Source organism: Salmo salar, chromosome ssa15 (assembly GCF_905237065.1).
Source record: "Salmo salar chromosome ssa15, Ssal_v3.1, whole genome shotgun sequence".
NCBI classification, from domain to species: domain Eukaryota; kingdom Metazoa; phylum Chordata; class Actinopteri; order Salmoniformes; family Salmonidae; genus Salmo; species Salmo salar.
Window position 1 is genome coordinate 68829865 of NC_059456.1, and position 144179 is coordinate 68974043.

At 42.3% G+C, this 144179-nt stretch overlaps 2 protein-coding genes and 1 pseudogene across 5 annotated transcripts in view; 2 read left to right on the top strand and 1 right to left on the bottom strand.

The window, feature by feature from the left end:
- Positions 1-8521: 8521 nt before the first annotated feature.
- Positions 8522-74876, bottom strand: LOC106572254 (DNA (cytosine-5)-methyltransferase 3B). 3 transcript variants are annotated; one of them, XM_014146292.2, is made up of 22 exons: positions 74665-74876; positions 67898-68008; positions 59131-59266; positions 58106-58197; positions 56703-56879; positions 55163-55330; positions 54463-54621; positions 50591-50698; positions 48058-48199; positions 46167-46289; positions 45839-45883; positions 44819-44898; positions 42427-42539; positions 39827-40010; positions 39516-39600; positions 39240-39385; positions 31258-31348; positions 29648-29796; positions 29228-29313; positions 28810-28879; positions 23731-23849; positions 8522-10683 (listed from the first exon to the last, which is right to left on the bottom strand). In XM_014146292.2, exons 2-22 carry the CDS (start codon positions 67955-67957, stop codon positions 10542-10544), a joined length of 2475 nt encoding a protein of 824 aa, XP_014001767.1. In that variant the 5' UTR covers positions 67958-68008; positions 74665-74876; the 3' UTR covers positions 8522-10541. The 3 variants fall into 3 exon arrangements, with proteins under 3 accessions (XP_014001767.1, XP_045551950.1, XP_045551951.1); XM_045695994.1 differs by having other exon boundaries at positions 39516-39609; XM_045695995.1 differs by having other exon boundaries at positions 39516-39609; positions 74530-74669.
- LOC106572302 (COMM domain-containing protein 7-like) lies at positions 73119-95341 on the top strand (annotated as a pseudogene).
- Positions 95342-138948: 43607 nt separating this feature from the next.
- Positions 138949-144179, top strand: part of LOC106572251 (nucleolar protein 4-like) — a 135000-nt gene continuing 129769 nt past the window's right edge. For both annotated transcript variants that reach the window (XM_014146288.2, XM_014146289.2), the window contains exon 1: positions 138949-140037. In XM_014146288.2, coding sequence (XP_014001763.1) covers positions 139699-140037 — 339 coding nt within the window. In that variant the 5' untranslated portion in view covers positions 138949-139698. The remainder of the gene's footprint in view (positions 140038-144179) is intronic.

The following is a 144179-nucleotide window of genomic DNA, read 5'->3' on the forward strand; positions in this document are numbered from 1 at the left end:
GTTCTCGGTAGGTCCAGGTCCAAACGTCAACAGGTAATTCCAAAACAATCCAGCTCATACACGGTAAATCCAGCCAATATATATTGTCTCTTTCTCTATGGTTCACAGATTCTTCCAGCCCTCTCTCTCTCTTCCTGGTTTGTCTTGACCCTTTATCTGTGGGTCGGCCCCCCCTTCTGAGGGTTCCCCTTGCTTCTGGGAATTGTAGTTTTGGCAGTCGGCCATTTTGTGATCTGTAGTTCTGATCGGGGTGGCCATTTTAGTGATCGGGCAGAGCCCGTATATTAGTTCTGCTCTCACACATCTGCCATTTATCACTCGACCCCCTTCTTTGCCACACATCTCCCCCCTAGATCCGACCCCCTAGGTCGGGCTACTGCAGCAAAATATGCGTGCATGCGGGATAACCCATCCACATTTCCTTCCCTGCTCTGTGTTTCAAGTCAAAGTGAAACAGTTGGAGACTCAAAAACCACCGCATCACCCGAGCGTTCTTCTCTTTAGCCCTATGCATCCAGGTGAGTGGAGCATGGTCACTGATGAGGGTGAACTGGTGCCCCAGCAGGTAGTATTTCAGGCTTTCTAGAACCCACTTTACTGCCAGTGCCTCTTTCTCAATGACTGAGTAGTTGGTTTCCCGTGGTTCCAGCTTCCTGCTTAAAAACAGGATGGGGTGTTCCACCCCTTCTACCACTTGGGAAAGTACTGCTCCCAAGCCGACCTCTGAGGCATCCGTCTGAACCCCGAACTCTCTCTCAAAGTCTGGTACCACCAGCACTGGATTACAGCAGAGAGCCTCCTGTAATGTCCTAAATGCTTTGGTGGCCCTTTCATCCCATTTGACCATGTTTGGCCCTCTGGCTCTAGTCATGTCGGTGAGTGGGGCGGCCACTGTGGCATAACTTGGGATGAACTTTCGGTGGTAACCGGTCAGCCCTAGGATGGCTCGAACCTGCTTCTTATTTACTGGTTTCGGCCATTCTCTAATTGCCTCCACCTTCTTACGTTTGGGTTTGATTAACCCTCTTCCCACGGTGTATCCCAGATACTCTGTTTCCTCTAACCCCACGTAACACTTGGCAGGGTTCACCATGAGCCCTGCCTTTCTAAGGGCGTCTAACACTGCCTGTACCCGGGGTAAGTGGGATTCCCAATCTGGGCTGTAGATCCCCACATCATCTAAATAAGCTGCGGTGTATGCTTGGTGCAGTTTTAGGACCTTGTCCATTAGCCGTTGAAAGGTGGCTGGGGCCCCGTGTAAGCAGAATGGCATGACGGTGTATTGAAACAAACCGTCAGAGGTTGCAAAGGCTGTCTTTTCTTTGGCCCTGGGGGTCAGAGGAATTTGCCAGTACCCTTTGGTCAGGTCCAGGGTCGTAATGTACCGAGCTTTACCAATTTTCTCCAGTAGTTCGTCTACTCGGGGCATGGGGTAGGCATCAATCTTGGCGATTTCATTTACCTTCCGAAAGTCGTTACAGAACCGCAAAGACACATCGGGCTTGGAGACCATCACAATTGGGCTAGACCACTCACTATGTGACTCTTCGATCACTCCAGCTGTCAACATTTTCTCCGTCTCTGCTCTAATCGCGGCCTGTTGAGCCTCGGGTACCTGATATGGCCTCATGCTCACTTTTCTCCCTGGTAGGGAAACGATATCATGAGCCGTAACCTCAGTTCGGCCAGGTACCTCTGAAAACACATCTCTGTTTTTCTGGATCAGGGTCTTTACTTCCTGTACTTGTGCTGGGGACAGAGTAGGGGAAATATTTACTTCGGCGGTCTCCTGAGTGTGTGTGGGGTACGTGACCATTAGTGTTTCTCTCTCTCTCCATGCTTTTAACAGGTTTATGTGATAGATCTGTTCCTGTGGCCTTCGACCTGGCTGTCGGATCCGATAATTAACTTCTCTTATTCTCTCCAGTACTTCATATGGTCCTTTCCATGTGGCTAGTAGTTTGCACTCTACCGTGGGGATCAGCACTAACACCTTATCTCCCGGTTGAAATTCCCTCAGGGTAGCCTGCCGGTTATAAATGTGCCGCTGGTGCTCTTGTGCTTGCCTCATGTGCTCTCTGATGATGGGCATGACTGTGGCTACCCTGTCTTGCATTGCCGTGACGTGCTCTATGACACTAGTATACGAGGTGGATTGGTGATCCCAGGTTTCCCGGGCGATGTCTAAGATTCCCCGGGGTGGCTCCCATAAACCAGCTCAAAGGGAGAAAACCCCAGCGAGGCATGAGGAACATCTCTAATGGCAAACATCAGATACGGCAACATGCAATCCCAGTTTTTCCCATCCTTATCAATTACCTTCCTCAGCAATGACTTCAGGGTACGGTTGAATCTCTCAACCAGCCCGTCCGTCTGAGGATGGTAAAACAATGTCCTCAACTGTTTCACCTGCCACAATTTACAAAGGTCCGCCATAAGGCGGGACATAAAGGGGGTCCCCTGGTCAGTAAGGATCTCCTTTGGAACCCCCACCCTGGTGAACAAGAGCACTAATTCCTTGGCGATATTTTTGGAAGCCATCGTCCGAAGGGGAATGGCTTCTGGGTAGCGAGTGGCATAATCTGGATTGATCAGAATGTATTGGTGCCCTTTGGCGGATTTGGGTAGTGGGCCCACTATATCCATCGCTATCCTCTCAAATGGCGTTTGGATTATGGGGAGTGGCACTAACGGGCTTCTAACAGCTGGTCGGGGAGCTGTTAACTGGCACTCCGGGCACTCTCCACAATGCCGAGCCACTTCAGCCTGAATTCCTGGCCAGTAAAACGTCCTTACAATCCGGTCTCAGGTTTTATCGATACCAAGGTGTCCACCCAGAATGTGCCAATGAGCTAGATCCAGTACTGTCCTCCGGTACTGGGTGGGGTCCAACAACTGTTCCACCACATCAACCCCTATTTTTGAGACTCTGTACACCAAACCCTTTTTTCATGATGAAGTGGGGAAAACTATTAGGCATCATCCCATCATTTATGGGAGTACCATCTACGACCTGCACATCTGCTCTGGCTTGCTGCAGGGTTGGATCCTGGGTTGGGCCGTCCTGAAATTAGTCAAGGACCCTGCCAGGTCTGCTGGTTCTAGATAGTCGTCCTCTGGATTCAGATCGACCCCAGCCCCACTAGTACCGGGCTGTTCATTATCAACGAGGTCTGCCACTTCATCCTCATCCTCCCCTACTAGCACCTGTGAGGTTGGCCCCTGGGAGACCTCTTTTATTGGCTTTGGTTGAAGGCCCCATGCTTCTTCCTGCTTGGTCAGGGTTGTTGGCTTCTCAAATATGACGTTCTTTTGGCCTATCTTCGCAAAGTTAGGAAAGTATCTACCCAATATTACATCATTTGGCATCTTTGGTACCACGCCGACCTCATAATCCAGCAGACCGTCCTCTGTTTGTATGCTCACTAAGGCTGTGGGGTACAGACGGGTATCCCCATGAATGCACGTAACACTGATATCCTGACTTGTATCCAGTTTATGAGTCGGCACTAGGTTTGCAACGACCAGGGTTAGCATACTGCCGGAATCCAGCAGTGCTTCAACCTCTTTCCCTTCAACCTTCACCCTGCACATATGTCTGTTTCTTGATCTTTCAAGTACAGTGGTTACCACAGGACATGCATACCATATATCATCTTCTTTTTCACCGAGGTTACATTGCATTGGCTTTTCTTTAATAGGGCAGTAGGCTGCAATATGTCCCGGTCGATTACAACTGTAACAGATAATAGGGTTTCAGGGGGGGGGAGACCCCCTCGACCGGCTTTTCCCTTAGTGTCTTGGCCCGATTCTGAATCTTTCCTCACGGCCCCACGCTGCTCTCTTCCCCCTCCACATGTTGGGACAGTCTTACCCTGTCCGCTGGTTCGCCCAGGCCTGGAGAATGGGAATCTTTCCTCCCGTGCCTGCTCAGCTGTTCCTGCCGTACAATACCGTTCAACCAGGCCCACGAGATGGTCGCGGAAAGTACCTCGTTCTGGCCAACCCATCGTCTCACTTCTTGGGGTAGACCTCACTGAAACTGGTCAAGTACGATGGTCTTGGCGGATTAACGGATCTCCGGTCGCAACCATTTCCGTGCCAGGTGAATAAAGTCAAACATCTGTGTTCGGTGGGGTTGTCCAGCTCGGTAGGACCACTGATGGAAGCGATGTGCCCTCATGGTATCGGTCACTCCCAGTCTAGTCAGAATCTCTCCCTTTAGTTTAGCGTAATCCTGTGCATCTTTCAACTCCAGATCGAAATACACTTTTTGAGCATCCCCTGCCAGGTATGGTGCCAGAAGCCCTGCCCATTCTTCTTTCGGCCACTTCTCCCTCTCTGCCGTCCTTTGTCATTTTTTGAAGAAAATGATTGGCCCGCCTCTGGGTATTTGCACCTGGTAACTGAGCCCCAATTTGATCCGCTAGCCCCTTTAGGCCTTCTCTTAACTCCCGGGTGTACCTCTCTTGCTCTTTTCTGAGCAGCTGGTTGGTGCGGTGCTGGACCTGTAACGTGTCCTGATACATTCGCATTAAATCCTGATGAGCTATTTGTTGAACTCTAGTTGCCTCTTGTTGGGCGGCCGCCACTTGTAACAGGGCCTGTATGGCTCCCTCCATACTCATTTTCCCGAGAAACTGTCCTAACCAAACAAAGGCAAAAAAATAAAAAACCTGACTCCCCTTTGGAGTGCTAACTGAACATTTTTAATTTTTCTACCTAACCAGCGGTATGGTTAGTCCTTTGCCCGCATTCTCCACCACGTGTGGCAGACCTCTTCAAGGTTAGGAGCGTTTGTCACAAATTAAGTGGGAAACTGTCACCAAAATCACCCCAGAATGAGAGTTCTTTCGAACAGGACAGTACCTGTGTGTTTGTTTCTCTGTCCGGGTCCACCTAGGCCGCAGGCAAGGTCAAGGATAGCAGTGTTCGGTACACGAATCGGGTTCTCGGTAGGTCCAGGTCCAAACACCAACAGGTAAATCCAAAACAATCCAGCTCATACATGGTAAATCCAGCCAATATATATCGTCTCTTTCTCTATGGTTCACAGATCCTTCCAGCCCTCTCACTCTCTTCCTGGTTTGTCTTGACCCTTCATCTGTGGGTCGGCCCCACCTTCTCAGGGTTCCCCTTGCTTCTGGGAATTGTAGTTTTGGCAGCCGGCCATTTTGTGATCTGTAGTTCTGATCGGGGTGGCCATTTTAGTGATCGGGCAGAGCCCGTTTATTAGTTCTGCTCTCACACATCTGCCATGTATCACTCGACCCCCTTCTTTGCCACAATATATACAGTTGAAGTCGGAAGTTTATATACACTTAGGTTGGAGTCATTAAAACTCGTTTTTCAACTACTCCACAAATTTCTTGTTAACAAACTATAGTTTTGGCAAGTCGGTTAGGACATCTACTTTCTGCATGACACAAGTGATTTTTCCAACAATTGTTTACAGACAGATTATTTCACTTATAATTCACTGTATCACAATTCCAATTGGTCAGACGTTTACATACACTAAGTTGACTGTGCCTTTAAACAGCTTGGAAAATTCCTGAAAATTATGTCATGGCTTTAGAAGCTTCTGATAGGCTAATTGACATAATTTGAGTCAATTGGAGGTGTACCTGTGGATGTATTTAAAGGCCTACCTTCAAACTCAGTGCCTCTTTGCTTGACCACTAGCGGTTCTGGGGGGGGGCAGTGTCCCTGTGCCAACAACAATTTTGGACCCCCTTGTTTCCCCCCTAAATGTGGAGTATGAAATCATTTTTACATAACTAATGCCTGCAATGCAGTGAAGAAAACGATATGACAACAATAACATCTAATGTAACTGGCCCCTCTAACAGTACAACTGGCCCCAGCTTGGCCCCCCCAGTTGAAATGGTCTAGAACCGCCACTGTGCTTGACATCATGGGGAAATCAAAAGAAATCAGCCAAGAATTCAAAAAATTCATTGTAGACCTCCACAAGTCTGGTTCATCCTTGGGAGCAATTTCCAAACGCCTGAAGGTACCACGTTCATCTGTACAAACAATAGTACGCAAGCATAAACACCATAGGACCACGCAGCCGTCATACCGCTCAGGAAGGAGACGGTTTATGAACGTACTTTGGTGCGAAAAGTGCAAATCAATCCCAGAACAACAGCAACGGACCTTGTGAAGATGCTGGAGGAAACAGGTACAAAAGTATCTATATCCACAGTAAAACAAGTCCTATATCGACATAACCTGAAAGGCCGCTCAGCAAGGAAGAAGCCACTGCTCCAAAACCGCCATAAAAAAGCCTGCAAACTACTGTTTGCAGCTGCACATGGGAACAAAGATTGTACTTTTTGGAGAAATGTCCTCTAGTCTGATGAAACAAAAATAGAACTGTTTGGCCATAATGACCATCGTTATGTTTGGAGGAAAAAGGGGGACGCTTGCAAGCCGAAGAACATCATCCCAACCGTGAAGCATGGGGGTGGCAGCATCATGTTGTGGGGGTGCTTTGCTGCAGGAGGGACTGGTGCACTTCACAAAATAGATGGCATCATGAGAATGGAAAATTATGTGGATATAATGAAGCAACATCTGAAGACGTCAGTGAGGAAGTTAAAGCTTGGTCGCAAATGAGTCTTCCAAATGGACAATGACCCCAAGCATACTTTCAAAGTTGTGGCAAAATGGCTTAAGGACAACAAAGTCAAGGTATTGGAGTGGCCATCACAAACCCTGACCTCAATCCTATAGAAAATTTGTGGGCAGAACTGAAAAAGTGTGTGTGAGCAAGGAGGCCTACAAACCTGACTCTGTCAGGAGGAATGGGCCAAAATTCACCCAACTTATTGTGGCAAGCTTGTGGAAGGCTACCCAAAACTTTTGACCCAAGTTAACTTCTCTAGGGTAGGGGGCAGTATTTTGACGTCCGGATGAAAAACGGACCCAAATTAAACTGCCTATTACTCGGGCCCAGGAACTAGAATATGCATATTATTAGAAAACACTCTGAAGCTTCTAAAACTGTTTGAATGGTGTCTGTGAGAACAGAACAGAACTCATATGGCAGGCAAAAACCTGAGAAGAATCCAACCAGGAAGTGGGAAATCTGAGACTTGTAGTCTTTCAAACCATTGCCTATTCAGACTACGGTGTCTGTGGGGTCATGTTGCACTTCCTACGGCTCCACTAGATGTCAACAGTCTTTAGAAAGTTGTTTGAGGCTTCTGTGGTGAATTTTGAGGGAATAACAGCCGGTTCAAGCAGTGGACTGTCTGAGGTCATGTAGTTACTTCATGCGCGTTCACGCATGGCTAGCATTTTTATTTTTCTTCTGTAATGAATACGCTATTGTCCGGTTGGAATGTTATCGATTATTTATGTTAAAAACACCCTAAGGATTGATTGTAAACATCGTTTCACATGTTTCTACAAACGGTAATGGAACTTTTGAGCTTTTCGTCTATTGATTTGCGCTCCCGCATCGTGCCTTTGGAATAGTGTTCCAGACGCGCCAACAAAATGGAGGTATTTGGACATAAATTATGGACTTTATCGAACAAATTAAATTTCTTGTGGGAGTCCTGCGAGTGCATTCCGTCGAAGATCAGCAAAGGTAAGGAAAGATTTATAACACTAATATAGAGTTTTATTGATGCCATGACTTGGCGGGTAGCTGTATAGCTTACATTGATGGCTGAGCTCTGTACTCAGAATATTGAACAATGTGCTTTCTCCGTAAAGTTATTTTGAAATCTAACACAGCGGTTGCATTAAGTAGTAGTCTATCTATAATTCTTTAAATAATTGTTATGTATTTTGTCAATGTTTATGATGAGTATTTCTGTAAATTAATGTGCACATTCACCGGAAGTATTGGGAGGCAAACATTTTCTGAACATCACGCGCCAATGTAAAATGCTGTTTTTGGATATAAATATGAACTTGATCGAACAAAACATACATGTATTGTGTAACATAATGTCCTATGAGTGTCATCTGATGAAGATTTTCAAAGGTTAGTGCTTAATTTTAGCTGTATTTCTGGTTTTTGTGACGCCTCTCCTTGCTAGGAAAATGGCTGTGTGGCTTTTCTTGTTTAGGTGGTGTCCTAACATAATCTAATGTTTCGCTTTCGCTGTAAAGCCTTTTTGAAATTGGACAGTGTGGTTGCATTAAGGAGAAGTGTATCTTTAAAATGGTGTAAAATAGTCGTATGTTTGAGAAATTTGTATTATGCGATTTCTGTCATTTTGAATTTGGCGCCCTGCTATTTCACTGGCTGTTGAATAGTGTGTCCCACATACCCAAGAGAGGTTAAACAATTTAAAGGCAATGCTACCAAATACTAATTGAGTGTATGTAAATATATATATATATATATATATATAGTGAAATATATATAGTGAAAAATATATATAGTGAAAAACGCATATATATTTTTTTTTTGATGCCTAAAGGGGTCCTAAAATTCAAAATCAAATAGCTAAATGATCCACAGTATGACTTTCTTAAAACAATTCCATATGTCAGCTTAGAATGAAGGCTTTTTATTGAATAAAAGTAACATATACTGAGTACACAGACATACTTTCTTGCTGCTTTTTCAAAAAGTGCACAAGAAGTACAAAAATAGCAGACTGGTCTTTTTGAATTGCTTGTACTTCAAACCACAAGTGTAGATTAAAAAAGGTTAATGAAAAAATGCTGAAAGCACAATGAAAGTACAGTACTACTGGAGAAAGTATTTTTCACAAAAGATAAATCATACACATCTAACATTTGTCGAAGTTGCAAATCTAACATCCACTGACAATAAAAAAATCCTATTGATTAAAATCAAGTTCTAAAATGCTCTATAAAATGATAAATGTGAAGCAAGCCTAAAATACAGTATATTGTGCTACTATTTCAGATACTGTTGCAAAAAAGCAGAATATCTGAGTATATTAAACTAAACATTTTAAAGGTACAGTCATAAAATTATAGAAAAAACTTTTAGAATATTCAAAATCATAAGCATGACATTCAGCAAACATTTAAAAGGATACAGTAGTGATAAAGCATGTAAACGATTTATGTATTTTGGCATCTTAGTAAAAAATAACCTTTGAAGTAAAGCAACTGCTGGTTATGTCATGGACATACAACCAGTGTGTAACTGAAGTAGCTCTTTGAACATACTGATAAAAGGCACCCTGAATGAGTGAGTATTATTAAGTAGTACTCAGTGAGTACAGACAACTCAAAAACAAATAACTGGCAGGTCTCCACTGTGCACATATGATATGTCAAATCTGTTAAATGTCCAGTATTTAAAAAACTGAATAGCAAACTGTACACATTCAATTACCAAATCAAAAAAGGGCTACAAATGTAGCCAAAATGAGTAGACAAAAAGTGTATATTGTACTTCAATCTGAAGTCCAGAGTACTTTAATGTGAGGTGAGGCATATCTATGCCCCTTACTGGGGGTTATCAACTGCTGAAATTCACAGATTTAAAAATATTAATTTAAGATGACATTAGGACAGTCAAACTCCCAGTCCAATCAAATACTGTTAAATCCTGTAAACATTTGCATATATACAGTATAACAATGAAGTATAAAAGTTCTATAAAACATTCCAGTGACTAAAAAATAAGTGTAAAATGTTTTTGTTGTTGTTTTTGAACAGATGACCAAGGTGTTTTTTTTTAGATGCCCTGGATGATGAGGTAATGCCCAGTTATTTTTGGTGAAAAACTTCCAGTTCAAAAATATGGATATCTTAGAACAGTAGCAGATGACAAATGTCAAAATGTCCAATATTGAGATGTCTTTACATGTCTTTGCATTGATTTTACAGTATTTAAAAAAATATATATTTGGATATGGCTGAGAATGGATTCTTCTTCAGTCGCATTGGCATTTGGGAGAAGAACATGTATATTTCCCAACCCTGACTATATTGACATAAAAATGAAAAAAAAACAAACATTTCTACTCATTCATAAAGAGATCTAAATCAATTTAAGAATATATATAAATCAGCGTGGCATCAAAATATGTTTGACCCCCCCAAAAATGGTGATCACAACAAAACCAGTCAAAGACAACATAAGGGGAAGTCATTAATTAAAAAAAAATAAAAGCAGTGTTTAAAACCTTAAAACCCTAAAATAATACTTTCGCTACCAGGGGATAACTTGGCATTGGCACTTCTGATTGACCGTCAGTGGTATTTTCCATGTCACACTCAGCACAGCCTTTTGCTACAGGGAAGGCTATAGGAGCCGGACCCTCAAATGATCCCCCTATGGCAGGGCTGGTTTCGCTCAGTAGAAGCAGGTTTGGCTCCTTGATTGTAGGGTATTTTTCAAGTGTGTTGGATGAAAACACCTAGGCTGAACGGAGAGGGGTGAGAGCAGAGTCACCATTTGTACTCGCCCAGTCTTGTGTCCTCCTGCTCTTCCAGAAGGGGCCCTCCCCTACCATTACCTACACAGCCTCATGATTGGAGAAGATCAAGGTGGGGTGTGGAATGGATAGAGTGATGGATCAGGGAGGGAATTATTCACATGCAAAGTAGTCCTTCAGTGGGGCAAACAGGTGTCTGATGACGGGTACGCTCCAGGATCTGCCCAGCAGCTTCTGCCTGGCACCGCGACCCATGTTGGACACATCTGTGTAGTGGACTGGGAAGCCAAAGATCCTTGAGGAAACAGATGATCAGAACAATGGTGTATCACAAGGTGTCCCACAAGGCTCAGTGTTAGGTCCATTACGGTTTAGTATTTGAACTCAGATTTCACTGTTATGCAGACACAAATCTACATCCACACAAAACACCACCACTCTGCAACCCCCATGTTGTTGACTATCTCTGTGAAGTGAAAACTTTTAAAAACTAAATGGCGACAAAACTCATGGGCCCCATCTCCCTCATCAAGAAACTGGGTGAACTCAAAATGGAAATCGACGGCTTCACCATCCAATCCAATTCCACAGTCAGGAACCTTGTTGGTGTTACATTTGACCCCACTCTGTCATTTGTACCCCACATCCGAAACATCACTAAGTCAGCCTTCTTCCACCTCCAAAACATCTCACAACTCGGACCCTCTCTCACTGACCCCAATGTTGAAACCCTCATTCACACCTTTGTTTTCTTCCGCCTGGACTACTGCAACGCCTTTCTCTATGGACTGCCCGCCAAAACACTGGACATACTTAAACGCGTTCAAAATTCAGCTGGACTATTCCTCACACACACCAGACCCTGAGACCACATCACTCCCACTGGCTCCCAATTCAATACAGGATCATCTTCAAATTGCTCATGCTCACCTACAAAGCACTCACATACCTCACTTACAATGGACTGGCACCCACCGACCTCACTTACCTCCTGCACCCCTACACTCCCATATGTTCACACCAAAGACACCTCTTCAGACAGGCTTACCCAGATTCTCTGTTGTCTTAGTTATTATCCTCTGTCTAGTTCACTTCCCTGGTTAGTCTGTCATCATGTTTAGTGTTCCCCATGGTTAGTCTGTCATCATGTTTAGTGTTCCCCCTGCTTAGTCTGTAATCATGTTTAGTGTTCCCCTGGTTAGTCTGTCATCATGTTTAGTGTTCCCCATGGTTAGTCTGTCATCATGTTTAGTGTTCCCCCTGCTTAGTCTGTTATCATGTTTAGTGTTCCCCTGGTTAGTCTGTCACCATGTTTAGTGTTCCCCCTGGTTAGTCTGTCATCATGTTTAGTGTTCTCCCTGGTTAGTCTGTCATCATGTTTAGTGTTCTCCCTGGTTAGTCTGTCATCATGTTTAGTGTTCTCCCTGGTTAGTCTGTCATCATGTTTAGTGTTCCCCCTGGTTAGTCTGTCATCATGTTTAGTGTTCTCCCTGGTTAGTCTGTCATCATGTTTAGTGTTCTCTATGGTTAGTCTGTCATCATGTTTAGTGTTCTCCCTGGTTAGTCTGTCACCATGTTTAGTGTTCTCCATGGTTAGTCTGTCATCATGTTTAGTGTTCTCCCTGGTTAGTCTGTCATCATGTTTAGTGTTCTCCCTGGTTAGTCTGTCATCATGTTTAGTGTTCCCCCTGGTTAGTCTGTCATCATGTTTAGTGTTTTCTATGGTTAGTCTGTCATCATGTTTAGTGTTCCCCCTGGTTAGTCTGTCACCATGTTTAGTGTTCTCCCTGGTTAGTCTGTCACCATGTTTAGTGTTCTCCATGGTTAGTCTGTCATCATGTTTAGTGTTCTCCCTGGTTAGTCTGTCATCATGTTTAGTGTTTTCTATGGTTAGTCTGTCATCATGTTTAGTGTTTTCTATGGTTAGTCTGTCATCATGTTTAGTGTTTGCTATGGTTAGTCTGTCATCATGTTAAGTGTTTGCTATGGTTAGTCTGTCATCATGTTTAGTGTTCTCCATTGTTAGTCTGTCATCATGTTTAGTGTTCTCCCTGGTTAGTCTGTCTTCATGTTTAGTGTTCTCCCTGGTTAGTCTGTCATCATGTTTAGTGTTCTCCCTGGTTTGTCTGTCTTCATGTTTAGTGTTCTCCCTGGTTAGTCTGTCATCATGTTTAGTGTTCCCCCTGGTCAGTCTGTCATCATGTTTAGTGTTCTCCCTGGTTAGTCTGTCATCATGTTTAGTGTTCTCCATGGTTAGTTTGACATTATGTTTAGTGTTTTCTATGGTTAGTCTGTCATCATGTTTAGTGTTCTCCATGGTTAGTCTGTCATCATGTTTAGTGTTCTCCCTGCTTAGTCTGTCATCATGTTTAGTGTTCCCCCTGGTTAGTCTGTCACCATGTTTAGTGTTCCCCCTGGTTAGTCTGTCATCATGTTTAGTGTTCTCCCTGGTTAGTCTGTCATCATGTTTAGTGTTCTCCCTGGTTAGTCTGTCATCATGTTTAGTGTTCTCCCTGGTTAGTCTGTCATCATGTTTAGTGTTCTCCCTGGTTAGTCTGTCATCATGTTTAGTGTTCCCCCTGGTTAGTCTGTCATCATGTTTAGTGTTCTCCCTGGTTAGTCTGTCATCATGTTTAGTGTTCTCTATGGTTAGTCTGTCATCATGTTTAGTGTTCTCCCTGGTTAGTCTGTCACCATGTTTAGTGTTCTCCATGGTTAGTCTGTCATCATGTTTAGTGTTCTCCCTGGTTAGTCTGTCATCATGTTTAGTGTTCTCCCTGGTTAGTCTGTCATCATGTTTAGTGTTCCCCCTGGTTAGTCTGTCATCATGTTTAGTGTTTTCTATGGTTAGTCTGTCATCATGTTTAGTGTTCCCCCTGGTTAGTCTGTCACCATGTTTAGTGTTCTCCCTGGTTAGTCTGTCACCATGTTTAGTGTTCTCCATGGTTAGTCTGTCATCATGTTTAGTGTTCTCCCTGGTTAGTCTGTCATCATGTTTAGTGTTTTCTATGGTTAGTCTGTCATCATGTTTAGTGTTTTCTATGGTTAGTCTGTCATCATGTTTAGTGTTCTCCCTGGTTAGTCTGTCACCATGTTTAGTGTTCTCCATGGTTAGTCTGTCATCATGTTTAGTGTTCTCCCTGGTTAGTCTGTCATCATGTTTAGTGTTCTCCCTGGTTAGTCTGTCATCATGTTTAGTGTTTTCTATGGTTAGTCTGTCATCATGTTTAGTGTTCCCCCTGGTTAGTCTGTCACCATGTTTAGTGTTCTCCCTGGTTAGTCTGTCACCATGTTTAGTGTTCTCCATGGTTAGTCTGTCATCATGTTTAGTGTTCTCCCTGGTTAGTCTGTCATCATGTTTAGTGTTTTCTATGGTTAGTCTGTCATCATGTTTAGTGTTTTCTATGGTTAGTCTGTCATCATGTTTAGTGTTTGCTATGGTTAGTCTGTCATCATGTTAAGTGTTTGCTATGGTTAGTCTGTCATCATGTTTAGTGTTCTCCATTGTTAGTCTGTCATCATGTTTAGTGTTCTCCCTGGTTAGTCTGTCTTCATGTTTAGTGTTCTCCCTGGTTAGTCTGTCATCATGTTTAGTGTTCTCCCTGGTTTGTCTGTCTTCATGTTTAGTGTTCTCCCTGGTTAGTCTGTCATCATGTTTAGTGTTCCCCCCTGGTCAGTCTGTCATCATGTTTAGTGTTCTCCCTGGTTAGTCTGTCATCATGTTTAGTGTTCTCCATGGTTAGTTTGACATTATGTTTAGTGTTTTCTATGGTTAGTCTGTCATCATGTTTAGTGTTCTCCATGGTTAGTCTGTCATCATGTTTAGTGTTCTCCCTGCTTAGTCTGTCATCATGTTTAGTGTTCCCCCTGGTTAGTCTGTCACCATGTTTAGTGTTCCCCCTGGTTAGTCTGTCATCATGTTTAGTGTTCTCCCTGGTTAGTCTGTCATCATGTTTAGTGTTCTCCCTGGTTAGTCTGTCATCATGTTTAGTGTTCTCCCTGGTTAGTCTGTCATCATGTTTAGTGTTCCCCCTGGTTAGTCTGTCATCATGTTTAGTGTTCTCCCTGGTTAGTCTGTCATCATGTTTAGTGTTCTCTATGGTTAGTCTGTCATCATGTTTAGTGTTCTCCCTGGTTAGTCTGTCACCATGTTTAGTGTTCTCCATGGTTAGTCTGTCATCATGTTTAGTGTTCTCCCTGGTTAGTCTGTCATCATGTTTAGTGTTCTCCCTGGTTAGTCTGTCATCATGTTTAGTGTTCCCCCTGGTTAGTCTGTCATCATGTTTAGTGTTTTCTATGGTTAGTCTGTCATCATGTTTAGTGTTCCCCCTGGTTAGTCTGTCACCATGTTTAGTGTTCTCCCTGGTTAGTCTGTCACCATGTTTAGTGTTCTCCATGGTTAGTCTGTCATCATGTTTAGTGTTCTCCCTGGTTAGTCTGTCATCATGTTTAGTGTTTTCTATGGTTAGTCTGTCATCATGTTTAGTGTTTTCTATGGTTAGTCTGTCATCATGTTTAGTGTTTGCTATGGTTAGTCTGTCATCATGTTAAGTGTTTGCTATGGTTAGTCTGTCATCATGTTTAGTGTTCTCCATTGTTAGTCTGTCATCATGTTTAGTGTTCTCCCTGGTTAGTCTGTCTTCATGTTTAGTGTTCTCCCTGGTTAGTCTGTCATCATGTTTAGTGTTCTCCCTGGTTTGTCTGTCTTCATGTTTAGTGTTCTCCCTGGTTAGTCTGTCATCATGTTTAGTGTTCCCCCTGGTCAGTCTGTCATCATGTTTAGTGTTCTCCCTGGTTAGTCTGTCATCATGTTTAGTGTTCTCCATGGTTAGTTTGACATTATGTTTAGTGTTTTCTATGGTTAGTCTGTCATCATGTTTAGTGTTCTCCATGGTTAGTCTGTCATCATGTTTAGTGTTCTCCCTGCTTAGTCTGTCATCATGTTTAGTGTTCCCCCTGGTTAGTCTGTCATCATGTTTAGTGTTCTCCATGGTTAGTCTGTCATCATGTTTAGTGTTCTCCCTGGTTAGTCTGTCATCATGTTTAGTGTTCTCCCTGGTTAGTCTGTCATCATGTTTAGTGTTCTCTATGGTTAGTCTGTCATCATGTTTAGTGTTCTCCATGGTTAGTCTGTCATCATGTTTAGTGTTCTCCCTGGTTAGTCTGTCTTCATGTTTAGTGTTCTCCCTGGTTAGTCTGTCATCATGTTTAGTGTTCCCCCTGGTTAGTCTGTCTTCATGTTTAGTGTTCTCCCTGGTTAGTTTGACATTATGTTTAGTGTTTTCTATGGTTAGTCTGTCATCACGTTTAGTGTTCTCCATTGTTAGTCTGTCATCATGTTTAGTGTTCCCCCTGCTTAGTCTGTTATCATGTTTAGTGTTCCCCCTGGTTAGTCTGTCATCATGTTTAGTGTTTTCTATGGTTAGTCTGTCATCATGTTTAGTGTTCTCCCTGGTTAGTCTGTCATCATGTTTAGTGTTCTCCCTGGTTAGTCTGTCATCATGTTTAGTGTTCCCCCTGGTTAGTCTGTCATCATGTTTAGTGTTCTCCCTGGTTAGTCTGTCATCATGTTTAGTGTTCTCTATGGTTAGTCTGTCATCATGTTTAGTGTTCTCCCTGGTTAGTCTGTCACCATGTTTAGTGTTCTCCATGGTTAGTCTGTCATCATGTTTAGTGTTCTCCCTGGTTAGTCTGTCATCATGTTTAGTGTTCTCCCTGGTTAGTCTGTCATCATGTTTAGTGTTCCCCCTGGTTAGTCTGTCATCATGTTTAGTGTTTTCTATGGTTAGTCTGTCATCATGTTTAGTGTTCCCCCTGGTTAGTCTGTCACCATGTTTAGTGTTCTCCCTGGTTAGTCTGTCACCATGTTTAGTGTTCTCCATGGTTAGTCTGTCATCATGTTTAGTGTTCTCCCTGGTTAGTCTGTCATCATGTTTAGTGTTTTCTATGGTTAGTCTGTCATCATGTTTAGTGTTTTCTATGGTTAGTCTGTCATCATGTTTAGTGTTCTCCCTGGTTAGTCTGTCACCATGTTTAGTGTTCTCCATGGTTAGTCTGTCATCATGTTTAGTGTTCTCCCTGGTTAGTCTGTCATCATGTTTAGTGTTCTCCCTGGTTAGTCTGTCATCATGTTTAGTGTTCCCCCTGGTTAGTCTGTCATCATGTTTAGTGTTTTCTATGGTTAGTCTGTCATCATGTTTAGTGTTCCCCTGGTTAGTCTGTCACCATGTTTAGTGTTCTCCCTGGTTAGTCTGTCACCATGTTTAGTGTTCTCCATGGTTAGTCTGTCATCATGTTTAGTGTTCTCCCTGGTTAGTCTGTCATCATGTTTAGTGTTTTCTATGGTTAGTCTGTCATCATGTTTAGTGTTTTCTATGGTTAGTCTGTCATCATGTTTAGTGTTTGCTATGGTTAGTCTGTCATCATGTTAAGTGTTTGCTATGGTTAGTCTGTCATCATGTTTAGTGTTCTCCATTGTTAGTCTGTCATCATGTTTAGTGTTCTCCCTGGTTAGTCTGTCTTCATGTTTAGTGTTCTCCCTGGTTAGTCTGTCATCATGTTTAGTGTTCTCCCTGGTTTGTCTGTCTTCATGTTTAGTGTTCTCCCTGGTTAGTCTGTCATCATGTTTAGTGTTCCCCCTGGTCAGTCTGTCATCATGTTTAGTGTTCTCCCTGGTTAGTCTGTCATCATGTTTAGTGTTCTCCATGGTTAGTTTGACATTATGTTTAGTGTTTTCTATGGTTAGTCTGTCATCATGTTTAGTGTTCTCCATGGTTAGTCTGTCATCATGTTTAGTGTTCTCCCTGCTTAGTCTGTCATCATGTTTAGTGTTCCCCCTGGTTAGTCTGTCACCATGTTTAGTGTTCCCCCTGGTTAGTCTGTCATCATGTTTAGTGTTCTCCCTGGTTAGTCTGTCATCATGTTTAGTGTTCTCCCTGGTTAGTCTGTCATCATGTTTAGTGTTCTCCCTGGTTAGTCTGTCATCATGTTTAGTGTTCCCCCTGGTTAGTCTGTCATCATGTTTAGTGTTCTCCCTGGTTAGTCTGTCATCATGTTTAGTGTTCTCTATGGTTAGTCTGTCATCATGTTTAGTGTTCTCCCTGGTTAGTCTGTCACCATGTTTAGTGTTCTCCATGGTTAGTCTGTCATCATGTTTAGTGTTCCCCCTGGTTAGTCTGTCATCATGTTTAGTGTTCTCCCTGGTTAGTCTGTCATCATGTTTAGTGTTCTCTATGGTTAGTCTGTCATCATGTTTAGTGTTCTCCCTGGTTAGTCTGTCACCATGTTTAGTGTTTTCTATGGTTAGTCTGTCATCATGTTTAGTGTTCTCCATGGTTAGTCTGTCATCATGTTTAGTGTTCTCCCTGCTTAGTCTGTCATCATGTTTAGTGTTCCCCCTGGTTAGTCTGTCATCATGTTTAGTGTTCTCCATGGTTAGTCTGTCATCATGTTTAGTGTTCTCCCTGGTTAGTCTGTCATCATGTTTAGTGTTCTCCCTGGTTAGTCTGTCATCATGTTTAGTGTTCTCTATGGTTAGTCTGTCATCATGTTTAGTGTTCTCCATGGTTAGTCTGTCATCATGTTTAGTGTTCTCCCTGGTTTGTCTGTCTTCATGTTTAGTGTTCTCCCTGGTTAGTCTGTCATCATGTTTAGTGTTCCCCCTGGTTAGTCTGTCTTCATGTTTAGTGTTCTCCCTGGTTAGTTTGACATTATGTTTAGTGTTTTCTATGGTTAGTCTGTCATCACGTTTAGTGTTCTCCATTGTTAGTCTGTCATCATGTTTAGTGTTCCCCCTGCTTAGTCTGTTATCATGTTTAGTGTTCCCCCTGGTTAGTCTGTCATCATGTTTAGTGTTTTCTATGGTTAGTCTGTCATCATGTTTAGTGTTCTCCCTGGTTAGTCTGTCATCATGTTTAGTGTTCTCCATGGTTATTCTGTCATCATGTTTAGTGTTCTCCATGGTTAGTCTGTCATCATGTTTAGTGTTCTCCCTGGTTAGTCTGTCATCATGTTTAGTGTTTTCTATGGTTAGTCTGTCATCATGTTTAGTGTTTTCTATGGTTAGTCTGTCATCATGTTTAGTGTTCTCCCTGGATTGTCTGTCTTCATGTTTAGTGTTCTCCATGGTTATTCTGTCATCATGTTTAGTGTTCTCCCTGGTTAGTCTGTCATCATGTTTAGTGTTCCCCCTGGTTAGTCTGTCATCATGTTTAGTGTTTTCTATGGTTAGTCTGTCATCATGTTTAGTGTTCCCCCTGGTTAGTCTGTCACCATGTTTAGTGTTCTCCCTGGTTAGTCTGTCACCATGTTTAGTGTTCTCCATGGTTAGTCTGTCATCATGTTTAGTGTTCTCCCTGGTTAGTCTGTCATCATGTTTAGTGTTTTCTATGGTTAGTCTGTCATCATGTTTAGTGTTTTCTATGGTTAGTCTGTCATCATGTTTAGTGTTTGCTATGGTTAGTCTGTCATCATGTTAAGTGTTTGCTATGGTTAGTCTGTCATCATGTTTAGTGTTCTCCATTGTTAGTCTGTCATCATGTTTAGTGTTCTCCCTGGTTAGTCTGTCTTCATGTTTAGTGTTCTCCCTGGTTAGTCTGTCATCATGTTTAGTGTTCTCCCTGGTTTGTCTGTCTTCATGTTTAGTGTTCTCCCTGGTTAGTCTGTCATCATGTTTAGTGTTCCCCCTGGTCAGTCTGTCATCATGTTTAGTGTTCTCCCTGGTTAGTCTGTCATCATGTTTAGTGTTCTCCATGGTTAGTTTGACATTATGTTTAGTGTTTTCTATGGTTAGTCTGTCATCATGTTTAGTGTTCTCCATGGTTAGTCTGTCATCATGTTTAGTGTTCTCCCTGCTTAGTCTGTCATCATGTTTAGTGTTCCCCCTGGTTAGTCTGTCATCATGTTTAGTGTTCTCCATGGTTAGTCTGTCATCATGTTTAGTGTTCTCCCTGGTTAGTCTGTCATCATGTTTAGTGTTCTCCCTGGTTAGTCTGTCATCATGTTTAGTGTTCTCTATGGTTAGTCTGTCATCATGTTTAGTGTTCTCCATGGTTAGTCTGTCATCATGTTTAGTGTTCTCCCTGGTTAGTCTGTCTTCATGTTTAGTGTTCTCCCTGGTTAGTCTGTCATCATGTTTAGTGTTCCCCCTGGTTAGTCTGTCTTCATGTTTAGTGTTCTCCCTGGTTAGTTTGACATTATGTTTAGTGTTTTCTATGGTTAGTCTGTCATCACGTTTAGTGTTCTCCATTGTTAGTCTGTCATCATGTTTAGTGTTCCCCCTGCTTAGTCTGTTATCATGTTTAGTGTTCCCCCTGGTTAGTCTGTCATCATGTTTAGTGTTTTCTATGGTTAGTCTGTCATCATGTTTAGTGTTCTCCCTGGTTAGTCTGTCATCATGTTTAGTGTTCTCCCTGGTTAGTCTGTCATCATGTTTAGTGTTCCCCCTGGTTAGTCTGTCATCATGTTTAGTGTTCTCCCTGGTTAGTCTGTCATCATGTTTAGTGTTCTCTATGGTTAGTCTGTCATCATGTTTAGTGTTCTCCCTGGTTAGTCTGTCACCATGTTTAGTGTTCTCCATGGTTAGTCTGTCATCATGTTTAGTGTTCTCCCTGGTTAGTCTGTCATCATGTTTAGTGTTCTCCCTGGTTAGTCTGTCATCATGTTTAGTGTTCCCCCTGGTTAGTCTGTCATCATGTTTAGTGTTTTCTATGGTTAGTCTGTCATCATGTTTAGTGTTCCCCCTGGTTAGTCTGTCACCATGTTTAGTGTTCTCCCTGGTTAGTCTGTCACCATGTTTAGTGTTCTCCATGGTTAGTCTGTCATCATGTTTAGTGTTCTCCCTGGTTAGTCTGTCATCATGTTTAGTGTTTTCTATGGTTAGTCTGTCATCATGTTTAGTGTTTTCTATGGTTAGTCTGTCATCATGTTTAGTGTTCTCCCTGGTTAGTCTGTCACCATGTTTAGTGTTCTCCATGGTTAGTCTGTCATCATGTTTAGTGTTCTCCCTGGTTAGTCTGTCATCATGTTTAGTGTTCTCCCTGGTTAGTCTGTCATCATGTTTAGTGTTCCCCCTGGTTAGTCTGTCATCATGTTTAGTGTTTTCTATGGTTAGTCTGTCATCATGTTTAGTGTTCCCCCTGGTTAGTCTGTCACCATGTTTAGTGTTCTCCCTGGTTAGTCTGTCACCATGTTTAGTGTTCTCCATGGTTAGTCTGTCATCATGTTTAGTGTTCTCCCTGGTTAGTCTGTCATCATGTTTAGTGTTTTCTATGGTTAGTCTGTCATCATGTTTAGTGTTTTCTATGGTTAGTCTGTCATCATGTTTAGTGTTTGCTATGGTTAGTCTGTCATCATGTTAAGTGTTTGCTATGGTTAGTCTGTCATCATGTTTAGTGTTCTCCATTGTTAGTCTGTCATCATGTTTAGTGTTCTCCCTGGTTAGTCTGTCTTCATGTTTAGTGTTCTCCCTGGTTAGTCTGTCATCATGTTTAGTGTTCTCCCTGGTTTGTCTGTCTTCATGTTTAGTGTTCTCCCTGGTTAGTCTGTCATCATGTTTAGTGTTCCCCCTGGTCAGTCTGTCATCATGTTTAGTGTTCTCCCTGGTTAGTCTGTCATCATGTTTAGTGTTCTCCATGGTTAGTTTGACATTATGTTTAGTGTTTTCTATGGTTAGTCTGTCATCATGTTTAGTGTTCTCCATGGTTAGTCTGTCATCATGTTTAGTGTTCTCCTGCTTAGTCTGTCATCATGTTTAGTGTTCCCCCTGGTTAGTCTGTCACCATGTTTAGTGTTCCCCCTGGTTAGTCTGTCATCATGTTTAGTGTTCTCCCTGGTTAGTCTGTCATCATGTTTAGTGTTCTCCCTGGTTAGTCTGTCATCATGTTTAGTGTTCTCCCTGGTTAGTCTGTCATCATGTTTAGTGTTCCCCCTGGTTAGTCTGTCATCATGTTTAGTGTTCTCCCTGGTTAGTCTGTCATCATGTTTAGTGTTCTCTATGGTTAGTCTGTCATCATGTTTAGTGTTCTCCCTGGTTAGTCTGTCACCATGTTTAGTGTTCTCCATGGTTAGTCTGTCATCATGTTTAGTGTTCTCCCTGGTTAGTCTGTCATCATGTTTAGTGTTCTCCCTGGTTAGTCTGTCATCATGTTTAGTGTTCCCCCTGGTTAGTCTGTCATCATGTTTAGTGTTTTCTATGGTTAGTCTGTCATCATGTTTAGTGTTCCCCCTGGTTAGTCTGTCACCATGTTTAGTGTTCTCCCTGGTTAGTCTGTCACCATGTTTAGTGTTCTCCATGGTTAGTCTGTCATCATGTTTAGTGTTCTCCCTGGTTAGTCTGTCATCATGTTTAGTGTTTTCTATGGTTAGTCTGTCATCATGTTTAGTGTTTTCTATGGTTAGTCTGTCATCATGTTTAGTGTTTGCTATGGTTAGTCTGTCATCATGTTAAGTGTTTGCTATGGTTAGTCTGTCATCATGTTTAGTGTTCTCCATTGTTAGTCTGTCATCATGTTTAGTGTTCTCCCTGGTTAGTCTGTCTTCATGTTTAGTGTTCTCCCTGGTTAGTCTGTCATCATGTTTAGTGTTCTCCCTGGTTTGTCTGTCTTCATGTTTAGTGTTCTCCCTGGTTAGTCTGTCATCATGTTTAGTGTTCCCCCTGGTCAGTCTGTCATCATGTTTAGTGTTCTCCCTGGTTAGTCTGTCATCATGTTTAGTGTTCTCCATGGTTAGTTTGACATTATGTTTAGTGTTTTCTATGGTTAGTCTGTCATCATGTTTAGTGTTCTCCATGGTTAGTCTGTCATCATGTTTAGTGTTCTCCCTGCTTAGTCTGTCATCATGTTTAGTGTTCCCCCTGGTTAGTCTGTCATCATGTTTAGTGTTCTCCATGGTTAGTCTGTCATCATGTTTAGTGTTCTCCCTGGTTAGTCTGTCATCATGTTTAGTGTTCTCCCTGGTTAGTCTGTCATCATGTTTAGTGTTCTCTATGGTTAGTCTGTCATCATGTTTAGTGTTCTCCATGGTTAGTCTGTCATCATGTTTAGTGTTCTCCCTGGTTTGTCTGTCTTCATGTTTAGTGTTCTCCCTGGTTAGTCTGTCATCATGTTTAGTGTTCCCCCTGGTTAGTCTGTCTTCATGTTTAGTGTTCTCCCTGGTTAGTTTGACATTATGTTTAGTGTTTTCTATGGTTAGTCTGTCATCACGTTTAGTGTTCTCCATTGTTAGTCTGTCATCATGTTTAGTGTTCCCCCTGCTTAGTCTGTTATCATGTTTAGTGTTCCCCCTGGTTAGTCTGTCATCATGTTTAGTGTTTTCTATGGTTAGTCTGTCATCATGTTTAGTGTTCTCCCTGGTTAGTCTGTCATCATGTTTAGTGTTCTCCATGGTTATTCTGTCATCATGTTTAGTGTTCTCCATGGTTAGTCTGTCATCATGTTTAGTGTTCTCCCTGGTTAGTCTGTCATCATGTTTAGTGTTTTCTATGGTTAGTCTGTCATCATGTTTAGTGTTTTCTATGGTTAGTCTGTCATCATGTTTAGTGTTCTCCCTGGATTGTCTGTCTTCATGTTTAGTGTTCTCCATGGTTATTCTGTCATCATGTTTAGTGTTCCCCCTGGTTAGTCTGTCATCATGTTTAGTGTTCTCCCTGGTTAGTTTGACATTATGTTTAGTGTTTTCTATGGTTAGTCTGTCATCATGTTTAGTGTTTTCTATGGTTAGTCTGTCATCATGTTTAGTGTTCTCCCTGGATTGTCTGTCTTCATGTTTAGTGTTCTCCATGGTTATTCTGTCATCATGTTTAGTGTTCCCCCTGGTTAGTCTGTCATCATGTTTAGTGTTCTCTATGGTTACTCTGTCATCATGTTTAGTGTTCTCCCTGGTTAGTCTGTCATCATGTTTAGTGTTCTCTATGGTTAGTCTGTCATCAGGTTTTTTATACTTATTTAATATGTCATTGTATTGCTATTTATCCTGCTGATTTTCTTGTGTATGTAAAGTGACTTCGGGTGTCATGGAAAACGCTTAAAATAAAATGTATGATTATTAGCATTAAAATGGCATCAGAGGGCATTGTGGGCAGAGTTGGGTCTCATTCATTAGTGCACACAGTAGCAAAACATTTTGCAACAGAAAACAAAAACGAGCTACAGACAAGTTCCGGTAGTCCCTCCTTGTTTCAGTCTGTTTTCTTTTGTTTGGTGCCTAGTGACATGACCCAGGAATGTGATTTGACATTGTTTTTTAACAGAGGCACCACAGTTAAAAAAGGTAGAGGGCGCACTTGGGACAAATTAGTCCCAAGAGAGTGGCACAGTGAGATTAGAGTTGTGGTTCTAGGTCTCACCTCTCCAACTCGGTGCACCACAGGATGTCCTCTTTGCCGTTCATCATGACGGGGAAGTGCTGGTCTTTGCCCTGCTTGATAGAGTTAGAGCGCGTGGTGATGGTGCGCACCTTTCCAAACTACCAGACAAAGAAAATGCACACTCATATTAATACACTTTATGTGTGTGTGTACACACACACACACACACACACACACACACACACACACACACACACACACACACACACACACACACACACACACTGCATTCGGAAAGTCTTTAGACCCCTTGACTTTTTTCACATTTTGTTACGTTACAGCCTTATTCTAAACTTTATTAAATCGTTTTCCCCCCTCAATCTACACAAAGCAAAAACACGTTTTAAAAAATTGTTGCAAATTTATGAAAAATAAAAAACAGAAATACCATATTTACATAGGTTTTCAGACCCTTTGCTATCAGCCTCGAAATTGAGCTCAGGTGCATCAGGTTTCCATTGATCATCCTTGAGATGTTCCTACAACTTGATTGGAGTCCACCTGTGATAAATTCAATTGATTGGATATGATTTGGAAAGGCACACATCTGTCCATATAAGGTCCGACAGTTGACAGTGCATGTCAGAGCAAAAACCAAGCCATGAGCTCGAAGGAATTGTCCGTAGAGTGCCGAGACAGGATTGTGTCGAGGCACAGATCTGGGGAGCGGTTCCAAAAAATGTCTGCAGCATTGAGGTTCCCCAAGAACACAGTGGCCTCCATCATTCTTAAATGGAAGAAGTTTGGAACCACCAAGACTCATCCTCGAGCTGGCCGCACGGCCGAACTGAGCAATCAGGGGAGAAGGGCCTTGATCAGGAAAGTGAACAAGAACCCGATGGTCACTCTGACAGAGCTCCAGAGTTCCTCTGTGGAGATGTTAGAACCTTCCAGAAGGACAGCCATCTCTGCAACACTCCACTACCGTAAATTCCGGACTATAAGCCGCTACTTTTTCCCCACGCTTTGAACCCCGCGGCTTTAACAATGACGCGGCTAATATATGGATTTTTCCCGCTTTCAATTTCTTTTCTTCCAAAAAACACATTCTGTGACGTGCTCAGTTTTTTGGCAGCATGAAGCTTTCATTAGACCAATGAAATTGCCGAACGGGTTAAGGTCAAACAACCTTTTTGTTTACTGTTTACATTAAATCGAGCGCTCTCAAACTTCCCATCATTCTGATTACGGTAGTCATTTTGTCACCCTCATCATGGCAAAGACACGGAGAAATGCATATGATGCAGCTTTCAAGTTGAAGGCGATTGATCTGGCTGTTGGAAAAGGAAATAGAGCAGCTGCTGCACGGGAGCTTGGTCTTAATGAGTCGATGATAAGACGTTGGAAACAGCAGCGTGAGGAATTGACTCAGTGCAAAAAGACAACTAAAGCTTACTGCTAATTTTTTATTTTTTGTTACAAGCCGTGTTTCGTTAAAGCCTATTTATTTTTGTTACAAGCCTTGATTTGTTAAAGCCTATTTATTTTTGTTACAAGCCGTGTTTCGTTAAAGCCTGTGTAAAGTTCATTTGTTTCAATGTACCGGTAGGCACCTGTGGCTTATAGACAGGTGACTAACGATATTTTGACTAACCATATTTTGTGGGTGCGGCTTATATTCAGGTGCGCTTAATAGTCCGGAAATTACGGTATTTAGACCTTTATGGTAGAGTGGCCAGACGGAAGCCACTCCCCAGTAAAAGGCACATGACTGCCCGCTTGGAGTTTGCCAAAAGGCACCTAAAGACTTTCAGACCATGAGAAACAAGATTCTCTGGTCTGATGAAACCAAGATTGAACTCTTTGGCCTGAACGGAGCTAAGTAGAGCGAGATCCTTGATGAAAACCTGCTCCAGAGCGCTCAGGACCTCCGACTACAGCGAAGATTCACCTTCCAACAGGACAACGGCCCTAAGCACACAGCCAAGACAACGCAGCAGTGGCTTCAGGACAAGTCTCTGAATGTCCTTGATTGGCCCAGCCAGAGCCCAGACTTGAGCCCGATTTGAACATCTCTGAAGAGACCTGAAAATAGCTGTGCAGCGACTCTCCCCATCCAACCTGAAAGGATCTGCAGAGAAGAATGGGAGAAACTCCCCATATACAGGTGTGCCAAGCTTGTAGCATCATACCCAAGAAGACTCGAGGCTGTAATCACTACAAAAGGTGCTTCAGAGTACTGAGTAAAGGGTCTGAATAATTATGTAAATGTCATATTTCATTTTAGTTTTTACCTGTTTTTGCTTTGGTATTGTGTGTAGGTTGATTCAATTGTTTTTTCCCCTCAATCTTAGAATAAGGTTGTAACGTAACAAAATGTGGAAAAAGTCAAGTGGTCTGAATACTTTCCGAAGGCACTGTGAATGTGACATTTCAGTTTGTTATTTTTAATAAATGTCTAAACCTGTTGAAGCTTTGTCATTATGGGGTATTGTGTGTAGATAAGACAAAAAAAAATATTTCATCATTTTTAGAATAAGGCTGTAACATAACAAAATGTAGAAAAAGTCAAAGGGTCTGAATACTTTCCAAATGCACTGTATATAGAGTACCAGTCAAAAGTTTGGACAAACCTAACTCATTCAAGGGTTTTTCTTTATTTTTACTATTTTACACATTGTCAAATAATTGTGAAGACATCAAACTACGAAATAACACATATCATGTAGTAACCACAAGTGTTAAACAAAACAAAATATATTTTAGATTCTTCAAAGTAGCCACCCTTTGCCTTGATGACAGCTTTGCACATGCGTGGCATTCTCTCAACCAGTTTCATGAGGAATGCTTTTCCAACAGTCATGAAGGAGTTCCCACATATGCTGAGCACTTGTTGGCTGCTTTTCCTTCACTCTGTGGTCCAACTCATCCCAAACCATCTCAATTGGGTTGAGGTCGGGTGATTGTGGAGGCCAGGTCATCTGATGCAGCACCATCACTCTTCTTCTTGGTCAAATAGCCCTTACACAGCCTGGTGGTGTGTTTTGGGTCATTGTCCGGTTGAAAAACAAATGATAGTCCCAATAAGAGCAAACCAGATGGGATGGCGTATCGCTACAGAATGATGTGGTAGCCATGCAGGTTAAGTGTGCCTTGAATTCTAAATAAATCACAGACAGTGTCACCAGCAAAGCACCCCCAACACCATCACACCTCCTCCTCCATGCTTCACGGTGGGAACCACACATGTGGAGATCATCTGTTCACCTACTCTGCGTCTCACAAAAACACGGCGGTTGGAACCAAAAATCTGAAATTTGGACACATAAAACCAAAGGACAGATTTCCACCGGTCTAATTGCTTGTGTTTCTTGGCCCAAGCAAGTCTCTTCTTCTTATTGGTGTCCTTTAGTAGTGGTTTCCTTGCAGCAATTCAACCATGAAGGCCTGATTCACATAGTCTCCTCTGAACAGAAATCTGCTCCTTTTAGCCGTACCCTTATCCTACTCCTCCTCTGGTGATGTAGAGCTTAACCCAGGCCCTGTGTGTCCCTAGGCGCTCCCACTTGTTGACTTCTGCAACCGTAAAAGCCTTGGGTTCATGCATGTTAACATCAGAAGCCTCCTCCCTAAGTTTGCTTTATTCACTGCTTTAGCACACTCTGTCACATCCTGACCCTAGTAAGATGTCATTTTCTATAGTAGAGTAGGGCAGGGCGTGACAGGGGGTGTTTTGGGTTGTTCTATGTTTTCTATTTCTATGTTTAAGTTCTAGTTTGTCTATTTCTGTGTTGGGATTGTTTGGGGTTGATCTCTAATTGGAGGCAGCTGATCCTCATTGCCTCTGATTAGAGATCATATTTAAGTAGGGGTTTTTCTCTTCCTGTTTGTGGGTTATTATCTTTTGAGTAGTGTGTTTTCCTCTCTGCGTCACGGTTTATTTTTGTATTTCAAGCATTAGTGTATTGCATTTTAGTTTCACAATAAAGAAAGTATGTGGAACTTCGAACACGCTGCATTTTGGTCCGATCCTTCAAACAGCCGTGACACACTCCGCCAACCCTGATGTCCTAGCTGTGTCTGAATCCTTAGGAAGACCACCAAAAATTCTGAAATTTCCATCCCCAATTACAACATTTTCCGTCAAGACAGAACTGCTAAAGGGGGGCGGAATTGCAATCTACTGTAGAGATGGCCTGCAGAGTTCTGTCATACTATCCAGGTCTATGCCCAAAGAGTTCCAGCTACTACTTTAAAAGATCCATCTCTCCAGAAATAAGTCCCTCACTGTTGCCGCTTGTTATAGACCCCCCCCTCAGCTCCCAGCTGTGCCTTGGACACCATATGTGAATTGATTGCCCCCCATCTATTATCAGAGTTCGTACTGCTAGATTACCTAAATTGGGATATGCTTAACACCCCAGCCGTCCTACAATCTAGATGCCCTCAATCTCACACAAATGATCAAGGAACCTACCCGGCCCAACCCCAAATCTGTAAACATGGGCACCCTCATAGATATTATCCTGACCAACTTGCCCTCTAAATACACCTCTGATGTTTTCAACCAGGATCTCAGCCTCATTGCCTGCGTCCGTTATGGGTCCGCGGTCAAACGACCACCTAAAACACTTCTGCGAGCAGGCCTTTCTAATTGACCTGGCCCGGGTATCCTGGAAGGATATTGACCTCATCCATCAGTAGAGGATGCCTGGTTGTTCTTTAAAAGTGCTTTCCTCACCATCTTAAATAAGCATGCCCCTTTCAACATTTTTTGAACTAAGAACAGATATAGCCCTTGGTTCACTCCAGACTTGACTGGCCTTGACCAGCACAAAAACATCCTGTGGCGTACTGCACTAGTTTCAAATAGTCCCCGCGATATGCAACTTTTCAGGGATGTGGGGAACCAATACACACAGTCAGTTAGGAAAGCAAAGGCTAGCTTTTTCAAACAGAAATTTGCATCCTGCAGCACTAATTCCAAAAAGTTTTGGGACACTGTAAAGTCCACGGAGAATAAGAGTACCTCCTCCCAGCTGTAGTGTATATTGAAATAAAATCACTTAGTGATTCCTGTCCAGTTACACTTAATGAAGGAGAGCTAGATCGTGTTACCTTAGCCACACGGCCATGGTCCAGACAGTCCTGTAGCTCTAGCTTGTCCATCCCAGATGCACACCGAGGCCTGATAACATGAATGGGAATTAGAAATGAAATCCTCCAAGAGATCCATAAAGTGAAGTGGCTAGTACTTTATTTTACTGTACGGTTTCCACTAGTATTCAACTGGTAACAATGTGTACTTCCCAGCATTTACTTACTAAACACATTTGGCAACTATCAAATGGTGCCAAGTGGTGCGTTTAATGAATCCCAAATGAACAAACAAGTAAAAGTAATTAATAAGTTATTACTGTGTAATTACCATTAGCTTTTACAATGCAATTTGGTCATTTTTGTATTGTAAAGTAACAACAGGAATATGAAAGATTGTGTTAGTATAGGAAACACATATACTGTGGTCATCACACACCTGTTCATCCCTGGTAGGTTGCCCCAGAAGTACCTAGCCCTGTGAGCCGCAGACACCTCAATGGCGTCGATCATTACTGGATTGCACTGTAGGACGCGCGCGCACACACACACACACACACACACACACACACACACACACACACACACACACACACACACACACACACACACACACACACACACACACACACATATATACACACACACACACAGGTTGGTGTTTAATTGAACATACCGCTGCTACCGTGGGTTACACATCTTCACTCCTTGTGTTATGTTGCGAGTCAGTAACGATATATAAAGACTAAGTAGCCGAGACGACTTCTCAAGCTATCTCACGAGGTAATGCCAAAGACCCCTGAGGTTGTCACTTATATTGATCCATTGATATTGAATTGATATTGTGGACACAACAAACCTCGAGGAAACGGGAGATGTCTCTCTTGTCGTTGACGCCCATGGCGACCACATTCTCGAACATCCAGAAGAAGGGGCGGTCCTCGGCCTCCTTGGGCTTGGCCTCACTCAGCAGACGGTAGAACTCAAAGAACAACCTTCCTGTGCCCTCTGGACAGACAGACAGACGGGGAATGAGGAGATCACGCTAGGGGATTCCTACTACAGTCCAATGTAAACTGAATAATAATGTACATCAATTGCAATTAGGGCTGGGCGATATGTCCAAAATATCATATCACTGTATTTAAAAAAAATTTGACTGTATTTTATGTTTTGGAATAATAAAAGTTCTAAATTTGCTTTATGAGTAATGTTTAACCCTAGGGTGCCAACACATACGTTCTTAGTGATTCCAATGGGTCTATCTATGTCTATTCAGATTGTTTTATACTGTTCAATTAAACTTAAACCAAAAATACATTTCTGAATTTTCATTCATTTCCTGCACTCATTTGAGATCATTTCCACAATGCCAAATAGGGCTGCACGATATGGGCAAGAAAACTAGGCCTTATTTTTAACCAAATGTTGTGATCTGACTTGCGATTTAGATCAAAACACTTGGGTGAACTGAAGGGATGAAGAAAAAAATAATGTTTATTCCAATTCTACAGTTAGAAGATAATAGTGGGCACTTTGAATAGTGATATTTGACATGACAACAAATGAAAATGTCAGGGAGGAGTTATTGTGACACAGTAGGAACCAAAGTGTTGGTCAGTGTTTCCTAGGGGACACTATAATCTTTGGCTACGTTCAATGATTTCTCTTAGCTACTTCATGTAGCTAACATATTCATGCTCTTTGATTTAGAAGATATTGTTACACAAACAACATGCTGATTGAAGCCTACACCAACACTGGTATCAGGCTGTATAGCTAGCTACGTTTTCTCTGACTAACTTGTGATTAGCATTAGTGGCTAACACGTCTTCGCCACAACCTGCTAAGAAAAGACAAACTAGCTGTTTGCAGATGTAAGAAACACTAAATAATAGTGTAATTATATAACACTTGAGGACTTATATTAAGAAGCAAAGTGGAAACAGCATCGTAGTCATCAACACGTGTGCTGCATTGACCATGCGGACTGAACGCAAGAGTCTCGTGGTCGAGCAACAACAAATGCGCTCCTTAATCAACGGGACCGAGCTCGGTCTAGGTGCAAAACAGCATGGAGAGAGAGAGAGCGGAGAGAGATGACTCAAACACCGTTACAGAAGGTAAAGTAAAAACGCAAACCGGTCCGTGCATCAATAGTGGTCTAAAGTAAAATACGGTATACCGCCCAGCCCTAATTCCAATAATACATCTGTCATTATGAGTTTCAAATATCCCTCTGATTCTTATACCTTACACGTTGCCCTGGACGTTTAGAGGTACAAGTCTATAACGTACATGTAAGAGGGAATGTATATAAATGACATTTCATAAGAACTACTTCACTGGAATTTTAGCCCGTAACACTTGGCAAGAATTCTAAAGTGTAATTGGAGTGAAGTGAAGCATGCTTATTAATTCATTTAATGAAGTTTGATTAAAAATCATTATTTTGATTCAATTTCTTACCGTACAATCCCTTCCTGGCGGGGTTGACGATAGACAGGTCATTACAGGGGCTTCCTCCGATCACCAGGTCAAATGGGCCCCACTCTTCTATCTGTGTGAGACAATCACACCACCTACTGTCAGACTGAGTGTAACACACGTCAATGCCCCAACATCTGCCCCCATCTGCCGTTTGTCATTCCCAATCCCCCCCTATCCTATCCTACATAGTGTCATCTCCCCCCATCACCACATCCATATTGGCCACCACCCCCAACGCAACGTACAGTGCCTTTAGAAAGTACTTGACTTATTCCACATGTTGTTATATTACAGCCTGAATTCAAAATGGATGAAATAGATATTTTTCTCACCCATCTACACCCATCTGAAAAAGCTCTGACGAAGGCCGTTAGGCCGATACGTAAGCTTATTAAATATCAGTGATACTATCAAGAACAGTGTGCGGTTTCCTTTTTTCATTCATCCTGTTTCAACTGTTGCCATGCACCTGTAACAAGATTGCTCAGATGTGCGAGTGCCTTTTGAATCTCACCCATCTACACAAAATACCCCATAATGAAAAAGTGAAAGCATGTCTTTAGAATTATTGGCAAATTTATTGAAAATGAAATACAGAAATATCTAATTTACATAAGTATTCACACCCTTGAGTCAATACATGTTAAAATCACCTTTGGCAGCGATTACAGCTGTTAGTCTTTCTGGGTAAGTCTCTAAGAGCTTGGATTGAACAATATTTGCACATTATTATTTTTACAATTCTTAAAGCTATGTCAAGTTGGTTGTTGATATATTGCTAGACAGCCAGGACAATAACCTAAAACACAAAGCCAAATTGTTGCTTACCAAGACAACATTGAATGTACCTGAGTGGCCTAGTTATAGTTTTTACCTCAATTGGCTTGAAAATCTATGGCAAGACTTGAAAATGTGAATTTGTCTCCAGTGGGAAGCAGACTGAACAATGTTTTCCTCTAGGATTTTGCCTGTGATTAGCTCTATTCCGTTTATTTTTTTCCTAAAAAGAAAACTCCATAGTCCTTGCCAATCCTTGAAAATATGAAGAGTGGTACTCAGTGATGTGCTGTGTTGTATTTGCCCCAAACATAAGGCTTTGTATTCAGGACACAAAGTTAATTTCTTTGCCACATTTTTTGCAGTTTTACTTTAGTGCCTTATTGCAAACAGGATGCGTGTTTTGGAATATTTTATGCTATAGTCTTCCTTTTCTTTTTACGCTGTCATTTAGGTTAGTTATCTCCTATCACAGCTCCTTAAACTCTGTAACTGTTTTATAGTCACCTTTGGCATCATGGTGAAATCCTTTATGGTGAAATCCCCCATACCTTCCTCTCCAGCAACTCAGTTAGGAAGGACGCCTGTATATTTGTAGTGACTAAAATGTCTGCTTTTTTTTTACCCATCTACCAATAGGTGCCCTTCTTTGTGAGGCATTGGAAAACCTCCCTGGTCTTTGTGGTTGAATCTGTGTTTGAAATTCACTGGTCGACTGAGGAACCTTACAGATAATTGTATGTGTGGGGTACAGAGATCAGGTAGTCTTTTAAAAATCATGTTAAACACTATTATTGCACACAGAGTGAGTCCATGCAACTTATTACAGTGCATTCAGGAAGTATTCAGACCCCTTAAGTTTTTCCACATTTTGTTACATTATAGCCTTATTCTAAAATTGATTAAATTGTTTTTTTCCCCTCATCAATCTACACACAATACCCCATAACAACAAACCAAAAACAGGTTTTTATACATTTTTGCAAATGTATAAAAAAAAAAAAAAAACTGATATCACATTTACATACAGTATGTGACATGTTAAGCAAATGTTTACTCCTGAACATATTTAGGCTTGCCATAACAAAGGGTTTGAATACTTATTGACTCAAGACATTTCAGCTTTTCATATTTAATTTGTAAAAAATGAAACACAACAACACGTCAAAATGTGGAAAAAGTCAAGGGGTGTGAATACTTTCTGAAGGCACTGTATAACACCCTACAGAACGACCCATACAGAAACACCCCTCCCCCACCCATCCATACCACCCACCAAAATATTCCCTACAGAACACCCCCTCCTCCTCAGCTCTACATAGGGGCCTTTTCATCTGTGACAAAGGCCTTGGATAGAGAGAGAGTGAGAGGGTGTAGCTTCCCCAAGCAGGGCCAGAGCAGACCCTCCCCGGGCCCAGCCCCTCTTTGAGGAGTGCTCTGAGTCGCTGACAAAGGGGTGAATGGGTTCTGGGGGATTTAATCTGACAAGAGGCTGTGCTTTGTCCTCTAAACCAGATGACCTCACGGACTCTCATGCAACCCGGCAGCATGCCCCTCTCTGCAGCTGTGGTGGAGCTATGTGTTTAGGTTCGACTTGGGAGTGGTTAATGTTGTCTGTTGGTGTGTTTGCATGTTTGTGCTCTTGTGTTGAAGCTCTCAAAAGAGTCCTTGCGAGCCCATGAGTCTGTATAGGTTTCATTGTGGATCCACATAATGTAGGTCAGGGGGGAGGGCATTCACTATAAGGTGAGGCTCATTAGGCTACAATAAGGTACTACTGTCTGGACAGGCAATAGCCTGGTCCAGACAGAACAAACCAGTAACAGGTGTGTGGTATGAATGTGTGCAATTGTTTGATTTTCCATGACACTGACGAGGACTACTCCTTATAACCAGTGTTGGGGGTAATGCATTACAAAAGTAAAACTATACAGTGGCTTGCGAAAGTATTCACCCCCCTTGGTATTTTTCCTATTTTGTTGCCTTAAAACCTGGAATTAAAATGAATTTTTTGGGGGTTTGTATCATTTGATTTACACAACATGCCTACCACTTTGAAGATGCAAAATATTTTTTATTGTGAAGCAAATAAGAAATAAGACAAAAAAACTGAAAACTTAAACGTGCATAACTATTCACCCCCCCAAAGTCAATACTTTGTAGAGCCACCTTTTGCAGCAATTACAGCTGCAAGTCTCTTGGGGTATGTCTCTATAAGCTTGGCACATCTAGCCACTGGGAGTTTTGCCCATTCTCAAAGGCTAGACTGCTCCAGCTCCTTCAAGTGTTGTGTTCCGCTGGTGTACAGCAATCTTTAAGTCATACCACAGATTGAGGTCTGGGCTTTGACTTGACCATTCCAAGACATTTAAATGTTTCCCCTTAAACCACTCAAGTGTTGCTTTTGCAGTATGTTTAGGGTCATTGTCCTGCTGGAAGGTGAACCTCTGTCCCAGTCTTAAATCTCTGGAAGACTGAAACAGGTTTCCCTCAAGAATTTCCCTGTGTTTAGCGCCATCCATCATTCCTTCAATTCTGACTAGTTTCCCAGTCCCTGCCGATGAAAAACATACCCACAGCATGATGCTGCCACCACCATGCTTCAATGTGGGGATGGTGTTCTTGGGGTGATGAGAGGTGTTGGGTTTGCGCCAGACAGCATTTTACTTGTTGGCCAAAAAGCTCAATTTTAGTCTCATCTAACCAGAGTACGTTCTTCCATATGTTTGGGGAGTCTCCCACATGCCTTTTGGCGAACACCAAACGTGTTTGCTTATTTTTTTCCTTAAGCAATGTCTTTTTTTCTGGCCACTCTTCCGTAAAGCCCAGCTCTGTGGAGTGTATGGCTTAAAGTGGTCGAATGGACAGATACTCCAATCTCCGCTGTGGAGCTCCTTCAGGGTTATCTTTGGTCTCTTTGTTGCCTCTCTGATTAATGCCCTCCTTGCCAGATCCGTGAGTTTTGGTGGGTGGCCCTCTCTTGTCAGGTTTGTTGTGGTGCCATATTCTTTAAATGTTTTAATAATGGATTTAATAGTGCTCTGTGGGATGTTCAAAGTTTCAGATATTTTTTTATAACCCAACCCTGATCTGTACTTCTCCACAAATTTGTCCCTGACCTGTTTGGAGAGTTCCTTGGTCTTCATGGTGCCGCTTGCTTGGTGGTGCCCCTTGCTTAGTGGTGTTGCAGACTCTGGGGCCTTTCAGAACAGGTGTATATATACTGAGATCATGTGACAGATCATGTGACACTTAGATTGTACACAGGTGGACTTTATTTAACTAATTATGTGACTTCTGAAGGTAATTGGTTGCACCAGATGTTATTTAGGGGTTTCATAGCAAAGGGGGTGAATACATATGCACGCACCACTTTTCCGTTTTTATTTTTTTTCATTTCACTTCACCAATTTCGACTATTTTGTGTATGTCCATTACATGAAATCCAAATAAAAATCTATTTAAATTACAGGTTGTAATGCAACAAAATAGGAAAAATGCCAAGGGGGTGAATACTTTTGCAAGGCACTGTACGTAATCAGATTACATTATTGAGTAATAGAGTAAAGTAACGCATAACTTTTTCAAATTGGGTAATATTATTACAGTTACTATACCTGCCGCATGTTTCCATAATCCAATGATTTGTATTGTTTATAAAATAGCACCAACAATCATTTTTAGAGAGGTTGCACCTCTGATCTTTGCCGTTGATGGCTTCTGTGATAGAAAAGCCCATAGAGGGCTTTCCTGTCTAGTGGCAAGTGTTCCCTTTATACATCTCTACATCTTGAGAGAAAGATTTTGAAAGAAAAGATAGGAAAACTTTACAGATGTTTGGCTTACAGTATACACTACCGTTCAAAAGTTTGGGGTCACTTAGCAATGTCCTTGTTTTCCATGAGTTGCAAAATGAATAGGAAATATAGTCAAGACGTTGACAAGGTTATAAATAATGATTTTGTATTGAAATAATAATTGTGTCCTTCAAACTTTGCTTTCATCAAAGAATCCTCCACTTGCAGCAATTACAGCCTTGCAGAACTTTGGCATTCTAGTCGTCAATTTGTTGAGGTAATCTGAAGAGATTTCACCCCATGCTTCCTGAAGCACTTCCCACAATTTGGATTGGCTTGATGGGCACTTCTTACGTACCATACGGTCAAGCTGCTCCCACAACAGCTCAATAGGGTTGAGATCCGGTGACTGTGCTGGCCACTCCATTATAGACAGAATACCAGCTGACTGCTTCTTCCCTAAATAGTTCTTGCATAGTTTGAAGCTGTGCTTTGGGTCATTGTCCTGTTGTAGGAGGAAATTGTCTCCAATTAAGCGCCGTCCACAGGGTATGGCATGGCGTTGCAAAATGGAGTGATAGCCTTCATTCTTCAAGATCCCTTTTACCCTGTACAAATCTCCCACTTTACCACCACCAAAGCACCCCAGACAATCACATTGCCTCCACCATGCTTGACAGATGACGTCAAGCACTCCTCTAGCATCTTTTCATTTTTTCTGCATCTCACGAATGTTCTTCTTTGTGATCCAAACACCTCAAAATGATATTTGTCTGTCCATAACACCTTTTTCCAATCTTCCTCTGTCCAGTGTCTGTGTTCTTTTGCCCATCTTAATCTTTTCTTTTATTGGCCAGTCTGAGATATGGCTTTTTCTTTACAACTCTGCCTAGAAGGCCAGCATCCCGGAGTCATCTCTTCACTGTTGACATTGAGACTGGTGTTTTGCGGGTACTATTTAATGAAGCTGCCAGTTGAGGACTTGTGAGGCGTCTGTTTTAGAGGACGACCGATTAATCGTCACGGCCGATTAATTAGGGCCGATTTCAAGTTTTCATAACAGTCGGTAATCGTCATTTTTGGATGCCGATTATGGCCGATTACATTGCAATCCACGAGGAGACTGCGTAGCAGGCTGACCAACTGTTACGCGAGTGCAGCAAGGAGCCAAGGTAAGTTGCTAGCTAGCATTAAACTTATCTTATAAAAAAACAATCAATCTTAAGATAGTCACTAGTTAACTACACATGGTTGATGGTATTACTAGTTTAACTAGCTTGTCATGCGTTGCATATAATCAATGCGGTGCCTGTTAATTTTTTATCGAATCACAGCGTACTTCGCCAAACGGGTGATGATTTAACAAAAGCGCTTTCGCGAAAAAAGCACAATGTACCTAACCATAAACATCAATGCCTTTCTTAAAATCAATACACAAGTATATATTTTTTAACCTGCATATTTAGTTAAAAGAAATTCATGTTAGCAGGCAATATTAACTAGGGAAATTGTGTCACTTCTCTTGCGTTCCGTGCAAGCAGTCAGGGTATATGCAGCAGTTTGGGCCGCCTGGCTCGTTGCGAACTGTGTGAAGACATTTTCTTCCTAACAAAGACGTAATTAATTTGCCAGAATTGTACATATTTATGACATATCATTGAAGGTTGTGCAATGTAACAGCAATATTTAGACTTATGGATGCCACCCGTTAGATAAAATATGGAACGGTTCCGTATTTCACTGAAAGAATAAACATTTTGTTTTCTAAATTATAGTTTCCGGATTTAACCATATTAATGACCAAACGCTCATATTTCTGTGTGTTTATTGTATTATAATTAAGTCTATAATTTGATATTTGATAGGAGGAGTCTGACTGAGCGGTGGTAGGCAGCAGCAGGCTCGTAAGCATTCATTCAAACAGCACTTTCCTGCGTTTGCCAGCAGCTCTTCGCAATGCTTGGAGCATAGCGCTGTTTATGACTTCAAGCCTATCAACTCACGAGATTAGGCTGGCAATACTATAGTGCCTATAAGGACATCCAATAGCCAAAGGTATATGAAATACAAATGGTATAGAGAGAAATAGCACTATAAATTCATATACACAACCTAAAACTGGGAATATTGAAGACTCATGTTAAAAGGAACCACCAGCTTTCATATGTTCTCAGCTATTTTACATGGTACATATTACATTTTTACTTTCTTCTCCTTATGTATTATATTAAGTTCAAATAAGAGTGTTCATTCAGTATTGTTGCAATTGTCATTATTACAAATATATATATATATATATATATATATATATAGAAATCGGCCGATTAATCGGTATCGATTAATAGGTCTTCCGTTTCTTGGCAATTTCTCGCATGGAATAGCCTTCATTTCTCAGAACAAGAATAGACTGACGAGTTCCAGAAGAAAGTTCTTTGTTTCTGGCTATTTTGAGCCTGTAATCGAACCCACAAATGCTGATGCTCCAGATACTCAACTAGTCTAAAGAAGGACCGTTTTATTGCTTCTTTAATCAGAACAACAGTTTTCAGCTGTGCTAACATAATTGCAAACATGTTTTTTAATGAATAATTAGCCTTTTAAAATGATCAACTTTATTTGCTAACACAATGTGCAATTGGAACACAGGAGTGATGGTTGCTGATAATGGGCCTCTGTATGCCTATGTAGATATTCCATAAAAAATGAGCCGTTTCCAGCTACAATAGTCATTTACAACATTAACAATGTCTACACTGTTTTTCTGATCAATTTGATGTTATTTTAATGGTCAAAAAAATGTGCTTTTCTTTAAAAAACAAGGACATTTCTAAGTGACCCTAAACTTTTGAACGGTAGTGTATATGGCTAACTAAGCAGCCCATATGATAGCGCAGTACTTGTAGACAAGTACAGGAAAGCAGCGCCACCGAAGAAAGGAGAAACCAGCCATCAAACCCGAGTTAGTAAGTAGCCTATATTTGGTAGAGCGCGCACGGTTCGCCTTGCTCCCTCCGACAGTCAAACAAACAGGGAGATTGAGATTTTTTCCCATGAAAGTAACACAAAGTAATATAACATTACTTTCCACACAAAGTGACATTGTAAAGTAACACATTACTTTTTGCTAAATATAACGATATTTCGTCATATGTTGAATTAGGACAAGGAAAAGAAGCACCTGCTTTACACAAGAACATAATGAGTCATTGGGGAACGGATTGGATCTTTGCTTTAGAGACAACCCTAGTACTCTACTCTCCCCTCTCTCACCCCTCCCTCTATATGATTTAACTCAGATTCAATTTGTTCTGCCCACCCATATGTAAAGACTGTGAAAAGAGAAGAGAGAGAGAGAAAGAGGGAGGGAGGGAGATTTGATCTGCTTACGTTCTTCCTGGAGATGTTGCGCACATCGTGCACATACTGGATTCTTCCTTCATGTCGGACGACGCCCACCGATATGGAATCTTCACACACCTCTGACGCAATATAATGGTCCACTTTGAATCCTAGGTCTCGTAGCACTAAGTATCCTAAACACACACAGGTAAACATATGTCAAGATATTTTTTGCGGGTTCTGAATACTAAACTTGAGTAATGCATTGACACCTATGCGCGCACACACACACACACACACACACACACACACACACACACTTACCAGTGGCGATGCCATCGAACAGTGAGAGCACGCGGATGGGGCGCCTCTGTTCTGCAGGGACAGCCCGGTAGATCTTTGGGCTTTCCTGAGAAACATATAGACCAAATCAAAATGTTTATATAAACAAACACAGACACTGTATGTACTGTAGTAATGTTGCTAGGAGTGGGACCCTGAAGTTTTCCTGACCCTGTGACCTGACCAAGAAGAACGGCAGGCCCTAGATACTGTATGAGCTAAGTTAGTTTGGCCTCGGTACTGGGACAAGGGTCAATGTGAGGAGTTAACTAAAGCATCTTGATGGGACTCACAAACTCCTGGCCGTTGTCGTTGACAAAGAACTCCTGCAGCTTCATGCTCCAGTCATGGCGTCGTTTGAGCACGCCGTAGTTCTGCAGGGGCTGGCACATGAAGCAGCGCCACGGGTCCAGGTTACGGGCACTGTTTGACGCCCCTGCGCCCACCAGAATGTCCAGACAGTCGACACAGAAACACCTGCAGGGGAGGAGACAGACGGGTGTGATAAGGTTGAGGGGGGAGAAGGGGAGATGGACGAGTAGGGGAGGGGAGAGGGAAGGGGTGGAGGGAAGGCAGGGGGAGAGAGGGATATGGGGAAGAGAGTGGGGGAAGGGGAGGGAGGGAGAAGGGAGGAAAGGCAGGGAGTGAGAGGGATATATGGGGGAGGGGAGAAAGGGATATGTGGGGGAAGGGGAGAGAGGGATATGTGGTGAGAGAGAGATATGGGGCAGGGGGAGAGAGAGATATGGGGGGAAGGGGAGAGAGAGATATGGGGCAGGGGGAGAGAGAGATATGGGGCAGGGGGAGAGAGAGATATGGGGCAGGGGGAAAGAGAGATATGGGGGAAGGGGAGAGAGAGATATGGGGGGAAAGGGGAGAGAGAGATATGGGGGGAAGGGGAGAGAGAGATATGGGGGAAGGGGAGAGAGAGATATGGGGGAAGGGGAGAGAGATATGGCGGGAGTGGGAGAGAGATATGGGGGGAAGGGGAGAGAGAGATATGGGGCAGGGGGAGAGAGAGATATGGGGGGAAGGGGAGAGAGAGATATGGGGCAGGGGGAGAGAGATATGGGGCAGGGGGAGAGAGAGATATGGGGCAGGGGGAGAGAGAGATATGGGGGAAGGGGAGAGAGAGATATGGGGGGGAAAGGGGAGAGAGAGATATGGGGGGGAAGGGGAGAGAGAGATATGGGGGAAGGGGAGAGAGAGATATGGGGGGAAGGGGAGAGAGAGATATGGGGGAAGGGGAGAGAGAGATATGGGGGGAAGGGGAGAGAGATATGGCGGGAGTGGGAGAGAGATATGGGGGGAAGGGGAGAGACAAATATGGCGGGAGGGGGAGAGAGAGATATGGCGGGAGGGGAGGAAAGATATGGGGGGAGGGGGAGAGATGAAGAGAGAAAGCAGAGATAGAAAGCAGGTGGAACTAGTGGAAATAAAAGGTGACATCGAGAGGAAACATATACAGTGCCGTGAACAAGTATTTGCCCCCTTTCTGATTTTCTCTATTTTTGTATATTTTTTATACTGAATGTTATCAGATCTTTAACCAAAACCTAATATTGGATAATGTTTACAAATAACCCCAAAAATGTATACCTATTTTATTTATTTATTTAATTAACAAAGTTACGCAACAACCAATTCCCTTATGTGAAAAACTCAATAACTGGTTGTGCCACCTTTAGCTGCAATGAATGCAACCAAATGCTTCCTGTAGTTGTTGATCAGTCTCTAATGTCGCTGTGGAGGAATTTTGTCCCAGTCCTGCATGCAGAACTGCTTTAACTCAGCAATATTTGTAGGTTTTCAAGCATGAGCTGCTCGTTTCAAGTCCTGCCACAACATCTCAATTGGGATTAGGTCTGGACTTTTACTAGGCCATTCCAAAACTTCATATTTGTTGCTATTTAACCATTTTCATGTAGACTTGATTGTGTGTTTTGGATCATTGTCTTGCTGCATGACCCAGCTGCGCTTCAGCTTCAGCTCACAGGCGGATGGCCTGACATTCTCCTGTAGAATTCTCTGATACAGAGCAAAATTCATGGTTCCTTCTATTAAGACAAGTCGTCGTCCTGAGGCAGCAGAGCATGCCCAAACCATCCCACTACCACCACCATGCTTGATATGGTATGAGGTTATTACAGTGGAATTCAGTGTTTGGTTTTCGCCAGGCATAATGAGGCCCATGTCGTCCAAAAAGTTATACTTTTGAATCATCTGTCCATAGAACATTCTACCAAGAGTCTTGATGATCATCCAGGTGCTTTTTTTTGGCAAACTTGAGTCAACTTTTCGGATGAGATGGGTCCCATTACGTCTGGCAAAAACCAAACAGTACATTCAGTATAAAAAAATATGTAAAAATAGAAGAAAGAATACTTTTTCACAGCACTGTACATCTAATCAACAGGTTAGAGAGAAAGGAGAGTGAAAGAAAAAGTAGAAGCTGACTGAGAAGGCAGAACGTAAAAGAGGGTAATGAACTAAGATACAGCAGATTACAGTTAAGACGCAGAATATTACACTAATGACACAGTATAGATACAGCCTGTGTCCCAAATAGCACCATATTCCCTAGTGCACTACATTTGACCACAGCCAATAAAGTAGTGCACTGCACTTTTAGAAAAAAAGGGTTCCAAGAGCGTTCTTCAGCTGCCCCCTTTTTTGGTTCCACGTAGAAACCTCACTGGAAAGGGTTCTACCTGGAACCCAAAAGGGTTCTTCAAAAGGGTTCTCCTATGGGGACGGCCGAAGAACCTTTTCCGGTTCTAGAAAGCGCCCCTTTTTTCCCCTAAGACTGTATAAAAGGGACAAGGGCAGCATTTGGGCCATACTCGTAGAAGATTACCGAGAAACGGTTAATGAGGTGAGTGTTGAGTCCCACCTGCAGCAGTTGGCGTTCCCACACAGTAGCACCTCGCGCCCCCCGCAGCACACTGTGCAGTACGATTGGTAGCCGTCGTCATCATACATGTAGGAGATCTCCAGGTACACGTCCTACCACAGGCACGCAACAACACTCATTAACAACAATATCTAGACGCCAGTGTTGATTTACAGAACAAAACAAATACCACATTTCTTGACACCAGGATCTTTAACCAGTTCGAGCATGTATGGTGATGCAGGAAATCAAACAAGAATGCGAATACAAAGATCCTGTCACGCCCTGACCTGAGAGATCCTTTTTATGTCTCTATTTAGGTTTGGTCAGGGTGTGATTTGGGTGGGCATTCTATGTCTGTTTTTCTATGTTTGGGATTGCTTTGTTTCGGCCGGGTATGGCTCCCAATCAGGAACAGCTGTACATCATTGTTGCTGATTGGGAGTCATACTTAGGCAGCCTGTTTTTCCTTAGGGTTTTGTGGGTGAATATTTTCCTGTTTAGTTTTTGTAACCTGACAGAACTGTTTCTGGTTGTTTTTTGGTTTATTTTGTAAGTGATCATTCGGTCCATTAAAATCTTTCAAGATGAACACATCCTCCGCTGCACCTTGGTCTCATTTTGACGGCGGCCGTTACAGATCCACTATATACACAAAAGTATGTGGACACCCCTTCAAATGAGTGGATTTGACTATTTCAGCCACACCTGTTGCTGGTAGGTGTATAAAATCGAGCACACCACCATGCAATCTCCATAGACAAACACTGGCAGTAGAATGGCCTTACTGAAGAGCTCAGTGGCTTTCAACGTGACACCGTCATAGGATGCCACCTTTCCAACAAGTCAGTTCGTCAATTTTCTGCCCTGCTAGAGCTGCCCCGGTCAACTGTAAGTGATGTTATTGTGAAGTGAAACATCTAGAAACAACAACGGCTCAGCCGCGAAGTGGTAGGCCACACAAGCTCACAGAATGGGACCGCCGAGTGCTGAAGCTTGTAGCACATAAAAATAATCTGTCCTCACTACCGAGTTCCCAAACTGCCTCTGGAAGCAACGTCAGCACAAGAACTGTTCGTCGGGAGCTTCATGAAATGGGTTTCCATGGTCAAGCAGCCGCATACAAGCCTAAGATCACCATGCGCAATGCCAAGCGTCGGCCGGAGTGGTGTAAAGTTCACCGCCATTAGACTCTTGAGCAGTGGAAACACGTTCTCTGGAGTGACGCTTCACCGTCTGGCAGTCCCGACGGACAAATCTGGGTTTGGCGGATGCCAGGAGAATGCTACCTGCCCGAATGCATAGTGCCAACTGTAAAGTTTGGTGGAGGAGGAATAATGTTCTGGGCCTGTTGTCTGTTTTTCATGGTTCGGTCTAGGCCTCAGTTCCTGGGAAGGGAAATCTTAACATCTGTGTATTTTAAACACAGAGACCAAAGTCCACAGACACAAAGGCACTGCTCTGGGACACATTGTATAACACATTGACAAAGCTGTAAATTGACATCAACATCACTGCAATTGTACCAGTCACTCACCATGCACCCATTGCACTTAACAAGGGGCTGAACCATAGCTATTTGAACTATGATGGAACCGGGCCCATAACAACAAAGCTGCTAATAATAAAGAGAATGCTTGAGCCAATAGTTTCTATAAGAACTTACTGAGACCTTGATAAATATGGATAAAGGCCATTGCTTCAGAAACCCAATAAGATAATGTGATTAGACCTGGGTTCAAAAATGATTTGCAATCCTTACAAATCTTCTAGCTGGGCTTAATTGTGCTTTCCTGGAGCAAATAGAATAGTCACAACGCCACAAACCTTGCCCCTCTGGCACTCCATACAAGCTAAAGCAAACTCTAAAAGTATCTGGCAGATTTTGAATAGTAATTGAACCCAGGTCAGGATGAGATTACGTCATATGATCATGTAGTGAACATTCACACACCTGTGGTAATGATCTATTGGACTGAAGGTATGTCAATAGAAGCAGTCAGCCAGGCCTGGTATCGATGCTTCTAGTCCCTTACACAAGAGAGACAGGCCTAGGCATGTCTCACTCTTAAGTTCTGAACACAGTGGTTCTATTGACAAAATAGCTCTAGATGACTTCTGTGGAAAAGTCTTCTTCCAGAGAGCCGCACAAACACGTGAATAAACACTATCCCCCAGCGCAGGGATTCAGGATCGGATTATATGTTTAGGTAGGTAGGTGTCATTCACCTCAGGGTGTCCTGACTCTTTCAATGGGATCTAGACTCAGTGGCAGTTGGTAAAGATGGCTGTGTGAGACTGATGACAGTGATGACAGTGTAAAGGTAATATAGGTGTATTTCTTGTCAGCGTGCCATTTCTGAATGAGAGGGCAATAGAGAAGTGCACTAACCTTGCATGCTTGGCAAAGGCCTCCTTCAAAAAGTGGGTGGAAGGTTGCCACTCTTGTCTTCCCGCAAGAGAGGCAAAAGTCTGCACGAAACAAATATGAGATAGACGAAGACTTGACGAAAACACTTTTCGCAGCTCATGTTCAACAGCTACGGTGTCTTCAGAAAGTATTCATACCCCTTGACTTTTTCCACATTTTGTTGTGTTACAGCCTGAATTTAAAACGGGTTGAGGTGTTTTTTAGTCACTGGCCTACACACAATACCCCATAAGGTCAAAGTGTTTAAAAAAATAAATAAAATAAATGAATACAAAATGAAAAGCTGAAATGTCTTGAGTCAATAAATAGTCAACCCCTTTGTTATGGCAAGCCTAAATAAGTTCAGGAGTAAAAATGTGCTTAATAAATTGCATGGACTCACTCTGTGTGCAATAAAAGTGTTTAACATGATTTTTTAAATGACTACCTCAACTCTACCACACACATACAAATATCTGTAAGGTCCCGAGGGTGGAACAGTGATTTTAAAACACAGATTCAACCACAAAGACCAGGTAGGTTTTCCAATGCCTCGCAAAGAAGGGCACCTATTGGAAGATGGGTAAAAAAAAAGAAGCAGACATTGAATATCTCTTTGAGAATGGTGAAGTCATTAATTCCACTTTGGATGGTGTATCAATACACCCAGTCACCACAAAGATACAGGTGTCCTTCTTAAGGATTTCACCATGAGGTCAAAGGTGATTTTAAAATAGTTACAGAGTTTAATGGCTGTTATAGGAGAAAACTGAGGATGGATCAACAACATTGTAGTTACTCCACAATACTAACCTAAATGACAAGAGTGAAAGGAAGGAATGGGTGGGTGAGGAAGAAAATAACAATTGAATTCATTTTGAATTCAGGCTGTAACACAACAAAATGTGGAATAAGTCAAGGGGTATGAATTCTTTCTACAATATCTGAAGGCCCTTGTATGTCAACTAGAAAGAAATATCTGAAACTAAAAGGAGAACGTACCTTCTATACTTCTGTTATTCTTCAAAACTTCATGCACCATTTGTTCTGAAGGGCAGAGAGGAGAGAGAGACACATGCAGGTCAATAATTAAAGACAGGTATTGAGTCACATGAATAATAACATGCCATAGCAATAAATCACAGACGACTCCAGGATCGTATTCATTGGGGCATAAAGTGTTAGAAAAATGTTGCAACGGAAATGGGAAATTAGTGTTTCTTATAGGACCAATCCATGTAGTCCCCCCCTGTTTCTGTTTTCTTCCATTTGGTGACTAATAAATACGACCCTGATAACCCCAGGTTGACCCGTTTGGTTGACCTCTGACCTCGACTGTAGACCTCCTCTGGGCCGCTTTTGGCCTTACACAGGCTGATGCGGGGCCTCTTGGCTGTCGGGAAATACTCTGTCAGACTGACGTCCAAAACCTGGTGGTTCAACGTGTTGCTATCTGGAGAGGACAAACCCAGACACACACACAGACAGACAACCGTCAAAGCATGTAGAAGAAAGTACACTGTACCTAAAATACTCTACAAATATATGTAATATTACTGTATACCAGTTGATATTACTGTGAATTATTGGCCAAGTAATACTGGTCCACTAGACCCGACAAACCCATTGAACCCTTACCTACGGAGTATGGTGGATGACATAATGAAACATACTAAACAGGAGACAACCCTTAACCACCCTAGTGTGAGTACCGGTCTTTTCTGCTAACATTCCACTCCTTGTCATTGCAAAAGAGACTGGCCTTCTGGCAATCTCAACGTTCAACATGCGCTGTATTTACGGTGGAGTTGCTCGCTGGTTGTTGGAAATAACATTAATATTATCCAACATGTGGAGCTTCGGAAATAGAATTTGAATTTATAACAAAGTCAAAAACAAACATTTAGCTGTTAGCTAGGCAAGTTGTGGTATTTTTAGGTTTACAATCAAAACTAAGACGACATTTTGTGGTTGGGATTGCAGTATGTATTTAGTTTGAGAATTTAGATGTATGCTAGCAACTTTGGTCATCACTAGCTACCACAGCCACAAAGTCATAAACCCCATCTACTTCTAACACTTCTCTTGTTAAAATCTGATTTTAAACCACAGGAGGCTGGTGGCATCTTAATTGGGGAGAACGGGCTAGTGGTAATGGCTGGAGCGGAATCAGTGGAATGATAGCAAATACACATGGTATCCATGTATTTGATGCCTTTCCATTTGATCCGTTCCAGCCATTACTATGAGCTGTCCTCCCCTCAGCAGCCTCCACTGTTTTAAACCTAAACCCAACCCTAACCTCAACCCTAACCTTTTCATACATTTTTACGATCTAGGCCATTTTGACTTTGTGGCTGTGGTAACTAGTGGAAACCGGAGCACAGGAAGTGGATTAGCTAAAGGAACAGGTACCTAGGCTATAACCACCCCTCCTCTCTAATGAAATACCAACATGCCACCATACAGTTAACCGATCATGTGAGAGAGAGAGGAGAGGCAGATTAGGATGCCAAGTAGAGACAGGAATAAATTACGTAAGTCTTCTAATAAAAGTATTTAATTAAAAACGTGTCATATTGATAGAGAGAAAGTAATGGTGGAACTCTTAAATATGTCAGCAACTATTGTCTCAGCACTAACTGGGGCTATCGTTTAAAGCCACAATATGTAACTTTTTTGGGCGACCCGACCAAATTCACATAGAAATATGAGTTATGGATCTGTCACTCTCAAGAAGCAGTAGATCTGTTATATATGCGCTATTTCTAAGCTTCCCGTTCATAAATGTTGATATTGCGTCTTTTATTTTTCGATTTTGTACACCAGCTTCAAAAAGCTGAAAATATAATATTTTTGGTTATTGAAAATATATTTCACAGCGGTTTAGATGGTACAATAAAATGAAAGCACCTGAACTACTAGAATTTTAGCAACAAAATGGCGGAGCAATTTCTGCATATTGCACCTTTAAGTTGGGTGCTATAACAGCCATCTATTGGACTACATATGTACTTCCTAGGCACATTCACAATTACTGTATGATGTGAAAACTAAAACATTGATTCAAGGGATCATTCGCATTTGAGAAGTTTCAACAACAGAACAACTCTAAAAAGTTAACTATCCCTTCAACGTGCCCATATTAGACAAGATAGGACAGGAGAAAACCCCAGCCATGACATTTAGACCTTATATTGGCTTTGGTTGGTGAGTCTCACCAGGGTTGTCTGTGGGTTTGAGGCCTTCTTGGCCCTTAGGCAGGAAGCCCCCGATGGCCCAGTCCAGCATGGGCTTGACTTGGTCCTCTGGCCCCTCTGATTCACACTGAGGGAACGTCTTCTCAGCACGCAGACTTGCCATCTGAGAGAGAGGGGGGGAAAGGGAGGGGGGGAAAAGGAGAGAGGGAAGGGAGGTAGGAGAGGGAGGAGGTTAGGGGGAAGAAAATAAGAGATGGAAGGGAGAGAGAAAGTGAGAGGAGAGGGGGGAAGAGGGGCAGAGAGAAAAATGGAGCTGAGAAGAGATGATTGACAGCCTTGATAAACAAACAGATGATCAGACAGGCAGGTACTCTATACAGACAGTCAAGCACACGAGAGACCAAACAGACCTGGTAGACAGAGACAACAGACTGAACTAGGCTACTACAAGAAGGGGCTTGTGCTCGCAGACAGACAGACAGACAGACAGACAGACAGACAGACAGACAGACAGACAGACAGACAGACAGACAGACAGACAGACAGACAGACAGACAGTCAGTCAGTCAGACAGGGAAACAGGCAGACCGACACCTCACTAGACACACAAGTCTTCCTCTCTCTGTCTCGCTCTATCTCACAAAGGCGGACAGGTCATCCCAACCAGAGAAAAGAGTCAAACAAACACAAACACACAAAAGAACAAGACAAGGAGACAAGAACAAGTAGGGTCAGCCCGCTCATTAGGCAGGATTAGGCAGCATTTTCTGAGCACGGGAATTTTCTGAGCTAAACTGGCCAAGAAGCACCTCCAACAACACATAAAACCTCACATAATTCTGCTAAAAAACAATGACAATTTCTCTCAACCAGTGGCATTATGGGCTTTTTAGGTGAGCGCTGACGCCGCCTTGGGATAAGCAGTACCCACTTTGTCAAAGGGAAGGACGCAAAATATTTATTTTGTCCATTCCCAGCGTGCTTCTCCAGGGTGCTGTTGGAGAGATTCATCTCTGCAGCGCTCAACCAACGTTCCGTCCCAAAAACGATCTAACATAAATCATGTATCAGATATAGCATATGGTAGACAAGAGTAGGCTATGCGGCCTTTTCTGTAGCCTACAGGCTGGAGATAAAATGAATGACAATGCAAAGAGACGGAAACATCGTGTTTCTCCGATCGAATAGCCTAACCTAAATGGCGGCCAATCAGATAAAGAACGCGCTGAGATGTTAACAAACAACATGTCCTAAACACAGGACAGGTAAAATGGACAATCAGGCTACTCATAACTGCTGCTGACCAGGCATTTCATCCCGTGGGCTAAATTGCCATGATCAGTGGTTTCAAGTACGTATCCTTATATTTTTTGACGAGCTGATCATAGCGAAAAAGTAAAATATTGATTCAATATTTTAGCATTTCTCGCTGTGTAAACGCATGGCAAATAGGCTCAGGATAACTTATTTTTCAATTTTTTTATTTAACCAGGCAAGTCAGTTAAGAACAATGACGGCCTAGGAACAGTGGGTTAACTGCCATGTTCAGGGGCAGAATGACAGATTTTAGCCTTATCAGCTCGGGGATTTGATCTAGCAACCTTCTGGTTACTGCCCCATCGCGCTAACCACTAACGCTGACGTCTTCTGGACGTCTTTTTTGAGGTTGTTTTACAAACGGTAGGCCTACCACAAAGATGGACACTCCTCAAATTAGGCGACACTGTAGGCCATACCTCAGTAAGCACAGAACAATGCCTTTGGACGTCTTTTTTTGGTGCAGTCCAGACGGCCTTGATTTCCACGTCCACAGAAGTTGGTTTTTGGTCCGGTCCGGACCAAATCTGAACCAATCATAGATGGCTATGTTCGGTTTAGATCTGGCCTTAATTTCAACGTCCACGGACATAGATTTTTGGTCTATAAATTATGTATTGGTCTATAAATTATGTTTTTTCATTCAGAACCAAAAATTAACCTTATTTCAACATCCGGAAAATAAGAATTTTCACCTTTCATTCAGAACCTAAATTTAAGCTAACTTCAAAGTCTGGAAAATATGTATTTTAGACTTCTTTTCAACGTCATGTCTGTCTGTCTGTCTGTCTGTCTGTCTGTCTGTCTGTCTGTCTGTCTGTCTGTCTGTCTGTCTGTCTGTCTGTCTGTCTGTCTGTCTGTCTGTCTGTCTGTCTGTCTGTCTGTCTGTCTGTCTGTCTGTCTGAAGATTATTAACAGCTCCTTGTATTGAGAGACTGATAAAGGAACTGCAGGGAAAGCAAGGCCCTGTATTGACTTTATTGTGCAGTGCTTTATCACACACCCACACAGGCAACCACAGTTATATGGCATGCACACAGGCACACACACACACACACCTGACATGAAGGAAGATAGGCACTAGGCAGGTAAGTGTTAAACCACACACACACACACCTGCCACCAAATGAAGGAAGGTAGGCACTAGGCAAGTAAGTGTTAAACCACACACATATAGCCTTTCTCACTCTGTCACATTCTTCTTCATCCCCCCCTCCTCCTCCTCCTCCTTCCTTACCTCCAGTGCCTGGAAGATGGCCCTGCGGTAGGATGTCAGCTTGGTGTAGGAGGCCTGGTTGAAGAACTTGGGGAAAGCAGTGATGGAGTCCAGCTTGTCAGCAGACACCTGGAGGAAGGATGATGAGTGGAGATATGGAGGGTTAAACGCTCATTCATTGCTTTACTGTAAAACAACGTCCGCATTCACATAGGGGGGAATTCCGACACAAGTTAAGCATGGGCGTGGAATGGAATTCCCTTTTTTACGCCCTTTTTCTCTCTATGAATATTCTGACCCTTATAACTTCAGCATGAGAAGAGCATGCTATTCACTCGCTATTGGTTTGGGATGTAGATGGAATAAATGAAGGTGTAGCGGAGGTGTTGTCTACACATACTCCCTATTCTGACCTTTACTTAATTCCCTAATTAATTCCACCACCTTTACTCGCCAGGAAACTGTAAATAAGGTCTAGCGAACCGACCGGTTCCAAGTGGGGGACAAAAACATCTACACCATTCTCCACGCACTGTCATTTACAACTTGATAAGAGCTGGTGATAAAAACTAGGTAAATGATGAGGGAATTGTAAATATAAATGCTTTAGATCTATTTTAGATCTATTTTAGATCTATTTTACCTTATGATCTCTGGGGAAAAAATGTGAAACTTGTCATATGGCAGCTAACTGAAGCATATCAACATATCAACTTTCCCAAAGTAAAGTTTATGAAATGCTGTGCCATTATGCAGCATTTAAATTGTACAGCCTTTTAACTTGCAGGGATAGGCACTCTCTAATGTCTTAATTATAGGCTACCGCGACTTTCTCTGTTTCCGATTTCTATCATGTTAAATATTAACTATCAGTATCGACTGTCTATCAGTATCGACTGTCGGAAACCAGATATTCAACTGCCAATTTACTATTAGTTCCCTTCAGTTGGTATAGCCTACATTATCATTTAATTACATTGTTTTGTTTACCTTCATTTCCTTCCTCTGTAAACGGTTGTGACGACCTCACAACTGTTTACAGAGGAAGGAAATTAAGGTAAACAAAACAACGTAATTAAATAACATACTGCCAAATTCTCTAAAACGACGTTGGGGCAGCTTATGGTAGAGAAATTAACATTCAATTCTCTGGCAACAGCTCTGGTGGACATTCCTCCAGTCAGCATGCCAATTGCATGCTTCTGTGGCATTGTGTTGTGCTACAAAACTGCACATTTTAAAGTGGCCTTTTATTGTCCCCAGCACAAGGTGCACCCGTGTAATGATCATGCTGTTTAATCAGCTTCTTGATATGCCACACCTGTCAGGTGGATGGATTATCTTGGCAAAGAATAAATCCTCACTAACAGGGATATAAAAAATGTGTGCACATTTTAGAGAAATCAGCTTTTTGTGTGTATGGAACATTTCTGGGATTTTTATTTCAGCTCATCAAACACTTTACATGTTGCGTTTATATTTTTGTTCAGTGTAGATGGCTTTCCTTCATTGATCCCTAATTATTCTGAAGCCGGTCGCTCGATATATTCTAGTGAGTCTATTGACAAAATTTGAACTAAACGATACATCGTATTTAAAGGGATGTCATTGGAAACACTTATCTTCCTGTATCTTGTTAGACTACAAAACATAGAGACGTGCCATCATATGTTGATGTTGGGGTGGTGCTGGAGATGATGAATATGTCTTTGAAAAATATGTAGAAAAATTATGACATTTCCCTTTGAAATAAAAATGTACTGAAAACCCAACTGAATGAAAACTCCATGAGAAAATCTGGTTGGCTAGCAAGTGGGAGGGTTTTCAGCGGCTGAAGGAAATGTATTCAAAGCGAGAAGAGGCGTCACAGGGGCACGTGCCCCCTGAGAATTGTCCTTTTAGAAGAGATGCAAAGAAGCATATTGTTTCAACACAAAAAAATACACTAGTCAGGTGGATACAGACAGCTCAAGAGGTATGATTAATATTTTTGTCACAGAATGAAGCATAATAATTATAGCTCTAGACAGCAGGAAAAAGCTGTTTCAGGTGTTTGAAAAATTCTACAACTTACGAACTGGGGGGTGGCGCACAGCACCCTTCTGGACCACCCCCCAGCCATCCTCACGTAGTAGTTTGTGCCCCATCAAATTCTTGGGGTGCATGATGCCCCTGAGAGCGTGCAAGGTACCCACATCTGCAGAGTGCATTACCCTACTGAATAAGTTAAGTCTGAATACCAAATATTGAGAAGTCCGTAGGAAAGGCGCCAAGCGTCTTATCTACTGTAGGATCAGGTGCCCTGTCCATATAATGTTATCCATTATGGTCTAAAACGGATTCTCGATCAGCAATCCTACTCTGTGTGGCATGAGCCTTGTTTACACCTTGCGTAAATACACGACATGACCAAATGTATGTGGACACCTGCTCATCGAACATCTCATTCCAAAATCATGGGCATTAATATGGAGTTGTTCCCCCCTTTGCTGCAATAATAGCCTCCACTCTTCTGGGAAGGCTTTCCACTAGATGTTGGAACATTGCTGCAGGGACTTGCTTCCATTCAGCTACAAGAGCATTAGTGAGGTTGGGCGATTAGGCCTGGTTCACAGTCGGTGTTCCAATTCATCCAAAAGGTGTTCAATGGGGTTGAGGTCAGGGTTCTGTGCAGGCCAGTCAAGTTCTTCCACAGCAATATCGACAAACCTTTTCTGTATGAACCTCGCTTTGTGCACGGGGGCATTGTCATGCTGAAACAGGAAAGGGCTTTCCCCAAACTGTTGCCACAAAGTTGGAAGCACAGAATCGTCTAGAATGTATTAGCCAAATCCACTAAGTTGAAGGGGTGTCCACATACTTTTGTATATATAGTGCATGTGGGTTTTATGTTCTGATCAATATGATTCAATCACAATCTGATCAAGATGATTCAATCACAATCCGATCCAGATGATTCAATCACAATCTGATCAAGATGATTCAATCACAATCTGATCAAGATGATTCAAACACAATCTGATCCAGATGATTCAATCACAATCTGATCCAGATGATTCAATCACAATCTGATCCAGATGATTCAATCACAATCTGATCCAGATGATTCAATCACAATCTGATCCAGATGATTCAATCACAATCCGATCCAGATGATTCAATCACAATCTGATCAAGATGATTCAATCACAATCTGATCAAGATGATTCAAACACAATCTGATCAAGATGATTCAATCACAATCTGATCCAGATGATTCAAACACAATCTGATCCAGATGATTCAAACACAATCTGATCCAGATGATTCAAACACAATCTGATCAAGATGATTCAATCACAATCTGATCCAGATGATTCAATCACAATCTGATCCAGATGATTCAAACACAATCTGATCCAGATGATTCAATCACAATCTGATCCAGATGATTCAATCACAATCTGATCTAGATGTGTCGCATCTACACATGGTATTAAAATGTCTATCTGATGTGTCTGCAGATTTCCTAGTCCCCCCGTGTGCAATTTATTTGCATACAGATAATATCTATTTATTTGAAGATAATTATGAAGGCATTGGTGCTACCTGTCAATGACTTTAGAAGCCGGTATAATGACGATTTAAATAGTTTCACCATCTAGATCTGTTTACACTTGATTAATATCCAGATACAATGCGTGCCTAACTATCTCCACAGGGAATGCATCGTCTAAAAATGTGGGCACAACCAGAATGTGGACCAGATCAGGACAAGGACACATGTTAGCACCAAGTATAAACAGGGCTTTTGTGCATGCTGGCCCTGATAATACAGCAGACTTTTTGACAGACTTACGATAACACCCAAAATGTTTCTCTCGCCCAAAACAACCCACTTCCTCAATGCTCACCTCAGAGAACTTGCCGTCGCCGAACCACTGCAGCCACCTCATGCCATGCGTGGCCTGTCGTTTGCCCGTAGCGCGCCAGGTGACCACGATGCCTGGCCACCAGGAGAACCCCTTAATCTTCCCCCACACCAGCTCCCCAATACCGAAACCCTTGTTGTCCTGCGAGGGGAAGAGAGAGGAGGGGGGACGTTTAGAGGGGTAAAAAGGGGTGTGCGTGTGAGAACTGGATTTGGCGTTTGAGACGGGGGAGGTCTTAGCTTCCATGGGACATGTCAGTGCATAGATACACCGCCAGGTGCACATGATCATAATAGATATACACCACTGCTAGGGGACAGTGGATACGGGTTGGTCTCCAACCACACACTACAAAGACTCAAGTCTTTCTATGAGAATGTTACACTTCATTTACTTCATGTGCCACTGACTAACCACACGTCACCCAGCTGTGTAGACCTGTGAGGTTGCCAGCATCAAAGGATGCAGAGATGTACAAACACACACAGTCAGCCATGCTCCACGCACACACTCTCTCTGCAGGTGGACAAACAGAAGACGGGATGAGAGACCTCTATGATCTTCTCCCCTTCCTTTCTCTGTTTCACCTTCACTCCCTCTTCTATTGGCCATATATTCTCCCTTCTCTCACCCCCCTCCCCCTCTCTCCCTCCTACCCTCTCCTCTATCCCTGTTCAGTTACCTTGTACTCTGGCTGGCAGGCAATCTCTGTGGTATTGGAGATCAGGGAGGTGGAGGAGGTGGAGGTGCTCTGGGCCGAGTCCTTGGAGTCCTGCTCCAGGAGCTCCAGGGAGGGGCCCTCAGGGACCACGGACACCAGGGGCCCGGGGCCGACACCGCAGGCCAGGCTCTGTGGAGCGAGAGAAAGGGGAAGGGAGGGAGATAGGGAGGGGGGGAAAGGCAGGCACAATGCATGAAACGTTAGTTGGGGTGTATTGTATTGCATTAGTCATTACAACCTGTCTAACTACAGTGTAAGTACACAATGTTACCAAGTAACTGTTGAACTTGTATCTGTTTTTTTATTTTTTATTTGGTCCTGATGTTCTCTGCTCTACCCAGCCCTATTTCTTAGCTCCATCAGTGTGTGTTTCAGTCCTCTTGACTCAAATGGACTCCCACACCTACACAGCGAATTCAGACCAACACCTTGAAACCTGCTCAAGTGTTCAATTCTCTTTCCGATTCAGTTAAGATTCTCAGCAGTAACTGAACCAAAGCAACTCTTTATGCAGGTACTGTGACAGAGGGACAGACGGAGAGGGGGGAGAGAGAGAAAGAGACAGCGAGATAGAGAGCGAGGGAGAGCGAGAACGTAAGAGAGTGAAAGGGAGAAGGAGAGCGCAAGAGGGAGAGAGAGAGAGCGAAAGAGAGAGATCCAGAGAGGCGCCAAACGTTGTCGGCGCAGTCACGAAGCGGAGACGGCGAGGACTTAAGTAAGCACTTCTGAAATCTCATCACGTGACGGACTGCAGACAATCCTGTTTTTACTGGCTCTCGCTGCAAAGAAGAGGCTTCAGAAAATAAACACTGAGGAAAAAGTGGTTGAGAGAGAAATAATCACCTCAGCCTTTCAAACAAAGGCAGCACTTACGGTTTCTGTGTGCGTGTTATGTCTCCAAGGATTTGGCTTGGTTTACCTCTACCTACCCACTCATATCTCCTGTTTGAGCATCATATCTCCTGTGTGTGTGTGTGTGTGTGTGTGTGTGTGTGTGTGTGTGTGTGTGTGTGTGTGTGTGTGTGTGTGTGTGTGTGTGTGTGTGTGTGTGTGTGTGTTTGACTGTTTTGAGAGTGACAAGTCATGTTGGATGGTGTGTTTCTACAGGTGCTGACTCGTCATGTCTCAGAGAACTGAGAGAAGACACCGAGAGAAACACGTATTGCCTTGCGAGGCCAAGAGTCAGAGAGACTGCCAAAAGTATGACTACCTAGTCATGTCATCGCTAATGGGATTGACACAATGTCTTCTTTAATGTCAAATAATGTCTCAGGTACTGTTGGAACCAAGTAAAACATTTATTAGGGACTGTCAAATTTGAATGAATGAAAAATAGGATTCTGGGGAGGCGTACATGTTTTTTAGTTGTAAATAATGAATTATAATATAAAAGATCAGAGCTGAATATTTTGACAGACTGGATAGGATATGCCCTGGGAGTTATAGTGTCTGTTCATTATGTTTTTGCACATTCAGTCTAGTCTGAATGGTGTGTTCTCACCGGAGAGCTGCTGTGGTGCTCCAGCTTGCTCTGGCATCCTCCTCCTCTCTGCTCGCGGCTGCGCGGTTTGTTGTGAGGGGCCAGCAGACCGGCCTGGAAGATGGTTCTGGGAGAAGGTCTCTGTCTCAGGCCCGAGCCCGACTCCGAGGCCCCCAGCCCTGCCACCTTGGCCTTCTGCTGTAGAAAAGACACAACACAAAAACCCTTTCACTCAACCAATAGGTACCAGGGGACCAAGATCCAGGCAAACACAGCGCCAGAGTCGTGTTTAATGGGGCAAATGTTTTAAAAGAAATCTTAACGGAACACAACAATCTGTGTTCTTATTGGGCAATTTCAGGTATCGCCTCAACGTTTCAAAACGTTTCTACCAACTGTACACAACTCAGGTTTCAGTATTACCAGCCGTGCTTGTCTTGGTTCCAGGATGCAGAAGGAATGTGAGAAGCGGGTGTCTGGCTACGAGATGATGAGAGATGTGTGGTTATATCAAAGCTGAGTTGATACCAGCAATGACCCTATCAGTTAGAACCAGTTAGTCCTGCTGTCTGCCAGACAAGACTGCCAGTTCTTTTGGTTTACGGGTCACAGGTATGACAGCGTCTGGGGGAGAGAGCTGGAGCAGTGTGTGTGTGTGTGTGTGTGTGTGTGTGTGTGTGTGTGTGTGTGTGTGTGTGTGTGCATCTATCTATATCAGGCAGGGGTCTTCAACCTTTTCTTGACCAGAGACCCCCTCCCAGGCAAACCGGCGACCCAGGGACGGCCATCATACGTTAGCAAAATTAATTATAATCATCACAAGTCTTATCAGGTGAACGCAAGGAGAAGTAATTCACATTTTAAAATGAATAGATTTGGTAGATAGTTTGTCATTATTTTGACCTCCCCACATTATAATTGGAAGATTAAGTGTAAACTTTAACATAGCCTATTAGCTAGGAAGGTAATGGGCTCAGAGCATTTTCCATAAGAGCAGCTGTTCAGCTGGTCAAGAAAGCTAAACCAGCAGCCAGCGGCACTTGCAGCCTGTTCCCAGGTGCTTTTTCAAAGCCTTTGTCAGATACGCAAGTGAGTGTAAATGGCTCCAATGAGTGTAATTTGCTCAATATCAGGAAGTGAGAAAAAAAAAATGTTTGGTTAATTCTGTTGTTGTTAGCGATATTCATAAAAACATTTAAATAAAAAATAAAAAACGGGGGGAAAGAAGATATTTGTCCTGTTTCACTGCATGCACACGTGGGTAACCTGTACGAGCATGAGGTGTATAATGAAAATGTATTTTTTGCATATCCCAACTCCCCCCGAGACACCCTCGGAGAGTGTGTCTGTGTGTGTGTGTGTGTGTGTGTGTGTGTGTGCTCGTGTCCATGTATGTGTGTCTATGTAGCGTGTGTGAGACTCACCTCACTGTAGGTAGAGTCCCAGCTGCACTCCTCCTCTGAGGACCTCTTCCTAGTTCTCTTTCTGCTGCCTGACAACTGATTCACATCTGAATCTGGAGAGGGGGGGGGCAAGAGGGAGAGAGGGGGGGTGAGAAAGTGAGAGACATGGGATACAAGGTAAGGATGGTGACTTGAGCCATCCGCCTGCTTCCCAGCCAAAACAGCTCAGTAGAATTTGTGCATACATTATAATAATAACAAATAAAACAATAGTTAACTAGGCAAGTCAGTTAGGAACACATTTTTATTTACAATGACGGCCTAGTGGGTTAACTGCCTCGTTCAGGAGCAGAACGACAGATTTTTACCTTGTCAGCTCAGGGATTCGATACAGCAACCTTTCAGTTACTGGCCCAACGCTCTAACCACTAGGCTACCTGCCTCCCCAAAATTACACTGACATTTTGTAACAGATTTTTTTTCGGTTTGGACTTCGGTGAGGGTTTTTTCGGCTGTTCGGACACACAACATTCTTTCTGGAGGCAAGACGAAGTTCGGAGCCGAAGTCTACGCCCCTTCGACTGTGATTGGTCAACAGTAGGGATTCTTCAATAAAGTATTTGTCATTCAATGAGAGACCACTCATTTTCAAACACCAAACAACTTAGTTAGATGTAAAATAAGATCTCGTCGGCAAAAACGGAAAAATGAATGACAGATTTCTTGAGTTATCTTAGATTAATTTTGACTATTTTGAGGAAGTGTATACTGGTTACGGCGTCTCAAAATGGACAAACAGTACGATTGGTGCTTTTTTCTTGTTTTTCATGCGAAGGTCTTTCCAGGGAGTGTGCTGACGCCTTTATGCAAACACAGGTTTCAGAGAGTGTGTGAGAAGGGTGAGGGTTGAGAGGTGAGAGAATGATGTAACTTAACGCGGTCGGAAAGTGTGATGTGATAACGAGATCAAAGGCCTGAAGTCAACTGAGAGTGGTGAAAGCTTTCCGAGAAGGTCCAGTGTGTGTGTGTGTGTGTGTGTTCCAGACCTGCAGGTGAGGCAGCATCTCCATTCTGCTTGGGGCTGAACGGAGAGTGCGGTTCGGCCAGGGTGAGCGGGCTGTTCTCATTGGTCATCTCCATGCCACTGTCGTCGGCTGCAGGCATGTCCCCATTCACCTCAGCCTGGAGACGACAGGAGAGGAGCTATCAACACACAGCACTCAACAACACTATGGAAAACCGTAGCAACGGTCAACATTTTTTTTTTTACATTTTACAATTCTAATAAATACAACAGTTGGACAATGGATGAAGAAACTCCAAACTTTTAGCATTTTTATAATCCATCAGATATTGACTGAATTGTAGCACATAAAACATTTTACTGGCATGGACAAATAATGAGGGATTTTGGTGGGAAGGTATTTAATTTATTGTCAAACATGACCTTTTTTCAAATTTTAGAATGCATTCACATATAAATGTTCATATTGTATCAGGTATTGTTTTTATACGGTGTGTTAAAATAAAGAAAATGATATGTGCCTAATTTGCATAAATACATTGGGCATATTTGCATATATGACTAAATTAACATAAAGGGGTGGAACAGGGCTGGAGCCATCAAACACTTGCTCTGTCTACCATACCTGCACTCACCTGTGTCTAGGCTGCCTCATTAACTACTGTTGTTGTCACAGTCTTTTGCATAATTCAATAGCAGGATACGCTCAGATTAAAAATCAACACGCTTGTCTCTAGATAACAGCTATCTAAATATACTTCACATTGTTTGCGAGATCAGACATAATATCACTATAATCCAGGTGTACATTTTAGGAAGTTGCTTTCATTTCAGCGCATATAATTTGAAAGTATTTCATCTGTACTAAATTACTGTTTTGTTAAACTTCAAAGAAAATGTACACCCATCAAAATAAAGGTATCTCTCTTCTCTATTTTGTGATGTATGTGTCGAGACGTTGCGTTAAATCCCAGACAAAGCTTTAGCGTACTTATAGATACAACGGAAAGACACTGTATTCCATTGAGCCCATTTCAGCCATTACCAGCGTGTGTTTGACAGGTCATTACAAACATTTCCGCGGACGTAATGTTTACGGGGAAAACGACAGGCACAAGAAAAACCTGTGTTAGTGTTACTTGATTCAATTCAGCCACAAGAGCATTAGTGAGGTCAGGCACTGATGTTGGGCGATTAGGTCTGGCTCACAGTCGGCGTTCCAATTCATCCCAAAGGTGTTCGATGTGGTTGAAGTCAGGGCTCTGTGCAGGCCAGTCAAGTTCTTCCACACCAATCTCGACAAACTATTTCTGTATGGATCTCACTTTGTGCACGGGGCATTGTCATGCTGAAACAGGAAAGGGCCTTCCCCAAACTGTTGTCACAAAGTTGGAATCACAGAATCGTCTAGAATGTCATTGTATACTGTAGCATTAAGATTTCCCTTCACTGGAACAAAGGGGCCTAGCCCAAAACATGAAAAATAACCCCAGACCATTATTCCTCCTCCACCAAACTTTACAGTTGGCACTATGCATTGGGGCAGGTAGCGTTCTCCTGGCATCCGCCAAACCCAGATTCGTCCATCGGACTGCCAGATGGTGAAGTGTGATTCATCACTCCAGAGAAGGAGTTTCCACTGCTCCAGAGTCCAAAAATGGCGAGCGTTACACCACTTCAGCCGACGTTTGGCATTGCGCATAATGATCTTAAGCTTATGTGCGGCTGCTCATCCATGGAAACCCATTTCATGAAGCTCCTGATGAACAGTTCTTGTGCTGACGTTGCTACGCGCTTCAGCACTAGGCTCTCCCGTTTTTGTGGTCTTGTGTGGCCTACCACTTCACGGCTGAGCCGTTGTTGCTCTTAGATGTTTCCACTTCACAATAACAGCACTTGCAGTTGACCAGGGCAGCTCTAGCAGGGCAGAAATTTGGCGAACTGACTTGTTGGAACGGTGGCATCCTATGATGGTGCCACATTGAAAGTCAATGAGCTCTTCAGTAAGGCCATTCTACTGCCAATGTTTGTCTATGGAGATTGCATGGCGGTGTACTCAATTTTATACACCTGCCAGCAATGAGCGTAGCTGAAATAGTCGAATCCACTAATTTGAAGGGGTGTCCACACTATATAGTGTAGGTCCGTATTTGTATTATTTATTTCATACAGTCTCTTTTGCTCATCTTTATCAAGGGTGCCAATAATTATGGACGTGACTGTAGATATAGAGATTATAGAATGGACTGAGAAGAGTGAAAACATCTATCTGATATGTTTAGATTGTCACACCTCTGTTGCAATGACAGGGAACGCGGTGCTCGGATGGGAGGAGGGTGAGAGTGGAGGGTGAGAGAGGATGGAGGGAGGAGGGTGAGAGAGGAGGGAGGAAGGAGGGTGAGAGAGGAAGGAGGGTGAGAGAGGAGGGAGAAGGGGTAAGGGAGAGTTAAGGGCCTTCACCAAAGTCAGGCTTCCTCCTCAGGGAGCGTAAGCCCTTGGCCTTGGGAACAATGCTGGCAGCTGTGGGTTATCAGGAATCTTCCTCTGGAATGCCAGACTGAGACACGGTACACTTCCCACCACAGCTGTCCTCCTGTGGCACAGTCACTTGCCAAAGCTAACGCAGCCAGCCAGCAGACACAGGCCAATACACAACCCAACCTAGGCCAGGCTAGGTTGGAGCTGAGTACAGTTCAATACCATACCTAGGGCCCTATAAAATCTGTGTTGCGGAAAACGTGGATGGAATCACGGAATCCAGACATTAAAAAGGAATTTAAAAAAATAAAAATTGTATATATATATATATATATATATATATATATATATATATATATATATATATATATATATATATATATATATATATATATATAAAACATATATATATATATATACTGCTCAAAAAAATAAAGGGAACACTTAAACAACACATCCTAGATCTGAATGAAAGAAATAATCTTATTAAATACTTTTTTCTTTACATAGTTGAATGTGCTGACAACAAAATCACACAAAAATAATCAATGGAAATCCAATTTATCAACCCATGGAGGTCTGGATTTGGAGTCACACTCAAAATTAAAGTGGAAAACCACACTACAGGCTGATCCAACTTTGATGTAATGTCCTTAAAACAAGTCAAAATGAGGCTCAGTAGTGTGTGTGGCCTCCACGTGCCTGTATGACCTCCCTACAACGCCTGGGCATGCTCCTGATGAGGTGGCGGATGGTCTCCTGAGGGATCTCCTCCCAGACCTGGACTAAAGCATCCGCCAACTCCTGGACTGTCTGTGGTGCAACGTGGCGTTGGTGGATGGAGCGACACATGATGTCCCAGATGTGCTCAATTGGATTCAGGTCTGGGGAACGGGCGGGCCAGTCCATAGCATCAATGCCTTCCTCTTGCAGGAACTGCTGACATACTCCAGTCACATGAGGTCTAGCATTGTCTTGCATTAGGAGGAACCCAGGGCCAACCGCACCAGCATATGGTCTCACAAGGGGTCTGAGGATCTCATCTCGGTACCTAATGGCAGTCAGGCTACCTCTGGCGAGCACATGGAGGGCTGTGCGGCCCCCCAAAGAAATGCTACCCCACACCATGACTGACCCACCGCCAAACCGGTCATGCTGGAGGATGTTGCAGGCAGCAGAACGTTCTCCACGGCGTCTCCAGACTCTGTCACGTCTGTCACATGTGCTCAGTGTGAACCTGCTTTCATCTGTGAAGAGCACAGGGCGCCAGTGGCGAATTTGCCAATCTTGGTGTTCTCTGGCAAATGCCAAACATCCTGCACGGTGTTGGGCTGTAAGCACAACCCCCACCTGTGGACGTCGGACCCTCATACCACCCTCATGGAGTCTGTTTCTGACCGTTTGAGCAGACACATGCACATTTGTGACCTGCTGGAGGTCATTTTGCAGGGCTCTGGCAGTGCTTCTCCTGCTCCTCCTTGCACAAAGGCGGAGGTAGCGGTCCTGCTGCTGGGTTGTTGCCCTCCTACGGCCTCCTCCACGTCTCCTGATGTACTGGCCTGTCTCCTGGTAGCGCCTCCATGCTCTGGACACTACGCTGACAGACACAGCAAACCTTCTTGCCACAGCTCGCATTGATGTGCCATCCTGGATGAGCTGCACTACCTGAGCCACTTGTGTGGGTTGTAGACTCCGTCTCATGCTACCACTAGAGTGAAAGCACCGCCAGCATTCAAAAGTGACCAAAACATCAGCCAGGAAGCATAGGAACTGAGAAGTGGTCTGTGGTCCCCACCTGCAGAACCACTCCTTTATTGGGGGTGTCTTGCTAATTGCCTATAATTTCCACCTGTTGTCTATTCCATTTGCACAACAGCATGTGAAATGTATTGTCAATCAGTGTTGCTTCCTAAGTGGACAGTTTGATTTCACAGAAGTGTGATTGACTTGGAGTTACATTGTGTTGTTTAAGTGTTCCCTTTATTTTTTTGAGCAGTGTGTATATATATATATATATATATATATATATATATATATATATATATATATATATATATATATATATATCTTTTTACTTTAGTAGGAAATCAACTAAATGTATTGAACTGAATCAATTGGGTGCACACTGCCTGCCCTCCAGGACACCTACAACACCAGGTGTCGCAGGAAGGCCAAGAAAATCATCAAGGACCTCAGCCACCTGAGCCACGGCCTGTTCTCCCCACTTCCATCACTCAGACGCGTGCAGTCATGGGTATAACGAACAGACTGGCCAATAGCTTCTACCCCCAGACCATCAGACTGCTGAATAGCCACTAGTCAGTTACCTACCCCACCTCAACGGACAATTACCCATGCCCACACACCAATGGACATTAATATTCATCACTGTCACAGTTGTAAACATGTATATATTCTACATTTTTGATTTGATTGTTTCATTCACACCTGCACTGTTGGGAGGTCGGAGCTTAGGAATGTCACTGTACACTGCAACTACATCTGTGCATCTGTGCACTAAATAAAAAACCTCTCATCTAATCGAACGTTCATTCATTTGCCCAAGTTAATCATAAGACATGAACAAAATGCATCAGTGATTTCTATTTTCCTGCAACTTTGTGAAACGGCACAGGAATAGCCCTGTCTGTGTGTGTCGTGCCTATGTTTAGTCTACACTTCCAGTAGCTGTTTAGTGGTAATGCTAATGATAACCGTTCTGCTGGTCGATGGAAAGCCTTTCCCAAACACTATAAAGTAGCCGGGCAGAACGATACCATGAATATTTGCATCAATCCAGTAGCCATTTGTTTTGCAAACTCTGCAATCAGGTGAGCGCTATAGAAACACTGCTGGTGCACACTTGCATTAAAGGGTAACTACACCCAAAATTCTAAATTTCTTCGATTTTTCTAGATCTCAAAAGTGGTCTCCTGTGGTTCAAGATTTGTTGTGGATTTAGAACATTCAATTTAGTTGTTCTTCTGTGTGATTTTGAGAACAAAAACCTGAAGAAAGGGGGGGGGGTCTGGGAAAAAACCCCAGGAGAAAACGGAATTTGGGGAAAGACTAAACGGAATCAGGCAAAATAATTCAATTGATTTTTATAGTGCCCTACATGCCACACAGTGTGTTCTCTCTCATTCTGGAAAACCAGCACTACAATATAAAAAGAACTAAGCAGTTTCTCTCTCTGGCTGCTGTGCCCTTGTGTCTCTCTCTCTCTCTCCTCCCTCTCCCTGCTCCTCTCAAACTTAATGGAGGAGAAAAGAGAGCCCTCAGGCTGTGAGATTCATTCTGACGCACATCCAACAGTGTCAGCCCAAATTGCGTTTCACCTGAGCCAACCTGGGCCTCACACGCAGGCAGGCAGCGCAGCACAGTATAATATAGTAAGGCACAGTACAGTACAGCCATAGGTCCCAATGAACTCAATTTACCCCGGATACAGTGATTATTAAGCCATACAGGGGGCAGAGGTAGAGAGAGAGAATTAAAGAGAGGGAAATATAGAGAGCGAGAGAAAGAGGAGAGAGAGAGAGAGAGAGAGGAGAGAGAGAGAGAAAGAGGAGAGAGAGAAAGAGGAGAGAGAGAGGGAGAGAGAGAAAGAGACAGACAAGAGTGAGAGAGACAGACAAGAGTGAGAGAGAGACAGACAAGAGTGAGAGAGAGACAGACAAGAGTGAGAGAGACAGACAAGAGTGAGAGAGGGACAGACAAGAGTGAGAGAGAATGAGAGATAGAGAGTGACACGTCCAGGGCGGGAGGTCAGTGCCAGAGTTTCTCTCATTAGTGAGATTAGACCTGAGAGGGCCGCCTTGTCCCAAACCAGGACACCCCTCTGCGTGTGTTAACGCTCCGTCTGCTACCCCACCCCCCTGTCTGCACCCCTCCTCCCCACATCTGGCTAGGAGACTGCAGACGACTGAGGAAACCTATCGGTGCCTGACATAAGACAACACATGTACGGATTCATTCAAAGTGTGTTGACAGATTGCGGAGCAACACCTTGGGTTGATCTGCCTGTCTGACTCCGGGGGGGGGCAGAGGGGAAGGAGATGTTAGGAAGGACTATGCCGAGTCGGAGAGAGAGATCGGCCATTTCAATGGACCCACACCCGAACCTACAGTATTACACACACACACACACACACACACACACACACACACACACACACACACACACACACACACACACACACACACACACACAGCATTGCATTACAAGCACACACACCTTTCAGACACATTTACAATATAAGTCCACTGGCTTGCCATGTCAAGGTGCTTAGCCGACGTCCGTTAATCTCATTCTCACAGTCTAGACTCGCTCCACTGGCTCGGCACAAAGGCACCAAGATAAGAACGTGACAGAGGACCATAAAAGGTGAAGTTTGTCAACAGATATAACAGTAAAGACAACATGTCTGTGCTTTAACTGCCCTCCATAGAACAAAAGCTCTGGGATCACAGATTCATATAGCTGAGGACCAGACTGCAAGGCAGATCTAGAAACGATAGAAACTCCCATTGGAAAAGCATGTAGAAATCCAAGAGAGAGAGAGAATAAAGAGTAGGTCATTCTGGTTTGAAACCTCTCTCTCTCTCTCTCTCTCTCTCTCTCTCTCTCTCTCTCTCTCTCTCTCTCTCTCTCTCTCTCTCTCTCTCTCTCTCTCTCTCTCTCTCTCTCTCTCTCTCTCTCTCTCTCTCTCTCTCTCTCTCTCTCTCTCTCTCTCTCTCTCTCTCTCTCTCTCTCACTCTCTCTCTCTCTCCTTGATACCCTGAAGAACGATCACACTCCGGGTTACAGCAGCAGACACAGTCCCACAGGCGACGCCACACTCCCACCCTGCTCCAACACAGACTGACACCACAGAAGAGAACTCACTACATGTATTACGATATGCTGATTGATCTGGATATTCCCCCCATAACAAAATTTTTCAACATAGCCGTGGTTGTCCCATTAGACCGGCTGAGTCTTCGACACAAACTCAAGTCACTGTATAACTACGTAACCATTTGACTCGTCCAGTTACTCAAAGTAACTAATAATATAATCCAGGACTGAAACCCAAAACCTAACAGGCAGAGAATGCTATTGGGGCTGCCTGGAAGTCACATTCTTCTACTCTAATTAACCGGGAAGATAGATTGTCCTACTGAACGGAAAAAGAGGGATTTGAGGGCAAAACCAATACAACCGAAACTATCACAGTGCCAATGTATCGTGATCCAGTTCTGTGCGAGATCGCTAGTGGTGGAACCAGAATGAGTGTTATCCGAGCAGCGAGAAACTAGACGAATTTCAACTCTTGGAGCAGTGGCCATATCTCATCTGATATGATGTTAAAAACCACTGATGGAATTGCAGAGGGGGGGGTAATTTGCTGAGAACAGGGCGGTAATTTGTTGAGAAGTACCAAGCACTGTACCTTGTACCAAGTTTCCCAATTGAGGAGAGGGATGTGTAGACAGGTAACAACACATTAGTAATACTGCAATACCATGAAATAGCGATGGGTGGAAACAACAGCCACCTGAAGTCCACACTAGAGCGAGTGTTAATTCGGAACATAAAGAGCCCACTGTGATGATGGATCTCACCACACACACACACACTCCTCTTCCATTTCCTCTTTCCCTCCCTTTCTCTCTCTCTCGCTCTCTCTAAAGAGGCAGCTGCCCTGGCCGCTCCATGAAAGGCTATGACACATCCAGGCCAGATGTACTGTAAGAAGTTGCCAGTTTGCTCTCTGAGGCCAAATGATTATGCACATTCAGCATGGTAGGCTGGGAGACACAGAGGCAGGCCAGTTGACTGAGAGAGGGAGCTGAGGCCTGAGGCTTCTGGCAAACACAGGAGGGGGGGGGCAGGCACTAAAGCCCGGCAGATGAGTTACCATGATATGAAGGGTGGGTTGACAACGTCATGACAACGTGGACGCATCTCGGAGCTGCCACGTGGTAAACCGTAGATGGCTCCCTTCAGCTAGTTTTATCTTGTTCTTGATACCACGTCTTGTTTTGAGGTGTTTCGACTTATATGTCACGTCTATGCTAATATGGCTCAAATTCGACTAGCTAGCTAACCAACAACTGTAATGACGTATTTGAGAGACCACAAATGCTTATTGTGCATTTATGTTTTCAATAAACATTTGGGGACAATATAGTATAGTATAACAGTGCGCAGAATGGTGGTGTGCATTTTGGAGCAAAAACACAGTGGAAAACGATGTGAACAGTGGATATTTGGTGACTTTGTTGGCAATAGCACCATCAGAAGACCTAACCCCCCCCCCACTTACTGTTGCCGTCATCTTGTCACTGTCCACCATGATGGCTGAAGAATACTTGTTGGATGGCATTGCTGTTGCAATTGTTTTCTTCAAGGATTGATCTTTTGTTTCTCTTCTAACCTGGAAGTAAACCAAAAAAAAACAATGTAGCAGTTAGGAGAGTGCACGAAACGGCACATTTAAATGTGCATTATTTCCCACAATTGACATACTTTTCCCATACTTCCCGCTCTTACAAGTTCACAGACTAAACAGATAGAGAATCTTGAGTCAAATACAAAATATCTCATCTAATCACCGTAATCACACAGAATCACTAGCTAAGTGACCACCTGAATATGTATTACTATAGTATTATAATATTACTATAATACACCAATGCTCCATTTTGGACATGTACATCTTCTACTCAAACGCCCACCACAAAAGTTAGATCTCATGTTTCAAAAATAAGCTTTAACCTTGTTGTCTTTAAGCAACAGTCTTGACACTACAATCAGAGCACCAGAGAAGATCCCCACCAAAATAGGCTCTGAACGCTAAATCACACGTAAAAATACATTTATCGAAAATTCTTTGGATTTGGTGTGAACGTAGTAGCAACAGCTACTAGCAACAGCTCAAGAAACAACATCAACAATATAGTTCCTCAACATAAAGTGTTCTTCTTCCTGAAGTTCAAGGCCAGGGTTTGGGATACAGGCAGGAATGTAGTGGAGCATAAACGCACGTAAACACCATTTAGCACTTTTTTATTTCTGAAATAGCATTTACTCACCTTTTTATTTTGTTAATGAGCGTTTACCCACATTGTCACGCCCTGACCAGAAAAGGGGTAATTTAGTTATTGTAGTTGGTCAGGACGTGGCAGGGGTGTGTTTGTTTTGTGTGTTTCGAGGTTTTCTGGGTTATGATCTATGTTAATATATTTCTATGTTTGTTCTAGTGCTTATATTTCTATGTTTAGTTTATTGGGCTGACCTTCAATTGGAGGCAGCTGTTCCTCGTTGCCTTTAATTGAAGGTCCTATTTAGTAGGGGTGTTTTTTCCATGGGTTTTGTGGGTATTTGTTCCGTGTATAGCTGTGAGCCTTACAGGACTGTTTTTCGTCGTTGTTTTTGTAATTTTGTTTTGGTTTTCATCTAATAAAAGAAGATGAGTATTCATATCCCCGCTGAGTTTTGGTCCCATTCTTACGACGAATGTGACACATATTATTACGTTCCCAGTGTTGATCAAAGCTCAAAACGCTTATATTGTTGATCTTCTTGAGTTGTAATCGCGCCTGCCTCTTTGCGAACGAGTGGAATCATGAATAGTTGTTTGCTCGTTAGGTTTGCGTGCGCCCCTTGGATTTGCCTTGTTAGTAGCACATTCCCCACTCTCTCAAACGGCCCTCTCGTGAGTCGCAGCACCTGCGACAACAAACTACACCAGCTCGGAGTTGGGCTCAGCAGACCAACAGCGCCGACAGACTAGGCTAGTGGGTTTGTGAGATGCCAGACATAAGGTGTCCGCGACTCCGACTTTGTCTCCAGACATCCCCCAAACAAAGAAAAAACAGACTCGGAAAATTAGTGCACAACTGGTAAATAGTCACTTAGTCAGGTGGCTGGCTGCCAGCAGAGACTTCTGTTAATATTGCAGTAATGTTAAATGGATCTGGTGTTAGGATGAATTAAGAAGCTAATGTCAAAGATGAACTGAAACATTTATGTAAGTTAAGGTGATTTTGATAACCAAATGAGATAATGTTCCTACTCTTAAAACTGCTGAAAAACTCATATTTTGTCACGGATCCCTCCGGAACTGTCATTACGCACACCTGGTCCCTATTCCCATTCATTAGTAATTGTATAAGTGTGTCCTTTGTTCACCATTGTCCTTTCCATTATTATTACAATGTCAGTTGGTGCGTGTGAGTACATGTGCTGTGTTGTTTTGGCTTTCGTGTCACGTGTATTGTGCAGATGATTACGGGTCTCGTCCCATGTGGTAATCATTGTGCGATTGTGTATTTATTCGAGGTACTCCTCGCTCTTTTGTTTGGGTTTCTACACTGTGTTTTGTATACTTGTTTGTTTGGTCTTCGTCCCCGTGCCTTTACATGGCACGCTGTAATTTGGGTAAATAGAAAACCCTATTACGCATTCCTGCGCCTGTCTCCCGACCATTTATGCCAACGTGACATATTTATGTTAAAACGTTTGAAAATGGCCACATCTGACTACTGTGCGCCGCCATCTTGATAATGTGTCATCAATGATATCACTTGAATGGTTCGGCTGAAAGGCAGACCAGTTTACAATCCATGTTAGTAGCCTCATTGAGAATGTTTTCATTTCGACAACAATAAAAAAATATGAAACAAGTGTCTTTTTAGGAGGCTATCCTGCTAGAGACTAGCCAGGTAACATGGCATGATTGACAAATAGACCAAAAAAGTATACTGTGCCAGGTGGGCTATCATAGCCAGCTAGTCCAAAACAATGGCAAGCTCAGCTATCATTGATGGATATTTTGCTAAGGTTAGCTTGGAAGTTAGCGAAACAGCTTGCTAGTTAGCCAACTTGCCAGCTTGAATACTCATTTTTTCTAGCCAGCTGTTTCTAGCCCAGCTAGCTAGCTAGTCTCTACTAGGTTTGGCACATCTGAAGACCCTCAATTCAAGCCATATTGAATAACATTTCCTGCATTGTGTACACAATCTCCCTTCAAAAGTGTCTTTATTATCAGGTGCATGACCATGTAGTTAGCTAGCTTACTAATCTCGTTTTCTGTTAGCTAGCTTGCTGGCTAACACAGTATGATGCCCATGTCAAAACTACTGTAGACCTTGCTTACTGAATGAACACAAAAACATGTGCAAGTGGGTTTTGACTGGACTATAGACACTTGTTCGATGCTAGCTACCTGCTTTCCTATTGTGGACATCATGCATTTAGCTAGTTTACTAATGTCGGGTAACAGTAGATGTGATGCCTCTTCCCAATGTGCTCAAAAACGTATGCATGTGGATTTTTTTTATACAGGTTTGTTAACATGGTTGTGAGTATTTTATAGTTTTTCCATCTCAAATTGATTGTTTAAGGTTAGATTTTATTCACTTCTTGATCAGTCTTGATAAAAAAAAGTCATGAGCCACGCACGTACACTACCATTCCCATGACGTTGTTTCAAATAGTATACATTTTCATTACAAGGTTACCTAACATCGACATGTACATCAATGGTTCAACAAGGTTACCTAACACTGACATGTAAAATAATGTTGTAGGTTGAATTGAGCATTTCAGTTCTACTTTAAACAGATTCTGACCTCAGCAGGAGCAAAAGATAGGCTAGTTCTCATTCTAACTTGGCTTTACAAAGAGTACCAGTGAGCCAGATAGTGGTGAGCTTGAGGAAGGCTGCAATGCATGCAGGAGGAGGCAGAGGAGACACAGAGAGATAGGAAGCAAGCAGAGAGGACAGTACAAAGGTTCCAAAACTTGAGGTCGGGGCCCAAATGTTGTGCACGAATTTGTTTACATCCCTGTTAGTGTGCATTTCTCCTTTGCCAAAATAATCCATCCTCCTGACAGGTGTGGCATATCAAGAAGCTGATTAAACAGCATGATCATTACACAGGTTCACCTTATGCTGGGGACAATAAAAGGCCACTCTAAAATGTGCAGTTTTGTCACACAACACAATGCCACAGATGTCTCAAGTTTTGAGAAAGCGGGAATTGGCATGCTTACTGCAGGAATGTCCACCAGAGCTGTTGCTAGATCATTTTATGTTCATTTCTCTACCATAAGCCGCCTCCAACATCATTTTGGAAAATTTGGCAGTACGTCAAACCAGCCTCACAACCTCAGACCACGTGTAACCATGCCAGCCCAGGACCTCCACATCCGGCTTCTTCACCTGCTGGATCGTCTGAGACCAGCCACTCGGACAGCTGATGAAACTGAGGAGTATTTCTGTCTGTAATAAAGCCCTTTTGTGGGATAAAACTCATTCTGATTGACTGGGCCTGGCTCCCCAGTGGGTTGGCCCTCCACCCCCTCCCATGGCTGCACCCCTGCCCAGTCGTGAAATTCATAGATTAGGGCCTAATTTTATTTATTTCAAGTAATATACACAACAATATACACATTTTTCTACGGATCTACCCAATGTGGACCTGACAGAGACAATGCAATATTTTCTATGTTTTGGCAATTGAATGTTCACTATTTTTGGCTTTGGAATTTCCATTAAAAAGCTCTAAAATCATTTAATGTAAATAAAATATATAATAATAATTAACTGACCTCAAAAAGCACTATTCTCTCAACACTACTATAGGCCTACATTAAAGTGCAATCAAAATGCAAATAACACCGTTTTTTTTTTTTTAAGTGTATATCTCGTTAGCCCACTGACAGGAGTTTATAGCTTACCCACCTTTTTCTTTACCACTACATCACTGGATACAGGCCATTGGGCTCATAATGAGGCCCGGGAGCAGACCAGACATGTCTATACACTTCCCCGGGGGTAAAGACACACACAGAGACCGGAAAGGACCTAACAGGTCAACAGTATTGTCAAACATGCCTCTGCAGAGAGAGAGAGGAATTTGTCTGGCAGGATAGTGATTTGACCCCGCTGGAGGGCAATGAGCGAGATCAGATAAGGCTGGTTGGTGCTGGTGATCAGGCGGTTACTGATAGAAATTGTGTGTTGGGGCACTGCTGTCGTTTTGTTTGAGAGATCCTTTCAGAGAGATAATTTCAGCCACTGGCTGAATGTTATTATCAACGGGAGGGGCTCAACAGTCAGCCCTGCAGCACCCCATAAACCAAAGAAGAAGTGAAAGATCACAAACAGCATACTATGCAACACCTACATCCCCATTTGCATGAATGTTCTAGGCATTAAAAGAAGAAGCTCATACGCAAGACCAGAAACAGCCAGGGCCACAGGTGCATCCTGCAAACTACGGGGGACACACACTCGGGGACTCTCTCTCTCTCTCTCTCTCTCTCTCTCTCTCTCACACACACACACACACACACACAGCCAGGGAAAGCCTGGAAAGCCCTAATGATCCTCTCCACAGTCTGAGTGGTAAATGACTCAAGATGAGTCTCTAAATAAATACATTTTCAACAACCTTTCAAACCTCTGTTTTTACGGCTTCTTTAGAAACACATTGAAATGCAAAGCCACATTGTGAAGTTAACACTGGGCAAAAGCCATGGCGACTGAGAGGGTGAAGGTAGGAGGTGGAGGGGAGAGTGGGGGGGGGGACAATAAGGGGCCACATCAAAGTTCTTTCGGCAGCCTGAATGTCAGAGATTAGGCGCTACAACATGAAAGGTTTTTTTACCCACAGGGGGTGTCACCACTAACAGCCATTACAATTCTGTAGCCTACCTTTAAATTTACTATTCATAAATTATGTGTGCAAGAAACTGTAAGCCTACAGTATTTGTTATATTTGTAACCTCCAAATAGTTCAAATTGGGGCAGAACATTTTAAAAAATGTGCATGTTTTAAAATGAGTGTTCACACGTGTGCGTGCAGCGCGTATGAGGGGTCCGAAGATGGTTCATGCCATCCCTCGCCACGAAGCACAGCGTATAGTTCTCGAGAGATGAACAACAAAGCCAAAGCCACGACTTTTTCTTCTTAATTAGAAACGGTATCCATGTATGTGTGGTTAGAATGTATCTTTGGAAATCCCACTACGGCCGGGCATGCCTTGAGCAGGCCCAAGCGGGTTCACACGGTGCGGTGTCGGCTAGTCAAATACGCCAATTATCCTATTACTTTCGCGCTGATGCGTGTGAACTCAGAGAATAAAGACCCAACTTCAAAGACTCTGCAAACGTGATGTAAAAATCCACGCAGGTGCACAACAGTTTACGAATTCTGTAACACTCAAACGACTAGGCTAGGGTTATAGGCCTATTATATTAAGTTTCCGCATAAAAATGTAGGCCTATTAGGCCTACTACATACAATGATTATGAAGGCACATATTCTTACAGAAAACAACTATTTCAAATAAACCATTAAAAAAGAACTGTCTCTCTTTCTCTCTGGCACGGCATGGAGTTAGGAAACATGCGCTTGCTTGTATGAAAAACGTCGCAATCGAACTTGAAATGATTTTGAGGAAATTGTGCCAATGCCACAATAACAATGTAACACTTTGTTAGTCAAGTTGAACCGACGTTTTTATAAACGTCCAAAGACACGCAAAAAAAAAAAAATCACCGCCTTCTTGAAAATCACAAACTAGCCAACTCACGCGTAAAAATGCATTAGATTCCACTCGCAACGTCTGTTTGCCAACTGTACAGGCTACTAACTACGCGACGCAGATGGTAACTCGGTGAATTTAAACTGCAATATTACACATTCCGATACAGAACATAATACAGATTTATTTCACAGTAAATAGCCCTATATTTGCCATGTTTGAGGACATGCTGGATATTTTCCCTTAGTTCCTTGTTTCCAACTTTCATAATAAGTCATCCGCGCAACCTTGTTGCATCAATTACATCGAAGTGAAGCATGTCTTTAAGCAAAAAAAAAGTGGGAATTAATATGACTCCCAATCGAACAAATGACTGTAAAAGTAAGAAAGTTGTCAAACCTCATGCGGGAATTCGTACTGTCTCAAGCAGCATGCTGTAGCGTAAATTGATCTCCTGAGTGCTGTTTTGCCGAGAGCACAGCCTAGGCTACTTGAACACTTATCATGAGAAGGGCAACTGTACAAAATAATTACCTGTTGCAGAGGTTGTCATTCGGAAAGAAAGAGGGGGAACAGTTGAAATTGATTGGTTCTCTCTCACTGCTTGGCCCACGCTCTACCTACTTCAACCTACACACGCCTTTTTTTTTACACGGGGGGGAATATTTAAGCCGAGTTGTTTACTCCTCAAACTTGCCTGCTGCAATCTTTTTTCTCCTTTTTTTTTTTTTTTTTTTGCAACAGTATTCAGGCGTAACTTTTCCCGGGTCTCGAATCACGCTGTAGCTGAATGAAAAATATATTTACCTTTTCCAGTGTTAACCCTTAATAGACCTACATTGCATTATACACCATTTATAAACTGCTCTGCCAATGGTCTAGTTAGTAGTACCCCACTGGTCCGTGTTAGGAGAGTGCGAGTGCGTGTAACCGAATGTCCACAATAACAATATATCCAAACATTTGAAGTTGTCACTGAAAAAGGATTGCCCATTCTATTCATTTACTGAAGTCTTATTAAATCCATTGGTATAATAACAAATGCATCATCATAACTGTGCCCATTTAAATTCTATCGCACATTTGTCTTAAATGTTTCTATGTTTTGTATTGTAGCCTATGTAATGTGCTTTGTTCATCCTACCTGCAAACCAAACTTGAATTTGAACTTGATTATTGATAGGGTTGCAATGGGAGGGTATATTACTGGCAACCTTTGAAGTTTACAAATAAACTACCAGCGTTTTGGTAACTTTCAAGGATTTTATGTAATTTATCATAAGACATCTAGTGGCCTTTTTAGATACTTCAGATTGTCTCACCTGTCTGTAGTTATCGCTGGCCCCCTGTGTGGCCTTATCACATGTAAAATATCTAAAATAATAAAATAAGAAGATTTTAAGATACAAAATAGAATGACAAAGCTGTGAAACATTATCCTAAATATAACCTAACAACCTTGTGAATACCATTGGTGTTTAATATGAGGGTTTCAGCATAAACTATCCTTTATATTCTGACACTTTTATTTATTTTACTTGCTACTGCACTGTTATAATGAAGTGTTTTGTAACACTAAAACTAGCGGCAACTGAACTGCCACCAATGTTAAGGAGACAAAAGTAACTTTGCTGGAGTTTTGAAACACATGGTTGTAAGGGGTTATGAGACAGATTTAAGGTGTACTGAAACATTCATCCTAAAGTGGTCTGAAACATCACTTAATCAATAGTTGTGGAACACCTTGCAAGAGGCTGGGAGCATTAACCTGGAAAATATTGAAAACACTAGTATAGTGTTTCGAGTCCTGTTTAGTGCAGAATTAGATCCTTCTGGAGTTTCCAAATACAATAGAAGGGAGTCCCTCCACTTATTGTGTATTCCCTGCTCTTGTGCTGATGAACTCCTCATTGGTAATTCCAAAAGGTCAAATGTACAGTATTATGCTCAAACAAAGGATATGACAAAATATAGTTTTGTGAAAATACAAATGAATACGTTTGTCCAGGATAATAATAAATGAGTACAACATATTTTTTTCAAAACCTGATTTTGAAGCTTCAAGTGCCTTATCTTTTCTTTGTAAATGATCAAATGACACCAAAAAAATTGAAAGGTCTTTCACATTTTTATATTGATAAAGTAAGACAGTTCAAAGATCATTAATATTATCACATGAATGTTCTTCAAAATCAATGAAAATAACATATTTCACATTCAGGGGGGAAAAACATGCAATGACTGCTAATGTTAGCAAAAGCACTTACAAAACTTGTACAAAACCTCAGCCCTGGGCTCAATGCGATCCACCAGTCACCCATTATGCTAATGTCTCAGACCGGAGTCTTTATATTCAGATTATGGTACATGGAAGGTTGTTCAGATGGGTTGAATCACAGTACAGTTGAGTTAGATGATATTGAGTTGGCATTAGCCTATGATCCTTTTCTTGATTGACTTTGGTTAGGATTGGCCAGCCTGTGGGTAACATAGCATGTACACCACCGTTCAAAAGTTTGGGGTCACTTAGAAATGTCCTTGTTTTTGAAAGAAAAGCAAAAAAATTGTCCATTAAAATAACATCAAATTGATCAGAAATACAGTGTAGACATTGTTCATGTTGTAAATGACTATTGTAGCTATACACGGCTGATTTTTAATGGAATATCAACATAGGCGTACAGAGGCCCATTTTTAGCAGCCATTACTCCTGTGTTCCAATGGCACGTTGTGTTAGCTAATCCAAATGTATTATTTTAACTTCATCGGCGGTAGGGGGCAGTATTTTGACGTCCGGATGAAAAGTGTGCCCGTAGTAAACTGCCTGCTACTCAGGCCCAGAAGGTAGGATATGCATATTATTAGTAGATTTGGATAGAAAACACTCTGAAGTTTCTAAAACTGTTTGAATGATGTCTGTGAGTATAACAGAACTCATATGGCAGGCAAAAACCTGAGAAAAAATCCAACCAGGAAGTGTGGAGATTGGAGGTTTGTAGTTTTTCAAGTGATTCCCTATCCAGTATACAGTGTCAATTGGGTCATTTTGCACTTCCTAAGGCATCCACTAGATGTCAACAGTCTTTAGAATGTTGTTTCATGCTTCTACTGTGAATGGGGAGAGGATAAGAGCCATTGGAATCAGATGACTGAGAAAATTACATGAGCTCAATCGCGTGTGCTCATGTGAGAGTTAGCTGTGTTCCTTTTCATTTCTGAAGACAAAGGAATCATCCGGTTGGAATATTATGGAAGATTTATGATAAAAACATCCTAAAGATTGATTCTATACATCGTTTGACATGTTTCTACGAACTGTAATATAACTTTTTTGACTTTTCGTCTGAACTCACTGCGCGAGCACAGTGGATTTGGATTACTCGACTGAACGCGTGAACAAAATGGAGGTATTTGGACATAAAGATGAACTTTATCGAACAAAACTAACATTTATTCTGGAACTGGGATCCTGGGAGTGCATTCCGCTGAAGATCATCAAAGGTAAGTAAATATTTATAATGTATTTTTTGTCATATGTGTTGACTCCAAAATGGCGGGTATATGTATGGCTTGTTTTGATATCTGAGCGCTGTACTCAGATTATTGCAAAGTTTGCTTTCGCCGTAAAGCTTTTTTGAAATCTGACACAGCGGTTGCATTAAGGAGAAGTGTATCTATAATTCTTTGAATAACAGTTGAATATTTTATCAACGTTTATGATGAGTATTTCTGTAAATTGATGTGCTCATTCACCGGAAGTTTTGGGAGGCAAAACATTTCTGAACATTACACGCCAATATAAAATGTTTTTTTTTAATATAAATATGAACTTTATCGAGCAAAACATACATGTATTGTGTAACATGAAGTCCTATGAGTGCCATCTGATGAATATCATCAAAGGTTAGTGATTAATTTTAGCTGTATTTCTGGTTTTTGTGATGCGTCTCCTTGCTTGGAAAATGGCTGTTTGGTTTTTCTTGTCTAGGCGCTGTCCTAACATAATCTAATGTTATGCTTTCGCCAATGTTTTCATTATTATTATTATTATTATTATTATTATTATTATTATTATTAAAGGCCGTAAAGCCTTTTTGAAATCGGATAATGTGGTTGGATTAACGAGAAGTGTATCTTTAAAATGGGATATAATAGTTGTATGTTTGAGAAATTTGAATTATGAGATTTTTGTTGTTTTGAATTTGGCGCCCTGCTATTTCACTGGCTGTTGAAAAGTGTGTCCCGCAGGTGTCCCGCTAGCGTCCCACATACCCCAGAGAGGTTAAAAGGCTAATTGATCATTAGAAAACCCTTTTGCAATTATGTTAGCACAGCTGAAAACTGTTGTCCTGATTAAAGAAGCAATAAAACTGGCCTCCTTTAGACTAGTTGAGTATTTGGAGCATCAGCATTTGTGGGTTCGATTACAGGCTCAAAATGGTTAGAAACAATGGTCTTTCTTCTGAAACTCATCAGTCTATTCTTGCTCTGAGAAATGAAGGCTATTCCATGCGAGAAATTGCCAAAAAACTGAAGATCTCGTACAAAACTGTATACTACTGTGTACTACTGGTTAGTGCCAGTTTGCGCTGTTCTGTGAAGGGAGTACGTCAACAGCGAAGAGTAGCAACCCTTTTCCTTGATGACAGCTTTGCGCACTCTTGGCAGTCTTTCAACCAGCTTCATGAGGTAGTCACCTGGAATGCATTTCAATTAACAGGCGTGCCTTGTTAAAAGTTCATTTGTGTAATTTTTTCCTTAATGAGTTGAGCAAATCTGTTGTGTTGTGACAACGTAGGGGTGGTATACAGAAGATAGCCCTACTTGGTAAAAGACCAAGTCCATATTATGGCAAGAACAGCTCAAATAAGCAAAGTGAAATGACAGTCCATCATTACTTTAAGACATGAAGGTCAGTCAAGTGCTAAGTTTCTTGAAGTGCAGTCACAAAAACCATTAAGCGCTGTGATGAAATTGGCTCTCATGAGGACAGCCACAGGAAAGGAAGACACAGAGTTACCTCTGCTGCAGAGAATAAGTTCATTAGAGTTAACTGCACCCAAATAAATACTTCACAGAGTTCAAGGAACAGACACATCTCAACATCAACTGTTCAGAGGAGACTGCGTGAAATGGGCCTTCATGGTTGAGTTGCTGCAAAGAAACCACTACTAAAGGACACCAATAATAAGAAGTGACTTGCTTGGGCCAAGAAACACGAGCGATGGACATAAGACCGGTGGAAATCTGTCCACTTAGTGGGACTATCATTTGTTTTTCAACAGAACAATGACCCAAAACACACCTCCAGGCTGTGTAAGTGCTATTTGACCAAGGATAGTGATGGAGTGCTGCATCAGATGACCTGGCCTCCACAATCACACGACCTCAACCCAACAGAGATGGTTTGGGATGAGTTGGACCGCAGGGTGAAGTAAAAGCAGCCAACAAGTGCTCAGCATATGTTGGAAAAGCATTCCTCATGAAGCTGATTGAGAGAATGCCAAGAGTGTGCAAAGCTGTCATCAAGGCAATGCCTTTCAATGGCTAATACATAGCGTCAGTAATCCAGGGTTTATATACACATTGGGCAAACCAGACTTCATGGCTAAAACTTTGTAGGGAATACTGAATGAAGATGTACCACCTCTCAGGCTCCTGAGCCTGTGTAGGGATCTGATGGAACATCTGAATCCGACTTAAGGAGCAAAATATATATCAGCAAATTCAAAGTACGTTTCTTGCTATTCAACTCAGCACTTTCCATATTTGTTTCTTCTATGGAATTATGGAGGTCCGCAAACAAACGTTAGAAGTGCTTGCCGCCACCTACTGGATGGGGTGAAAACTGATTATAATAATAGCGGAAGGGGAAGGGGGAAAAACATATATATAGTATTTTGTTGACCTTTGGAATATCAGGAGTATGTTTTTCCCCCTTCCGCTATTATTATAATCAGTTTTCACCCCATCCAGTAGGTGGCGGCAAGCACTTCTAACGTTTGTTTGCGGACCTCCATAATTCCATAGAAGAAACAAATATGGAAAGTGCTGAGTTGAATAGCAAGAAACGTACTTTGAATTTGCTGATCAGTGAACTAGCTGACAGCAACAATGGTGCAACCTCAATTTACTAAAGATACTTTAACAGATTCTGTGAGCAATGACTTTCAGAATTTTAACAAATTCAACGAACAGATGAGCATTCGATAACGTGAAATGGTCGTTTTGAGCATGAACTAAGCACATTGAGCTAAAGTTAACTGTAAAAACTGCAGGGGTACATTCATTCGGCGATTCTTGTTGCAAAACGTTTCTTAAACAGGGCAGGACCTACCTGAATTTGTCCAATAGAAGCTCTCGTTTTTCTCTTTGCTTCCGTGTGGTTCTTAAACGGTGAACGGTATCCGCAATGAATACACCCCAGTTGCCTGCAAATGTTAGCTGCATGCTTGCTTGTACATACGAATTGACATAAAGCCTAACTGATTTCGAAACATGCTGCTTTTAGTATGATGTAATGTTTCAAAATGTGTGTAGTTAGGTTATACATGTCCCAGGTCACATGACTAGCTAGTGTCGCATGATTCATGATTCAAATGAGGTCTGGCCCATCTTACCTGACAACAAAGTAGATCTATGGCAACTATGAATCAATGTATTGAATAGACCAATAAACTCTGTATCCTTAAACTGTTTCTCGGCAGCAATTTACAAGTCTGACTGAGATTGTTTTCAATTTCCTGTTGGAGCCAAAAGAGGTAAACACACTCATGAGGACAGACAGACATTATCTTATCATTAATTGTGTGCTGAACGTGTGAACAGACAGCCACTTGACTGTGTTTCCTTCATTCATTGTGGTGTGTATTTGCAGATGGACAGGGTCTTGCAGCAGCTGAGTGAGTTTGCAGAGGAGAATGGGATGAGTGCAGGCCCTCTGAGAAACCTTTTTTTTTATTATTTCACCGTTATTTAACCAGGTAGGCTAGTTGAGAACAAGTTCTCATTTGCAACTGCGACCTGGCCAAGATAAAGCATAGCAATTCGACACATACAACAACACAGAGTTACACATGGAATAAACAAAACATACAGTCCATAATGTACAGTAGAACAAAAGAAAACAAAAAGTCTATATACAGTGAGTGCAAATGAGGTAAGATAAGGGAGTTAAGGCAATAAATAGGCCATGGTGGCGAAGTAATTACAATATAGCAATTAAACACTGGAATAGTAGATGTGCAGAAGATGAATGTGCAAGTAGAGATACTGGGGTGCAAAGGAGCAAGATAAATAAATAAATACAGTATGGGGATGAGGTAGGTAGATAGATGGGCTGTTTACAGATGGGCTATGTACAGGTGCAGTGATCTGTGAGCTGCTCTGACAGCTGGTGCTTAAAGCTAGTGAGGGAGACGAGTCTCCAGCTTCAGAGATTTTTGTAGTTCGTTCCAGTCATTGGCAGCAGAGAACTGGAAGGAAAGACGACCAAAGGAGGAATTGGCTTTGGGGGTGACCAGTGAGATATACCTGCTGGAGCGTGTGCTACGAGTGGGTGCTGCTATGGTGACCAGTTAGCTGAGATAAGGCGGGGCTTTACCTAGCAAAGACTTGTAGATAACCTGTAGCCAGTGGGTTTGGCGACGAGTATGAAGCGAGGGCCAACAAACGAGAGCATACAGGTCGCAATGGTGGGTAGTGTATGGGGCTTTGGTGACAAAACGGATGGCACTGTGAAAGACTGCATCCAGTTTTTTGAGTAGTGTGTTGGAGGCTATTTTATAGATGACATCGCTGAAGTCGAGGATCGGTAGGATGGTCAGTTTTACGAGGGTATGTTTAGCAGCATAAGTGAAGGATGCTTTGTTGCGATATAGGATAGCCGATTCTAGATTTCATTTTGGATTGGAGATGCTTAATGTGAGTCTGGAAGGAGAGTTTACAGTCTAACCAGAAACCCAGGTATTTGTAGTTGTTCACGTATTCTAAGTCAGAGCCGTCCAGAGTAGTGATGCTGGGCGGGCGAGCAGGTGCAGGCAGTGATCAATTGAATAGCATGCATTTAGTTTTATTTGTATTTAAGAGCAGTTGGAGGCCACGGAAGGAGAGTTGTATGGCATTGAAGCTCGTCTGGAGGTTAGTTAACACAGTGTCCAAAGAGGGGCCAGAAGTATACAGAATGGTGTCGTCTGCGTAGAGGTGGATCAGAGAATCACCAGCAGCAAGAGCAACATCATTGATGTATACAGAGAAGAGAGTCGGCCCGAGAATTGAACCCTGTGGCACACCCATAGAGACTGCCAGATGTCCGGACAACAGGCCCTCCGATTTGACACACTGAACTCTATCAGAGAAATAGTTGGTAAACCAGGCGAGGCAATCATTTGAGAAACCAAGGCTGTCGAGTCTGCCAATAAGAATGTGGTGATTGACAGAGTCGAAAGCCTTGGCCAGGTCGATGAATACGGCTGCACAGTAATGTCTCTTATCGATGGCAGTTATGATGTCATTTAGGACCTTGAGCGTGGTTCAGGTGCACCCATGACCAGCTCTGAAACCAGATTGCATAGCGTCTCCGCTACGGTGGGATTCGAAATGGTCAGTAATCTGTTTGTTAACATGGCTTTCGAAGACCTTAGAAAGACAGGGTAGGATAGATATAGGTCTGTAGCAGTTTGGGTCTAGAGTGGCGGGATGACCACGGCAGCTTTCCAATCTTTGGGAATCTTAGACGATACGAAAGAGAGGTTGAACAGGCTAGTAGAAGAGGTTGCAACAATTTCGGCAGATCATTTTAGAAAGAGAGGGTCCAGATTGTCTAGCCCGGCTGATTTGTATGGGTCCAGATTTTGCAACTCTTTCAGAACATCAGCTATCTGGATTTGGTTGAAGGAGAAATGGTGGGGGCATTGGCGGGTTGCTGTGGAGGGTTCCGGGCAGTTGACCGGGGTAGGAGTAGCCAGGTGGAAAGCATGGCCAGCCGTAGAGAACTGCTTATTGAAATTCTCAATTATAGTGGATTTATCAGTGGTAACAGTGTTTCCTAGCCTCAGTGCAGTGGGCAGCTGGGAGGAGTGTGCTCTTATTCTCCATGGACTTTAGTGTCCCAGAACTGTTTTGAGTTAGTACTACAGGATGCACATTTCTGTTTGAAAAAGCTAGCCTTAGCTTTTCTAACTACCTGTGTATATTTGTTCCTAATTCCCTGAAAAGTTGCATATCACGGGGGCTATTCAATGCTAATGCAGAACGCCACAGGATGTTTTTGCACTGGTCAAGGGCAGACAGGTCTGGAGTGAACCAAGGACTATATCTATTCCTAGTTCCACATTTTTATTTAAGATGGGGAGGAAGGCACTTTTAAAGAATAGCCAGGCATCATCTACTGACAGGATGAGGTCATTGTCATTCCAGGATACACCGGCCAGGTCGATTAGAAAGTCCTGCTCGCAGAAGTGTTTTAGGGAGTGTTTGACAGTGATGAGGGGTGGTCGTTTGGTCGCAGACCCATTACGGATACAGGCGCTGAGATCTTGATTGAAAACAGCAGAGGTGTATTTGGAGGGCGAGTTAGTTAGGATGACATCTATGAGGGTGCCCGTGTTTACGGATTTGGGGTTGTACCTGGTAGGTTCATTGATAATTTGTGTGAGATTGAGGGCAGCAAGTTTAGATTGTAGGATGGCCAGGGTGTTAAGCATGTCCCAGTTTAGGTCACCTAGTAGCACGAGCTCAGAAGATAGATGGGGGGCAATCAATTCACATATGGTATCGAGTGCACAGCTGGGGGCAGATGGAGGTCTATAGCAAGCCGCAACAGTGAGAGACTTGTTTCTGGAAAGGTGAATTTCTAGAAGTAGAAGCTCGAATTGTTTGGGTACAGACTTGGATAGTAATACAGAACTCTGCAGGCTATCTTTGCAACACCGCAACACCGCCCCCTTTGGCAGTTCTATCTTGGCGGAAAATGTTATAGTTAGCGATGGAGATTTCAGGGTTTTTGGTGGTTTTCCTAAGCCAGGATTCAGACACCCGGGTTGGCAGAGTGTGCTAAAGCAGTGAGTAAAACAAACTTGGTTAAGGCATATTGAGCAGGGCTAGAGGCTCTACAGTGAAATAAGACAGTAAATACTAACCAGGACAGTAATGGACGAGGCATATTGATATTAGAGAGAGGCATGCGTAGACAAGTGAACATATGGGTCCATTGAGTGGTTGGGCTGACTGCGGACACGGCGATTCAGACAGTTAGCAGGCCGATGCTAACAAGCTAACAGTTAGTAGGCCGGGGCTTAACAAGCTAGCAGTTAGCAGACCGGGGCTGGCAAGGTAGCAGTTAGCAGACCGGGTTAGCAAGCAAGCAGTTGGCAGAACGAGGCTAGCAGTTAACAGACCGGGTTAGCAAGCAAGCAGTTGGCAGAACGAGGGTAGCAGTTAGCAGACCCGGGAAGGCAAGCTAGCAGTTAACAGACCGGGGAAAGCAAGCTAGCAGTTAACAGATTGGTGCTAGCAAGTTAGACTTATAAAGAGTTTCATGCTGTTCCCCATGGTGAGACTGACAGACAGCACTCACAAATAAAGAGATTTAGAAATAACTTGTGTATACAACAAATATACCTAAACCAAAATATGGTAAAGATTCCAGCACATATCTTAGTATATTAGTATATCAAGGAAAATTGCCTTTCTTCGTGTCCATACTGTTAGAACTATAGAGCTATACAGTGTATTCGGAAAGTATTCATACCCCTTAACTTTTTGTTACGTTCTAGCCTTATTCTAAAATGGATTAAATACATTTTTGTCTCATCAATCTACACACAATACTCCATAATGACAAAGCAAAAACTGGTTTTTAGAAAGTTTTGCAAATTTTAATGAAATAAAAAACTGAAATAACTTATTTACATAAGTATTAAGACCCTTTGCTATGAGACTCGAAATTGAGCTCAGGTGCATCCTGTTTACATTGATCACCCTTGAGATGTTTCTACAACTTGATTGGAGTCCACCTGTGATAAATTCAATTGATTGGACATGATTTGGAAAGGCACACACCTGTCTATATAAGGTCTCACAGTTGACAGTACATGTCAGAGCAAAAACTAAGCCATGAGGTTGAAGGAATTGTCTGTAGAGCTCCGAGACAGGATTTTGTCGAGGCACAGATCTGGGGAAGGGTACCAAAACATTTATGAAGCATTGAAGGTCCCCAAGAACACAGTGGCCTCCATCATTCTTAAATGGAAGAAGTTTGGAACCACCAAAACTCTTCCTAGAGCTGGCCGCCCGGCCAAACTGAGCAATGGAGGGAGAAGGGCCTTGGTCAGGGAGGTGACCAAGAACCCGATGGTCACTCTTACAGAGCTCCAGAGTTCCTCTGTGAAGATGGGAGAACCTTCCAGAAGGACAACCATCTCTGCAGCACTCCACCAATCAGGCCTTTATGGTGGAATGGCCAGATGGAAGCCACTCCTCAGTGAAAGGCATAGCATATGACAGCCCACTTGGATTTTGCCAAAAGGCACCTAAAGGACTCTCAGACCATGAGAAACAAAATTCTCTGGTCTGATGAAACCAAGATTGAACTCTTTGGCCTGAATGCCAAGCATCACGTCTGGAGGAAACCTGGCACCATCCCGACGGTGAAGCATGGTGGGGGCAGCATCATGCTGTGGGGATGTTTTTCAGCAGCAGGGACTGAGAGACTAGTCAGGATCGAGGGGTAAGATGAACAGAGCAAAGTACAGAGAGATCCTTGATGAAAACCTGCTCCAGAGCGCTCAGGACCTCAGACAGGGGCTAAGGTTCACCTTCCAACAGGACAACGACCCTAAGCACACAGCCAAGACAACACAGGACTGGCATCGGGACAAGTCTCTGAATGTCCTTGAGTGGCCCAGCCAGAGCCTGGACTTGAACCCGATCAAACATATTTGGAGAGACCTGAAAATAGCTGTGCAGCGACACTCCCATCCAACCTGAGAGAGCTTGAGGGGGATCTGCAGAGAAGAATGGAAGAAACTCCCCAAATACAGGCGTGCCAAGCTTGTAGCATCGAGGTTGTAATCGTGGCCAAAGGTGCTTCAACAAATTACTGAGTAAAGTGTCTGAATACTAAATGTGATATTTCAAAACATTTTTTATACATTTGTAAACATTTCTAAAAACCTGTTTTTACTTTGTCATTATGGGGTATTGTGTGAAGACTGAGTGAAAAAGCAATTTAATACATTTTAGAATAAGGCTGTAACATAATTTTTTTTGAAAAAGTCAAGGGGTATGAATACTTTCCGAATGCACTGTAAAATGTGTTCGATTTAATTATGTGGTTACAACAACCTAAAATGGACAAAGTACATGTTGTAGTTTATTTTAACTCAAAACCAAGATTGAAAAAAACATTCTAGGTGCCCTGAAGAAAAATCTGACGGCAGACCAAGTGAAAGAGGACCTTCTCGCTTTAGGTATGTTGTAATATATAAATCCCATGTACACTATCAAAGCTGCAAATACTCCAGTCTCCACAGTCCATATTGGTACTGAGCTTTACAGTGTCATTGCACAGCTTTTAACGATAACCTTTTAATTTATAGGATTCAATGATGCAAAGGCAGCCCATTTTTCACAACAGGTATGTGACAACATTTAATATCATATCCTCCATGTTGGATATTGAATTGAGAAAAAAAATGTAATTGATTGAATTATTTTTTTCAGTGGAGCAGCCACTACCCTGTGTTGTCCAGGCTGGCTGTGGGGCAGACTCTTATGGTCAACCAGCTGGTTGACATGGAGTGGAAGTTTGGTGGTAAGACAAATAACCTTAGGATAGAAGTTCCCTTGCAAATGGTCCACTCTTTTGTGATCCTCCCCACCTTATCGTATAATGTAGATGTGTGTTTCCCTCATTTATACTGAACAAAAATATGAATACAACATGCAACAATTTCAAAGATTTTAGTTACAGTTCATATAAGGAAATCAGTCAATTGAAATAAATTCATTAGGCACTAATCTATTGATTACACAATACAGATATGCACCGGTTGGTCACAGACACCTTAAAAAAAATGTAAATCAGAAAACCAATCAGTATCTGGTGTGAGCACCACTTGCCTCATGCAGTGCGACACCTCTTTCGTATAGAGTTGATCAGGCTATTGATTGTGGCCTGTGGAATGTTGTCCGTTGAGAGAAATAAGCTTTTTGTGCATATGAAACATTTATGGGATCTTTTATTTCAGCTCATGAAACATGGGACCAACACTTTACATGCGTTTATATTTTTGTTCAGTGTGTAATAGATACATTACCCAATTCCCAGCGTCTTCATGACTACTGTCGTGATGTGACTTTCATTAATCTGATGACTGTTATGTATCGAATCAACTATGTTTAATTGTTACCCGATTTAAATTAATCATGTAACAATTAACTCATTAGATTAGACAACACTTGTAACTATGCTCACAGTAATCCTAATACTTTACCCCGAACCGCCGCCCTTTTGGGTAAGAAATAATGAATGTATTTACAGTTGAAGTCGGAAGTTTAGATACACCTTAGCCAAATAGTATAAATCTCAGTTTTTCACAATTCCTGACATTTAATCCAAGTAAAAATTCCCTGTCAGTTAGGATCACCACTTTATTTTAAGAATGTAAAATGTCAGAATAATAGTAGAGAATGATTTATTTCAGCTTTTATTTCTTTCATCACATTCCCAGTGGGTCAGAAGTTTACATGCACTCAATTAGTATTTGGTAGTATTGCCTTAACATTGTTTAACTTGGGTCGAATGTTTTGGGTAGCCTTCCACAAGCTTCCCACAATAAGTTGGGTGAATTTTGTCCCATTCCTCCTGACAGAGCAGGTGTAACTGAATCAGGTTTGTAGGCCTCCTTGCTCGCACACGCTTTTTCAGTTCTACCCACACATTTTCAATAGGATTGAGGTCAGGGCTTTGTGATGGCCACTCCAATACCTTGACATTCTTGTCCTTAGACCATTTTGCCACAACTTTGGAAGTATGCTTGGGGTCATTGTCCATTTGGAAGACCCATTTGCGACCAAGTTTTAACTTCCTGACTGATGTCTTGAGATGTTGCTTCAATATATCCACTAGAGGTCGACCGATTAATCGGAATGGCCGATTAATTAGGGCCGATTTCAAGTTTTCATAACAATCGGTAATCGGTATTTTTGGCCACCGATTTGCCGATTTTTTAAATTATTTTTTTACACCTTTATTTAACTAGGCAAGTCAGATTAAGAACACATTCTTTTTTTCAATGACGGCCTAGGAACGGGGGTTAACTGCCTTGTTCAGGGGGGATTCAGGGATTCGTTTTTGCCACCTTCTGGTTACTAGTCCAACGCTCTAACCACCTGCCTTACATTGCACTCCACGAGGATCCTGCATGGCAGGCTGACTACCTGTTACGTGAGGGCCGCAAGAGGCCAAGGTAAGTTGCTAGCTAGCATTAAACTTATCTTATAAAAAACGATCAATCTTAACATAATCACTAGTTAACTACACATGGTTGATGATATTACTAGTTTAACTAACGTGTCCTGCGTTGCATATAATCAATGCGGTGCCTGTTAATTTCTCATCGAATCACAGCCTACTTCGACAAATGGGTGATGATTTAACAAGCGCATTTGCGAAAAAAGCACTGTCGTTGCACCAATGTACCTAACCATAAACATCAATGCCTTTCTTTAAAATCAATACACAAGTATATATTTTTAAACCTGCATATTTAGTTAATATTGCCTGCTAACATGAAATTGTGTCACTCCTCTTGCGTTCATTGCCTGGCTCATTGCGAACTAATTTGCCAGAATTTTACGTAATTATGACATACCATTGAAGGTTGTGCAATGTAACAGGAATATTTAGACTTAGGGATGCCACCCCTTAGGTAAAATACAGACCGGTTCTGTATTTCACTGAAAGGAAAAACGTTTTGTTTTCGAGATGATAGTTTCCGGATTCGACCATATTAATGACCTAAGGCTCGTATTTCTGTGTGTTTATTATATTATAATTAAGTCTATGATTTGATAGAGCAGTCTGACTGAGCGGTGGTAGGCACCAGCAAGCTCGTAAGCATTCATTCAAACAGCACTTTCGTGCTTTTTGCCAGCAGCTCTTCGCAATGCATTGCACTGTTTATGACTTCAAGCCTGTCAACTCTCAAGATTAGGCTGGTGTAACCGATGTGAAATGGCTAGCTAGTTAGCGGGTGCGCGCTAATAGCATTTCAAACATCACTCGCTCTGAGACTTGGGAGTGGTTGTTCCCCTTGCTCTGCATGGGTAACGCTGCTTCGAGGGTGGATGTTGTCGATGTGTTCCTGGTTCGAGCCCAGGTAGGAGCGAGGAGAGGGACGGAAGCTATACTGTTACACTGGCAATACTAAAGTGCCTATAAGAACATCCAATAGTCAAAGGTATATGAAATACAAATCGTATAGAGAGAAATAGTCCTATAATTCCTATAATAACTACAACCTAAAACTTCTTACCTGGGAATATTGAAGACTCATGTGAAAAGGAACCACCAGCTTTCATATGTTCTCATGTTCTGAGCAAGCAACTTAAACGTTAGCTTTCTTACATGGCACATATTGCACTTTTACTTTCTTCTCCAACACTTTGTTTTTGCATTATTTAAACCAAATTGAACATGTTTCATTATTTATTTGAGGCTAAATAGATTTTATTGATGTGTTATATTAAGTTAAAATAAGTGTTCATTCAGTATTGTTGTAATTGTGACTATTACAAATACATTGCAAAAAAAAACGGCCGATTAATCGGTAGCGGCTTTTTTGGTCCTCCAATAATCGGTATTGGCGTTGAAAAATCATAATCGGTCGACCTCTAATATCCACATCATTTTCCGTCCTCATGATGCCATCTATTCTATGAAGTGCACCAGTCCCTCCTGCAGCAAAGCACCCCCACAACATGATGCTGCCACCCCCGTGCTTCACGGTTGAAATGGTGTTCTTCAGCTCACAAGCCTCCCCCTTTTTCCTCCAAACATAACGATGGTCATTATGGCCAAACAGTTCTATTTTTGTTTCATCAGACCAGAGGACATTTCTCCAAAAAGTACAATCTTTGTCCCCATGTGCAGTTGCAAACCGTAGTCTGGCTTTTTTATGGTGGTTTTGGAGCAGTGGCTGCTTCTTCCTTGCTGAGCGCCCTTTCAGTTTAATGTCGATATAGGACTCGTTTTTACTGTGAATATAGATACTTTTGTACCCGTTTCCTCCAGCATTTTCACAAGGTCCTTTGCTGTTGTTCTGGGATTGATTTGCACTTTTCGCACCAAAGTATGTTCATCTCTAGGAGACAGAACGCGTCTCCTTCCTGAGCGTAATGATGGCTGCGTGGTCCCATGGTGTTCATACTTGCTTATATTGTTTGTACAGATGAACGTGGTACCTACAGGCATTTGGAAATTGCTCCCAAGGATGATCCAGACTTGTGGAGGTGTACAATTTTTTTTCTGAGGTCTTGGCTAATTCTTTAGATTTTCCCATGATGTCAAGCAAAGAGGCACTGAGTTTTAAGGTAGGTCTTGAAACACATCCACAGGTACACCTCCAAATGACTCAAATGATGTCAATTAGCCTATCAGAAGCTTCTAAAGCCATGACATCATTTTCTGGAATTTTCCAAGCTGTTTAAAAGCACAGTCAACTTAGTGTATGTAAACCTCTGACCCACTGGAATTGTGATACAGTGAATTATAAGTGAAATAATCTGTCTGTAAACAATTGTTGGAAACATGACTTGTGTCATGCACAAAGTCGATGTCCTAACCGACTTGCCAAAACTATAGTTTGTTAACAAGAAAATTGTAGAGTGGTTGAAAAATGAGTTTTAATGACTCCAACCTAAGTGTATGTAGTCTTTCGACTTCAACTGTACCTATGCTATATAGGTATGCACGGCAGTGTTGACATCGGTTTTTAACATGAGCGTTAAACTAGACATCGGGCCGATACCGATGTTGGCATTTTTAGCTAATATCGGCCGTTTCCGATATGTTCACCGACTATATCGTGCATCCCAAATTCCAAAGGGTACACATACTTTCTCTTGCCACTGTACAGTTTACAGCAGGTATAAATGATGCTGGAAAAGCCCTCAAAAGTGCACTACAAATTATCAAAAGTAAAAAAAAAAAAAGAAGTAAAACAAAATCATTGGAGAAAGTAGTATGCATAGTAATAGAGCTGCTATGTACTCATTAGGATATACAGTATACATTCTGAATGTGCTATGTCAAGAATGACTGTTTACAGATATAAAGTGTCTTGGGTCTTATTTACAATTATAAAGTGGATAGTGTCTTGGTCGTGCAGTTGAATAAAATGGTATATAAATGGGACAGCAGCATTGACTGTGTGTGAGTGAAAATGTGTGGCACTAAAATATGAGGCACTAACATATCTAGGTGAAGCATGGATTGTAGACTATTCCGTGCCTCTGGTGCACAAGACGAGAAGGCAGTCGTTTGCAACATATTTCTCAGGCATGCTGTTTGCATGTCTATAATCTATGCATCTAGGAGACTTGGCTGAAAGCCAAGCTAATGGTGTTTACTTTCAAATGCATGTCTCTTGATAGTTTCACAAAACCCAAACCGGCTGCTCGCATGCACCATCGTTGCTACATGTATTTTGTCCCCCCACACCAAACGCGATCACGACACGCAGGTTAAAATATCAGAACAAACTCTGAACCAATTATATTAGGACAGGTCGAAAAGCATTAAACATGTATGGCAATTTAGCTAGCTAGCTTGCACTTGCCAGCTAATTTGTCCTATTTAGCTAGCTTGCTGTTGCTAGCTAATTTGTCCTGGGATATAAACATTGAGTTGTTATTTTACCTGAAATGCACAAGGTCCTCTACTCCAACAATTAATCCACACATAAAACGGTCAACCAAATCTTTTCTAGTCATCTCTCCTCCTTCCAGGCTTTTTCTTCTCTTGACTCTATAATGCGATTGGCAACTTTCATAAATTAGGTGCATTACCGCCACTGACCTCGTTCGTCTTTCAGTCACCCACATGGGTATAACCAATGAGGAGATGGCATGTGGGTACCTGCTTCTGTAACCGATGTGAAATGGCTAGTTAGTTAGCGGTGGTCCGCGCTAATAGCGATTCAATCAGTGACGTCACTCTGAGACCTGAAGTGGTTGTTCCCCTTGCGTTGCAAGGGCCGCTGCTTTTGTGGAGCGATGGGTAACGATGCTTCGTGGGTGTCAGTTGTTGATGTGTGCAAGGGTCCCTGGTTCGAGCCCAGGTTGAGGGGCGAAGAGAGGGACGGAACCTACACTGTTACACTTCTATAAACCAATGAGGAGATGGGAGAGGCAGGACTTGCAGCGCGATCTGCATCAGAAATAGAACTGATTTCTATTTTAGCCCTTGGCAACGCAGACGCTCGTTGGCGCACGCGAGCAGTGTGGGTGCAATAATTGAATAACATAGATTTCTACATTTATTTTACAATGCTCGCGCATGCGATGCGAGCGGTGTAGTCAGCCTGTTAGAAGTGCTGTTGAAGTACAATGTGAACAATGTGCAATAAGGCATTGCGATTGAATGTTGTCTGTCTCCACAGTGACCGTTGGGACGAGTGAACTTCAGAAAGTTGGGAACATCTTGCTACAGGTATTTATGTTGTCGTCATGATTTATATTAAATTCATGTATAAATTGACCATGTTATCAAATATGGTGTGTATCTATTCAGTGTGTATCTACCGTCTTCTAGACCATTAACTCATAGCTTTGATTATTTTAAGATTGATATACAGTCAAGTTTTTGTTAGAAGTTTGAATTATACAATTTCCAGGCTAACTGACAGGCTAACTGACAGACTGATGAGGGTGTGATAGATCGCTATGACGACAGACTTAAGGCGTCCGCATGCTTCCCATCCCAAAAAGTTTGGAACAGTTTGTGCATATATTACGATGCCATTTTTATGACGTTTTGTTCTTCGTGAATACAAAAAACATTCTTGAGGCAAACCGAAGTCCCTTCATCGGTAATTGGTCAACAGTAGGGATTCATAAATTATGTGTTTGTCTTTCAATGAGAGACAAAACATTTTCATGCATGAGAAGTACTGCACCAAACATCTGAGTTAGATTTAAAACTGCGTGATTAAGATTTCCTCAGTAAAAACGCAAAGCTGTCATCAAGGCTACTTTGAAGAATTTCAAATATAAATGATATTTTGATTTGTTTAACACTTTTTTTTGCTTACAACATGATTTCATATGTGTTATTTCATAGTTTTGATGTCTTCACTATTATTCTACAATGTAGAAAATAGTAAAAAATAAAGAAAAACCCTTGAATGAGTAGGTGTGTCCAAACTTTTGACTGGTACTGTATTTCTTGAGTTATCTTAGATTAATTCAGGACTATTTTGAAGCAGTCTCACTGGCTACAGCATCTCAAGATGGACAAACAGTACCATTGCTGCTTTAAAAAAACAACAACATTTAAGCGAAGTTCGCCTAGCCTTTTAGCCTCTAGTTTTCATGGTCTGTTTTCCTACGTGTGTCAGAATTCCTGCGGCCTTCTAAGTACTGTCTTTCTCCCATGGCTTCAGCCACTTTGATTTGTTGACATAAATATGTCCACACATAGTGAAAGTAACACTCTGAAGGAGGAAGGCCCTAAAAATTGCAGGCTATATCCTGTTTATAGACTCGTTATTGTTATTTTGTTACTATTTTATTTGTATCTATTTGTACTTTTTAACTGCATAGTTGGGAAAGGGCTCATAAGTAAGCACTTCACGGTAAAGTCTACACTTGTTTTATTTGGCACGTGAATTTTTTTTATTTTTATTTGAATGAGCATAGCATGACCATATTACTAGCACCAGTGCTGGGGAGTAACAGATTACAAACAGTAACTGTAATCCATTACCAGCAAAAATATTGTAATCAAATTAGATTCTTTTGAAAAACTAGATGATTACTTTTAAATTCAGAAAGGATTGTTGCAACAACAACAACAAAAAAATCTGACACCTTTCTGTTTTCTCAATGACATTTAAATCAGCATTGAAAAAAGGCGCAAGTTTACGTTTTTCCATCTGAGCAAGTCTGACCACAAGTCAGAGACCACTATGACACACCAAGGCGTTTGTTGGATTGCGGGAAAAGAGCTGGAACAGGATTTTAATAGGCTACAGTCCATGCTATGTCTTCCAATGGTGTGACTGCTGTCGACATCCAAAGATTATCCAACTTGAAGAAAACCTTACAGGCCATTTTGAGCCTGTAATCGAACCCAAATGCTGATGCTCCAGATACTCAATTAGTCTAAAGAAGGCCAGTTTTATTGCTTCTTTAATCAGCACAACAGATTCAGCTGTGCTAACATAATTGCAAAAGAGTTTTCTAATGATCAATTAGCCTTTTAAAATGATAAACTTGGATTAGCTAACACAACGTGCCATTGGAACACAGGAGTGATGGTTGCTGATAATGAGCCTTTGAACGCCTATGTAGATATTCCATTAAAAATCAGCTGTTTCCATGTATAATAGTCATTTACAACATGAACAATGTCTACACTGTATTTCTGATCAATTTGATGTTATTTTAATGGACAACAAAATGTGCTTTTCTTTCAAAAACAAGGACCTTTCTAAGTGACCCCAAACGTTTGAATGGTAGTGTATGTCATTCAATTGGTAATATTAATGTCCTCTTCTAATGCCTCTTAGAGGGAAAGTAATCAGATTACGTTACTTAGTTTGGGTAATCCAAAAGTTGTTACCAATTACAATTTTGGACATGTGACTAGTAACCCTGACTAGCACAATATACAGAATCTGTCCATGTTCAATATTTCTAGGAAATTGGCACATTGCTGTGTTCTACACTATTTGAAAATATCTCTACGTCTCTTCCAGCTTAAGTTGGTCATCAGAAAGGGGAACTCAACTGAAAATGTCTACATGGGTGAGTCTCTTACTCTGGCTGCACTATCTCCCAGTCAACATGTCATTGGTTCACTTTTCCTATTGTTCTTGGTGTCATTGACAGATTTGGTCTGTTTTTTGTTGTTCTTTCTTCAGAGTTGAAATGGAGAGGGCCAAAGCCAGTATGGACTGTTTCAGCTGAGCCTTATCGCCAGTAGCCTGAGAATGTACTGAATGTGTCCTGGAGGGACAGTAGAAAACATGAATGGAGTTGCCAGCGACAGTGATTGACACTGGGTCTGCCCGAAATGGCACACTATTCCCCTTATAGGACAATACGTTTGAACAGGGGCAAAGTAGTGCACTATATAGAGAACAGAGTGCAATTTGGGGCGTACAATGAGTTCAAAATAGAACATACAGCATCTGAAGGAATCTTCCAGATTCTCACATACCATTAAACGATTTCAATATTTTGTCTTTTGAAATGTGCACAATTGTTTCGCAGTGGAGATGTGTGCGTGAGTAGCTCTTCGTAAGTGTGTTTTGAGAGAGTATTGAATTGTAACCCAATTACTTTCATTCCATTGGCTGTCACTACAAGTGATGTGAGGCATACATGTAACTGTTGTTTTTTGTTGTTGCAATCTTGAATCATTTGTAAAACAGATTTGCTTCAGTTCATTTTGTCTCTTTTATTAAGTATTCAGATGTCATATTGGCCTGCTGTAGGTATTCACATGATGAATGAATGCTAGAAATTCTGAGCAATATCCTCAGACAATTACACAACAAGATTATTACGCTGACATAGAGGATACTGTTGAATTGGCTCTAATAACAGGTTTCAGTAGCTATTCCACTGACACCATAATGAGAAACCATGAGAGAGAGGAGCATGTTGTCACTCCATCCTACTTCTGTTCCTTAATTATCCAATTAGCCAACTAGTCGCATCAAATTTACACCCAAATATTTTCTACTGCCATTTGGGCCTGCAGCAATGGCCTGTCATTTGTGGGCATTCTACATTCATTAAATATTTTGAAAGTGTTTTGCGAATAAGAGCTTGAAGCAGAAAACAACCTAACACTGCCTGCAATGCTTGATGGTTACATTGTCATAATAACCAATAGGATGTTGATCAGAATATGTGATGTGTTTTTGGAGAAATACAAGCATGGGGAAAATGCCATGTCTTTGTTTCCGTGAATGTATATAATCAAGCACTTGCCTTTTAAGAGTGTATATTAGGTAGCCTATAGTTTTTAAATTATCAAGCATGTGGCAGACTCAGTAGCCTTGGTTTCTCTAATGATTGCATCGCCTGGTTAACCAACTACTTCTCTGATAGAGTTCAGTGTGTCAAATCGGAGGGCCTGTTGTCCGGACCTCTGGCAGTCTCTATGGGGGTGCCACAGGGTTCAATTCTTGGGCCAACTCTTTTCTCTGTATACATCAATGATGTCGCTCTTGCTGCTGGTGAGTCTCTGATCCACCTCTACGCAGACGACACCATTCTGTATAGTTCTGGCCCTTCTTTGGACACTGTGTTAACAACCCTCCAGACAAGCTTCAATGCCATACAACGCTCCTTCTGTGGCCTCCAACTGCTCCTAAATACAAGTAAAACTAAATGCATGCTCTTTAACCGATCGCTGCCTGCACCTGCCCGCCTGTCCTGCATCACTACTCTGGACAGTTCTGACTTAGAATATGTGGACAACTACAAATACCTAGGTGTCTGGTTAGACTGTAAATCAAGAATTGGCTTCCTATTTCGCAACAAAGCATCCTTCACTCATGCTGCCAAACATACCCTCGTAAAACTGACCATCCTACCGATCCTCGACTTTGGCGATGTCATTTACAAAATAGCCTCCAATACCCTACCCAATAAACTGGATGCAGTCTATCACAGTGCCATCTGTTTTGTCACCAAAGGCCCATATACTACCCACCACTGCGACCTGTACGCTCTCGTTGGCTGGCCTTCACTTCATAATCGTCGCCAAACCCACTGGCTCCAGGTCATCTACAAGACCCTGCTAGGTAAAGTCCCCCCTTATCTCCGCTCACTGGTCACCATAGCAGCACCCACCTGTAGCACGCGTTCCAGCAGGTATATCTCTCTGGTCACCCCCAAAGCCAATTCCTCCTTTGGCCGTCTCTCTTTCTAGTTCTCTGCTGCCAATGACTGGAACGAACTACAAAAATCTCTGAAACTGGAAACACTTATCTCCCTCACTAGCTTTAAGCACCAGCTGTCAGAGCAGCTCACAGATCACTGCACCTGTACATAGCCCATCTATAATTTAGCCCAAACAACTACCTCTTCCCCTACTGTATTTATTTATTTTATTTTGCTCCTTTGCACCCCATTATCTCTATTTCTACTTTGCACTTTCTTCTACTACAAATCTACCATTCCAGTGTTTTACTTGCTATATTGTATTTACTTTGCCACCATGGACTTTTTTTGCCTTTACCTCCCTTATTTGCTCACATTATACATAGACTTATTTTTCTACTGTATTATTGACTGTATATTTGTTTTACTCCATGTGTAATTCTGTGTTGTTGTATGTTGTCGAACTGCTTTGCTTTATCTTGGCCAGGTCGCAATTGTAAATGAGAACTTGTTCTCAACTTGCCTACCTGGTTAAATAAAGGTGAAATAAAATAAATAAATAAAAATGTTTAATGATGTCACCAATTAATTTGATTACTCATTCATTCATCTTGGGTTTGATATCTTTGCTTCTGCCTGGTCTTAGTCTTACTCACCGTCTTACTTTCTGTAGTTCTTGGCCTTCTCCCAAAATCTGGGTTATAATCTCCCTCTTCAATCTTCACCCCTCTGGAAACGGCAGTTTTGGAGAAATGTTATAAAAATCTAAAAAATTGTTTTCTATTCTAACCCTATTGCAACAAAAGATAGAACCGGCGTTTTTCGAATAAATTATGATTGCCGAATCATTTTGAAGGTACGTGGAGCACGTGATTTCATCACATAACTATTCTACTCCACAGTTAATTCTAAATGTCTACTGCTTGCTAAATCTATTTTTCAACTATAAAAATGTTTTTTTTTTTGCAGGACATCTTGAGTTTCAAAGTTGCCTGAATTGCTTCGTCTTGCTTTTCTAGTTGGCTTGATGGCAAGTTTCACCATTTAATTATTTCATATCTACAGGAGTACAAATCACGCTGGCCACTGTTTTTATCGACACGACCGTTCAGTGGAAACGCACCATAGCAGGCATTTGTTGCATCTATTTTCTATGCCAACTTTCTAAATGGCGACAAAAAAAAATAAAAAAAATTCACTGGACAAGTTCATGAAAACAGCTATTCTCCCTTCTCACTTGTATAATTATGGTCCTTTATTCCCCTTCATACACCATGCCTGTGCCCCTTTGATATTCCTTGTGGTAGAACTAAAACACAAATGAGGCTTTTAAACAATTCTTAAATCCAGTGTTATACTCAGTTTATGTATGAACTCAGTAGAGAACTTGGATATGATAACAGTAAAGGATCCTATACCTATAAAACAATATATGAGCTATATTGATACATGGTGCAGTTTTGAAAAGGGGAGGAAGGGGGGATAGTTTTTCACCTGCATGTTCTCAGAAATCCACCTGTTTCTCATAAACCCACCAGTGTACTCCCATTTCCAGTGTATTCTAGTGAGGAAATTCCCTTGTCAAGTAATATCCATAACAATTCATACGAAAACAAACACTTTCTTACCTGTATGATTTAGACTGCCTGACTAATTTAAAGAGGGGATTCCTCTCACAGGTTTCTGAAGCAGGAATATATGCAATTTATCAATAAAGAAATGAGTCAGTGAAATAAATGTCTTTCCCATTTAGATCAGACAGATTACGGTGTCTCGCCCAATGACGCCAAAGCCCACCTGCCAACCAGCCACCTGCAGTGTGGGTGTGTGTGTAAGAGAGAAAGACAGAATACCGTTGGTGAGTACAGCACAGAAGAGGAAGTAGAAGCTTGATTCAGGTTAGTTATTTCACAGAACCTACTGCAATTACTCATACCTTTCATACTTCGTTGAATGTGGTATTTGAGCAGTTTCACGGCTGGGTATATCCCCTGGGTATATCCCCAGAGAGACACAGTATCAATGCAAGAGATCAAGAACTTCATTGATGTATGTATGTGGCTCATTTGTTGAACATTTCCACGTGGTTCAACATTACTCTAGATCTCATCCTGCCCCTAGGATATGTATGAGGGTGTGTTATCTAGTTAAGAATTTCCAGAATGTTTAAAACCAACTTCCCCTGACTTATTTTGTTGTTACCTGAGGGAGTGTGTCAAATCATATAACATTCCCCTAAGAGTGTGCAGTTTATGCACATTTATGCAAATACATGTTTTTGCTCTAAGAGAGAGAGTCAGTTCTATGGAAATCTAGGCTTACGTAGCTCCAAGGTCTGGGATTTCTGAGACTAGCTCCCTGAAGTCTTCACAGTCTCACATGACAAGAAAGTGAAAGCAGCCATGCATCAGTCAAACTTTAGTCTGGGAGCTCATTTTTAGGCCAGGTGCTGATGTGCCAACAGCACAATGTCACTGCTAGACCACCGTCCTTCTGGAGGAATAGAGGAAAACACTAGTCTTCCCAGAGTCCTTTGAGAGAAATGTGGCTATTTTCTGCTATTACCAGTATCACTATACTCGTACCAGATTTACACTATAGGGCCAACCTGAATCGTACTACAATGTAAACGGGTTGCAGCGCATTTGACAGTAACTTACAAGCAACTAGTGGTAAGTTACTGTATTTCATATTGCAGTACATCTACTGTAATCTACATACAGTATCAAAGCAAGTACTGTGTATTGACACAGTACAATACCATAGAATTTCCTGCATTATACTGTACAAAAGTAAATGCTACTGTAATCGATATGAGTGAATAATTGAGTGAGTGAATGGAATTCATTGAGGAGAGATGGGGTTTGTATTTCACAGTATTTTACTGTAATTACATGGGATTGGTGCAAGCATGTTGGCTGCTAGGTGGGTCATTCCACCACTACGATGCCTTTTGAGAAGTGTACTTTGGTCAAAAAACAACAACATTTGATGTCACCTAATTTTATAATTCTGTCATAAAGTGCACATTTTCAACTTGATTAAAAACTATTTTTTGCATTTCGAGGTTAAATATAAATGACTGTAGTAAGTTTATATTAAGTGCCAAAAAAAGTAACAGGGTTGACAATTTCATCTTAAATCAGCCATGAATCCTTGTGTGAGGGGGAATGGAAGCTTTTTGTGTGCAACAGGGAGTGGTAATTAAATGCAAGCTTCACCCCCAAAAAATGTATTGTCAAAACATGTCTAGCCTGACTATCTAACAGGGTTGATGTGTTATGCTCAATCCGCTCAGTTTTCTACCACAAAACACCAGAAAATTGCCAGACTGAGTATAACCAGTTCACCTGCTTTACACTTTCATTTTATGTTTTAGATGTTAAATATTTATTTTGAAACAAATATTTAAAAAATAAATAGTTTCACCGTAATAATAGAGAGTTCAGTTCACATAACAGGGTTGATCTTAAAATGAGGGACAAACATAAATAAATGTGTACCTTAACTAATCACATGAAATAAATAATAATCTTGTCTTTGTCAAAGCAACCAAATAACTAGGGCTTACAATGATGGTGAGAATTTGGAGAAATGTTGGGGTTAACCTTTTACTGCAGTGGGCTAAATCAAATCAAATGTATTTATATAGCCCTTCTTACATCAGCTGATATCTCAAAGTGCTGTACAGAAACCCAGCCTAAAACCCCAAACAGCAAGCATTGCAGGTGTAGAAGCACGGTGGCTAGGAAAAACTCCCTAGAAAGGCCAAAACCTAGGAAGAAACCTAGAGAGGAACCAGGCTATGAGGGGTGGCCAGTCCTCTTCTGGCTGTGCCGGGTGGAGATTATAACAGCACATGGCCAAGATATTCAAATGTTCATAAATGACCAGCATGGTCAAATAATAATAATCATAGTAGTTGTCGAGGGTGCAACAAGTCAGTAACACAAGAGTAAGTGTCAGTTGGCTTTTTCATAGCCGATCTTAGCCTAAATCAGGGTCACACAGTGTTTCATAGCCTAAATCAGGGTCACACAGTGTTTCTTGGTTGTCTTAAACCAATCTACTTTGAAACAAAGTATACAGCTCACACACACATGATTATGGGCTTGAAATGTATTACATTTCGAGTTTGCATCCCAATATTACACTTTATACACAGTACCAGTCAAAGGTTTGGTACTCATTCAAGGGTTTTTCTTTATTTTGACTATTTTCTACATTGTAGAATAATAGTGTAGCCATAAACTATGAAATAACACATATGGAATCATGTAGTAACCAAAAAAAGTGTTAAACAAATCAAAATATATTAGATATTTGAGATTCTTCGAAGTAGCCACCCTTTGCCTTGATGACAGCTTTGCACACGCTTGGCATTCTCTCAACCAGCTTCATGAGGAAGTCACCTGGAATGCGTTTCAATTAACAGGTGTGCCTTGTTAAAAGTTCATTTGTGGAATTTCTTTCCTTCTTAATGCGTTTGAGCCAATCAGCTGCATTGTGACAAGGTAGGGGTGGTATACAGAAGATAGCCCTTTTTGGGCTGATTGGATACAAGAAAAGTTCAGTTTTCTTTTGGTTTTGATGTCTTTTGTCTGTAGGAGGAGTGGGGCAACAGACAGAAACAAAGGCCCCTCCAGAAACCCTGGAACCTACTCCCTGGACACTTCCCTGACACTTTCCCACTACTCCCTGGAATTTCTGAATTTCTGACTGATATGGGATCTTCCAACTGTATTGCAAAAGTCTGGTTTTTGTAGCACTTCCGTGTAGATAACTTCCTCCCTGTCTCTTCTGTGTTTCCTTTTCTATGAGCCAAATTCTTCACATTGCAAGAGAGGCTTTGCAGCATTCAATGACTTATGATACAGTCCCTTGTGAATTTACGGTTAGAACTACGCTACTTTATTGTCTCACACTCTCAGAAGTGTACATTCCGAAGATAAGGATGGAGGAGGGTTCTATTATACTGAACAAAAATATAAACGCAACATGCAACAATTTCAAAGATTTTACTGAGTTGCAGTTAATTTAACGAAATCAGTCAATTGAAATAAATTATGAACTAATCTATGGATTTCACATCACTGGCAATACATATATGCATCTGTTCATCACGGATACCTTAAAAAAAAAAGGTAGGGACGTGGATCAGAAAACCAGTCAGTATCTGGTGTGACCACCATTTGCCTCATGCATCACCACATATCTCCTTCGCATAGAGTTGATCAGGCTGTTAATTGTGGCCTGTGGAATGTTGTCCCACTCCTCTTCAATGGCTGTGCGAAGTTACTGGATATTGGCGGGAACTGGAACATGCTGTCGTACACGTCGATCCACAGCATCCCACACATGCTCAATGGATGACACGTCTGATGAGTATGCAGGCCATGGAAGAACTTGTACATTTTCAGATTGTGTACAGATCCTTGCAACATGCATTATCATACTGAAACATGGTGATGGCGGCAGATGAATGGCACAAGAATGGGCCTCAGGGTCTCGTCAAGGTATCTCTTTGCATTCAAATTTCCATGAATAAAATGCAATTGTGTTTGTTGTCCATAGCTTGTGCCTGCTAATACTCTTCACAACCACAATCCCTCAAAACTTGAGACATCTGTGGCATTGTGTTGTGTGACAAAACTGCACATTTTAGAGTGGCCTTTTATTGCCCCCGGCAAAAAGTGCACCTGTGTAATGATCATTCTGCTTAATCAGATTCTTGATATGCCACACGTCAGGTGGATGGATTATATGGGGAAAGGAGAAATACTCACCAACAGCGATTTTTGAGAAACAAGCTTTTTGTGCATTCGGAACATTGGGATATGTTATTTCAGCTCATGAAACATGGGCCCAAAACTTTACATGTTGCATTTTATATCTTTTTATGAATTATTGAAACATCCACTACTAGTTTTCATTATTCATATATACAGTTGAAGTCGGAAGTTTACATACACCTTAGCCAAATACATTTAAACTCAGTTTTTCACAATTCCTGACATTTAATCCTAGTAAAAATTCCCTGTCTTAGGTCAGTTAGGATCGCCACTTTATTTTAAGATTGTGAAATGTCAGAATAATAGTAGAGAGAATAATTTATATCAGCTTTTATTTCTTTCATCACATTCCTAGTGGGTCAGAAGTTTACATACACTCAATTAGTATTCGGTAGCATTGCCTTTAAATTGTTTAACGTTGGTCAAACATTTCGGGTAGCCTTCCACAAGCTTCCCACAATAAATTGGGTGAATTTTGGCCCATTCCTCCTGGCAGAGCTGGTGTAACTGAGTCAGGTTTGTAGACCTCCTTACTTGCGCACACTTTTTCAGTTCTGCCCACAATTGTTCTATTGTATTGAGGTCAGGGCTTTGTGATGGCCACTCCAAAACCTTGACTTTGTTGTCCTTAAGCCATTTTGGAAGTATGTTTGGGGTCATTGTCCATTTGGAAGACCCATTTGCGACCAAGCTTTAACTTCCTGACTGATGTCTTAAGATGTTGCTTCAATATATCCACATTATTTTCTTTCCTCATGATGCCATCTATTTTGTGAAGTGCACCCGTCCATCCTGCAGCAAAGCAACCCCACAACATGATGCTGCCACCCCGTGCTTCACGGTTGGGATGGTGTTCTTCGGCTTGCAAGCCTCCCTCTTTTCCTCCAACTTAACGATGGTCATTAGGGCCAAACAGTTCTATTTTTGTTTCATCAGACCTGAGGACATTTCTCCAAAAAGTACAATCGTTGTCCCCATGTGCAGTTGCAAACCGTAGTCTGGCTTTTTTATGGCAGTTTTGGAGCAGTGGCTTCTTCCTTGCTGAACGGCCTTACAGGTTATGTCGATATAGGACTCGTTTTACTGTGGATATAGATACTTTTGTACCTGTTTCTTCCAGCATCTTCACAAGGTCCTTTGCTGTTGTTCTGGGATTGATTTGCACTTTTCGCATCAAAGTACGTTCATCTCTAGGAGACAGAACGTGTCTTCTTCCTGAGCGGTATGACGGCTGCGTGGTCCCATGGTGTTTATACATGCGTACTATTGTTTGTACAGATGAATGTGTTACCTTCATGCGTTTGGAAATTGCTCCCAAGGATGAACCAGACTTGTGGAGGTCTACAATTTTTTTTCTGAGGTCTTGGCTAATTTCTTTTGATTTCCCCATGATGTCAAGCAAAGAGGCACTGAGTTTGAAGGTAGGTCTTGAAATACATTCACAGGTACACCTCCAATTGACTCAAATGATGTCAATTAGCCTATCAGAAGCTTCTAAAGCCATGACATCATTTTCTGGAATTTTCCAAGCTGTTTAAAGGCACAGTCAACTTAGTGTATGTAAACTTCTGACCCACTGGAATTGTGATACAGTGAATTATAAGTGAAATAATCTGTCTGTAAACAATTTTTGGAAAAATGACTTGTCATACACAAAGTAGATGTCCTAACTGACTTGCCAAAACTATAGTTTGTTAACAAGAATTTTGTGTAGTGGTTGAAAAACTAGTTTTAATGACTCCAACCTAAGTGTATGTAAACTTCCGACTTCAACTGTACATGATAAACTGTCTGACACAAAAGAGGGGATGATTTCTATCCTACTGATGCAGGAGCCAGGGAGACAGTCTCGCAAAAGAAATTGAAGCCCCTCACCATTCAATGTTGCGATGCAAAAATATTGGGCAAATGTATTGCTCATAGAATTTAAAAGGTCTTAACAGATATTATCAATCAAGATTAGACAGGATTCTTAAAAGGAAGATATATTGGAGATAGCAGACAATTATTAAGAATCATTGAAAACTATGAGAATGCAGGGACTATCTTTATAGCAAACTTTTATGTAAAATACTAAATAATGGTTATTTATCTGAGAAAAATAAGGTTGCCCACTATCACCATACAGTACTTGTTTGTTATGGCTATTGAATTGTTTGCTATAAAAATCAGATCCAAGGTATCAATGTATACCGATGATTCAAGTTCTCTTGCGTTCAATCTTCACACCTGAACAGTCTTATTGAGGACCTGGATCGTTTCTCCAGTTTATCTGGATTAAATCCCAACTATAATACATGTACTATGTTACGGATTGGGTCTCTAAAAGACATACTTTAAATTGCTATGTGGTTTCCCGATTAAATGGGTGGATGATTCAGTTTATTTGCTTGGTGTACACATCCCGGAAAAGTTAAATGAAAATGACCCTGATTAATTCTCTAGTGATAACGCAGTTTAAATATCTATTAATGGCACCACCTAATCCAGGATAATATTTTTTCAAATTGTGAGCAAATTTCATTTTATTTAGAATGGAAAACCAGATACATTTAAATGGGTATATGTATATAATGAATTTGATTTTCTGCAAAAACTATTAAATATCACGGAATTACACGGAAACTTTATCAAAATCCAAACTGGTTTTCCAGTCGGCTACTAAGAGAGGCACATCCAATGTTTAAAAAGGGCTCCTTGCTGTTATACAGATTAAAACTATCAATTTCCAGTGGATTGACAATGGAACCCTGTTTTAAAGTATCCTTATTTTTAAATGAAGCTATACAGAGTTGGCTACAATTCCAATTTTATCCTCCAGAAGTGGCAAAACATATATTACAGCAAATAATATGGCTAAACTCCAATGAACTGATGGAGGATAAACCAATTTTCTTGGAGAGAATACGAAAGGAAGGTAATCGTGTTTACAAATTACATTGTAAACAACGACGGTAGAATTATGTCACATGTAAGGGAAATGTTATGTTTGTGTATCAAAAAAATCAATACTACTTATTGTGACCAATTAGATGGGTTCGTGCAGGTGACTGACTGATCGTGTATGGAGGAATCCTCACTATCACTGATCCTTAACTTGGCAGTATGCACAGAATATTGCTATGGGAACAACCGAGGTATCTCAGTTTCAAGGTCTCAACTGTGAGTGAGTGAGTGAGTGAGTGAGTGAGTGAGAGAGAGAGAGAGAGAGAGAGAGAGAGAGAGAGAGAGAGCCTCATGAGGTGGAGACTGGCTAGGCCACTCCAGGACCTTAATGTGCTTCTTCTTGAGCCACTCCTTTGTTGCCTTGGCCGTGTGTTTTGGGTCATTGTCATGCTGGAATACCCATCCACGATCCATTTTCAATGCCCTGGCTGAGGGAAGGAGGTTCTCACACAAGATTTGACGGTACATGGCCCCGTCCTTTGATGCGGTGAAGTTGTCCTGTCCCCTTTGCAGAAAAACACCCCCAAAGCATAATGTTTCCACCTCCATGTTTGACGGTGGGGATGGTGTTCTTGGGGTCATAGGCAGCATTCCTCCTCCTCCAAACACGGCGAGTTGAGTTGATGCCAAAGAGCTCCATTTTGGTCTCATCTGACCACAACACTTTCACCCAGTTGTCCTCTGAATCATTCAGATGTTCATTGGCAAACTTCAGACGGGCATGTATATGTGCTTTCTTGAACAGGGGGACCTTGCAGGCGCTGCAGGATTTCAGTCCTTCACGGCGTAGTGTGTTACCAATTGTTTTTTTGGGGACTATGGTCCCAGCTGCCTTGAGATCATTGACAAGATCCTCCCGTGTAGTTCTGGGCTGATTCCTCACCGTTCTCATGATCATTGCAACTCCACGAGGTGAGATCTTGCATGGAGCCCCAGGCCGAGGGATATTGACAGTTCTTTTGTGTTTCTTCCATTTGCGAATAATCGCACCAACTGTTGTCACCTTCTCACCAAGCTCTTTGGCGATGGTCTTGTAGCCCTTTCCAGCCTTGTGTAGGTCTACAATCTTGTCCCTGACATCCTTGGAGAGCTCTTTGGGCTTGGCCATGGTGGAGAGTTTGGAATCTGATTGATTGATTGCTTCTGTGGACAGGTGTCTTTTATACAGGTAACAAGCTGAGATTAGGAGCACTCTGATTGAGAGGGGGTCAAATACTTATTTCCCTCATTAAAATGCAAATCAATATATAACATTTTTGACATGCGTTTTTCTGGATTTTTTGTTGTTATTCTGTCTCTCACTGTTCACATAAACCTACCATTAAAATTATAGACTGATCATTTCTTTGTCAGTGGGCAAACGTACAAAATCAGCAGGGGATCAAATACTTTTTTCCCCTCACTGTCGGCTGGCATAGATATTTTCTTTTCAAAACAAATTTCCAGCACAGTTCCATTAACTAAGACAGGACGCATCTATCTCTACAGGAACCTTTGGTGGCTCCAGCATACCTGTATAGAGTATAAAACAGATATTGTACTTGTTTCCCTGCTCCTCCCATATAGTCCTGAAGAGCTCAGCTGTGAGGGGTGAGGGGCTTCTCGCAGGCCACTCAGCCTAGAGGTGTCAGGGCCTCAGCGTGTTGGAGCGTGTCGTGGGTGGAGGTTGTCTGGCTGCAGAGACAAGAAACAGAGAGCTTAAAACGTACTAGAATATACATCTCTGTGTTGAACAAGAAACAGTATAGAAGAACGTATATACACCGAACAAAAATATAAAGGCAACATGTAAAATGTTTCATGAGCTGAAATAAAATATCCCAAAAATGTTCAATATGGACAAAAAGTTTCTCTCAAATGTTGTGCACAAATTCCTTTGCCAAAATAATCCATCCATTTGACAGGTGTGGCATATCAAGAAGCTGATTAAACAGCATGATCATTACACAGGTGCACCTTTTGCTGGGGTCAATAAAAGGCCACTAAAATGTGCAGTTTTGTCACACAACACAATGCCACAATGCCATGTAATTGGTTTGCTGACTGCAGGAATGTCCACCAGAGCTGTTGCCAGAGAATTGAATGTACATTTCTCTACCATAAGCTGCCCCAACATCGTTTTAGAGAATTTGGCACTACGTCCAACTGGCCTCACAACCACAGACCACGTGTATGGCGTCGTGTGGGCGAGCGGTTTGCTGTTGTGAACAGGTTATGGTATGGGCAGGCATAAACTACGTACAACAAACACAATTGCATTTTATCGATGGCAATTTGAATGAACAGAGATACCGTGACAAGATCCTGAGGCCCATTGTCATGCTATTCATCTGCCGCCATGGCCTGCATACTCACCAGGTATGTGACCCATTGAGCATGTGTGGGATGCTCTGGATCAACGTGTACAACAGCATGTTCCAGTTCCCGCCAATATCCTGCAACTTCGCACAGCCTTTGAAGGGGAGTGGGACAACATTCCACAGGCCACAATCAACAGCTTGATCAACTATGCGTAGGAGACGTGTGGCGATGCATGAGGCAAATGGTGGTCACACCAGATACTGACTGGTTTTCTGATCCACGTCCCTACCTTTTTTTTAAGGTATCCGTGACCAACAGATGCAAATCTGTATTCCCAGTCATGTGAAATCTATAGATTGGGCATAAGTCATTTCAATTGACTGATTTCGTTAAATTAACTCTAACTCAGTAAAATCTTTGAAATTGTTGCGTTTTTATTTTTGTTCAGTATAATAGAATCCTCCTCCATCCTTATCTTCAGAATGTACAGTTGAAGTTGGAAGTTTACATACACTTAGATTGGAGCCATTAAAACTCGTTTTTCAACCACTCCACAAATTTCTTGTTAACAAACTATAGTTTTGGCATGTCGGTTAGGACATCTACTTTGTGCAACTCCAAAGTCATTTTTCCAATTATTTACAGACAGATTATTTCTCTTATAATTCACTGTATCACAATTCCAGTGGGTCAGAAGTTTACATACACTAAGTTGACTGTGCTTTTAAACAGCTTGGAAAATTCCAGAAAATTATGTCATGGCTTTAGAAGCTTCTGATAGGCTAATTGACATAATTTGAGTCAATTGGAGGTGTACCTGTGGATGTGTTTCAAGACCTACCTTCAAACTCAGTGCCTCTTTGCTTGACATCATGGGGAAATCAAAAGAAATCAGCCAAGACCTCAGAAAATTTTAGACCTCCACAAGTCTGGTTCATCCTTGGGAGCAATTTCCAAATGCCTGAAGGTACCACGTTCATCTGTACAAACAATAGTATGCAAGTAAAAACACCATGGGACCACGCAGCCGTCATACTGCTCAGGAAGGATACACGTTCTGTCTCCTAGAGATGAACGTACTTTGGTGCAAAAAGTGCAAATCAATCCCAGAACAACAGCAAAGGACCTTGTGAAGATGCTGGAGGAAACAGGTACAAAATAATCTATATCCACAGTAAATCGAGGACTATATCGACATAACCTGAAAGGCCACTCAGCAAGGAAGAAGCCACTGCTCCAAAACGGCCATAAAAAAGCCAGACTGCGGTTTGCATCTGCACATGGGGACAACTATTGTACTTTTTGGTGAAATGTCCTCAGGTCTGATGAAACAAAAATACAACTGTTTGGCCCTAATGACCATCGTTATGTTTGGAGGAAGAAGGGGGAAGCTTGCAAGCCAAAGAACACCATCCCAACCGTGAAGCACGGGGGTGGCAGCATCATGTTGTGCGGGTGCTTTGCGGCAGGAGGGACTGGTGCATCATGAGGATAGAATATTATGTGGCTATATTGAAGCAACATCTCAAGGCATCAGTCAGGAAGTTAAAGCTTGGTCGCAAATGGGTCTTCCAAATGGACAATGACCCTAAGCATTCTTCCAAAGTTGTGGCAAAATGGCTTAAGGACAACAAAGTCAAGGTATTGGAGTGGCCATCACAAAGCCCCGACCTCAATCCTATAGAACATTTGTTGGCAGAACTGAAAAAGCGTGTGCGAGCAAGGAGGTCTACAAACCTGACTCAGTTACACTAGCTCTGTCAGGAGGAATGGGCCAAATTAACTCAACTTATTGTGGGAAGCTTGTGGAAGGCTTCCCAAAACATTTGACCCACGTTAAACCATTTAAAGGTAATGCTACCAAATACTAATTGAGTGTATGTAAACTTCTGACCCACTAGGAATGTGATGAAAGAAATAAAAGCCGAAATAAATCACTCTACTATTATTCTGACATTTCACATTCTTAAAGTAAACTGGTGATCCTAACTGACCTCAGACAGGGAATTTTTACTAGGATTAAATGTCAGGAATTGTGAAAAACTGAGTTTAAATGTATTTTGCTAAGGTGTATGTAAACTTCCGCCTTCTGAGAGTGTGAGACAATAAAGTAGCGTAGGTCTAACCGTAAATTCACAAGGGACTGCATTGAATGCTGCAAAGATTCTTTTGCAATGTGAAGAATTTGGCTCATAGAAAAGGAAAATCAGAAGAGACAGGGAGGAAGTTATCTACAGAAATTCTGATATTCCAGGAAGTAGTGGGAAAGTGTTGGGGGAATATGGGGGAAGTGTCCAGGGAGTAGAGTCTAGTGTCTCTACTTTCTGGATGGGCCTTGGTTTCTGTCTGTTGCCCCACTCCTCCTACAGATGGAGACAAAAGACATCAAACCAAAAGAGAACTGAACTTTTGTTGTATCCAGCCAGGTTGTTTTCATAACGACCTGTAGTGTAATCAGTTGGATGAAACGTTCCGATTGTTGCGGGTGGAAAGAGATGAAATGATACGGGACAGTGAGTCATTTGTCCAACAAAATCTATTTATATCTGTAGATTGTGTAAAATTGCACTCTCCTGAACAGACCCAAGTCCACTGTAGCCTGATCCTTGGCGTGGTGGCCCCCCTTACCCCTCTAAAGGGGAAGTGCAGTACACTGGAGACACCAAGGGCTGTGTGTAGGGGCCCACAGTTCAACAGGGTCGTGGGAGGGTGGGTCTGGCTGTGCATGTATGTGTGCGCGTGTGTGTGCGTGCACATGCATCAGTGTGTGAAGGTAATAGAGTAAAAAAAAATACAAATAAACAGGAGCCAGAGAGAGAAAAGGACAGAGAGCGAGAGAGAGAGGTTAATAGTAACAGGCATAGAGGAAGTGTGATCGGTCAAACATGTTGGAGTCGACGTCTGTTTCCCCTTTGAAACCACAATGGAGGGAGACAGAACACTTCTTATCAACCGGGCCAGTCTAGCCCTGCGGTGAGCGAGGAGAGGCAAGAGGCCTACAACACTCACCCCCCATATACTCATACACATACACACAGAGTCTTGTATAACTAACCTTGTGGGGACACACAATTCAGTCCCATTCAAAATCCTATTTCCCTAACCCCTTACCCTAAACCTAACTAACATTAACCCCAAAACCCAACCTTAACCCTAGCTCCTAACCTTAACTCCTAACCCTAGCTCCTAACCCTAACCCTAAAACTAATTCTAACCCCAACACCAATTCTAACCCCAACCGTAAACCCCCAATAAATAGCATTTGACCTTGTGGGAACTAACAAAATGTCCCCAGTTGGTAACATTTTTGTTTGTATAACATTCTTGTGGGGACTTCTGGTCCTCACAAGTATAGCTAAACACGTCCACACATATACATATACACACTTATTGTCTGGAGCTGGGGTCTGTAGGGGGTAATTGATGGCTTCCTGCTCAGCACTGTGAGAAACATGCCAGTGAGCCCGTCTCTCCCTGACCACAGGACTACCGGTACGCTCAGGGCCTGTGTGTGTGTGTGTGAGACAGCCCAGGCCTGGGTGGTGGATAAGGGACTTCCTGTCATATTTCACCCCACATTGAAGCCCTCTAATCTGGGTAGGACAGAAGCATAGGACTGGTGTCTCAGAGGAAAGAGGGTGTCCACTCAAACAGGCTTTGCAGAGACAATGAACTCCCTCTCTCTCCCTCTGCCTCCTGCACAACCATTACACACACACACACACACACACACACACACACACACACACACACACACACACACACACACACACACACACACACACACACACACACACACACACACACACACACACACAGCTAAGCTGTGAACCTCATACACTACATGACCAAGAGTATGTGGACACCTGCTTGTCAAACAGTTGGTCCCCTTTGCTGCTATAACAGCCTCTGGGAAGGCTTTCCATTAGATGTTGGAACATTGCTGCGGGGACTTGCTTCCATTCAGCCACAAGAGCATCTGTGAGTTCGGGGGCTGATGTTGGACGATTAGGCCTGGCTCGCAGTCGGAGTTCCAATTCACTTCAAAGATGGGGTTGAGGTCAGGTTTCTGTGCAGGCCAGTCAAGTTCTTCCACACCGATCTCGACAAACTGTTTCTGTATGGACCTCGCTTTGTGCACGGTCATTGTCATGATAAAACAGGAAAGGGCCTTCCCCAAGCTGTTGCCACAAAGTTGGAAGCACAGAAACGTCTAGAATGTCAATGTATGCTGTAGCGTTAATATTTTCATTCACTGGACCTAAGGGGCCTAGCCCGAACCATGAAAAACAGCCCCAGACCATTTTTCCTCCTTCACCAAATTTTACAGTTGGCACTATGCATTGGGGAAGATAGCGTTTTCCTGGCATCTGCCAAACCCAGATTCGTCCATTGGACTGCCAGAGGCTGAAGCGTCATTCATCACTCCATAGAACGCATTTCCACTGCTCCAGAGTCCAATGGCGGGGAGCTTTACACCAGTCCAGCCGACACATAGCATTGCGCATGGTGACCTTAGGCTTGTGCACGGCTGCGAACAAAAAATACAATTTTATGAAGTTCCCTACGAACACTTATTGTGCTGACATTGCTTCCAGAGGCTGAACTCGGTAGTGAATGTTGCAACCGAGGACAGATGATTTTTACGTGCCTCAGCACTCGGCGGTCCCGTTCTGTGAGCTTGTGTGCCCTACCATTTGGCGCCTGAGCCGTTGTTGCTCCTAGACGATTCCACTTCACAATAACAGCACTTACAGTTGACTGGGGCAGCTCTAGCAGGGCAGAAAGTTTACGAACTGACTTGTTGGGAAGGTGGCATCCTATGACGGTGCCACGTTGAAAGTCACTGAGCTCTACAGTAAGGCCATTCTACTGCCAATGTTTGTCTATGGAGATTGCATGGCTGTATGCTCGATTTATACACCTGTCAGCAACGGGTGTGGCTGAAATAGCGGGTGTGGCTGAAATACTAATTTGAAAGGGTGTCCACATACTTTTGTATATATAGTGTTGTTCAAACATAGCCCTGATCCAGCATGGCTGTAGACCACACAGTGTCCCCCATAGTCAGCCAATTCTGGAGGTACCATTCTAATCCTCCTCTGTTGTGTGCTCCTGTTACTTAGCTACCGGTGGCTGCGGTTGCCTGGGCTCATCACGTTTCCCTGGCAACCATGCCAATTGCATTGTCTGCGATCCTGCGGTGGTTTTTCTGGGCCTGTCCCAAGGCTGCCCCCTCCCCCACACAGCCACCCACCCAGCAGCACTCCACTCTGCATATCAGGGGGAAGGCAGGACACTGAGATGACAGTGCCCCCCCCCCCACACACACACACACACACACACACACACACACACACACACACACACACACACACACACACACACACACACACACACACACACACACGGCTTCCCAGTGCACTAGACTTGTGAGCACACACACCAGGTGCGTGTCTGTAGGCTAATCTAATGGATTGTGTAACCTGCAGCCTGTTTCCTGTTTCCTGCTGCAGGATGACAGTCAGGAGAATTCTCATGCACAGCATTTGTTTATGCTAATCATTAACAATGCAGCCGGTTCGTGCCTCGGAACAGGGAAGGCACTCTCTCGTCTTTTTTGTTTGTTTACACGCTTTGAAATGAGACCCAGTCAATTGAGTCTCACAGCTATCAAAGGAAGAACAAATACTGCAGGGAGTAACTGTGTTAAATCTGGTGCTGAGGTGTTGCGATTCTCCAAGGAGACACAAACAACAAAAAGCAGCCCAGACACCCCTGCTGTTTCTAAGCTTCGGCTATTACCATTAACTCTTGTTTACTCTTCTTCCTGCAACACCACCAGCCACACATGTTGATGATCATGAGAGACAGAACATCAAAGCCTGATTTATTCATTTATTAAAGGAAGTTGAGGTGCCTTGCAATGGGAGGCTGACGTGAACACACATACTGTTGTTATTCTCTGTGAAAACCAAAAGCACCGACCGAATGCTTAACCAGTGATTTTCACTAAACAGGAGGGCTGAAGCAGGAGTGGAGTATATCTATTAACTTATTGAAGACAACGAGATGCCGAGGACCAGAGTGGTATGTACTGTAGGTGAACATAATGAATATGGTGGAGAGGTGGGGATTAAAGGGTTGGAGCTGAAAATCAATGACATTTACATTTATTCTCACTACTCTCACATTCTACAGAATGAGATCATTTGTTTTAGGTCAATTTCAAACTATGAGCTACAGTCAAATGATATAGTACTACTCAGACTGAGACGTGCTGACTTTAGTTTGTGAGCTGCACTTGCACACATGTAACACCAGAGGACAGTGTGGCACAAACATTCTCCATACAGATTGGCTCCAAAAACAGTGGTTTTGGATCAAGAGATTGTTCTATGTATGAAAAAAAATATAAACACAACATTTAAAGTGTTATTCCCATGTTTCATGAGCTGAAATATGCACAAAAAGCGTATTTCTCTCAAAATGTGTGCACAAATTTGTTAGTGAGTAGTTCTCCTTTGCCAAGATGATCCATCCACCTGACAGGTGTGGCATATCAAAAAGATGATTAAACAGCATGATCATTACACAGGTGCACCTTGTGCTGGGGGACAATAAAAGGCCACTCTTAAATGTGCAGTTTTGTCACACAACACAATGCCACAGATGTCTACATTTTGAGTGAGCATGCAATTGGCATGCTGACTGCAGGAATGTCCACCAGCGCTGTTGTCTGAGAATTGTATGTTAATTTCTCTACCATAAGCCGCCTCTCCAATAACGTTTTACAGAATTCGGCAGTACGTCCAACCGGCTTCACAACCGCAGACTACGTGTAACCACACCAGCCCAGGACCTCCACATCCGGCTTCTTCACCTGCGGGATGATCTGAGACCAGCCACCTGGACAGCTGATGAAACTGAGTAGTATTTCTGTCTGTAATAAAGCCCTTTTAAGGTGAAAAACTCATTCTATTAGGCTGGGCCTGGCGCCCATGCCCAGTCATGTGATATCCATAGATGAAGGCCTAATAAATGTATTTTAATTGACGGATGTCCTTATATGAACTGTAACTCAGTAAAATCGTTGCATGTATTGTTGCATGTTGCGTTTATATTTTTGTTCAGTATAGATTTGTGGCGTGGAGAGGTTGGGGTGTTGAAATAAACAAATACATACCTAACAAATAATTTATCTTGTGCAAAATTCCATTATGGAACATATTCCTTCAATGCAATTGCTCAGAAAGACATTTTATAATACTTTTTTTTTCCAAAAAAAATATAGGGTCTGAAATTGCCACCTTTTTTTTCAATAGCCTTCAATACCTCACCTTGCGAGGATAATGGTAATGATACTTTTTCTATAATGTTTTATGAGTTGGAGAACAATGGGAGGGATCTTAGACCATTCCTCCATACAGAATCTTTCCAGATCCTTGATATCCTTCGTCTGCGCATATGGACTGCCCTCTTAAATTCAAACCAGAGGTTTTTAATGGGGTTTACGTACAGAGACTGAGATGGCCATTGCAAAATGTACATTTTGTGGTCAATTAACCATTTCTTTATGGATTATAGTGTTCTTGGGGTTATTGTCTTCCTGGAGGATAAAACATTTTTTGGTTTAAGTGTCTTGCTCATGAGCACATAGACAGATTTTCACTTTGTCGGCTTGGGTATTCCAACCAGCGACCTTTCAGTTACTGGGCCAACGCGCTAAACACTAGGCCTCCTAACAAGGTTTGTGGCAAAAATGTCCTGTTACTGGATAAAGTTAATGATGTTGTTGACCTTAACAATATAAAATGTATTTATATAGCCCTTCTTATATCAGCTGATGTCACAAAGTGCTGTACAGAAACCCAGCCTAAAACCCCAGACAGCAAGCAATGCAGGTGTAGAAGCACGGTGGCTAGGAAAAACTCCCTAGAAAGGCCAGAACCTAGAAAGAAACCTTGAGAGGAACCAGGCTATGAGGGGCGGCCAGTCCTCTTCTGGCTGTGCCGGGTGGAGATTATAACAGAATATGGCCAAGATGTTCAAATGTTAATAGATGACCAGCAGGGTCAAATAATAATAATCACAGTAGAGGGTGCAATAGGTCAGCACCTCAGGAGTAAATGTCATTTGGCTTTTCATAGCCGATCATTCAAAGTATCTCTACCGCTCCTGCTGTCTCTAGAGAGTTGAAAACAGCAGGTCTGGGACAAGGTAGCACGTCTGGTGAACAGGTCAGGGTTTCATAGCTGCAGGCAGAACAGTTGACAGGCAGGATATAACTCTGGAGTATTTCTCTTGTCTTATCCGGTGTCCTGTGTGAATTTAAATATGCTCTCTCTAATTCTCTCTTTCTCTCTTTCTGTCTTTCTCTCGGAGGACCTGAGCCCTAGGACCATGCCTCAGGACTACCTGGTATGATGACTCCTTGCTGTCCCCAGTCCACCTGGCTGTGCTGCTGCTCCAGTTTCAACTGTTCTGCCTGCGGCTATGGAACCCTGACCTGTTCACCGGACGTGCTTGTTGCACCCTCGACAACTACTATGATTATTATTATTTGACCATGCTGGTCATTTATGAACATTTTAACATTTTAACATCTTGACCATGTTCTGTTATAATATCCACCCTGCACAGCCAGAAGAGGACTGGCCACCCCTCATAGCCTGGTTCCTCTCTAGGTTTCTTCCTAGGTTTTTGGCCTTTCTAGGGAGTTTTTCCTAGGGAGTTTTTCCTAGCCACCGTGCTTCTTTCACATGCTTTGCTTGCTGTTTGGGGTTTTAGGCTGGGTTTCTGTACAGCACTTTGAGATATCAGCTGATGTACGAAGGGCTATATAAAAATAAATTTGATTGATTGATTGATTGAACTCCACCCACTTTGCCAAAGCACAGCCCCCACACCACTAGAGGCATATCTTCAACCACCAACTTACCATCCTGAGACAAGGCAGAGTACAGCCCATGAAGATCTCCCCCATGGCACGAAGCCAAGGGGGGGCGTCAACCTGGACAGGAAGATCACATCAGTGACTCAACCCACTCAAGTGACGCACCCCTCCTAGGGACGGCATGGAAGAGCACCAGTAAGCCAGTGACTCAGCCCCTGTAATAAGGTTTGAGGCAGAGAACCCCAGTGGAGAGAGGGGAACCGGTCAGGCAGAGACAGCAAGGGTGGTTCGTTGCTCCAGTGTCTTTCCGTTCACCTTCACACTCCCGGGCCAGACTACACTCAATCATAGGACCTACTGAAGAGATGAGTCTTCAATAAGACTTAAAGGTCGAGACCGAGTCTGCGTCTCTCACATGGCTAGGCAGACCATTCCATAAAAATGGAGCTCTATGGGAGAAAGCCCTGCTTCCAGCTGTTTGCTTAGAAATTCTAGGCACAGTAAGGAGGCCTGCGTCTTGTGACCGTAGCGTGTAGGTATGTACGGCAGGACCAAATCGGAAAGGTAGGTAGGAGCAAGCCCATGTAATGCTTTGTAGGTTAGCAGTACAACTTTGAAATCAGCCCTTGCCTTAACAGGAAGCCAGAGGCTAGCATTGGAGTAATATGATGAAATGTTTGGTTCTAGTCAAGATTCTAGCAGCCGTGTTTAACACTAACTGAAGTTTATTTAGTGCTTTATCCGGGTAGCCAGAAAGTAGAGCATTGCAGTAGTCTAATCTAGAAGTGACAAAAGCATGGATACATTTTTCAGCATATGCATCTTTCTTTCAACGCAAGACCCACCACTGAAAATCATTTTTACCCCTATCTTTTTTAGACAAAATCTATTACTTGTTAAACAAAATATCTTTCTCTGGGCAATTGTATTAGCATAAAATAATATAATTTCCCCAAAAAAATGTTTTATCATTTATTTTATACAGTCTTTTTTGCTCATCTTTATCACCGGAGACAATAATTACATTGAATTCGGAAAGTATTCAGACCCCTTGGCTTTTTCCACAATTTGTTACGTTACAGCCTTATTCTAAAACAAAACCAATCTACACACAATACCCCATAGTGACAAAGCGAAAACAGGTTTTTAGAAATGTTGACAAATAAAAAATAAATAAAAACCTTATTTCCATAAGAATTCAGACTCTTTGTTATGAGACTCGAAATTGAGCTCAGGTGCATGCTGTTTCCATTGATCATCCTTGAGATGTTTCTACAACTTGATTTGGAGTCACACACCTGTCTATATAAGGTCCCACAGTTACAGTGCATGTCAGAGCAAAAACCAAGCCATGAGGTTGAAGGAATTGTGCGTAGAGCTCCGAGACAGGATTGTGTCAAGGCACAGATCTGGGGAAGGGTAGAAAAAAAATGTATGCAGCATTGAAGGTCCCCAAGAACACAGTGGCCTCCATCATTCTTAAATGGAAGAAGTTTGGAACCACCAAGACTCTTCCTAGAGCTGGCCGCCCGGCCAAACTGAGCAATCAGGGGAGAAATGCCTTGGTTAAGGAGGCACCTAATGACTCTCAGACCATAGAAACTAGATTCTCTGGTCTGATGAAACCAATATTTAACCTTAATGCCAAACGTCACGTCTGGACGAAACCTGGCATCATCCCTACGGTGAAGCATGGTGGTGGCAGATTTGTCAGCATGGTGGTGGGGATTTATTGTAGCAGCAGGGACTGGGACACTAGTCAGGATCGAGGGAAAGATGAACGGTGCATATTACAGGGAGATCCTTGATGAGAACCTGCTCCAGAGCGCACAGGACCTCTGACTGGGGCGAAGGTTCACCTTCCAACAGGACAACGACCCTAAGCACACAGCCAAGACAACGTAAGAGTGGCTAAGGGACAAGTCTCTGAATGTCCTTTAGTGCCCCAGCCAGAGCCTGGACTTGAACCCGATCGAACATCTCTGGAGAGACCTGAAAATAGCTGTGCAGCGATGCTCCCCATCCAACCTGACAGACCTTGAGAGGATCTGCAAAGAAGAATGGGAGAAACTCTCCAAATACAGGCATGCCAAGCTTGTAGTGTCATACCCAAGAAGACTTGGGGCTTTAATCGCTGCCAAAGGTGCTTCAACAAGGTACTGAGTGAAGGGTCTGAATACTTATATAAATGTGATATTTCATTAAATTTGCAAAAATGTCTAAAAATCTGTTTTGATAAAGCTGCCAACAACAGATCCCTATATATAGCCATACAGGTGTTGAATGAGTGTCACCCCTGAAGATAAAATAAAATGTATGCATGATGATGAATAAAAATATCCAGTGTTAAATGGACTGGAATATTCCCCTAGCAGCATGGAGGGTTATGACAAAGTTTGCATCAATTTCCATGCTTAATTAAGGCATTGTTATGCACACCCACTAAACCAGGTGGACCAGGAATTGATCATCATTGTCATTTTCAAGAAGACTTGCGGCTGTAATCGCTGTCAAAGGTGCTTCAACAAAGTACTGAGTAAAGAGTCGGAATACTTATGTAAATGTCATATTTCAGTTTTATTAAAACCTGTTTTCACTTTGTCATTATGGGTTATTGTGTGTAGATTGATAAGGGAAAAAATACATTTAATCAATTTTAGAATAAGTCTGTAATGTAACAAAATGTGTAAAAAGTCAAGGGGTCTGAATACTTTCCGAATGCACGGTAAATGATTCAATGCCAACTGTTATATTTGATTACTAACAAACCTATATTTGAAGTCACAACCTATTTCTTTGAACTCGCAACATGCTTTTAATTAACCTTTGGTTAAACCTACTGAATAATATCAAAACAAAGTAATATTTTATGTAAATACAATCCATCGTTTCAGCTTGTTCCAATTCTCTTTGGAGATAAAGTTTGTTCCATAAAATGTAATAAGTCAAGGGGTCTGAATACTTTCCGAATGCACAGTATGTAGGTTCAATGATCGCCATAGCCGCGGTTATGATGATCACTGGAGTTTGTACAGTGGCTTACGAAAGTATTCACCCCCTTGGCATTTTTCCTATTTTGTTGCCTTACAACCTGGAATTAAAATAGATTTTTGGGGGGGTTGTATCATTTGATTTACACAACATGGCTACCACTTTGAAGATGCAAAATATTTTTTATTGTGAAACAAACAAGAAATAAGACAAAAAAACTGAAAACTTGAGCATGCATAACTATTCACCCTCCCAAAGTCAATATTTTGTAGAGCCACCTTTTGTAGCATTTACAGCGGCAAGTCTCTTGGGGTATTTCTTTATAAGCTTGGCACATCTATCCACTGGGATTTTTGCCCATTCTTCAAGGCAAAACTGCTCCAGCTCCTTCAAGTTGGATGGTTTCCACTGGTGTACAGCAATCTAAATCATACCACAGATTCTCAATTGGATTGAGGTCTGGGCTTTGACTAGGCCATTCCGAGACATTTACATGTTTCCCCTTAAACCACTCAAGTGTTGCTTTAGCAGTATGCTTAGGGTCATTGCCCTGCTGGAAGGTGGTTCACCTTCCAGCAGGGCAATGACCCTAAGCATACTGTCCCAGTCTCAAATTTCTGGAAGACTGAAACAGGTTTCCATCAAGAATTTCCCTGCATTTCGCGCCATCCATCATTCCTTCAACTCTGACCAGTTTCCCAGTCCCTGCCGAAGAAAAACATCCCCACAACATGATGCTGCCACCACCATGCTTCACTGTGGGGATGGGGTTCTCGGGGTGATGAGAGGTGTTGGGTTTGCCCCAGACATAGCGTCTTACTTGATGGTGCCATATTCTTTCCCTTTTTTAATAAAGGATTTAATGGTGCTCCGTGGGATGTTCAAAGTTTCTGATATTTTTTTATAACCCAACCCTGATCTGTACTTCTCCACAACTTTGTCCCTGACCTGTTTGGAGAGCTCCTTGGTCTTCATGGTGCCGCTTTCTTGGTGGTGCCCCTTGCTCAGTGGTGTTGCAGACTCTGGGGCCTTTCAGAACAGGTGTATATATACTGAGATCATGTGACAGATCATGTGACGCATAAATAAAGTCCACCTGTGTGCAATCTAACTAATTATGTGACTTCTGAAGGTAATTGGTTGCACCAGATCTTATTTAGGGGCTTCATAGCAAAGGGGGTGAATACATATGCATGCACCACCTTTCCGTTTTTTTAAATATGTTTTTTGAAAGTTATTTTTTTCATTTCACTTCACCAATTTGGACTATTTTGTGTATGTCCGTTACATTAGATTTTTATTTGGATTTATTTAAATTACAGGTTGTAATGCAACAAAATAGGAAAAGCGCCAAAGGGGATGAATACTTTTGCAAGGCACTGTACATATGCTTTACATACATGCTGTGTGCCACAGAGGAGGCTGGTGTGAGGAGCTATAGGAGGACAGGCTCATTGTAATGGCTGGAATGGAATAAATGGAATGGTATCAAACACATAAAATATATGGAATCCACGTTTGACTCGGTCTCATTTATTTTTCAGTATGTCTACGTTTATTTAAAACGATGCTTCTCTGCATCTCTGCTCAAATCTGGGTAAAAGATTGAAAGAAGTGTGAGTCTTCTTCATTACATTTTGTAATTGCTTTCTTTTCTAAAGTCTATCAACCTTGTCAGCAGGCATGCCAGCTAAAATAGTTAGATCACCTAGCTACTCTAACTTGATTTAGATATATATATATATGATGCTGCCACCATATATATATATATGGCTTTTGGGCTTTTTGGTAGCTAGTAATGAGGTTGGGAGATTGGGAAACTATCTGGGATAGCTAAAGCCAACTTCATAAAATTGCTAGGTGGCTAGTAGTATTACAGAGATAAAAAAAAATATATAGATATATAGATATATTTTACAGGACAAGTCTGAGGAGGGGGCATGACGCCTCTGTGTGTTGTGGATGGAAGATCCACACCGCCTTATATGGATGCCTGCGTATGTGCTCTACTAACTGTCCGTAGAGGAAGAGGACTAGAATCTGACATGGCCTTCACAGAGACAGACTGACATTTCTGTGGGAGTGGGAGGTTAGTGTTCAGGGTTCACCACACTGACTGGTGGGTTGAGGCACCACCTATGACTTAAGAACGGGAAGACATCCTGACTATTCATTGCTATAGATGAGAAAGGTGTGTGATGGGAAAGAGAGTGATACCATAGAAATATGAACATGTTTACAACAGATGGCTCATTGAATCCTCTATGGAAAATCATGTTTGCACTGTGTGTCCGCATGCAGATGGAGTTTGAGGGGCAAGACGAGAGATAAAGACTGAGATATGTGATGAAAAGTAGGAAAGAGAGATTAATAAGAATGGGTGAGTTGAATAAAGGAGAGAAAGAGAGAGAGAGAGAGTGATAGCTGATAATATAACACTTGAAATGTATTTTTTTTAAACCTTTTTGAGAGCAATGTATACTGTTCATTTCAACAACAAAAAAAATTGATGTTAAATTTGTTTCTTCTGACTTTTGTTTATGGTTTATTTCACTTGATTTGGCAATGTAAACATTGTATTGAGAGAGAGAGAGGTCCAGTTGCCAGGACCATAAATACAAATTCCATCTAGACACCGTTGCCCTAGAGCACACAAAAAAACTATATACAGTTGAATTTGGAAGTTTACATACACCTTAACCAAATACATTAAACTCAGTTTTTCACAATTCCTGACATTTAATCAGAGTAAAAATTCCCTGTCTTACGTCAGTTAGGATCACCACTTTATTTTAATAATGTGAAATGTCAGGATAATAGAGAAAATTATTTTTCAGCTTTTATTTCTTTCATCACATTCCCAGTGGGTCAGAAGTTTACATACACTAAATTAGTATTTAGTAGCATTGCCTTTAAATTGTTTAACTTGGGTCAAACGTTTCAGGTAGCCTTCCATAAGCTTCCCACAATAAGTTGGGTGAATTTTGGCCCCTTCCTCCTGACAGAGCTGGTGTAACTGAATCAGGTTTGTAGGCCTCCTTGCTCGCACACGCTTTTTCAGTTCTGCCAACAAATTATCTATAGGATTGAGGTCAGGGCTTTGTGATGGCCACTCCAATACCTTGACTTTGTTGTCCTTAAGCCATTTTGCCACAACTTTGGAAGTATGCTTGGGGGTCATTGTCCTTTTGGAAGACCCATTTGCAGCCAAGCTTTAACTTCCTGACTGATGTCTTGAGATGTTGAGATATCCACATAATTTTCCATCCTCATGATACCATCTATTTTGTGAAGTGCATTAGTCCCTCCTGCAGCAAAGCACCCCCACAACATGATGCTGCCACCCCTGAGCTTCACGGTTGGGATGCTGTTCTTCGGCTTGCAAGCTTCCCCCTTTTTCCTCCAAACATAACGATGGTCATTATGGCCAAACAGTTCTATTTTTATTTCATCAGACCAGAGGACATTTCTCCAAAAAGTACAATCGTTGTCCACATATGCAGTTGCAAACCATAGTCTGGCTTTTTATGGCCATTTTGGAGCAGTGGCTTCTTCCTTGCTGAACAACCTTTCAAGTTATGTTGATATAGGACTAGTTTTACTGTGGATATAGATACTTTTGTACCCGTTTCCTCCAGCATCTTCACAAGGTCCTTTGCTGTTGTTCTGGGATTGATTTGCACTTTTCGCACCAAAGTGCGTTCATCTCTAGGAGACAGAACGTGTATCCTTCCTGAGCGGTATGACGGCTGTGTGGTCCCATGGTGTTTAGACTTGTGTACTATTGTTTGTTCAGATGAACGCGTTACCTTCAGGCATCTGGAAGTTGCTCCCAAGGATGAACCAGACTTGTGAAGGTCTACAATTTTTTCGGAGGTCTTGGCTAATGTCTTTTGATTTTCCCACGATGTCAAGCAAAGAGGCACTGAGTTTGAAGGTAGGCCTTGAAATACAGCCACAGGTACACCTCCAATTGACTCAAATGATGTCAATTAGCCTATCAGAAGCTTCTAAAGCCATGACATCATTTTCTGGAATTTTCCAAGTTGTTTAAAGGCACAGTCAACTTAGTGTATGTAAACTTCTGACCCACTCAAATTGTGATACAATGTTGGAAAAATGACTTGTGTCATGCACAAAGTAGATGTCCTAACCGACTTGCCAAAACTATAGTTTGTGAACAAGAAATTTGTGGAGTGGTTGAAAAACGAGTTTTAATGACTAAACATCAGCCCCACTGGTAACTTCCACAAAGCTGTGAACAAGGCAAGAAGGGCCTTCTATGCCATCAAAAGGAATATAAAATTTGACATACCAATTAGGATCTGGCTTAAAATACTTGAATCAGTTATAGAACTTCATTGCACTTTATGGTTGTGAGGTCTGGGATCCGCTCACCAACCAAGAATTCACAAAATGGAACAAAGACCATATTGAGACTGCATGCAGAATTCTTCAAAGATATCCTCCGTATACAATGTAAAACACCAAATAACGCATGCAGAGCAGAATTAGGCCAATACCCGCTAATTATCAAAATCCAGAAAAGAGCTGTTAAATTCTACAACCACCTAAAAGGAAGCGATTCCCAAACCTTCCATGACAAAGCCATCACCTACAGAGAAATTAACTGGGAGAAGAGTTCCCAAAGCAAGCTGGTCCTGGGGCTCTGTTCACAAACACAAACAGACCCCACAGAGCCCCAGGACAGCAACACAATTAGACCAAACAAAATCATGAGAAAACAAAAAGATAATTACTTGACACATTGGAAAGAATTAACAAAAAAACAGAGCAAGCTAGAATGCTATTTGGCCCTAAACAGAGAGTACACAGTGGCAGAATACCTGACTACTGTGAGCATAGCCTTGCTATTGAGAAGGCCTCCGTAGGCAGACCTGGCTCTCAAGTGAAGACAGGCTTTGTGCACACTGCCCACAAAATGAGGTGGAAACTGAGCTGCACTTCCTAACCTCCTGCCAAATGTATGACCATATTTGAGACACATATTTCCCTCAGATTACACAGACCCACAAAGAATTTGACAACAAATCCAATTTTGATGACTATTTGCACATCGTTACAACATTGTATGTAGCCATAATATGACATTTGAAATGTCTCTATTCCTTTTGAACTTTTGTGAGTGTAATGTTTACTGTTCATTTTTGTTGTTTATTTCACTTTTGCTTATCCATTTCACTTGCTTTGACAATGTAAACATATGTTTCCAATGCCAATAAAGCCCATTGAACTGAAGAGAGAGAGAGAGAGAGAGAGAGAGAGAGAGAGAGAGAGAGAGAGAGAGATGAGTTTAATCTGAGACTGGAGGGAGAGTAGAAGCAGGGAGGGAGGGGACAAGGTGAGCCCCAGGGCACAGCTGTTGTTGAATGGGAGAGGAACAGACAAAAGCTCTGGAGGGCATGAGGAGACAGAGAGGGCTGAGAGAGACAGGCTGGGGGCAGAGAACGGTGTTGCAGGGAAAATACCTACCTCTCTCTCTCTCTCTCTCATTCTCTCACCCTAACACACAAACACACACACACGCATGCACACATACCAGACCAGACTACTGACTGAGTCAGAGACAAATTGGAACAAATAAGGTTTGGTTCAAAAGACTCCCTGGTGCAGGATAGATAGATACCTACTGATAGATAATGGGCGTGGCCAGTCTGTTTCTACAACATTGTGTGCTATATTGTAACATCAGTGCAGTGGATAGTGGATACTCATGTACATGTGTGACAACGACATTATTTTGGATACTGTATGTCATTATTTCACATGTACAACTGTTTGCCGTTTTATTTACTCTCCTTTTTGTGTAACTCTGCAAACACTGCACGCACACAAGCACACTCACACGCGTGCACACACATTTTCCAATGAAGTAACGGAAATATCAAGCCCTGGTTTACAAAGAAAATCGCAAATGAATGAGGCAAATCTCTTCCCAGTCTGGGCTATGATGCGATCAGTGTTAGCAGCTCTCTCCCTGGACTTGGCAGGTGCAACCACAACAGGTCTACACAGAGAAAGGGCTAGGGCTTAGCGAGAGAGGGCGAGTAGGATGGAAAGATGGAGGAAGGGGGGGGGTTGTTCAGAAAACCTGGACATGGAGGCTTGCTGGGTGGGGGGGGGGTGTCCTTTTAATTACGGCTAAATGGACTCACCAACAGTGTGAAAGCTGGTGTAAAATTACTCACCCCCACCCCCGGCTTGGGTCCCCTCTCACCCCACCACACCCCCACCCCCAAGCTCCATCAAGGCAGCTGCATGGGAAGCACACGCCGGCCCTGACCTGGGGGCATAACTTGATAGGCTGGAGAAGGTCAGAGGTCATGTGAGTCAATAGGTTCTGTGACATCTTCCTTAGACAGATGGACTGAATGTGCAGCTCAGCAAGCTGATAAAGGCTCCATTTTAATAGTGTGTGTGTGTGTGTGTGTGTGTGTGTGTGTGTGTGTGTGTGTGTGTGTGTGTGTGTGCACTCTCAGGGGGAAAAAAAGAGTGATATGGAGAACCATTTGTCCGTGTAGGAGAACAATCTGGAAAAGGTTCCAGATAGAACCCATTCAGGTCAGATAAACCCATTTTTGTTAGAAATAGCACCCTTTCAAGGGTTCTGTTTGGAATCAGAGGTTTTATGTAGAACCAAAAAGGTTCTATCAGAAACTTTTTTTCAGAGGGTTCTCCAACAGCAGGGGTAGGCAATTAGATTCAGCCGCCGGACGATTTTAGTCCAGGGGATGACTGGGGGACTGGAACATAGTTCATAGTTGGGGCGGCTGGGTAGCCTAGTGGTTAGAGTGTTGCAACCGAAAGGTTGCAAGTTTGAATCCCCGAGCTGACAAGGTACAAATCTGTTGTTCTGCCCCTGAACAAGGCAGTTAACCCGCTGTTCATAGGCTGTCATTGAAAATAAGAATTTGTTCTTAACTGACTTGCCTAGTTAAATAAAGGTAAAATATACTGCTCAAAAAAATAAAGGGAATACTTAAACAACACATCCTAGATCTGAATGAAAGAAATAATCTTATTAAATACTTTTTTCTTTACATAGTTGAATGTGCTGACAACAAAATCACACAAAAATAATCAATGGAAATCCAATTTATCAACCCATGGAGGTCTGGATTTGGAGTCAAACTCAAAATTAAAGTGGAAAACCACACTACAGGCTGATCCAACTTTGATGTAATGTCCTTAAAACAAGTCAAAATGAGGCTCAGTAGTGTGTGTGGCCTCCATGTGCCTGTATGGCCTCCCTACAACGCCTGGGCATGCTCCTGATGAGGTGGCGGATGGTCTCCTGAGGGATCTCCTCCCAGACCTGGACTAAAGCATCCGCCAACTCCTGGACAGTCTGTGGTGCAATGTGGCGTTGGTGGATGGAGCGAGACATGATGTCCCAGATGTGCTCAATTGGATTCAGGTCTAGGGAACGGGCGGGTCAGTCCATAGCGTCAATGCCTTCCTCTTGCAGGAACTGCTGACACACTCCAGCCACATGAGGTCTAGCATTGTCTTGCATTAGGAGGAACTCAGGGCCAACCGCACCAGCATATGGTCTCACAAGGGTTCTGAGGATCTCATCTCGGTACCTAATGGCAGTCAGGCTACCTCTGGCGAGCACATGGAGGGCTGTGCGGCCCCCCAAAGAAATGCCACCCCACACCATGACTGACCCACCGCCAAACCGGTCATGCTGGAGGATGTTGCAGGCAGCAGAACGTTCTCCATGGTGTCTCCAGACTCTGTCACGTCTGTCACATGTGCTCAGTGTGAACCTGCTTTCATCTGTGAAGAGCACAGGGCGCCAGTGGCGAATTTGCCAATCTTGGTGTTCTCTGGCAAATGCCAAACGTCCTGCACGGTGTTGGGCTGTAAGCACAACCCCCACCTGTGGACGTCGGGCCCTCATACCACCCTCATGGAGTCTGTTTCTGACCGTTTGAGCAGACACATGCACATTTGTGACCTGCTGGAGGTCATTTTGCAGGGCTCTGGCAGTGCTTCTCCTGCTCCTCCTTGCACAAAGGCAGAGGTAGCGGTCCTGCTGCTGTGTTGTTGCCCTCCTACGGCCTCCTCCACATCTCCTGATGTACTGGCCTGTCTCCTGGTAGCGCCTCCATGCTCTGGACACTACGCTGACAGACACAGCAAGCCTTCTTGCCACAGCTCGCATTGATATGCCATCCTGGATGAGCTGCAGTACCTGAGCCACTTGTGTGGGTTGTAGACTCCGTCTCATGCTACCACTAGAGTGAAAGCACCGCCAGCATTCAAAAGTGACCAAAACATCAGCCAGGAAGCATAGGAACTGAGAAGTGGTCTGTGGTCCCCACCTGCAGAACCACTCCTTTATTGGGGGTGTCTTGCTAATTGCCTTTAATTTCCACCTGTTGTCTATTCCATTTGCACAACAGCATGTGAAATGTATTGTCAATCAGTGTTGCTTCCTAAGTCGACAGTTTGATTTCACAGAAGTGTGATTGACTTGGAGTTACATTGTGTTGTTTAAGTGTTCCCTTTATTTTTTTGAGCAGTGTAGTTATAGTAATTTGTACACTGCAAATTGACCACAAGTGAGCCCAAAAAGAGATTTGTATTTGAAAATACAATCATTTTATACCTTGATTATGTTGAAACACAAACACGTCTCCTTTTATTTGTGGTAATACTTGGGAGCAGAATTTCTGAATTAAAATCATTTCAGCTGAATTCCTGATGATTTTAATCTTTTGTTTACAAAAAACTTGGGGGGGGGGCCAAAGAAAGTCCCTCCTGTTGCCAACCCCTGTCCTACAGGGACAAATGGTTCTAGATGGCACTCTTTTTTCTGAGAGTGTAGACTACTTGTGTTTCTAACGCTCACACAAATCTGTGTTGGAAATTCTCACGAATCTCAGGCAATCTTTGGCATACTGTTCCTGGCCTGCACACATGGGGACTCTGGACATAATCACATAGCATGAGAACAACCAAGCACAGACACAGAGCAAACGAAAGGTTGTGTTACTACTCTGTTGTCTTTGTTCTATTGTGGTTGATATTTTTACCGTTCTGACTCCAGTGACTCTGTCCTCCTAATGTACACCCCCCCACACACACACACCACACACACTGACACTTCGATTCGTCCCGCTGTTGGGATATTGGGTTGATACAGACACAATTTTTGCAGAATCCCTTGTTGCAGGACGTAGTTAACTGACACTCAATATTAGTAGCTCCAGTGTGTGTCTGTCTGACCGTCAGGGACAAGTCTACCCAGCGCTCATAGATTTGCATATTTTCAGCGGGGGGGGGGGTTGTTTCTAGGGGAGGCAGTACCCTGCTCCGAGTGGGGGGGGATGGGGAGATGGTATGATGCTGAGCCTGTACGCTCCCTCCCTTCCAGCCTCCAGCAAGGAAACAGGGGATAGTAATGCGAGAGGGAAAGAGCACGATGGAGGGAAAGAGAGAGCGAGAAGGGAGGGAGGGAGAGAGGGATGGAGGGTGAGTGGAGAGGTGAACTCGCAACTCAGAAGGCTGTCCCCTGTAGCTCTGTGTGACGACCACACACACACACACACACACACACTGGACACATCCTCCATGAACAAAGAACAATACAGTCCTATGGTCTTGGCTGTTTAGTGTAACGTTTAAATTACCCTGTGCACAACTGCTTCGTTAGTAGGCTAATTAATATTTGCTTCCATTGCCGACGTTCCATAATGTCCCCATGGAGCTATAGTTGAACGCTCCCATTTTGAGAAGTGGCCTAACCTTACTGTATCACATTTACATGTCTTAGGTTGATACTGTATGAAAAATGATGGATTCATTTGAGGCGATGTGCAGGGCCCCGGAGCATGGGGTGCCGTCTTGTTTAGCTGCTACATAAGATGGATAGAAGGTCATTAAATAGCCATCATGGGCTGCTGTACAGGCCTCAGACACCGCAGTTATTAACGCCATGCTTACGGATCAGTGGGGCAACTACTCCTTTGGTGTCTAATTTACCTGTGGGATGCAGTCTTGGATGGATGGTAGGAAGGTGCTGGACAACAGTCTTTGCGGTACAGTCAGGTGATTTATTTACAGCAAGGCTGTAGTGTTCAGCAGTCGACTTGGATATTTACAGATGGATCCTCAGAAAAATAAGAAAAAGCTGGAATATATAGCTTTCTTGCAAACACTTCACAGTGTAAGGCCTACAGCTTACAACAAGTATATCACAAACAACTTTCAGCCGTTTACCACTTCCTCACCCTGAAGGTTTGTAACAGACTTGCATAAATACTAGTTGGTAACCCTCCTACCTCGATTGGGTCATACCAACACACTTCACAGAAAGGGGACATTGGCCTAGATTCAACCCACATAGCTGATGGTTTGCCGGTGTCTAAGGTGCAATTGCATCGGCACTATCAAATCAGTGAGCAGCTTGATCATAGTCACGAAGACACACCTGTCTCACTTCGTCCTTTGAGTTTATTGAAGAAAGTCTATGGTTTGCCAATATCCTTGCTATGTGCCTAGAAAAGGCTCTTTAATACATCTGAATCAGGTGGGGTTTGTACCAGAGCGCCTGTCCTCCAATAACATGAGACTTTTTCACGTAATGTCAAGGGCTAGCAGTATCGCTGGATGCAGAGAAAGCTTTTGATAGAATAGAGTGGTCTAGCCTGTTCTATGCACTCTCTAGATTTGGTTTTGTGCCTTTTATCATGCAATGGATTAGGGCACTATCATCAACCTATTGCTTCAGTTAAAACTAATAGTATGATATGGCGTTAGATAATTTAAGTGAATTATCACATTAAGTGAATTATCACTCAGTATAATATTTTGGCTTGCTTAGAATGAACTTCTTGCAGTGTAGGTAAAAATGCCACAGTCGTCCACGACGCATCTTGAACATGCAACTTTTGGTCCGTAGCTGTACTCCCATCTAGCAACAACCGTAGAAGCCATTAGTTCTGAGAAACCATCAGTATTACCACACCAGCATGAATAGGCACCCAATCAGGCCGTCGCCTGCCCGTAGGACCTGGGTTACATTCAGTACGGCAGAACGGTGTGCAACGTTGAATTCACCGGAAACGGTACTGTACCGAACTACTAGTTGAATAACCTTGTGATTATGGCCACCATATTGTGTGCTGCACGAGTTTTACGATTTCAGATGGTCACATCCATATTGATCAGGCCACACCCACCAAATGGGAGCAAACGTCCCTCAAAGCAAAGACAGTACAGTATAAAGATAGGCAGAAAGTTATTCTCCGATAGAAATCCCCGATAACACTTGTAGGCAATGCCATGGCGACGTTGGCTAGCCAAGCTCATCCGCAGGCCAGTGCAAACCATCACACAATGTAGCAAACGTTGAAGTGAACTAAACGCATCCCTGGCCTCGCCATACTAGGAAGCACGTGGTGTTGGATGAGCGGGAAACAAATAAGCAGGCGATAAACGTTTCTAACACATTACTTATATTAAATAATTAGACGACTGCAAAATGCGTTTAAATTAAGTTTCATAAACCAAATTCTGGTGTGAGACTGAGCAACTGACGGTGATGGTGAAAACGAACATGCACAGAAGCAAATTGAATGGAGCTGCTGGGCACCAGATTGCTATACCATATGTGGTTAGTTGATAGGTAAAATACCTATCCAGGCGTTGTAACATATGGCATGCACCAGCAATGTCTGAGCAGAGGAGCACAACCCATATCTCCAACCACAATAGGCCTTTATAAGTTACAAAATGACTTTGATAGGCTAATAACATAAATACTGGGGTAATCTTACAACATAAGAACAAAAGTTGATCAATTAATTCTGTAACAGGTATTGTAGTCAATCAAATGAATGCATTGTTGGATGGAGTATAAGGGGGAACGTTAATTAAGTGTTTTCTTACTGTGGCTGGCACTAGGCAATTGCTCAGAATAATAATTACTTGTTAAACAAAATCTTTTTTTTTCTCAAAAAGAGTTGGGTGAAAACAATTGTTTTATGAGATTGGAGAACACATTGGGAAGGGTTTTAGACCATTCCTCCATACACTCCTGCTCGACGTTGCCGGTCTACTAATCACCAGGCCTGGCAACCCACATTGTGCACACCTGGCAACCATCATTGCGCACACCTGCTCCCCATCATTAAGCACACCTGGACTTCATCACCACCCTGATTATTCTCCCTTCACATAGCCCTTAGTAAGCATCAGGCAGTATTGGTTATGTTCAGTACACTTCTCCTGTTTTGTATTGTACATGTTTATTACTATTAAACTCACCTTCCGCACCTGATTCCTGAGTATACTTTACAAGGGTGTATTTATTGTATAGAGTCTTTATTTTGCTCAATGGGTGCTAATCGTTTTGAAGATGACTATGTTTGAGGAAGAAATGTATTTATTATTTAACCAGGGAAGTCACAGAGACATACATTTTTATTCCTCGGGAACCTTGGCTAAGAAAAGCAGCATATGTTTTGTTATAGGCTACATGTATTTAGAGCCATATCTCTGGATTTTACTCAAGGTGGTCATTATTTTCTACTTTATCCACACCGTTCAAGCAGCACTGCATAGAATGGCCTATTGAGATCTATCATAGAACCTATACTGAACAAAAATATATAAATGCAACAATTTCAATGATTTTACAGAGTTACAGTTCATATAAGGAAATAAGTCATTTTAAATATATTCATTAGGGCCTAATCTGTGGATTCTACATGACTAGGCAGGGGCTCAGCCATGGGTGGTGGGCCTGGGAGGGTATAGGCCCACCCACTTGGGAGCCAGGCCCAGCCAATCAGAAATAGTTTTTCCCCACAAAAGGGCTTCATTACAGACAGAAATACTCCTTGGGTGTCCGGGGTGGCTGGTCTCAGACGAAATCCGCAGGTGAAGAAGCCGGATATGGAGGTCCTGGGCTGGCATGGTTACATGTGGTCTGCGGTTGTGAGGCCGGTTAGATGTACTGCCAATTTGTCTAAAACAATGTTGGAGGCGGCTTATGGTAGAGAAATTAACATTAAATTCTCTAGCAACAGCTCTGGTGGGCAGTCCTGCAGTCAGCATGCTAGTTGAATGCTCCCTCAAAACTTGAGCTATCTGTGGCATTGTGTTGTGTGACAAAACTGCACATTTTAGAGAGGCCTTTTATTGTCCCCAGCACAAGGTGCACCTGTGTAATGATCATGCTATTTAATCAGGTTCTTGATATGCCACATCTGTCAGGAGGATGGATTATTTTGGCAAAGGAGAAATACTCATTAAAAGTGATGTAAACAAATTTTGTGCACAACATTTGAGAGAAACAAGCTTTTTGAGCGTATGGAAAATGTCTGAGATATTTTATTTCAACTCATGAAACATGGGACCAACACTTTACATGTTGTGTTTATATTTTTGTTTAGTATACATATATATTACCAGAAATCATATGCAGCTGCCTCATAATGTATTTCCAGCTGTGAACCAACACCTTTGCGCAACAAGTCAAAACAGATAGTGATCTGTTGGTATGTCCTTATTTGGCTTCCTGTGTTCTAGATGGTGATGTACAGATGAAAGCATCAGAGTATTGACTCAGTCTGACTGACTGATTGACTGACTGATAGACTGTGCTACAGTGTAGGTCTGCTTTTGAGAGCAATAGATCTGGCACACAGCACAGAGACCTCCTCAGTAACAAAGACGTGGGTTATTTCGAAGCTCTATTTCCACCTTTTGCGCCTGTCTCTCTGAGGGTGTGTGTGTGTCTGTCTGTGTGCATGCCAGTGTACCATCGTAATCATAAATGATAGCTTCCCCAGTTTTGTTTGCTGAGCTGTGCATATGTGTGTGTGTGTGTGTGTGTGTGTGTGTGTGTGTGTGTGTGTGTGTGTGTGTGTGTGTGTGTGTGTCCGTGCACGCATGTGAGTGTGTGTGCTGGTATGATGTTAGTGTGTGACAGTCTTTCCTAGGACCCTGCCTGCACACACATACAGACAGAGGCAGGATGGCGAGGATCAGGCGTCCTGAACGCCCACTTGCAGTCCCTCCAGCTGACTGCCGTCATGGCAACGCAGAGCTCTAGCTAGCCGAGCGAGTGAGGGAAGGAAAGGGAGCAGAGCAGCGAGGTCCTGGGTTTGTGTGAAGCCAGGAGCAGGGCAGCCTCAGCAGGCAGGCAGGGGGGATGCATCAGCCATTGGCCCGGACAGACACCAGCCCATTTCTGTGTGTGTGTGTGTCTGTGTGTGTCTGTGTGTCTTCAGGGGTGGGGGGTTAGGGCTTGAGTTTACTCACTGTGTTAGGTCAGGGGGAGGAAGAGATGCTCTCTCCAATTATACAGGAGGAACAGGCTAGTGTGTGTGTCTGGGGAACTGAACAGGGCTGTGTGTGTGTGTGTGTGTGTGTGTGTGTGTGTGTGTGTGTGTGTGTGGGAGGGGTGGGTGTGTGTAGAGGGGTGGGTCGCTGAAAAGGGCTGACTGTGTGTGTGTGTGTGTGTGTGTGTGTGTGTGTGTGTGTGTGTGTGTGTGTGTGTGTGTGTGTGTGTGTGTGTGTGTGTGTGCGCGCGCGTGTGCGGTTTGGGGCTACTGAGTAGGTCAGTATGAGGTCGATTGTATTCTCAACGGTATCCGGTCAGGGATAGGAGAAGATACTAACTCCATTAATTCTGAGGCAGGTGTGTGGTGTGCGTGCATGCGTGCAAGGCACCGTGAGCTTTGTTCTGCATACCACTAATTCAGAGATGGGATCATCCTCTGTTTCAATTTAAACTCAATAACTCCCTGCTGTGCAAGTCATCCTATTAATGACCATTTAAACAAACAAACCTTCTGAAATCATATGGTCAGTGTCTTAATTCATAGCTAATGTCAGAAGCGTGTGTGGCCTACTAAGGTCGCCTTTCATTGACTTCTTTGCTGGCTAGTTTCAGGCAGTTGCCATGTGAGGCCAGAGGAGCAGACACTATATTTTGCTTGGTTGTGCACAGTGAGAGACAAAGCACAGATTTTGTGGAGTTGAATTGTAGATATCACCTAGTTTAGGTTTGTTTATATGTGCTATCGCTGTAAAAAGTGGAACGGGGCTGTTGTTCATCTGAAGTGCTTTTACTGATTGGTATAATCGAAAATGATGCTTTGGTTCATTCAACCTATTCGATTCAAATGGTCTGAAATCAAATAATGAATTTGACAGATCAATGCGATTAAAAAAAAAAAAATCTTAATTGAATGAAAGCTTCTAAATTGCTTTCAACCCCTCATTCACATGCACATTGCATATTGCATAGCAGTCTGTTCAATGTAGCACCGGGCAGCTTATCTGAAGAGTTGGAGGAGTGGCTTTAGTGATTTTTGGCCACCTGTGAGAGTGTATATCATTCCAGTTAATATGTTCTGTTTTTGTTTATTTGTATTATTGTAGTTGCACACTGCCTGCACTGAATCAGAAATGATACCTGCATAAGTGCATGTGAAACTGAAGAACCTGGTAAGGCCATTATTGAGATAGCCACAACTTGGTTACAATACTGTAGCCAGTAAATGTGCAAGTCTTATTTAAATAAAGTTTTTGGAGTCATTATTTCATTTTATGGAACAAACTTTATCTCCAAAGATAAACATCTAAATGAACAAGATGAAAAGATGGGTTGTATTTACATGAAATATTAGTTTGTTTTTATATTATTTAGTAGGTTTAACTAAAGGTTAATTAAAAGCAAATTGAGTGTTCAAAGAAATAGGTTGCGACTAATAGGTTTGTTAGTAATCAAATATTGGCAACAGTTGGCATTGAATCGTATATTTGGTTTCAACAAATTGATTTTTTTTTCAATTGAGAGAACTTAACTAATTTACTTGTAACCAGTTGATTTAAAAAAAAAAAATGGGTTGATCCAGAGTCTTTTTTTATAAAAGTGTTTATATGTTTATATGTTTAAATGCATTTACACACTACAACACTTAACCTAGTGTTTCCCAATCTTGTGAGGGAATAGATAAATATTGACATTTGAATGACAATATCAGCTAATCACTAATCACTGGCTCAATGTAACAGAACCAAAACAAGCCAACCCAGTCAGGACAGCCCCGTAGAGGTGAGAACGACCCTGGGCCCCAGCTAGTGGTTGCGATTTCCACAGACTTTTCACAGAAACAGGAATGAAGTGTTAACCACACAGGACTAACTCGTTTTTTCCCGAAGCGGAAAAAAGGGGAAAAAGGGGAAAAATAGGCAGATGAGGGAGGAAAAAGATGGCTGCGTTTTGTAACACACTTTCTCTTGCCATGGTGAAGGTCTGTTCTATTTTCATTCTCTCCGTTGCAGTTTTTTGTCTTTATTCCTCTGGGGCAGGGACTCTTATTAATAGATAAGCCTCTGAAGCACACCAAAAAAAATGGTTGAACCTCAATGTAACATTAATACAACATCAATGCAAAGTTATCTCCTATCTTCATTGTTGTTGTTGGGAGCCTCTCCCCTGTTGTATTCAGTTTCCTCCATGGTTTGGTGATGGGGTTTAAGGAGCCTTGCTTTTAGTCCCTGTGGTCTCACAGGAACAGGTGTCACCCCAACAGCCCACGTGCAGCGGTGGCAGAGGGGTGGAACTACGCCGTGACAATGAGACTACTGTGGCAACAACAGGCACATGTGTGTGCACTGACTGTACAGGCTACATTGACACAGGTATCCAAGCGCAGTGCTGCAATGCTATGACAGAGAGCGGACAGATATGTATGTCGTTGTGCGCACTAGGCCCCCCTCTCATGCACAAACCATAGCACTACAGAGCATCATAGTCAATTTAGATGGTATTTCAAAGCAACCTGTTGTACTGTAGCATCCCAGCCATCCACTTTATACATGGGTGGGACTCTAGTGCTCTCTTTGACATACTGACTGCTAGGGTCAGTGGTTGAGCAATAAGCATGACATTTACTTCAACACAAACTGTGATGTTCTTTAGATAAGCTCTTAATACCAGAACTTCAACTTAGACAGTTGATTGGCCAAAGGACAAGGTAACAAAGACATTTTTTGGAGATAAACTGGAACAAAGTTGTGATGTATTTTTGTTGGTGTAAATGAGGAAATGACATGACACATATCTGGTATATTTAATAGATGGTAGCTCAACTGGTGACAGTGGTCTATATTTTCTAACTCTAGGGCAATCTCATTCTTTAAACAAACTCAATATTCAGCCAGACCACTAACAATACATTACAAAAAACTGTCTTTCTCATACAGAATGCCAGTTTAAGGGTATGAAGGGGTTTGGGATGTCCTGTTCCAAGGCTTGTACACCCAGACAGGGCCCCTTCATTGACACAAACATACTGTAGCAATTTGGGCACACAGTATCCGTGCTCCTCTCTGTACCCACTCAAGGTTACTCCCAGCCCCAACCCCAAAACACAGCCTCCACTTGAGTTGTTCCCAAGCATACAGCATTAGAAGCCCCTGAATTAATCAAACAGTCAAGTAACCATGTTAGTACTGGAATAAGTAGTGATTTTCCCCAGATGGTTCTCAGTGTCCTCTATACACATACATGAAATACTTGATACTATACTTAAATAGTATTTTCATCAAATGTATGGGGAATGACTTGCACTGTATATACATACACACATAGTATGGTGTGGGGATGACAGCGAGAGCTATAGGTTTTTCATTTTGGACAATGCACCTTGTATATTCTGTGATGTATTTCATCAAGAGAAGCAGAAACAGTGGGTCAATATATTAGGTCATAAAATGCCATTGATCCAACATGATGTTCTATGGTCTGTGATTGGGCTGTAATGGGATCTCCTGTTTTACTGTTCATCTAAACTATTGGATGTTATGAGCTATTATCAATAGCAATAACAGTCTGGGTGGTTTTTTGGGGGGGGTAAGTTAGCCTATCCTATTTAGGCAAACTGAGAGTCTAGACTTTTGTTTTATCCATTACTATATGATATACTATACAGCTGACATGTTGAATATTTAGGCTACAAAATAATATGCATGGTCTGGTGAATGAAGAATAGGAATAGTTACAATCTTGAATATGAGGACTCTTTTGAGTAAAATTGGGTATATTGGATGATGTGTGGTGGCCTCTCTTATTTTGGGTGTGTGAGTGTTTTTGGGCTTTGCTTCAGTGATTGCAAGATTACATCTGGACGTTGGATGGAGCCACAAAAGGCAACTGACTGTTGAGGGAAAACTCAACAGTAAACTGAAATGTTTTTCTAAAACAAACACAAAGATCAAGTGGAGTAAAGCCACTCCAGAACACATATTGCTGCTGCATGGGTTCAAATCCGGCACACTGCTATTTCAACACATTCTCCCGTCTATCTCTAACCTATCCAACAAACATAAAATACGTGAGGAGTAGAATAATATCAATAATGATTCATCAATTCATTAATACTTAATTCCATGACAGTATTTATATTATCATTATATTATACCAATAGGTTATCCCTTCATGACAACATGGATAGTGAAAAAATTAGATATTATTTTACAATGGACCAGTCATGTGCTTAGGCTATGCCTGGCTCAAAACCCTGCATTTTATACAAATTGGGTTTTTGTTACAATGGAGCAAAAACATTAATTATTCACATGACCAATTGTCCATCAAACGAAAGAAACGGTGCCAAAGGCTATTTGGTCCCGCATGGGACGGTCGCGCAAGCCCGCTTTGTGTGCGTTTCGGCTACTGGGACTGCACTTCCTGGATTTCGGCTAGCCATTGCGCGCACCCATGTCCCATCGACGCGACTGAGTTCGTGTGGAGAAGAACAAGAGCCGGTCAATTTGCTCATATTAAGGCTTATCTTAGGCTAGATCAATTTAACGCTTTATCCAGTAGAGAAACAGGAGAGACATCGATGCGCTTTGATTTCCGTCTACGTGAAACGGTTCGGGACAGCGGCGTTCTGGTCCGATTCAAACAGGTGGAACACGAATCAGGTGGAGTTGGGAGGAGGAGGGTATCACGACAGACCGGGCTGCTATAGCCATTCCTTCTAATTAGTTGTGGACCCGTGCTAAAATATGCACTCCTTATTCTAGCCTTACTTAACGTCAAGTAGGCTACCACGTTTTGTTGTATGTGATATTCAAACGTCGAATCTTTATAGATTGGAGACCTTTAACACACAGGTGGGAGATACCCGTTTAATAGGACGGCCCCTCTTTCAGTTCCTCAGCGCAGGATATGAGCTACTGACATTTGTTATTACCCGTTGGGACAGGAGACGAACGGTTTCCGCTAACAGGTGTGAAAACACACCAATCGTCATTGCCTGATACGGAATCCTTCCTCATTGTTCGCAGAAATATCTATCTAACTCGTATATGGCTCCCTTTCTAGCCAGGAGAGGGACATTTAACAGTTAATTGAAATAAATCGGTAAATCGAATAAAATAGTGTATTATTAGTGTTTGGAGTTATTTTTGAGACCCCGTCCTCCTATCTAAAGGGACACGGGACACCAGAGAGAAATCATGTCAACGAAAAAAACCAGCGTGGATTTGCCCAAAAGGAGCAGAAGCCCAGTGGTGTTAGAAGGAGAGATTTTCGGTGAATTTCAGGACTGGTGTCTCCGTACTTACGGGGACTCGGGTAAAACAAAGACAGTCACCAGGCGAAAATACAATAAGATTCTCCAGACCCTTTCACACACCGATGAGTCGGACCCTGTCTACATCGAGAGCAACCACATCAACGCCAAATTCAAATTCTGGGTGAAGTCCAAAGGGTTCCTTGTTGGGACAATTCAAGGGGACCTGAACAAGAATGGAGCCGCCGACAGACCTGTCCTGTATGTCCCTATCAAGGCGACGGTTAGTAAATGTTCCTCTTCCTTACTGTGCGCGTAAATGTGTGTGCGCACTATGATGATGCCCACATTTTTCTATGTAAATATGTTTATGGAGTCCTGCTACTGCTCTACGACAACTTTCCCTGGCCCTTTGATCCAGTCCGTTCTCACTGTCATGGGTCGGGCAGTGCCAAGGTGCCATGCGCGCAGCGCTCTTATTACTACCCTGTTCGCGCAAATAGCATCGCCTAGACAGTGATTTTGGCTCCAAAGAAAAATGAGACTAGTATACGCGGATGGTATGATAGTACACTGTGCGTGTGCGCGCGTTTGCACACATGAGGGCAAGCTTCCAAGCTATATTGTTGTTGTTTTTTAAATCGGAGATATTTCATGCCTAGAATAGTCGTTTTGTCAGTTCCCACTATTTACATAGTGTTATTTATTTAGTCTCAAATCAATTAAATTCTGTTCATGCGCAATTTCCTATAGCTCATCAATGATGAACATAGGCATATGTGATGCATTGACGACATGGATGCAGCTGAAAAAAAATCATTGAATTTCACCCCTGTGTGCAGAGTGCTAGAAACTCATTCTAAAATGGTATCAGTGCAATTGTGTAGCCTATTGTTTAAATGTTCTTCTAATGGCTTTTGGTGTTGAACGTTAAAGGGGGGTGGAGAGACTTGAAAAGATAGACATCTGTGACTGTAAATGACAATGGAAACTAAATTCTAGTTTGTAGAGGTCCAGGTTCAGACAGGGAGACAACCACAGACCATTCATTTAGAGCATTTGTTACAAAGATGAGTAGGCTACACATTTCAAAGCCACACATTCACCTGCTGAGCTTGTAATGCAGCTGTTTGCTGCTGCTCATTGCCTCTGCATCTAAGTCACATGAAAAGTTTGAGCTCCTGTCTTCTCCACACTTGATAATGTGTCTGTCCTAGATTTGAAGAGGCTATTCTGAATCTTTCTCTCTCTCTCTCCCCCTCTCCCTCTCCCATTGTACTGATTTCATTGAGGTTGTCTTAAAGGGTTGAACAGAGAGTCTATTTAGGCATAGGGGACAGGCTTCTGGACTAGTCTGTTACTTCTGTTCCACACAGGTTCAAGGCTCTCTCTGATTGCTTTCCAACCATTTGTAAGCAGCCATTGTTGATAGTTACTCTGTGAAAAGATTGTATACAACAAACGCCTCTAAAATACTTTGCAATCATAAAAAAGCATCTCAATTGGCGCCCTCTTCCCTATATAGTGCACTACTGTTGACCAAGGCCAATACTTTTGACCAGGGCCTATTGGGATTTGGTCAAAAAATAGTGCACCAGGAGTAGGGAATATGGTGCAGCTTGGGAAGCACCCGAGACAGTCATTTGACATGTTGACTTGCTCAACTCTGACAGTAGGCTAATTTGAGCTGGCCAGCTACAGGACATTTTTGGAGGAGCTGTTAATCTACTGTCAGCTAAACACAGAGACAACCCCACTCATAACAGCGTCTTGGCAGAAGCTAAGGCAGTAGCTGTAAGTCTGTTTTATGTCTGAAGGCAGCAGGGTCATATTTTGACTGATTGACTGTGAGACACAGCCTGCTCTCACCCAGTCCTGCTGCTATTCCATTGCTATTCTACTATAGTGGGCCGTGCCAAACAGAGCGTACAGTAGAGAGATGCTGAGCGATAGATCAACAGTGATGATGGGAGAAACAAATAATCTTAGCATCTTCAACAGCTGTAAAAAAAAATAATATATAACACATTAAAAAAACTAAAAAGTAAGTTCAAACCGAATATTGTATTGTGCACAGTTTGGTTATTAATGTTCGATGACATTTTTATATTAGAAGAAATCAACTGCCAATGTTAATTAGGTGTTGAGAAACTAACCAATTGGTCCAAGGCTATCATGGAGGCTACACCCAGAATCTGATCTAGGATATTTCACTTTAGGATATTTGGCTGCTATTATAGGCTATACTGTATGTTTGGTCTGTATATGCATGTGTACATATGTACACTTTTTGTTTTTCCTTCTCTTTATTTATTATTTAATATTTGTTTTCTTATATTTTTTGGTGATGTTGCTCCCCCTGTGTGCTGCTTGTATGTACTGTTTATTTCTTGAAAAATGGTGATGAAGACAGTCTTACTCGCCTTCAGGGTTCTGTTGGGATGCATGAGCTTTCACCCTCACTGCTTGTTTTGTATTTGAGGTTTTGTCCACTTGTAAATTGGACTAGTATGCTGTGTGTGTGTGTGTGTGTGTGTGTGTGTATGCTGTGTGTAGTGTGTGTGTGTGTGTGTGTGGGCGGAAGGGATGGATATGGGGGATGTGTGTTTTAGCTGGGTAAATTGTTCGAAATTCGACAGTATGTATTTTTGTGTTGTGTGTGTGTGTGTGTGTGTGTGTGTGTGTGTGTGTGTGTGTGTGTGTGTGTGTGTGTGTGTGTGTGGGCGGAAGGGATGGATGTGGGGGATGTGTGTTTTAGCTGTGTAAATTGTTCTAAATTCGACTGTGTGTGTGTGTGTGTGTGTACGTGAGATTCCTGAGTGAGCAGGTTGTAAATGTGTTCTAATTGCCAGTAGAGAGCTGTGGCCTGATAGGCAGTGTGTGGATGAATGAGGCCAGAGCTCTGGAAAGCTGCCTGAGGCCTGGAGAAACCTGGAAGGAAACGCCACACACACTGGTCCCACTCCCAGTGTGTATGTGTTCACACGTGTGTAAGACAAGAAAGTGTGTGTTAATGGAGCAAAAGTGTGTAATTCCCTCACATACCTGTTTGTGCAACAGGCAGCTATGTAGGCCTGCTCCCTCACACCTACTCATTCAAGGGTTTTTCTTTATTTTTACATTGTAGAATAATAGTGAAGACATCAAAACTATTAAATAACACATATGGAATCATGTAGTAACCAAAATAGTGTTAAACAAATCAAAATATATTTGATATTTTAGATTCTTCAAAGTAGCCACCCTTTGCCTTGATGATAGCTTTGCACAAACTTGGCATTCTTGGGGTGGCAGGTAGCCTAGTGGTTAGAGCATTGGACTTGTAACCGAAAGGTTGCAAGAGCGAATCCCCGAGCTGACAAGGTAAAAATCTGTTGTTCTGCCCCTGAACAAGGCAGTTAACCCACTGTTCTTAGGCTGTCATTGAAAATAAGAATTTGTTCTTAACTGACTTGCATAGTTAAATAAAGGTAAAATAAAAATTCTCTCAACCAGCTTCATGGGGTAGTCACCTGGAATGCATTTCAGTTAACAGGTGTGCCTTGTTAAAAGTTAATTTGTGGAATTTCTTACCTTCTTAATGCGTTTGAGCCTATCAGTTGTGTTGTGACAAGGTATGGTTGGTATACAGAAGATAGCCCTATTTGGTAAAAGACCAGGTCCATATTATGGCATGAACAGCTCAAATAAGCAAAGAGAAATGACAGCCCATCATTACTTTAAGACATGAAGGTCAGTCAATATGGAAAATGTCAAGAACTTTGAAAGTTTCTTCAAATGCAGTGGCAAAAACCATCAAGAGCAATGATGAAACTGGCTCTCATGAGGACCGCATTTTTTTAAATGGACTGTTGGCATATTGGCCGGTAATTAAAACAATTTATGCAATCATTCCTCTAAAATTTGCTGATTAACTAGCTAACAAACATACAGCGCAGATAAATTCTTCAAATTCATTATTTTACACAATGTCTAGCCACAGCACTGCCAAACCATTGTTGACCAACTCCCTGACCAACATGGCTGACCTTCAGCCCATCATAAGAAGGTTCATGTCCATTCAGGTATTCTAATGCCTAATTCTATGGGAGAAGCCTAAAGTTAGAGATAGAAAAAGCTCAATCGAAAAGGCTCCTCTAGCATTAACTCTATAAGCAATGTGACCTTTAGCAACCTTTAGCACAGGAAAGTAAAGTGAGATGATAACAACGGAGAATAAGATCATGTGAATCATTGCTCAGGGGAACGACGGGGCAATGAAGGGCTTTAGTGGAGGAGACACAGGTAGGGCTGTGGCAGTCATGAAATTTGGTCAGCCGGTGATTATCAAGCACATAACTGGCGGTCTCACGGTAATTGACCGTTAATTAATGTGAATACATTTAACATCTCCTGGCTTCCATGCACAGCCTGCAGGCCACTGAT

Coding starts and splice junctions, on each gene's coding strand:
- LOC106572254 (XM_045695994.1), bottom strand. CDS start 67,957: ATGCCATCCAACAAGTATTCTTCAGCCATCATGGTGGACAGTGACAAG. Junction 54,622..55,162: donor CCTGCCAGCCAGAGTACAAG/GTAACTGAACAG, acceptor TTCCCCTCGCAG/GACAACAAGGGTTTCGGTAT. Junction 45,884..46,166: donor AGAGGAGGTCTACAGTCGAG/GTCAGAGGTCAA, acceptor TCTGCCCTTCAG/AACAAATGGTGCATGAAGTT.